At 32.0% G+C, this 144,179-nt stretch overlaps 5 protein-coding genes across 5 annotated transcripts in view; all 5 read left to right on the forward strand.

Moving 5' to 3' along the window:
• The first annotated feature begins 31,629 nt into the window (after positions 1 to 31,629).
• On the forward strand, positions 31,630 to 48,035 carry LOC148274543 (hatching enzyme 1.2-like). Its single transcript, XM_088236962.1, has 7 exons — positions 31,630 to 31,654; positions 33,555 to 33,695; positions 34,640 to 34,831; positions 40,753 to 40,862; positions 43,371 to 43,560; positions 45,542 to 45,678; positions 47,799 to 48,035. The coding sequence occupies exons 2-7, from the start codon at positions 33,560 to 33,562 to the stop codon at positions 47,886 to 47,888; spliced, it is 855 nt and encodes a 284-aa protein (XP_088093088.1). The 5' UTR covers positions 31,630 to 31,654; positions 33,555 to 33,559; the 3' UTR covers positions 47,889 to 48,035.
• Positions 48,036 to 56,306: 8,271 nt separating this feature from the next.
• LOC148274544 (zinc metalloproteinase nas-13-like) lies at positions 56,307 to 75,717 on the forward strand. Its single transcript, XM_088236966.1, has 7 exons — positions 56,307 to 56,326; positions 56,500 to 56,640; positions 61,003 to 61,194; positions 63,758 to 63,867; positions 67,541 to 67,730; positions 73,544 to 73,680; positions 75,528 to 75,717. The coding sequence occupies exons 2-7, from the start codon at positions 56,505 to 56,507 to the stop codon at positions 75,615 to 75,617; spliced, it is 855 nt and encodes a 284-aa protein (XP_088093092.1). The 5' UTR covers positions 56,307 to 56,326; positions 56,500 to 56,504; the 3' UTR covers positions 75,618 to 75,717.
• A 12,470-nt stretch (positions 75,718 to 88,187) lies between these two features.
• On the forward strand, positions 88,188 to 106,367 carry LOC148274545 (zinc metalloproteinase nas-4-like). Its single transcript, XM_088236963.1, has 7 exons — positions 88,188 to 88,263; positions 91,482 to 91,622; positions 97,275 to 97,484; positions 99,234 to 99,346; positions 100,480 to 100,669; positions 104,614 to 104,750; positions 106,183 to 106,367. The coding sequence occupies exons 2-7, from the start codon at positions 91,490 to 91,492 to the stop codon at positions 106,267 to 106,269; spliced, it is 870 nt and encodes a 289-aa protein (XP_088093089.1). The 5' UTR covers positions 88,188 to 88,263; positions 91,482 to 91,489; the 3' UTR covers positions 106,270 to 106,367.
• A 7,658-nt stretch (positions 106,368 to 114,025) lies between these two features.
• On the forward strand, positions 114,026 to 131,207 carry LOC148274546 (zinc metalloproteinase nas-13-like). Its single transcript, XM_088236968.1, has 7 exons — positions 114,026 to 114,048; positions 116,621 to 116,809; positions 116,981 to 117,187; positions 119,439 to 119,548; positions 125,734 to 125,923; positions 128,464 to 128,597; positions 131,023 to 131,207. Exons 2-7 carry the CDS (start codon positions 116,629 to 116,631, stop codon positions 131,110 to 131,112), a joined length of 912 nt encoding a protein of 303 aa, XP_088093094.1. The 5' UTR covers positions 114,026 to 114,048; positions 116,621 to 116,628; the 3' UTR covers positions 131,113 to 131,207.
• Positions 131,208 to 138,018: 6,811 nt separating this feature from the next.
• LOC148274547 (hatching enzyme 1.2-like) overlaps positions 138,019 to 144,179 on the forward strand; it is a 12,300-nt gene continuing 6,139 nt past the window's right edge. Inside the window, exons 1-4 of the mRNA XM_088236960.1 lie at positions 138,019 to 138,043; positions 139,811 to 140,134; positions 142,272 to 142,484; positions 142,569 to 142,678. Coding sequence (XP_088093086.1) covers positions 139,819 to 140,134; positions 142,272 to 142,484; positions 142,569 to 142,678 — 639 coding nt within the window. The 5' untranslated portion in view covers positions 138,019 to 138,043; positions 139,811 to 139,818. The remainder of the gene's footprint in view (positions 138,044 to 139,810; positions 140,135 to 142,271; positions 142,485 to 142,568; positions 142,679 to 144,179) is intronic.

The following is a 144,179-nucleotide window of genomic DNA, read 5'->3' on the forward strand; positions in this document are numbered from 1 at the left end:
AAACCGAGATAAGCACAAAAAACAGTTCAAATCCAATAATAATGTTAAAGTTTTATCATACCGCTGTCTTCTTCTTGGCAGCTATTTCGCCTTTCTTGTTGCTGTTTTCGCGTACTTAAGCACTTTAAAAAAATTATCGCGCCCGGAATAAATTGTATAATTATTTTTATAACACATGTTTATTGGAAATTTTAATAGTTAATTATTTTTATTTTCATTTATATTAAACCGACCATACGTTGTGCTATTTTTAATTTCACTCAAATCAAACCGACACTCACTTTGTAACACTTCCGAAATTTAACAATTATTGTGCAATAATAATAAAAAATACGTCAGGAGACGTTTGCTTCACGCATTGGATTTTCGGGTTCGATTTCCAGGCAGATCTCAAATACATTTTCTAAAGTCCGGGTGGTTGTATTTACCCATATATTGTCAACAATAATTATCACTCCGCGTCCGCCTCCCGTAGTTGAAGGATATAGCTTCCACAAATTGCCACTAGATGTCTCTCTAAGATTTAAACTACTGCAAAAAAAGTTGAGTCGGGATTCGAACCCAGAAATTATCAACAATCATCACTCCATTTCTGTTTTACAGTTGGAGCATATGCGTTCTTTAACAGCCTTTAGACGTTTCTATCGGGAATCGGCTTTTAACTGCTTTTAAGATTAAATTTTGCTGGGTATCGAACCCAGATATCTTGTTTCACAGTTAAAGCTCTCTGAGGCTACAAACAGCTTCTTGACTTCTATATCGGCGATTGCCTTCTAGTTTCAAAAAAAGGTTTTGCTGTAAATCGAATAATGAATCTATTTCAGTTTCATATTTGAAGCTTATGGCCTCCAAAAACTGGCTCTTTACATCTTTAACTAAAGCTTTCAACTCCTGAAAAAAAAAGATTTAGTCCATGTCCGCTCTGCAGTTAGAGCATATGGCTTCCACAAATAGCCTCTTGACGTCTCTGTCGGCTATCGCCTGCTGTCAACTCCTTTTAAAAAGTTTTGATGGGATTCGAACCACACGATTTTCAAAAATCATCATTCTATTTCAGTTTGAAGTTAAAGCATAATATGGCTTTCAAAAAAAGGGTTTAAAACATCTTTATCAATTGTTATCCATAAAAAAATATAAATAAAATTATCTTAATCATTAACTATGGAGAAAATATCAATTAAATATTTATCGTTTCAACTGCTAAAAAAAAAGATTTTCAGTCCAGTTCTCTTTTGCAGTGAGAGCATATGGCTTCCACAAACAGCCTTTTGACGTTTCTATCGGCTATCGGCTATTGGCTTTCAACTATTTGAAGAAAAAAAGTTTTGTTTGGATTCAAACCAAACGGTTTATAAAAATCATAATTCTATTTCATTTTTTTAGTTTGAGCTATGGCTTTAAAAACAGAGTCGAGACATCTTTATCGGCTTTCAACTCCTGAAAAAAAAAATTAGTCCATGTCCGCTCTGTAGTAAAAGCATATGGCTTCCACAAACAACTTCTTGACGTCTCTATTGGCCTTTAGTTAGCTTTAAAAAAAAGGTTTTGTTGGAAATTGAACCAAATTTAAAAAATATATTAATCCATTTAAGTTTATGGCTTTAAAAACAGGCTCTAGACATCATTATCGACTTTAAACTCCTGAAAAAAAGATTTTCAGCCTATGTCTGCTCTGCAGTCAGAGAATATGGCTTACACTAACAGCCTTTTTTCGTGACTTATCGGTTTTCAGATTTCAACTCGTTTTAAAGGTATTGTTTGGAATCATTCCAAATGATTTTAAGAAATCATAATTCTCTTTCAGTTTCATAGTTGGAGCATATGGCTTCCAAAAAGAGGCTTCGGACTTTATTGGCCTTCAACTCCTGTAAAAAATAATTTCAATCCATGTCAGCTCTGAAATTAGAGCATATGGCTTCCACAAACAGCCTCTTGTTGCTATAGGCTATCGCGTTTTAACTCGTTAAAAAAAGATTTTGTATGGATTCGAGCGAAACGATTTTAAAAAATCACAATTTCATTTCAGTTTCATTGTTGGAGCACATGGCCTCCAAAAGCCGGCCGTTGACATCTTTATCGGCTTTCAACTCCTAAAAAAGAGATTTTTAATCCATGTCCGCTCTGCAGGTGGAGCATATGGCTTCCACAAATAGCCTCTTGACGTCTCTATCAGCTTTAACCTTTAAACACGTTGAAAAAAGGTTTTGTGTGGAATCGAAACAAATTATTAAAAAAAATCATAATTCTCTTTTAGTTTCATAGTTGGAGCATATGGCTTTCAAAAGCAGTCTTAAGACATCTTCATCGGCTTTCAGCTCCTGTAAAAAATATATTTCATCCGTGTCCGCTCTGCAAATAGAGCACAAACAGCCTCTTGACGTCTCTGCTATCGCCTTTCAAATCGTTAAAAAAAGTTTTGTGCGGAACCGAACCAAACGAATTTAAACATTCATAATTTTCCTTCAGTTTCATAGTGAGAGCCTATGGCTTTTATAAACGGTCTTTTGACGTTGCCATTGGCTATCAATTTTTAAGTAATGTAAAAAAAATAAACTTTTTACAGTATTTTTTATCAAGCTTGATAAAAATCACATTTAATTTTTGCGTTCTCATCGGGAATCGAACCCGAAAACACTATGGAAGTCGCTATTGGAGTTAAAAGCAGACTCAAGACATCTTCATCGGCTTTCAATTCCTGTAAAAAATATTTTTCAACCATGTCCGCTCTGCAAATGGAGCATATGGCTTCCACAAACAGCCTCTAGACGTCTTTATCAGCTATCAACTTTCAACTCCCGTTACAAGTTTGTTTGGAATCAAACCAAACGGTTTTCAAAAATCATCCCTCCTTGCCTCTCTTGCTGCATAATTATGGAATCAACCTTTTAACGACTTGTATGAAGGGCGTCGAAGTTACATTATTTAAAAAAATTAAAACAACAATCTTAATTAATGGTTTAAAATGTATAAAAAAATAAAGGTATAATAGATTTTCAACAATGTTTTGTGTGTGTCCAAATGTTTGCTGGATTTCCTCCTAAGGAGTAATACAGATCCAAATTTGTTGCAACAGAGAGGGCAAACATTTATATGGCATATGGATATGACAGTCTAGGCATTTACAGGGCTTGCGACCTGTCTTTGGCTGGTTAAGGTAGCGTATTTACACATTTACTATTCCCTCTCTGTTGCAACAAATTTTAAAATACATTTTCGCAACTGAATTTGATACAAAAAAATACTGTTTTTGTTAGTTTTCGTTTATAATATGGTCATAAGGATAATAAAAATACATTATGCCGATATTAACCCTTCATGTTATTGGCTTAAACCATCAATTGGGAAATGCAATCCCTGGAGTTTAACTTACTTTTTAAAAATAAGGAGTAACTCAGTTATTGACAAAAAAATATTTTTTCGCGTAAAGAAAGCTGATAGAAAGACCCACGGATTTGAAACGATGTTCCAGTATTTGGACGGAATGCTTTTATTAGATTTTTTTTTTGAAAATTGATAATTATAACAAGAAATTTTACGTACCTTAAAATTTCGCTGAAATCCTAAAATTCTTTCAACTTCAGAATATACGTATTAAATCAGTAAGTTACTTTAAATGCACTTTTATTTATGTATCATATAATTTACTATAAATATCCTGAAGAAAATTTTTTGTTAATACGTTACTTTACAAGATGTAAAAAAATTGCTTACCTTGCGTTTCGTGGATCTCTCGCACGGCACTTTATCGCAATTTAAATTTCCTCTTTTACAATTTTTTGACTTGTTCTTTTTTATTTGAAGTATTTGGATCTCTTGCGTAGCACTTGGTCCGTTAAAGCATTTGTGAGAATATCGATTACCGTGGATAAATAAGCCGTAACCGAGGATCAAAAATTTCGACGAATCACGCGTAAAAAAAATGTGATTATGAAATGTATAAAACCGAGTAAAAAAAATTTTCTCATGGAGGTAAAACCATGATAAAATATCTGTTTGATAATTGTCATTCGGGTGTTAAAATTTATTTAAGATAAACATCAATTTTAAGAGAGCGAATGACCGGAAGTAGTTCTGTCGTTGCATGGATCGTGTGTTTCAAAGCATTATACAGTATTCGCATTTATGACTATTATTTATTACTACTTTTAATTTGTTAGATATATTATATATTTATATTATTGATTGGAATGTCAATGTTTGCAATCATAAATAAAAGAAAAAGCCTCATGCGTTTAAATTTTTGGGTTGCTGTGGAGTTTTTTAAATCATGACAATAAAATAAGACTTTGAATTTTACACTAAGTTTGCTTCTTATAAGTTATAAAAAATATGTGCGTGGCGTTGTGAAATAATTCATTACACCATTTAATTACGAAACGCTAAATTATTTTCATCATTTTCAAATTTATTCCATCAGCAGTTTTCTCGATCAACGGATTGATTAAATTTTTATTTCACCATCCATAATTTAAACATCACTATCCCCCCCCCCCGTCTTTAGACTTAATCGGTGTTTCTTTAATAATGTTTATTATGTTATTTGACCAGTAAATAAAAGCTTTTACGCGTTTTTTGGTTAGTTAATTAATTATAAAATAAATTTTAAAAAGTTTTTTTTTTTGAGAAAAATAATATTTACCATTAGAAAATCCGTAAAAAGAGACAAAGAGCGAAAAACATAAAGAACCAAGTCCAAATCTGATAATAATTTAAAGTTTTCTCATACCGCTGTCATCTTCTTGTCAGCTATTTCGCCTTTCCTGTTGCTGATTCCGCGTTCTTTAGCACTTTAAAAACAATTATCGCGCCCGGAATAAATTGTATAAATATTTTTATAACACATATTTATAAGAAATTTTAAAAGGTTATTATTTTTATTTTCACTTAAATCAAACCGACACTCACTTTGTAACACGTACGCAATTTAATAATTATTGTTGCAATAATAATAAATAATATGTCAGGAGACTTTGCCTCACGCACTTGAATTTTCGGGTTCGATTTCCGGCCAGATCTCAAATACATTTTCTAAAGACCGGGTGGTTGTATTTACCGAACTATTTTCAACAATCATCACTCCATGTTTGCCTCCCGCAGTTGGAGGACAAAGCTTCCACAAACTGCCACTAGATGTCTCTATCAGCTTTGAACTTCTACAAAGTTAGTAGAGTCGGGAATCGAACCCGGAAATTTTCAACAATCATCACTCCGTTTCTGCTTTACAGTTGGAGCATATGGCTTCCACAAACAGCCCTAAGATGTCTCTATCAGCTGTAAACTTCTGCAAAAAAGGTTTAATCGGGAATCAAACCCAGATTTTTTTCACAATCACCACTCTATTTATGCTTTACAGTTGAATCATATGGCTTCCACAAACAGCTTTTTGCCTTCTCTATCGGCTATCGTCTTTTAACTTTCTGAAAATGGTTTTGTTTGGAACTGGGCCAAACGGTTTTTAAATTAATCACAATTATATTTAGTTTTATAGTTGGAAGCATATGGCTTCGAGCTAAGCAGGCTCTAGACATCTTTACCGGCTTTCAACTCCCTTAAAAAATATTTTCAAAACATGCCTACTCTGCATTAGGAGCATATGGCTTGCACTCTCTCGCAATCGTAAACTCGTTAAAAAAGGTTTTCTTTGGAATGGAAAAAAAACAATTCTATTTTGAGTCCATGTCTGCTCTGTAGCTAAAGCATATGGCTTCCACAAACAGCCTCTTGATGTCTCAATCAGCTATCGCCTTTCAACTCGTTAAATAAAGTTTATTTAGAAGATTTAAAGAAATCCTAATTCTATTTCAGTTTCATAGTTAAAGCATATGGCTTTCAAAAACCGGCTCTAGACATCTTTATCGGCTTTTAACTCCTGAAAAAAAAAAGGTTTAATCCATGTCCACTCTGCAGTTAGAGCATATGGTCTCTACAAACAGCCTCTAGACGTCTCTATCGTCTATAAGCTTTCAACTCCTGTAAAAAATATGTTTAATCCATGTCCGCTCTGTAGTTAGAGCATATGGCCTCCACAAAAAGCCTCTAGACGTCTCTATCGACTATCAGTTTTCAACTCCTGTAAAAAATATGTTTAATCCATGTCCGCTCTGTAGTTAGAGCATATGGCCTCCACAAACAGCCTCTAGACGTCTCTATCGTCTATCAGCTTTCAACTCCTGTAAAAAATATGTTTAATCCATGTCCGCTCCGTAGTTAGAGCATATGGCCTCCACAAAAAGCCTCTAGACGTCTCTATCGACTATCGGCTTTCAATTCCTGTAAAAAATAGTTTTAATCCATGTCCACTCTGCAGTTAGAGCATATGGCCTCCACAAACAGCCTCTAGACGTCTCTATCGTCTATCAGCTTTCAACTCCTGTAAAAAATATGTTTAATCCATGTCCGCTCTGTAGTTAGAGCATATGGCCTCCACAAAAAGCCTCTAGACGTCTCTATCGACTATCGGCTTTCAATTCCTGTAAAAAATAGTTTTAATCCATGTCCACTCTGCAGTTAGAGCATATGGCCTCCACAAACAGCCTCTAGACGTCTCTATCGTCTATCAGCTTTCAACTCCTGTAAAAAATATGTTGAATCCATGTCCGCTCTGTAGTTAGAGCATATGGCCTCCACAAACAGCCTCTAGACGTCTCTATCGTCTATCAGCTTTCAACTCCTGTAAAAAATATGTTTAATCCATGTCCGCTCTGTAGTTAGAGCATATGGCCTCCACAAAAAGCCTCTAGACGTCTCTATCGACTATCAGTTTTCAACTCCTGTAAAAAATATGTTTAATCCATGTCCGCTCTGTAGTTAGAGCATATGGCCTCCACAAACAGCCTCTAGACGTCTCTATCGTCTATCAGCTTTCAACTCCTGTAAAAAATATGTTTAATCCATGTCCGCTCTGTAGTTAGAGCATATGGCCTCCACAAAAAGCCTCTAGACGTCTCTATCGACTATCGGCTTTCAATTCCTGTAAAAAATAGTTTTAATCCATGTCCACTCTGCAGTTAGAGCATATGGCCTCCACAAACAGCCTCTAGACGTCTCTATCGTCTATCAGCTTTCAACTCCTGTAAAAAATATGTTTAATCCATGTCCGCTCTGTAGTTAGAGCATATGGCCTCCACAAAAAGCCTCTAGACGTCTCTATCGACTATCGGCTTTCAATTCCTGTAAAAAATAGTTTTAATCCATGTCCACTCTGCAGTTAGAGCATATGGCCTCCACAAACAGCCTCTAGACGTCTCTATCGTCTATCAGCTTTCAACTCCTGTAAAAAATATGTTGAATCCATGTCCGCTCTGTAGTTAGAGCATATGGCCTCCACAAACAGCCTCTAGACGTCTCTATCGTCTATCAGCTTTCAATTCCTGTAAAAAATAGTTTTAATCCATGTCCACTCTGCAGTTAGAGCATATGGCCTCCACAAACAGCCTCTAGACGTCTCTATCGTCTATCAGCTTTCAACTCCTGTAAAAAATATGTTTAATCCATGTCCGCTCTGTAGTTAGAGCATATGGCCTCCACAAAAAGCCTCTAGACGTCTCTATCGACTATCGGCTTTCAATTCCTGTAAAAAATAGTTTTAATCCATGTCCACTCTGCAGTTAGAGCATATGGCCTCCACAAACAGCCTCTAGACGTCTCTATCGTCTATCAGCTTTCAACTCCTGTAAAAAATATGTTGAATCCATGTCCGCTCTGTAGTTAGAGCATATGGCCTCCACAAAAAGCCTCTAGACGTCTCTATCGACTACCGGCTTTCAATTCCTGTAAAAAATAGTTTTAATCCATGTCCACTCTGCAGTTAGAGCATATGGCCTCCACAAACAGCCTCTAGACGTCTCCATCGTCTATCAGCTTTCAACTCCTGTAAAAAATATGTTTAATCCATGTCCGCTCTGTAGTTAGAGCATATGGCCCCCACAAAAAGCCTCTAGACGTCTCTATCGACTATCGGCTTTCAATTCCTGTAAAAAATAGTTTTAATCCATGTCCACTCTGCAGTTAGAGCATATGGCCTCCACAAACAGCCTCTAGACGTCTCTATCGTCTATCAGCTTTCAACTCCTGTAAAAAATATGTTTAATCCATGTCTGCTCTGTAGTTAGAGCATATGGCCTCCACAAACAGCCTCTAGACGTCTCTATCGTCTATCAGCTTTCAACTCCTGTAAAAAATATGTTTAATCCATGTCCGCTCTGTAGTTAGAGCATATGGCCTCCACAAAAAGCCTCTAGACGTCTCTATCGACTATCGGCTTTCAATTCCTGTAAAAAATAGTTTTAATCCATGTCCACTCTGCAGTTAGAGCATATGGCCTCCACAAACAGCCTCTAGACGTCTCTATCGTCTATCAGCTTTCAACTCCTGTAAAAAATATGTTTAATCCATGTCCGCTCCGTAGTTAGAGCATATGGCCTCCACAAAAAGCCTCTAGACGTCTCTATCGACTATCGGCTTTCAATTCCTGTAAAAAATAGTTTTAATCCATGTCCACTCTGCAGTTAGAGCATATGGCCTCCACAAACAGCCTCTAGACGTCTCTATCGTCTATCAGCTTTCAACTCCTGTAAAAAATATGTTTAATCCATGTCCGCTCTGTAGTTAGAGCATATGGCCTCCACAAAAAGCCTCTAGACGTCTCTATCGACTATCGGCTTTCAATTCCTGTAAAAAATAGTTTTAATCCATGTCCACTCTGCAGTTAGAGCATATGGCCTCCACAAACAGCCTCTAGACGTCTCTATCGTCTATCAGCTTTCAACTCCTGTAAAAAATATGTTAAATCCATGTCCGCTCTGTAGTTAGAGCATATGGCCTCCACAAACAGCCTCTAGACGTCTCTATCGTCTATCAGCTTTCAACTCCTGTAAAAAATATGTTTAATCCATGTCCGCTCTGTAGTTAGAGCATATGGCCTCCACAAAAAGCCTCTAGACGTCTCTATCGACTATCAGTTTTCAACTCCTGTAAAAAATATGTTTAATCCATGTCCGCTCTGTAGTTAGAGCATATGGCCTCCACAAACAGCCTCTAGACGTCTCTATCGTCTATCAGCTTTCAACTCCTGTAAAAAATATGTTTAATCCATGTCCGCTCTGTAGTTAGAGCATATGGCCTCCACAAAAAGCCTCTAGACGTCTCTATCGACTATCGGCTTTCAATTCCTGTAAAAAATAGTTTTAATCCATGTCCACTCTGCAGTTAGAGCATATGGCCTCCACAAACAGCCTCTAGACGTCTCTATCGTCTATCAGCTTTCAACTCCTGTAAAAAATATGTTGAATCCATGTCCGCTCTGTAGTTAGAGCATATGGCCTCCACAAACAGCCTCTAGACGTCTCTATCGTCTATCAGCTTTCAATTCCTGTAAAAAATAGTTTTAATCCATGTCCACTCTGCAGTTAGAGCATATGGCCTCCACAAACAGCCTCTAGACGTCTCTATCGTCTATCAGCTTTCAACTCCTGTAAAAAATATGTTTAATCCATGTCCGCTCTGTAGTTAGAGCATATGGCCTCCACAAAAAGCCTCTAGACGTCTCTATCGACTATCGGCTTTCAATTCCTGTAAAAAATAGTTTTAATCCATATCCACTCTGCAGTTAGAGCATATGGCCTCCACAAACAGCCTCTAGACGTCTCTATCGTCTATCAGCTTTCAACTCCTGTAAAAAATATGTTGAATCCATGTCCGCTCTGTAGTTAGAGCATATGGCCTCCACAAAAAGCCTCTAGACGTCTCTATCGACTACCGGCTTTCAATTCCTGTAAAAAATAGTTTTAATCCATGTCCACTCTGCAGTTAGAGCATATGGCCTCCACAAACAGCCTCTAGACGTCTCCATCGTCTATCAGCTTTCAACTCCTGTAAAAAATATGTTTAATCCATGTCCGCTCTGTAGTTAGAGCATATGGCCCCCACAAAAAGCCTCTAGACGTCTCTATCGACTATCGGCTTTCAATTCCTGTAAAAAATAGTTTTAATCCATGTCCACTCTGCAGTTAGAGCATATGGCCTCCACAAACAGCCTCTAGACGTCTCTATCGTCTATCAGCTTTCAACTCCTGTAAAAAATATGTTTAATCCATGTCTGCTCTGTAGTTAGAGCATATGGCCTCCACAAACAGCCTCTAGACGTCTCTATCGTCTATCAGCTTTCAACTCCTGTAAAAAATATGTTTAATCCATGTCCGCTCTGTAGTTAGAGCATATGGCCTCCACAAAAAGCCTCTAGACGTCTCTATCGACTATCGGCTTTCAATTCCTGTAAAAAATAGTTTTAATCCATGTCCACTCTGCAGTTAGAGCATATGGCCTCCACAAACAGCCTCTAGACGTCTCTATCGTCTATCAGCTTTCAACTCCTGTAAAAAATATGTTTAATCCATGTCTGCTCTGTAGTTAGAGCATATGGCCTCCACAAAAAGCCTCTAGACGTCTCTATCGTCTATCAGCTTTCAATTCCTGTAAAAAATAGTTTTAATCCATGTCCACTCTGCAGTTAGAGCATATGGCCTCCACAAACAGCCTCTAGACGTCTCTATCGTCTATCAGCTTTCAACTCCTGTAAAAAATATGTTTAATCCATGTCCGCTCTGTAGTTAGAGCATATGGCCCCCACAAAAAGCCTCTAGACGTCTCTATCGACTATCGGCTTTCAATTCCTGTAAAAAATAGTTTTAATCCATGTCCACTCTGCAGTTAGAGCATATGGCCTCCACAAACAGCCTCTAGACGTCTCTATCGTCTATCAGCTTTCAACTCCTGTAAAAAATATGTTTAATCCATGTCTGCTCTGTAGTTAGAGCATATGGCCTCCACAAAAAGCCTCTAGACGTCTCTATCGACTATCAGCTTTCAACTCCTGTAAAAAATATGTTTAATCCATGTCCGCTCTGCAGTTAGAGCATATGGTCTCTACAAACAGCCTCTAGACGTCTCTATCGTCTATCGGCTTTCAATTCCTGTAAAAAATAGTATTAATCCATGTCCGCTCTGCAGTTAGAGCATATGGCCTCCACAAACAGCCTCTAGACGTCTCTATCGTCTATCAGCTTTCAACTCCTGTAAAAAATAGTATTAATCCATGTCCGCTCTGCAGTTAGAGCATATGGCCTCCACAAACAGCCTCTAGACGTCTCTATCGTCTATCAGCTTTCAACTCCTGTAAAAAATATGTTTAATCCATGTCCGCTCGGCAGTTAGAGCATATGGTATCCACAAACAGCCTCTTGACGTCTCTATCGTCTATCAGCTTTCAACTCCTGTAAAAAATATGTTTTATCCATGTCCGCTCTGCAGTTAGAGCATATGGCCTCCACAAACAGCCTCAAAACGTCTCTATCGACTATCGGCTTTCAATTCCTATAAAAAAAGTTTTTATTCATGTCCACTCTGTAGTTAGGGCATATGGCCTCCTCAAACAGCCTCTAGACGTCTCTATCGTCTATCAGCTTTCAACTCCTGTAAAAAATATGTTTAATCAATGTCCGCTCTGCAGTTAGAGCATATGGCCTCCACAAACAGCCTCTAGACGTCTCTATCGACAATCGGCTTTCAATTCCTGTAAAAAATAGTATTAATCCATGTCCGCTCTGCAGTTAGAGCATATGGCCTCCACAAACAGCCTCTAGACGTCTCTATCGACAATCGGCTTTCAATTCCTGTAAAAAATAGTATTAATCCATGTCCGCTCTGCAGTTAGAGCATATGGCCTCCACAAACAGCCTCTAGACGTCTCTATCGGTTTTAGGCTTTTAATTCCTGTAAAAAATATTTTTAATCCATGTCCGCTCTGCTGTTAGAGCATATGGCCTCCACAAACAGCCTCCTGACGTCAATATCGGCTATTTGCTTTGAACTCATGTGATAAAAGTTTTTGTTTGGAATTGAACCAAACGATTTATAAAAACCATTAAGTTTCGTAGTTAGAGCATATGGTCTCTACAAACAGCCTCTAGACGTCTCTATCGTCTATCGGCTTTCAATTCGTGTAAAAAATAGTATTAATCCATGTCCGCTCTGCAGTTAGAGCATATGGCCTCCACAAACAGCCTTTAGACGTCTCTATCGTCTATCAGCTTTCAACTCCTGTAAAAAATATGTTTAATCCATGTCCGCTCTGCAGTTAGAGCATATGGCCTCCACAAACAGCCTCTAGACGTCTCTATCGACAATCGGCTTTCAATTCCTGTAAAAAATAGTATTAATCCATGTCCGCTCTGCAGTTAGAGCATATGGCCTTCACAAACAGCCTCTAGACGTCTCTATCGACTATCGGCTTTCAATTCCTGTAAAAAATAGTATTAATCCATGTCCGCTCTGCAGTTAGAGCATATGGCCTCCACAAACAGCCTCTAGACGTCTCTATCGTCTATCAGCTTTCATCTCCTGTAAAAAATATGTTTTATCCATGTCCGCTCTGCAGTTAGAGCATATGGCCTCCACAAACAGCCTCTAGACGTCTCTATCGTCTTTCGACTTTCAATTCCTGTAAAAAATAGTATTAATCCATGTCCGCTCTGCAGTTAGAGCATATGGCCTCCACAAACAGCCTCTAGACGTCTCTATCGTCTATCAGCTTTCAACTCCTGTAAAAAATATGTTTAATCCATGTCCGCTCGGCAGTTAGAGCATATGGTATCCACAAACAGCCTCTAGACGTCTCTATCGACTATCGGCTTTAAATTCCTGTAAAAAATATGTTTAATGCATGTCCGCTCTGCAGTTAGAGCATATGGCCTCCACAAACAGCCTCTAGACGTTTCTATCGACTATTGGCTTTCAATTCCTGTAAAAACAGTATTAATCCATGTCCGCTCTCCAGTTGGAGCATATGGCCTCCACAAACAGCCTCTAGACGTCTCTATCGGCTATCGGCTTTTAATTCTTGTAAAAAATATTTTTAATCCATGTCCGCTCTGCTGTTAGAGCATATGGCCTCCACAAACAGCCTCTAGACGTCTATATCGGCTATTGGCTTTTAACTTATGTGAAAAAAGTTTTTGTTTGGAATCGAATCAAACGATTTATAAAAATCATTAAGTTTCGTAGTTTGAGCATATGGTCTCTACAAACAGTCTTTGGACGTCTCTATCGACTATAGGCTTTCAACTTCTGTAAAAAGTATTTTCAATCCATGTCCGCTCTTCAGTTCGAGCATATGGCCTCCACAAACAGCCTCTAGACGTTTCTATCGACTATTGGCTTTTTACTCATGTAAAAAAGTTTTTGTTTGGAATCTTACCAAACGATTTATAAAAATCATTAGGTTTCGTAGATTGAGCATATGGTCTCTACAAACAGCCTCTAGACGTCTCTATCGTCTATTGGCTTTTAATTCCTGTAAAAAATAGTTTTAATCCATGTCCGCTCTGGAGTTAGAGCATATGGCCTCCACAAACAACTTCTAGACGTCTCTATCGTCTATTAGCTTTCAACTCCTGTAAAAAGTATTTTCAATCCATGTCCGCTCTTTAGTTAGAGCATATGGCTACCACCAGCAGCTTTTTGCTGTCGCAATGGGCTATCGCCTGTAAACTCGTTAAAAAAAATTATTTTGGAATCAAACCGAATAATTTACAAAAATCATAAAGTTTCATAGTTTGAGCATATGGCTTCCTAAAGCAGGCTCTAGACGTCTTTATCAGCTTTCAAATCCTGTAAAAAATATTTTTCATCCATGTCCGCTCTGCAGTTAGAGCATATGGCCTCCACAAACATCTTCTAGACGTCTTTATCGACTATCGGCTTTCGATTCTTGTAAAAAATATCTTTAATGTCCGCTCTGCAGTTAAAGCATATGGCCTCCACAAACAGCCTCTTGATGTCTATCGGCTATCGGCTTTCAACTCTTGAAAAAAAAACTGTTTTGGAATCTAACCAAACGGTTTTCAAAAGTCATCCCTCCGTGTCCGCTTAAAATGCATGATTATGGAATCAACCTTTTGGCGACTTGCATGAAGGGCGTTGGAGTGACGTTAAAAAAAAAAAAAAACATCAATCTTAATTGATGTTTTACGTACCTTAAAATTATAATGAATTTCTTAAATTCTTTCGACATCAGAATAAGCGTATTAACTCAGTCAGTAAAATTTTTATGTATTTTTATTTTTGTGTCTATATTTTCAAAATAAATATTCTGATATGAATTTTTTTTTATTGCTTTACTTTACAAGATTTAAAAAAATTGCTTACCTTGCGTTTCGAGGATCTCTCGCACTGCACTTTTTCACAATTTAAATTTCCTCTATTACACTTTTTTGACTTGTTTCTTCACAATTGAAGTATATAAATCTCTTGCGTTATACTTTTCTGTTAAAAAATTCAAAAAAAAAATCGATCACCGTCGATAAATTAGTCATAACCGTATATCAAAAATATCGACGAATCGCGCGTAAAAAAATTGATTATTCTTAAACGTATAAAACTGAGAATGAAAATATATTTTTCATGGAGAAAGAATCACGATTAAATGCAAATGAGATGAAAATGTAATTCGAGAGAAAAAATTATTTTGTACTAACGTCAACGATAAGAGAGCGAATAACCAAGGGTAGTTCTGTCATTGTATGAATCGTGTGTTTCAAAGCACTTTAAAGTTTCCGCAATTATCAAAATATTATTAATTAATAATAAAATTAATATTTATACGTATTACACATCTATTTATTTATAATTTATGCATTATGCATTCAAATTTTTGGGTAGTTGTGGAGTATTTTAAAATCACGACAGTAAAAATAACGCTGCATTTTAAACTAAGCTTGCTTGTAATATGTTATGGTATATTTGCGTTGCGTTGTAAAATACTTCATTAAATAATTGAATTTCGATATAATAGATTAATTCCACCTTCTTTAATTTCTTTCAATCAGCCGTTTTCTTTATCAACGTATTGATTATTTTTTTATTCAATCCTCTATAATTTACACACAACTATTATCGGTTCTTATACTTTATATGTCTTTCGTAGATAACATGTATAAGGTTATTTAATATAAAAAGATTTACGCGAATTTTGGTCGGTAAAAATAAACCTGATCTATTTTTTTTAAAGTACATCCAATATCACATTTTTTATGCAATAATCATAAAAAATATGTTGTTAATAAAAATAATATTTGCCATGCAAAAACCTGTTAAAAAAGATAAAACACGAAAAACATAATAAACTCGGTTTAAATCTAATGATAATTTTAAAAATTTTCATACCGCTGTCATCTTTTTGTCAGCTTTTTCACCTTTCCTGTTGCTGTTTCCGCGTTCTTTAGCACTTTAAAAATTTAATCGCGCCCGGAATAAATTGGATTATTATTTTTATAACCGAACTAATGAGAAATTTCAAAAGGTAATTATTTTTATTTCCACTTTTATTAAATCAATCTTAAATTGTATTATTTTTAATTTCACTCGAATTGAACCAACACTCACTTTGTAACACTTCAGAAATTCAATAGTTATTGTGCAATAATACTAATAAAAAATAATCAGAAGACGTATGCGTCACGCACTGGATTTTAATGTTCAATTTCCGGCCAGATGTCAAATACAATTTCTAAAGCCCGGGTATATGTCTTCCACAAACAGCCCTTAGCTTCTTTCAGCTTTAGACGTCTGAAAAAATGTTAAGACGGGAATCGAACCCTGAAATACTTAACAATCATCACTCTGTTTCTATTTTATGATTGGGAGCATATGGCTTCCAAATCGGCTATCGCCTGCGGTCAACTCTTTTTAAAAAAAATTCTCGTTAGGAATCGAACCAAATGATTTTTGAAAATCATAATTGTATTTCAGTTTAAGAGTTGGAGCATATGGCTTCTACAAAAAGCCTCTACACGTTTCTATAAGCTATCGGCTATCAAACTTTGTAAAAAAAATGTCTATCGGTTATCAGTTTTCAACTACTTCAAAAATATATTTTGCTGGGCATCGAACCCAGATATCTTCAAGTATGTTCGCTCCATTTTTGCAACACAGTTAAAGCTTTTTCGTTTACAAACAGCTTCTAGACTTCTAAATCAGCTATTGCCTTTCAACTAGTTTAAAAAAAGGTTACGTTTGGAATCGAACCAAACGATTTAAAAAATCATTATATTTCAGTTTCATAGTTGGAGCATATGGCTTTCAAAAAACAGCCTCAAGATATCTTTATCGGATTTAAACTTCTAACTAAAATATTTAAAATCTATATCTGCTTTGTAGTTTGAGCATATAGCTTCCACAATTATCAGCTTTGAATTTTGGCTAAAAAGCAATAGCAGGGAACCGAACCTAGAAATTTACAACAATTATAACACCCGTTTCTGCTTTGCAGTTGGAGCTCATGGCTGGAGCACAAAAAGGTTTTGTCGGGAATCGAACCCAGAAATATTTAATAATCATTACTCTGTTTTTACTTTATAGTTGGAAGCATATGGTTTCCAAATCGGCCATCGCCTGCTGTCAACTCTTGAAAAAAAATGTTTTGTTAGGAATTGAACCAAATGATTTTCGAAAATCATAATTGTATTTCAGTTCCACAGTTGTAGTAGCTACGGCTTCAAAAACAGGCTCCATAGTCTTAACTTTTATCGGCTTTCAACTTCGGAAAAAAATATTTTCAGTCCATGCCTGCTCTGTAGTTAGAGCATATGGCTTCCACAAACAGCCTTTTGACGTTTCTATCGGTTATCGGCTTTCTTCTCGTGAAAAAATTCGTTTGGAATCAATCCAAAGGATTTAATAAATCATCATTCTATTTCATTTTCATAGTAAGAGCATATGGCTTCCAAAAAACAGCATTAAAACATCTTTATCGGATTTAAATTTACTACCAAAATATTTTTAATTCGTGATAATTTTTTATTTAATTTGTTTGGAATCGAACGAAACAATAAAAAAAAACGTTAAAATATTTCAGTTTTAAAGTTAAAGCATATTGCTTTTTAAAACAGGCTTAGACATTTTTATCGGCTTTCAACTCCTGAAAAAAAGATTTTTAGTCCATGTCCGCTCTGCAGTCAGAGAATATGGTTTCTACAAACAGCGTTTTGTCGGCTTTTAACTCGTTTTCAAAAAAGATTTTGTTTGAAATCTAACTACATGATTTAAAAAAATCTTCATTCTCATTGAGTTTCATAGTTAGAGGATAAAGCTTTCACAAACTGTCTGTAAAACGAATTGGAATTGTCAGGTATCGAACTAAGAAAATTCCAACAATCATCACTCCATTTCTAAAACCATTTTTTTTGGCAGGATAATAGGCCATCAGGCACAATCATGGTGAATTATGGCACAGATCACCTAGGTTTTATAAAAATCACATTTAATTGCGTCCTCACCGGTAATCGAACCCCAAAACTTCCGTGCGTAAGTCATGTATCTTAGCTATTACACAACGGGGTTGGAAGCTGTTTGTGAAAGCATATAGCCTTCACAAATAGCCTCTTAAACTTAAACACCATCAGCTATCGGCTTTCAACTCCTCTAAAAAAAGTTTTTGTTTGGAATCGAACCAAACGGTATTCAAAAATCATCACTCTATGTCTTCTCTTACTGCATGATTATGGAATCAACATTTTAGTGACTTATATGAAGGGCGTCGGAGCAATGTTATTTAAAAAAAATAAAACATCAATCTTAATTGATGCTTTCAAATGTATAAAAATATATTGTTAATAAATAGATTATCAACAATGTTTTGTGTATGTCCAAATGTTTGTAGACAAGCTGGATTTCCTCCCTAGGGAATTAAGATGGAAACTAGTTGCAACAGAGAAGGAAATCATTTTATGAGCAGGAATATGGCAGTCTAGGCATTTGCAGGGCCTATGACCCATCATATGGTTTAGGTGGCATATTTACACAATTCGTAACATTTACTATTCCCTCTGTTACAACAAATTTAAAAATATTTTTTTTGCAACTGAATTTGATACTAGTAAATGCCGTTTTTGTTAGTATTTGTGTTTCAATATGGTTATCGGAAAAATGATTTTATATTATGCCGACATGACACCTTCATATAATTAAGAAAAATAGTCAAATGGGAAATGTGAGCGATAGAGTTCACTTACATAAAAAAAATTAAGGGGTCACATGGTTATTGACAAAAAAAGTATTTCTGAAGCTGATAAAAAGACCTACGGTCGTTTTAACGGTTTTCCAGTAATTGGACGGAATGCTTTTACTGGATTTTATTCTAGTTTGAAAATTACTACTATTAAAACGAAATTTTACGTACCTTAAAATTATGATGAAATTCTTTCAACTCCGGAATATACGTTTTAACTCAGTTAGTATCTTTATGTCCTTTTATTTAGGTTCCATATTATTTGCAATAAATGTTCTGAAATAAACTTTTAGTTATGACGTTTCTTTACAAGATTAAAAAAAATTGCTTACCTTGCGTTCCGTGGATCTCCCGCTTTGAGCAATTTTTTTTTTTCCTGTTTTACACTTTTAAGACTTGTTCCTTTATATTTGAAGTATCTGGATCTCTCACGTAACACTTGTTCCGTTAAACCATTCAAAAATAATATTGATCACCGTGGATAAATAAGCCGTAACCGATTATCGAAAATTTCAACGAATCACGTGTCAAAAAATGTGATTATGAAACGTATAAAACCGACCATAAAATATTTTTCTCATAGAAGTAAAACCATGATAAAATACTTATTTGATTATTGTCATTCGACTGTTAAAATAATTTTAGTATTAAAATCAACGATAAGAAAGCGAACGACCGAGGGTAGTTCTGTCATTGTATGGATCTTGTGTTTCAATCACTTCAATGTTTTTGCAATTAGGAAACTAGTATTTATGAACTACTTATAATTGATTATAAATATTATAAATATGTCTATCCATTTTGTAAAAACAGTTTGTAATCTAAAATAAAAATAAAAGCTAAAAAAGAACGCATTAGCGTTCAAATTTTTGGGTTGTTGTGAAGTTTTTAAAATCGTGACAATAAAATAAAACTACGCATTTCTTGTGAATTATTTGCGTGGCATTTTTTTGGAGTTCATTATATTATGATTTAATTAAGATACATTGAATTGTTTTTCTATTTTCAAATATTTTCCGTTAGCTGTTTTCTCCATTAAAGGATTGATTAATTTTTAATTAATCCGCTATAATTTATACATTACTACCCTCGATCTAAATACTTAATAAGTTTTTCTTTAAAAATATTTATATGGTTATTTAATGTTAAAATAGAAAGAAATAAAGGATTAATAACATAATAGATTTACGCGTGTTTTGGATAGTAAAAATAAACGTGGTAATTTTTTATGTTCATAGGTACAGCAAATATTACATTTTAAAATGTAATAATTATAACTTTTTTATAATTATTAGGAAAAAAAAATTGCTATTCGAAAACCTGTAAAAAGAGAAAATGCACGAAAAACATTAAAAAAACCCAATTTAAATATAATAATATTTCGGTTCATACAAATAAACTTGTTACATACACATATGTACATATGTACAGGAAGTATTACATTTTGTTATGCAATATTTAAAAAAATGTTATTACTAATTAAATTATTAAAAATTAATATCGACTATACGAAAACCTGTAAAAAGAGATCAAGCACGAAAAACAGAAAAAACCCAGATTAAATCTAATAATAATTTAAAGTTTTTGATACCGCTGCCATCTTCTTGACAGCTAATTCGTCTGTCCTGTTGCTGTTCCCGCGTTTTTTCATCACTTTTATTAAACAAATCGCGCCCGGAATAAATTATAAAATTATTTTTATAACACATTTTTTTAATAATTTCTTTAGGTATTTATCTTTATTTTCACTTATATTAAACCGACCTTACGTTGTATTATTTTTAATTTCACTCAAATCAAACCGACACTCACTTTGTAACACTTCCAAAAGTTGACAATTATTGTGCAAGAATAATAAATAATATATAATGCGTCAGGAGACGTTTCAGATCTCAAAAACATTTTCAAAACTCCGAGTGGTTGTATATACCAACCGCTTCCGTAAATAAATATTCTTTTTTTTTAAAGATTTTTTTTAGAACACGTAAAGGGATAATTATATTTATTTTTACATATTAAACCGGTTTTAATTGAACGCGCTTTCTCATTCTTTGATTTTGAAAATTGTGGTGCAATAACAAAAACGCCATTTAAATTAAATAAATTTTGCAAAAACGTGGTGTAACAGCCAAGACGCTTTCCTCATTCACGTGAATCCAGGGTTCGATTCCTGATTAAATCACAAAATATTTAAAAAAAACACTTCAAAACGCTTATAAAAAAGCAAAATTGTTGCACTAAATTTTCATCGTTGCTGTTTCCGCGTTTTTATTTATCACTTTTATAAAACAAATAGCGCCCGGAATAAATTTTATAATTATTTTTATTTTCACTCATTAAACCGACCTTACGTTGCATTATTTTTAATTTCATTCAAATCAAACCGACACTCACTTTGTAACACTTCCGAAATTTAACCACATTGTGCAAGTATAATAAATAATGCGTCAGGAGACGTTTCAGATATCGATCACATTTTCAAAAGCCCGAGTGGTTGTATATACCAACCGCTTCCGTAAATAAATATTATTATTATTTTTTAAAGATTTTTTTTAGAACACGTGAAGGGATAATTGTATTTATTTTTACAAATTTTACCGATTTTGATTGAACGCGCTTTCACACCCTTTGATTTTGAAAATTGTGGTGCAATAGCAAAAACACCATTTTAATTAAATCAATTTTGCGAAAACGTGGTGTAGCGGCCAAGATGTTTTCCTCATTCACGTGTATCCAGGGTTCGATTCCTGATTAAATCACACAATATTTGAATTACACTTCAAAACGCCTTTAAAAAAGCAAAATTGTTGCACTAAATTTTCATCGCAATATTTAAATAATTTATTTTTAAAAAGAAAAGTTGCCTTTCCTAAGCACAATCACAACGTTGTAAAGAAACATTACCAGAATTGTATTTCTTAAACTGAATTCTTAAAATAAACTAGAAAAAACGTTAATTTTAATTAAAAATCTAGAAAAATATACTATTTTTAATGCGTGTGCTTCCCGGTCGAATTTTCAACGCGAACTGGCTCTGGGAGATTGATCAAAAACGTATTTCACAACATTTTCTGACAAAATGCAACAATAAGTTGTTTTGATACTTTCAAAAAGAATATTCTAGATCTAGGCTTTACTGACAGAATGCATTAAGTCATTGATATAAGTTCCTAGATAATCGCATTTAAAGATTTTTTATTCTTTTAATGTATTATTTCTCCCACAATTTTCTTTTATTTTAATATTTTTTTAATCTTTGAAATGGTAATTTTTACTTTTGGCATATCTTCAAATCAAAAATCAACATCTCGCCCAATACTTAAAAATATTTGAAATATTTAAAGACTGTTGACTTAATGCATTCTGCCAGTAAAGCCTCGATATTATCGTTCTCCTGAATTTATTATTTATAATTTCCGAGTATATGAGTTGTCGAAGCAAAATAAAAAGGCCAATTTTCCAGTGGCCTTATGCTGTGACTAATTCGTTTCGTAAATTCGTTCGTATCGTATGAGAAGGAACGAGAGCGAAATATGGTTTTGATTGCGTTAGAATGAGGTGGATATATGACGAACAAACGAACTTAGGAAACGAAATCGTTACAGAATACGCCTGCTGTTCTCTTGTCCAACGATTGAAATTTAAAACAACGTTAACATTATGATGATACGAGTATCAGAATTACGCTTTGAATGATATTATTTAATATAATGGGCGGTTAAAAATCTAGACCCCGTTTACAGTTGAAGTTTAAACTGGATATAATATGAAAGCTAGCATTACAAAAAATCCAATGCTTATTTGAGTCTGATTGTGCATAGGACACTTCATTGTTGCACGAATTGCAGCGTATTTCATGTATCATTACTGAGAACATACTTTAATTTGATTTATTTATGTTGAACCATTTATAAAAATTATTTAAGTCCACGCAGTTAGTAATTCAACCTGAGACCTTGTACATTGTGGCCAATTTTGGCTGAGGTTCCGAGTTTGATCCCCGGTAAGGACAATATCGAATATTTATTTAAAACATATTTTTTTACAACAGAATTATTTCAATATTAATTCAAATGTTGATAAATCCACCTGGTCCAAGATAAAAAAAAAAAAAATTCAGGCGTTGCCTATTATGTAGGTGAAATAATTCAATTAGATGAATCTGACTCGCATAAATAGGGGTTTATGCTCTTAAACTTCAAAAACATCAACAGATGAAAGAATTGCAGTCATATAGATGTTCAAATATGGGCAGAATGGTGAATGTTACACAGTGTGTAAAGTGGCCACTTCAACCAGCCAATGACAGGTCATAAGGCCCTGTAGATGCCTTGACTTTTATATTTTTATTTATTTAACTTTTTGTACATAATGTTATTTGTACATTGGCGGGCTTATTGCCAAACGGCAATTTCTTCTAACCAACCAATAAAATAAAAGTTTTATTTTTATAGTTCAAGTTACAGAACATATTCACTAGAAAAAAAAGATTAAAAAGCTAAAGATATGTAAAAATAGAAATAAACGTATTTGTTAATATTGCCTTCTTTAAAATGTTCTTCATCTCTGTTGTAATATGTAAATATTGATTCAATTATTTTCTTTAACGATCGAATATTTATTTTGTTGCAATTAAATTTTTATTTAACAATGCACTGAAATTTTTATCATTTGACAATATTTTGAGCTTGTTCTAATATTTGTAGACAATGACTGGATTTAACCTCCTAGCGAGTTATTAACATTTAAAATAGTAATTACCTTAGACAGCGTATACATAGACTGTTCCACATTCCTATATAAAGGACCAACCTGCCAATGGTTATGCCTGTTGGAAGGGCATCTCTATGTTGAGCAATATTTCTTTGAACATCTCTGAGGGAGTTTTTTGTTACAAAATTCTCTTACTTTTTAAAAATATTAGTCTCAAGATATTATTTATACGTAATATTTTTATACATACCTAATTCTACTGACTTTAAATGTTATTATTTCTATATGTATGAATTAAAATATCGTAAAATTGAAAATTCAAATGACCTGTCATAGACTGGTTTAAGTATCCACTTAACACATTGAGTAACATTTACATTTTGCATATATTTGAACATCCATATTTCTTTTCGAATTAAAAATGAACCAATCAGGTAACCCCACCTCTACCCCCCCTCCCACACAACTCCATACCAATTATTCAATATAAAATTAAATATGTTTTAATTAAGCTTAACGCATGTTTAGACATGGTGGTGTTCGCATCTCTATAAATCTTCATGTGATTTATGTATTTTTGGAAATACTTTTTATATACTACGGTGATGGCAAAGGTGGAGGTGTATTTTAGTATTTGCGTGTTGGTGTAGTGAGTGTCCTGACGAAGAGATGGTACGTCTCGAAACCGGTCAACTGAAAAAGTCGGTAAGCGGTTATACACTAATATTTACTAACATTAGTTGAAATGAAGAAAGTTACACTCGGCGTAAAGTAGCGATTTAATCCAGCCGATGGCAGGTCATAAGCCAAGTAAATGCCTAGACTTTTACATTTACTTTTCTAAAATGTTCTTCATCTCTATTTTAAAATACCATCGTTCCCTTTTCACACCATATGGTGCATAGGGCACTGCAATGATTCACCAATTGCAGCGTATCTTGATCATTTTTGTGACATGAAGGTAATATGATCAGTCTTACGCTACATGTATCAGTCCAGGGACTATGAAATATTTTTAGTGTAAAAACATTTTTTCAAATAAATATTTCAATATAACAATGTCGGGAATCGAACACGAGACATTTTGCATTGTAGGCAAACGCGATGACCATTACACCACGAGGCCGATTGGAATATGTTATTCTTATTATTTATTTACTTTAATTAGGATTTTTACAGCTAATATAACAATAAAACAATAAGTCAAAATATATTATTGTAACAATACTAGAGCATTTTAGAGCATTTAAATATATTAATTTTCAGAGTGTTTCCTAAAAGTTTTAAATTACTTATGCTGTAAGAATTGAATTATGACGGGATAGAGTGCGATTTGAAAATCAGATCTTTGATCCGTGAGTCCATAACACTACCAGGGGACCACAACTCGGTTCATCATTGTTTTTTTTAAGTTCCTTGGTATGTGTTTTAGCAACAGATTTTTTTTAGTTCATTGCTCATCTAGTTCCTTGATTATTAAATAAATAGCACATAAAAAAATGACAGTTTTATGTTACGGTTAAATATTATGATGTTAGGAAGGATCTAGTGGTCAAAATGTTAATTCTGCATCATTCATATTTTTTTTTAAATGTAGGTCAAAACTGGATTCAACTCCCTGAGAAGCTGTAAATAGTATAAGTATTACAACAGAGTACCACAACAGAGTATAACGTATTACAACAGAGAGGGAAATTATTTTTGAGAAGGGAACATGGAAGTCTAGACATTTACAGGGCGTGTGACCTGTCATTAGCTAGTTTAAGTGACCACATTACACCCTGTGTAACATTCACGATTCTGCCCATGTTTTACAATCCACATTTTATTAACTTTTCTATCTGTTGTTTTTTGTGAAGTAAAAGAGCTGAAACCTGTATCATGTGGGTGAGATTCATCCGGCTGAACCAATTCTTTATAATCTTAAATGAAAATATTTTTTTAACTTTTATCCTTCATATACCAGTTAGTTTGATCAACCATATTTTGAGTTTGTACAAATGTTTATAGACAAGCTGGATTTCCTCCATAGCTGATTAAACATGAGAATTCAATAATAATTTTGAAATGAAAATAAAATGCATATTTAAGTGCTGAGAATACCTAATGTTACTTAAGAATAAATAATGTAGTAAATTATATGAAAAAAAAACAAGTTGAAAGTTATTATATAAAAAATATGTGTATCAACAATGTTTGAATATGTCCAAATGCTTGCAGACTGGCTGGATTTCCTCCCTAGGGAGTGGTTCATATTTAAATTTGTTGCGAAAGAGAGATTGTTGTCTTTTACTTCGCTCTTTTACTTCACAAAAGTCAACAGATGGAAGAGTTGAGGAAATGTGGATGTTCAAACATGGACAGAGTGGTGAATGTTACACAGTGTGTAAAGTGGCCACTTAAACCAGCCAGTGACAGGTCATAAGCCCTGTAAATGCCTAGACTTCCATATTCGATTCTCAAAAATGTTTTCCCTCTCTGTTGAAATAAATTTGAATATGTGTATCAATTATTTATTAATCTAAATATATTTTATAATATAAATAAAACACGAGTGATACTTTAATCCACAAATTTGGAATATCCAGTGACCGGTTTCATCGCTTTCGCGACATCTTCGAGACTGGTATCTTTATTAAAAAGTTAAATGTATTTATACAGAACAGAGGTAAGGATACATAATTCAAAGTTATATGTAAGTAAATTAAATAAAGTTATTTTTATTTTAAGGATCATTATCGACAAATTTTCTATGGGTTAACTAATGAATGGATATAATGTTATTTTAATGAGTTTAAGTATTTTATTTTATTGTTGGTGTCCCATCCTTCTTAATTGTAACGACTGTAAAAATACATGCTACGTAGGCCAAACGGGTAGAGCCTTTAAAACACGCATAAAAGAGCACATACAATCATGGTCTAATAATAAAGATAATTCAAATTTTGCCAATCATTTAATAGAAAACAAACATTCCTTCGAATTAAAAAATAATGTAAAAATAATTCATATTGCACCCAAAGGCCATAAACTTGACAAATTAGAAATTCTCGAAATTAATAGATTAAAAAATAAACCCGACGTAGAATTACTTAATGAACAGATAACACATGTGCATTCTCCATTACTTTACCCATTGTAATATAATTTTACTAATGACTTTTTACCCTTTGTTTTTCAGAAATCATTATTTACAAAACCACACTCACGAAGGATGGGACACCAACAATAAAATAAAATACTTAAACTCATTAAAATAACATTATATCCATTCATTAGTTAACCCATAGAAAATTTGTCGATAATGATCCTTAAGATAAAAATAACTTTATTTTATTTACTTACATATAACTTTGAATTATGTTTCCTTACCTCTGTTCTGTATAAATACATTTAACTTTTTAATAAAGATACCAGTCTCGAAGATGTCGCGAAAGTGATGAAACCGGTCACTGGATATTCCAAATTTGTGGATTAAAGTATCACTCGTGTTTTATTTATATAATAAATTACAATGAACTTCCATCAAGAATTTTCACTTACAAACTTAAATGTTCTAAATATATTTTCCAAAAAAACTTCTCGCTGCACTATTTAAATGTGTAGTTAATTTGAGTCCTTTATATTCGGCACTATATAATAAAATATTTTTGTAGCAATTATATTTTATTGTTTTTTATCAAAGGAGGTTGATACAACTGGGCCAATACGGTTAAATTGTGATACTTTGAGGGTTTTAATTTTTTGTTAATTTCTTTTGACCTCTCCTAATTCATAAAAAAAATTAAGCAGTATGCACCTCACAAACAACTGTCGTAACTCAGCAAATAGATCTTCTGTTGGATACCCCAATGTTTTTTTTAGAATGATCTTTATGATCTATTTCTGTAATATTTTCACAGGTTCAAGGATTGAACGAAAGCAACCTCCCCAAGCTAAATATGATAGTTTGCTTTGGCAAAAAGAATAGTAAATTTGCCTCATAAATTGAGCGTTCAAGATATTCCTTAGGCAGTTAAAATAATTACACCTCAAATTCATTTATTAGACCTACCTGTATTAATTGTAATGGACTTATGGCATTAATGTAGACATATTACAACAGAGATGAAGAACATTTAAGAGAAGGTAATATAAAAGTCTAGGCATCTACAGGGTTTATGACCTGTCAAGGCCTTAAGTGGCCACTTTACACACTGTATAACATTCACCATTCTGCCCATATTTGAACATCTTTATTCCTTCGATTCTTTCATCTGTTGATGTTTGTGAAGTTAAAGAGCTGAAACCTTTATTCATGCGGGTGAGATTCATCTAATTGAATATTTCATACAACATATTGTTAATTTGAAAGTTCATTGAACTACTTTGCAAACTTTCTATCAATGTTCCTTCCAAAGTTTTAAGAAATAACCCTCTTCTTCACATACCTCTTGTTTCATCTAATTATGGGCAAAATTCATATTTATGGCGAGCTTTTAATAATTTTAATGCACTAAATAAATCATTTAACATAGATTTATTTGCAAATAATCTTAATGACGTACGGCGTTTGCTTTTGAAATAACTCGTAGTATTTTTTCTTTTTTTTAAAATTTACATTTAATTACTATTCATTTTATGTTCGAGATTCTTTTTTAACTTACTGTGATGCTACTTGTGAAAACCTGTAATTGGCTTATTTGTTATTTGTTTTGTTATATAAATATGAGATAATTATAGCTGTTGGTTATCCAAATAAATAAAATAAAACAAAATTAGCTATTAATATATCAAACCCACACCAAGCACAAGAGGGTTCCTCTTTTTTGATGTGGTATTTGTTTCGTTTTCATTATCTGTACTTTTGCCTTTTCATGAATGTAAGATTGTAGTAAATGGAGATAATTTGAAACAGGTCGAAGAATTTGTAAATCTGCGTAGTATGTTTACTAGAGATGGAAATATGGAGAAGGATATTGAAAGGAGGGTTAGTGCCGGTAACAGAGTTAATGGTGCCTTAAAGTCTGTCGTAGCAAATAAGTGTCTATCGCAAGAGGATAAATTAGCAGTTCATAATGGAGTTCTGGTACCAACCCAAATGTATGGAAGCGAAGCATGGAGTTGGAAAAAAAGGGACGAAAGTAGACTGAATGCTGTTGAAATGCGATCCCTCAGGCGAATGTGCGGAAAAACAATGTATGATAGGTGCCCTAATGTCGAAATTAGAGCAGAATGCAAGGCTGAGTTAAGCATTATCGACAAAATTAAGAAAAGGTCTTTTGCGATGGTTCGGTCATGTGGAGCGAATGAATGATGAAAGAACGGCTAAAAAGATTTATGATGCGAATGTGTCTGGTTGTAGAAGTCAAGGAAGGCCGAGAAAGACATGGCATGATCAAGTACAACCAATTCTTGAAAGTGGTCATGTGAAAAGTCGGAATAATCGACGTGCGTGCATGAGAAGATGTATGAATGTGAAGGAAGCAAAGGAAGTGTGCCAGGACAGAGTGGTGTGGCGTTCTATCCTCTCTGCCTACCCCTCCGGGGAAATGGCGTGATGGTTAGTTAGTTAGTTAGTTAGTTGCCTTTTCATGTATTTTGTTTGTAAAAAAAATTGTAACTTGTTAAAAATGTTGAATAAAAAAAAATTGGGCACGTTACATGTAAAAGTATGCAAATTTTCCTAAAAATTAAATAGATTTTTTGTACGTGACACTGTTTTCATTAATGACGCATTAACTAAGACTAAAAAAGTTAGCAAAATAAGGTAATTATACGTTGCTCTTTGCGAGTTATAAATCAAAGTTACGAAAACATAGTAATAAATGCTTAAATATGTGTAACCTGCTGACAAACATATTTAATTTAATTATGTGGTTTAATTGATGGGGGTTGACAAAGATGATTGAGCAATTAATTCTAGATTATTTTCTTCGCTTTAAGGGACCACGATGCTACAATTGAACGCAGTCAGTTCAAAATTTTGAAAAATAAATAAATATTGGCGTTATCGAGTTCCACAATTTCGTTTCGTAAGTTCGTTCGTTCGTCATATATCCATTACAATCTAACGTAATCAAAATAGTATTTTTCTCTCGTTCCTTCTCATACACTACGAACGAATTAACGAAACAAATTAGCTACAGAATAAAGCAACAGGGAGGTCAATTGTAAGGTTTGCTTAAAAGAGCCAGGCTGCTTTCTTACAAAAAATTGTAACAATTACCCTTTGAATACGTCATGATTTCAAAGTGTCACAAAAATGAATGTCACCTCATACTTTGGAAGATGTATGGATATAAGATACGGCTGTTTTTTTAAAAATTACATATTTTAGGTTGCATGGTCAGCCAGATTGGAAAAATTTCCAAAATTCCCGAAATTCCCAGAATACATAATTATTTTTGAAAAGTTATTTTAACGAGTTGTGATCCCGTGGCTAGTGTCTCAGACTTACGGCTTAACGGTCAGTGGTTCGAATCCCAGTCTACCCTAACTTGATTTTCATCTTGAGTTATTTACAAAGTGAAAATGGCCTCAAAACAAAATATTTTAATTAAACATAACAACGCAAATATTTATTTTTTCCAATAAAAAAAAAAGAATTACAATTAACAATTAATTACCGTTATAAAAATATAAAATAACATCCATACGGCTGAGATTAGCACTATCGACGAAGAAAATCAAGAAAGGATTTCTTGGTTTGGACACATAGAGCGAATGGACAGCGAAAGAATGACTAAAAATATTTTAAATGCGAATGTTGATGGATGCAGAAAAAGAGGAATACCGAGAAATTCACTGCAAGACCCAATCCAATAAATACTTAAACATGAACATGTTAGAAGTCGGAATAAACGGCGCATGCATGGGAACATATATGAATGTGGGGAAGCGAGATCTGTATGTAAAGATATAGTGATGTGGCGTTCTGTCCTCTCAGCCTACCCATACGGGGAAATGGCGTGATAATTTGTTGATGTTGTAAAATAACATGATCAATACATATTGGGACACCATACATCAGAGTTTTTAGAGAATTAGCACACATTAGGTTATTTGGTCAGCCAGACTTTAAAAACCATTAAAACTAGTCATATACATTTAAATATTTTTTTGTATTACAAAAAACGAATGTATGCGTTATTTATCATTTCTCAAAGTAGAAAACATTTCAACTGTTGTGTAGATTTGATTATTCACTCTTTTTATCAATGTACTATCATTTCACTTTTCTATGACTGGGTATTTTTTGCATAACTAAGTTCAATTTACCTCAAGATATTGCTAACTCTTCTAAAAATTAATTCCCTTTTGAGCTAAAGTTGCATTATTACATAATATTACCCACTGAATTTTCCAAATCGGAGAAAGTCAGCTGAGAGAGATCCTTAATATTTATTGCTGCCTTTAAGAATGATTTTTTTGTGTAATTTACAACTATTTTTCTCGACAATTTTTTCTTTTTTTTAAACTCTGCTTTAAATCTAGGCTTTGTTTTTTAACTAAGATTGTGAGTTGATTAGTTTTTGAACGTAATGTACAACAATGTTTTGAGTATGTCCAAATGTTCGTAGACAGGCTGGATTTCTTACCAAGAAAGTTATTAAGATCTAAATCAGCGTCTAACTTAAAGCACTTAAACCAGCCAATGATAAATAATAAGCCCTGCAAATGCCTTGACTTTCATATTTGTTAATTAATTTATTTTGTTTTATTTATTCACAAAATATTAATTTAATTATTTTTTTTTTTTTTCATTTCCTAGCCTAAAATGTTTTTCCCCCGTGTTGCTACCTACAAATAGAGAGCTTTTTTTTATTTATTAATTTAATCGTTTTTAATAAATTTGAAGTTTTTTGTTTTTAAGTTTTTTGAAGTTTCATATTGTAATTTCTTAATTTTTATTATTATATTATCATCATCACCGTTCCATCTCCGCTCCCAAGTTGGAGCATATGCTGCCCACAAAGAGCCCCCAGGCATCTCTGTCGGCTGCCAGGTCCATTTCGTCCTGCCATGCCAGGTTTGCGTCTGATATGGACTGCCGACGAGTCAGCAGCGGACCTGATGCCTTGTAAAGTAGGCAAGTGTGGTTAAGTCTTTTAGGGGCATCCGCAGTTTATAGCCCAGCCAACCATATCGCCTCCTCTTGATAGTTCTCTCCGAAGTTTCTGCGTCCGTTCTCTTATTTTTTCATTTTTTACAAATTCGAACCCCTTTTTATTGTAGTCATATTCTTATTACTATAATATAGAAAATCAAGGCATTTACAGGGCTTATGACGACAAAAAATAATTTTACTTTATTTGTATTTATGTTTAAAGTACTAAATTTTTCGTCAATTAAAAATAATGTAACTAAATATTTGGTTTGAATCCACTTACCCACTTTGTCTGTCTATCGATTTTGAGACGTGACCGTCTCTTAGGAAACCAATTTTGTAACTTTCAACCTTTTAGCCCCTCCTCTTCTCAAATATCCACCCCCACCCATTCTCCAACATACCACTTAATATTACTCACCTAATTTTCAGTCCATATTCGGATGCAGTGATGATTGCTTCCTCTTATAATTTTGCATGTATTTTTTTCGTAAATACTACATATGTTACTGTGATAGTAAAGGTGAAAGTGTATTTTAGTATTTGCATGTTGGTTAAGTGAGTGTCCTGACGATGAGATGGGTACGTCTCAAAACTGGTAGACATAGAAAGTTGGTAAGTGGTCATATACTAATAGTTAATAACAAAAGGGTAAAAATAAAATATTTTTTTAAATTCTATTAGATGTTTGAGGATTAAAAATTCGAGTTTCCTCACTAAAACATATAAAAACGGTATAAATGATACACGTTTTATAACAAGTTAATTGTATTTTGTTTTCCTCAGATAAGGTACGATTTTGTTTTAGAAATCATTAACCCATGTATTTTTGTGCGAAAGATAAAATAATTTGTTTTCATCAATAATTATAAAGGAAAATGTTCTTCATTAAAATAGTTGAAACATTAATTATCATTTAAATTTATTCCAACAGTGAGGGAAAAACATTATTAAGAAGGGAATATGGAAGTCATTTGCAGGGCTTATGACCTATCTTTGGCTGGTATAAGTGGCCACTTTCCACACTGCGGAACATTCACCATTTTGCCCATGTTTAAACGTCCACATTTTCTCAACTCTTCCATCTGTTGACTTTTGTGAAGTAAAGGAACTGAAACCTTTATTATGTGGGTGAGATTCATCCGGCTGAACCAAATCACCTACTAGGCAACGCCTGAAAACAATTTTTGAAACAATTCACCATTCTGCCCAAAACATGGGCAGAATAGTGAATGTTACACAGTGCGTAAAGTGGCCACTTAAACTAGCCAATGACACGTCATAAGCCCTGTAAATGCCTAGACTTTCACATTCCCTTTTCAATTATGTTTTTTCCTCTCTGTTTCAAAAAATTTAAAAATGAATAACTCCCTAGGGATGAAATCAACAGTATTTTGAGTTTGTCCAAATTTTTGTAGACAAGGACTGGATTCAACTTCCTGGGGAGCTGTTTATATTAACATATTACAACAGAGATGAAGAACATTCAATAGAAAGAAATATAGAAGTCTAGGCATCTACAGGGCTTATGACCTGTCAAAAGCTGTTTTAAGAGGCCACTTTACACACTGTGTAACATTCACCATTCTGCCCATATTTGAACATTTATATTCCTTCAATCCATTTCCCAGGGAGTTGAATCCAGTCCTTTGGACAAACTCAATTTGGACAAACTCAAAATATTGTTGATAAATCCACCTGGTTCATGAAGAAGTATAGAAAATAAAAAAAAAAATTTTTAGGCTTTGCCTAGTATGTAGGTGAAATAATTCAATTACACGAATCTCACCCGCATAAATAAAGGTTTCAGCTCTTTAACTTCACAAACATCAACAGATGAAAAAATTGAAGAAATCTAAATGTTCAAATATGGGCAGAATGGTGAATGTTACACAGTGTGTAAAGTGGCAACTTAAACCAGCCATTCACAGGTCATAAGCCTTGTAGATGCCTAGACTTCTATATAACTTTCTCTTAAATGTTCTTCATCTCTGTTGTAATATGTTAATATAAACAGTTCCCCAGGGAGTTGAAACCAGTCCTTGCTACAAAAATTTGAACGAACCCAAAATATTGTTCATTACTATAAATTATTTTACATTTTACATTTATACATACATATTGGTCGTTCACCTTTTTCTTTTTTTCTTTTTTTTTTATTTTTTTTTTTATTAATTTTTTTTATAATATACAGAGGAAGTAAAACCGAGTATAAAAAAATAAAGGATAATAACATAGCAATGAAATACATATTGACAGTAAAAATAGTAAACAAAAAAATCCTACAAAGGTTTTCCCACAAAGTTATTCCTCATTCTACTGCAGTGATCCATTCTTGTTCAAACAAACCAATTACTCAAACCAGCTTGGAATTTTGAAGATGACTCAGACTCCTTTGTCACCTGATCCAGTAAATTAAAGATCCTCGGACCTACCATTGAGAAATGCCTCTTAGCCAAAATTGTTTTTCTTTTTGGTATTCACCATAGAGGAATATTTTGTTGTTATTTTTTGTTGGGTTCTTTGTTTGCTTGTGGTCCAAAAGTTGATCAGACATGACTTCAAGTAAACTTGTCTAATTAAAAGGACTTTGGCCTCTTTTTACGATGAATCAGATGAAATAGTAGGAGAATATTTGTACATTATTTTTAGTAGTGTTTGGAATACCGTCTGATACAAACGTTTTTCTAGAATTCATGATGATTAACTTACAATACCTTATTTTGCTGATCTTTGGAGTATCTTTTGTGTATTCCGCAACATTTTGGGAAAAGGATAATCCCGAAGAATTGAAAAAATTCTTGATTTCATCTGTGAATGGAAAATTTACCCGTAAGTGCAAAATGTCAGACTATTTTATTACATGATAGCTTTTTAGCTTCTAATACTTTGTATCCCGGAGCCATGTAAACACGTGATTATAAAACCATGCGTTGTGTCCCGGTCCCGTGTTTTCGACTTTTTTAGTTCTTTTTTGCTGCTGGTGAACCACGTGAAAACACGGGACCGAAATACAACGCATTGTTTTTATAATCAGGTGTTAACGCGGTTCCGGGATACAAAGCACAAAAAAAGGATTAAGGCCCTGTATATGTGCGAACATTGCAACGCGCAATGTGGCTCTCCATAAAGGCTAATGTGAGCAAAACTATCATACAAAAATGACTTATTTATAATCCTTAAAATGTAAAATGATTAGAATGACAACTGTCAAACTCAAATCAATAGTAATGGGAAATTACTGATCTGGTTTGAATGAAAAAACTGATAAAATCGATTTGATCGTTACATGATCAGTATTATTCATATAGAACAAACCTTTTGAACTTTTTCAAAGATGGTAAATAGTAATTATATTTATTTATTCATGCATTTCACAATATATACAGTTTTTTGTTCACTCTGCCCAGCTGTATGAAACAGTACTTTTGATTTTCTTGTTGTATTACTGTATAACGTTTTATTATTTAAACTTTCTACTGAATATGCTGTATCTTTTTAAAAATAAATCTTGTATAATTTTTAGGTTTATTTTTTTATTATAAATTTTGAGTATAAGGAAATTTATGTTTAAAAAAATAAAAATATTGAGTCAAATATGTTAGTATTATAAATGTTTGTAAAAGGCAGATTTGCCGTTTATATTAATAAAATTAAAATAAAAATATATTACACCTCCTGTATGTGTATGGTATGTGAAGGAATAAACTCTCACTGGGGTCGTCTATAGATATGTTTTTACATTTTTAAATAAAAATAATAATGTATATTTTCAGCGTTAACAAACGGTTCCACATCTGCAAAGCACACGTGGATGAGGAGCGGAAAGTTTGAAGGAGATATCGTCCTTACTGCAGACCAGATACAATCAAGGGTAGATGAATACGCCGGTACAAGAAATGCTATAATCGATCCAACTTTACTATGGACTGATAAAGTGGTCTATTATTCTATAAGCCTACTGTTCAGTGAGTTCTTTTTACTTTATTGTCTCGTATTTTAAAGTACCACAGAATATTTATATATTTATTTCGACGTCTTACGCCTTTGAAAAACTATAAAATAATATTGTAAAACAATTATAACGAAACAAAACACAAGTATAGAAAATATTAAAACATAAAATAAAATCAGCAGAAAATAAAGAAATGATAAAGGAACAAAAATATTTTAAGTTTGTCCAAATTTTTGTAGACAAGGACTGGATTCAACTCCCTGGGGAGCTGTTTATATTAACATATTACAACCAAGATGTATAATATAGAAGTCCAGGCATCCACAGGGCATATAACCTGTCATTGGCTGGTTTAAGTGGCTATTTTACACACTGTGTATCATTCATCATTTTGCCCATATTCGAACATCTTTATTCCTTCAATTCTATCATCTGTTGATGTTTGTGAAGTTAAAAAGCTGAAACCTTTATTTATGCGGGGGAGATTCATCTAATTGAGTTATTTCACCCACATACTAGACAACGCCTGAAAATCTTATTTTTCAATTTCTGTACTTCTTCATAGACCAGGTGAATTTATCAACTTTGGACAAACTCAAAATATCGTTGGTAAATCCACCTGGTCCATGAAGAAGTATACAAATTGAGAAAATAAGATTTTCAGGCGTTGCCGAGTATGTTTTTTATATATTCTTTTTTTGATTAATAAATTTCGTAAAAAGTACATGTTTTTGTAAAATTCTAAACATATCTACTTTTACACATCTACATTTTTTGTATGCACCACAACAGGCCAGGAGGCCTAATACAGTGGTGAATTACATCACAGAGCACCCAGGCTTGAGCAAAATCACATTTAAAATTTTTGTGTTCTCACCGGGAATCGAACCCGGAACCTTTCGTGCGTGAGTCAAGCGTCTTGACCACTACACCACGGAGGCCGCCTATCTAATAAATGTTATCACTGTAATTCTCCAAAAAAAGAGACTAACTCTTTTGCTTGGAGAGTGATTTATACTGTTGTAGTTGTTTATTTATAAGAGTTTATATAATTTTAAATACGAGTACATGGAAAAGAAAAAAAACATAGGATTTATTAAAAAAAACATAAAACAATAATACATTCATACTAATTAAAATTTAATGATGTTTTTACACGTGTTCAAAAAATTTCTTTAGATTAACTTTGAATAGGTGAAATAATTCAATCAAATGAAACTCACTCGCATAAATAAAGGTTTCAGCTTTTTAACTCCACAAATATCGACAGATGATAGAATTTAAGGAATATAGATGTTCAAATATGGGCAGAATGGTGAATGTAACACAGTGTGTAAAGTGGCCACTTGAACCAGCCAATGACAAGTCATAAGCCCTGTGAATGCCTGGACTATTTTATTACCTTTTCTAAAATGTTCTTCATCTTGGTTTTAAATTGTAATGATAAAGGAAAATTAAAAAATAAATTATATTATAGGCATGCAGCAAATTTACAATAAAAAAAGAGTTTAAATATAAAAGGTATTGAAGTAACAGAGTCGATGTATTATAGTTTAAACAGTAAAATAAGTATAACACTTAGAACGTTTTAAAATTTAGTAAAGAAGTGATAAAAAAGTAATGTTTTTAATTTGTATAAAGATAAATGAAATAAATACATGTTTGTTTGCTTACATGGGGAGTCGTGGAATAGGTAAGTATTTAGCATGGTTTGAACTATGCAAATCAACACCTAAATAAGTATTTTGTCTCGTCCCACGCTTTCTCACATAAAAATTCACATCATTTAAAAGTTCGGGACTGTTCGGGGGGGGGGGGGCTGAAGCTGTTTTAGAGATTTGAGAGACAGTCAGCTGCGCATATTCATGAGGGGGAAGGAGAATGCATGGAAAGAGACCAATACGTCGTCCTCACCCATCGAATCCTTTCAATACCTCTGATTTTTTTATTCAATAATTAAACACAAGTTAACATCGTTTCGAGCCAATTCGATTTACGCCGATTTACAATTACGCCAGTTGGTGCCAGCGTGGGATTTCCCGGTTCGGCCGATACCAGACAACAGTGGGCGACGCGATTCTAATAGCAGACACACTTTTACACGAAGTTTTATTATATTACCGTGTATGCGAGCAGCCTATTGTGTGTGTGAAATTGTTTCCAAATTAGTTTTTGTTTTGCTTTTAAGTAAAATTAAACGGTTTCATTATATTTTTTATTTTATTATTATTAAAATAAAAATAATATTCAAATATTTGTAGTTTATGCTATGATTCTGCAAGAAAGGAAGCGACAATCAAAGCAAATGAAATTGGATGCTTTTTTTAAAAATGTGTGAGAATTTAATTTATTACCGACGAATTGATGAGCTAGTATTTATTATAAAAAATCATTATTTATATCAAGAGATTATTATTTATTTTGTTAACGTATTTCAATCGTATTTACTAAATACATTAATAATTTATTTTGAATATATGTAGGATGACGAAATAAAAGTTGTTACAGTCAAAAAAATAAAGGAAGAAATAACCACGACAATAGTGAAATTATAGCAGACGGAAGTTTTCCGAAAGTAATGAAATTAGCAAGAATAACACCAATTTACAAAGGAAGAGAAAAAAACTCAGCTTCTAACTACAGACCTATTGCAAACTTAACCATTCTAAGTAAAATATTTGAAAAAGTGCTACAAAATCGATTATACCAACACCTCGAAAACCTTAATTTTATTGCAAAAGACCAACATGGATTTCAAAAAAGAAAGGGTACCTCCACAGCAATGACATCAGTTTGCAACTTTATACAAACCAAAATTGATAAAGGAAATACAGTGACTGCACTCACACTTGACTTCAAGAAGGCATTTGACACAGTCTACATAGATACCCTTCTAGATAAACTACAACATACAGGAGTTAAGGGACAAGCTCTCAAAATATTTGAAAACTATCTACAAGGAAGAAAACAGTTTACGAAAATCGAAGAACACAAAAGTGAAATAACAACAATGCAATTTCGGAGTACCTCAGGGATCAATATTAAGACCATTGTTTTATATAATATACATTAACGACATAATACACATGACATAATGGGAAAAAAAACAATCTATGCGGACGACTTAGGAATTTTATGTGAAAACAAAAATGACATTGAAACGACTAAAACCATCAACAATGACGTGCAAAAACTATTTAAATGGACAAACAAAAACTTCTTAACACTAAATAAATGCCAAGAAATGCCAAATAATACATTTCGAAACACAAAAGAAGAACCATAACATGAACATAAAAATAAACAACGAAACCCTTAAAGAACTAGAACATGTGACTTACCTAGGACTCACAATGGATAGGCAATTGAAATGGACAAAACACATAGACGAACTCACTAAAGTAATGGCATCACTACATAGTCTCTTCTACAAAATTAAAGATTTTATACCAAGAAAGGAAAAAATTATGATGTACGAAGCCTATGTCAAAAGTAAATTGAGTTACATGATCGCCTTCTGGGGAACTGGTAACAAGACAGACGTAACAAGAATACAAAGACAACAAAATATAATTCTTAAACTAACATACAACCTACCCTACCCAACCTCTACGACTGAACTGTACAAAAAAAAACACCAGTTTGACATAAACTACTTGATTAAAATTAAGACCTTAAATATTTTGCACAAAATAACACTGAGAAACATACAAGACAACAACATAATATTAGTCAAAAATGCTGACATACACAAATATAACACCAGACAACAACAACACTATCATATTGAAAAAGCAAAGACGTCGTCAATCTCACCCTGTATATAAGCGTTAAAAAGAACAGGTGATAGTGAGCATCCCTGTCTTACCCCTTGTCTTATATTGGATTCTTTAGTATCGTCGTCACATTTGATTATAGCGGCCGGCGGTTATTGAATAATAAGTACTTATTAGGCACAAAAAAAGCATTCTGTCGGAAATCGGGGATAAAATATACTCACAGTATACCAAAGTTTCACATTGTTGCGTATGTTGTTACGTATGGGGAGAGAATTCAATCGCGTGCGCACTCTTAGAACTCTTTACTTTACATATGTTCGAAGTCAATTAGAATTTGCATCTCCTGAGTCACAGAGAAGGTGTAAAGATACACGGCCAAAAGGTGGATAAGATAAGGTTTGCTGACGATATTGCTATGGTTGCTGAAAGTGAAGAAGAACTGCAAGAGGCCTTAACAACTATGGAAAGCATTCTTCAAAATAACTACAGTATAAAGATAAATAAAGACAAAACAAAGCTACTGACTGTAGGCCGAATGCAACACCAGATGAGAGTAGTGATGTCAGGAATACCACTAAAGAACACCAAGGAGTTTGTCTACCTCGGGAGCAAAATAACGTGGGACGGTCGGTCTAAGAGCGAGGTCGACAGCCGTACACATCAAGCTAGACTTGCATTAAATAAAAGGTCAAAAATAATTTAATCAAATAATATAGACCTAAAACTAAGAATACTCCTAATCAAGACCTTTGTATGGAGTATATTGATGTATGGCTGCGAGACATGGTGCCTATCCGAAAGAGATAAACGGAGACTAGAGGCTTTTGAGATGTGGTCCTATAGAAGACTACTAGGAATTTCCTGGAGAGACCACATTACAAATGAGGAGGTTCTCAAAAGAATCGAAGGTGGAAGGCACCTGCTCAGGACCTTGTCCGAAAGGCGAGCGAGATGGATCGGCCATGTAATACGTCAAGAAGGCCTCCTGCATGTCATATTGGAGGGGATGACCGAGGGGACAAATTCTAGGAGACGCCCACGCCGAGAGTACCCGGAGGACCTATTAGAGGACGTGCGCTGCTCATCATTTGCTGACTTTAAAAGAGCCGCACAAGACAGGAAGGAATGGAGGAAAAGAATGAATGTAATTGCTGCCAGCCAATTCCAGGATTGAGACCAGAGATGAAGAAGATTTAATAACAAATTATTTCAGTCGATATGTAAATGTGTGATGGAAGAATACTGAAAATCTAAACTCAATATTTATTATATTTTTATAAAGATATTAAAGTTATTAGACGCAATGTGTATTAGCTACACATCATCAAGGAGGGTTGAGAATGCGCTCCAAAACTGTTGTTAAGGAGGAAATTAATTTGTCGGATACCATTGTTTTAAATGCGAACAATCGACTAAAGTTTTCACACTTTGAGCTAGCGGGTTAAACGAGAATTTGAAAATTCAATGCTTACGATGGATTATTTCGCTAAGTTATCAAACAATTTAAAAATAATTTTGCTGGTACTCTTTTGGTTTCAAACTCATTTATTTTTAAAATACTCTTGTAAGCATTAATTTAATACCAAACTTTACCTGTTCTGAAGTGGCTTATATAGCACCATGCATGCATCGGTTATCGGAAAAAAAGAAAATAACTGTATCTTTTACAGAAAAAATTTTTTTTTTATTTTTTTTTTTTTATCAATATTCCTACAGAGATGAGGTAGAATTTTTTTAAATTCAGGATTATCGATATTCGAGCGTTTACAGGGCTTATGATCTGTCATTGGCTGGGTTGAGTGGCCACTTTACGTTTTAACAACATTCCCCATTCCGCTTATTAGCGAATATCGATACTCCTGAATAATCCTGAATTTGAAAAAATTCTACCTCATCTCTGTAGGAATATTGATAAAAAAAAAAAAATAAAAAATAAAAAAAAAAAAAAAAAAAATATATATATATATATATATACCTACTCCCCCTCGGGAGAAATCCAGATTTGTGTATGTACAAAAATACACATACCAAAAAAATAATGTTGTGAAAAAAATATTGTTTTAATTAATATATTTTTTAGATTAGTTCAAAACCATATTTATTATTACCGATTTTTAAATGTTATACAGTACAATAATTTGATGTTGATTTTTAGCTCTATCCCAAAGACTGGCTATACACGCGGCTATGAAAGACATATCCCAAAACTCTTGTGTTAAATTTCAAAGGAGGGGCTTATTTACTCGAAATTACATATTTATAAGTGTAAGTTTGGTTTAAACATATTTATTTATTTATATAAACACCCGATGGGCATTTTTAAAGACATATTTATACACAGAAAATTATTAAAAAGGAAAGTAGAAAGACACAATGGTATATAGTATACTTGGTGGGAGTGGAAGCGGGAGAGAGATATTTATAATTGAATTTGATTCAGTGATCGTTTGAAAGAAGACAACTTGTTATTAAAGAAATAATAAGAATTCTGGGCATAGGGGAATGAAAACCATAGTTAGTTCGATGGTTATCGGTATGAAAGAGTAAGTTTTGTCTGAGGTTTCTAGTTGGGATATTTAATATAATCTTAATATATTGTTCCTTTATCCGTCTTCTTTCCTTCCCATCCCCTCTCCTCTCTAGTGTTAATTTTTATTTTTTTATTTTTTTCATTTCGTTATTCTTTGTTTTAAATTTTTGTATGAAATTGTAAGATTCAATATGTCCATGTATTTATAATTTTCTCAAACTGAACGGTTTGGGTAGGTAGGAAGAAATTGCCTTAAGGTAATATGCCCGCCCTTAAATGTATATATATTTATACTGATTGAATCTCCCAATGATTGTCTTCTTTTTCAACATGATATTAATTAACAATATTTTGAGTTTGTCCAAATTTTTGTAGACAAGGACTGGATTCAACTCCCTGGGGAGCTGTTTTTCTGTGTTTTTTGTTGTGTTTCTGTAGCCTAGTATGTGGGTGAAATAATTCAACTAGATGAATCTCACCCGCATAAATAAAGGTTTCAGCTCTTTAACTTCACAAACATAAACAAATGAAAGAATTGAAGGAAATAGATGTTCAAATATAGGCAAAATGGTGAATGTTACACAGTGTGTAAAGTGGCCACTTAAACCAGCCATTGACAGGTCATAAGCCCTGTAGATGCCTAGACTTCCATATTACCTTCTCTTAAATGTTCTTCATCTCTGTTGAAATATATTAATGATATTAATTGTTTTAATGAATGGTGCGACATCAATTGTTTTCAACTTAACATTGACAAATGTAAAATAAAATCTTTCTCCCGACGAAAAAAACCTATATGATTCAACTACAAACTAAAAAATACTTCCCTTTCAATGGTTTCTTCAATAAAGGATCTTGGCATTACTTTAGATAGTAAACTCTCCTATCGTGAACACATTGATAATATTGTAAACAAATCGCTCAAACTTCTCGGTTTTATCAATAGAGTGACGGCGGACTTCAAAAATATTAATACCATCAAAACTCTTTATTGCTCACTAGTTCGACCCCATCTAGAATACGCTTCTCCTATTTGGTCTCCATTCTACAGGACTCATATTGACCATATCGAGTCTGTCCAACACCGTTTTTTAAGAAAAGTGGCATGGTTGCTCGGATTACAAAGGGGTAATTATTCTTATTTTGAAATAGAGCAATCTCTTAATCTGTCTTCATTGGAGAGACGTAGAACTGAGATGGACCTTATATGCATTTTCAAAATACTTAATGCTTTAAGTGATGTCCCATCTCTGTTGTAATCAATTTCTTTTCATGTTCCCAACCGTGTCACCAGAAGTCAAAATCTGCTATTTATTAAATCTTCTAAGAGCAACTTTGGTTTTTATGCCCCAATGTCCAGAATGTGTAGATTAGTCAATTCATCACACGACTTGGAATTTTTAGGGATAGATCTTCCGGCTTTTCGTAGGTCTCTTCGCGACTAAACAGTGTGGGATGAAGTTGGATTGGCACGGTTTAGCTCAAAGTTTTTGGTCTTTCGTTTTTTTAAATTATATTGTTTACAATTATTGTTTTGCCCTTGTTTGTCTTTGGTAAATAGTTTTATGTTCTTTTTGTTCAGTTTCTTGCATTTATGTTTCTTCATGTAACAGTTGTAATTGGCTTAGTCCGTATATATATAATAAATAAATAAATAAATATGTATTTAAAGTGTCATATAAAAGAAAATAAATAAATGCTAATGCTCTACTGTTTACTCATTTTATGTTCATAATACACTGACGTTTTTATATATTTTGTATGCTGACATATGAATATGTATTTTTCTTTGTATATAACCATGTTTTTAGTTTGTTTTTTATATCTGTGCCACTGAACTCATTATATTAATATATTGTAAAAGGCACTTGTGACGTATAATAAATAGTAGTTTGGTTGAGTTTTGGTGAAAAAAATATTACTTTGAAGTGGTTTTAATGCGATCCCGAGTTTTTTTTTTCTTATTTGATCTAGGCTTATAAAGGATTTTTTAATAAAAATATATGTAACAGGCGCAGGAAGCATGCCAAAAAAGGATTTTTCATGGATTCCTGTATTTTATTATTATTGGATTTTTTATTTCAATTTGAAATTTCAATCACTCTATTCTTTAAATATTTACCTACCTATCCATATAGAGTTAACAGTTCAATCATCAGTAATATTGCCTCTGTTGGAAGAATACGAAACGATGTTTTTAATATCTGATACCTTTATTATTAATCATTCTTAATTATTTAAAGAAATCAAAGCCTGGATGTTACTCCCAAGTTGGCATGGTGGGAGGAAAACAGGTGTTAAATATTGAAAATAACTGCTTTGTCCATGGAATAATCGTCCACGAGATGTTACATGCTCTTGGCTTCTACCACATGCAGAGCACATACGACAGAGATGACTATGTGCAAATTATATGGAACAAGATTCAACCAGGTAATGACGGACGACAAATTTATATTACGACACAAGACAAAGACAACAAAATGCTTCTACTGTTAATTGATTGGATTCTCGTCTGAAAGATCTAGCCGATCTTAGGTGACTTACGAATGAGGAAAAAGATGCGCTGTCAACTAATATTGTTTCCGTTCGAATTCCACAATGACACACGTCATATGTCTCAGACGAAAACAGTTTAAAATTTAAACATAATAAAAAAACATAAGTACCTAATTAGTATAATTTTAGTATAAAGAAAAAAAATCGGAGAAAAATGCATTTTGATGCACTGCATCAAACAATTTTTTTTCTAACCTCAGGTTAGTACACAGTGGCTCAATGGAGTTTTTTCACGCAGTATGATAAATTTGAAGATGAATGAGGAATTTCAGTGGGTTTTTTTGTTTTTTTATTTGTTAATAGACTATTAAACTAAGCTGATTAAAAAAAAAATATATATTTATCGTATTATTAGCGCTATGATTTTATAAAGTTTGTATTTCTAAAATAAATAGGCGTGTGACGTCAGAGGTTCTCTTCCGCTTATTATCGATCAATTCTGTATATTGATGCATTTTCGGCAAGCAAACGTATGCTAGTGTATTGTATACTTTCAGTTTCTGGTTTATTTTTTTCGGCTGTCTTTGTCTCGTTTTAGAATATTGTTTGTGATATATAAGGGTACAAGAAACAAATCAGAAATCTCCACCAAAAATGGAAAATTAGTTATTGTTGCCTAAATAAACTATACCTGAAAACCTACCTACCCAAAAAATAGTGTAATTCAAAACCATATCTAAATCTTGCAAAAACAGATTTCAATTTTACTACTCGACACCTTACGAGTAGCATTTTCCATTGCGTGAGTGAAGCATAATTACAAATCTTATTATTAATTGAATTGGCATTCACTTCGTAACACTTCATTATAAATTATTATGAAAATAAATCTTTGTTATTGATTTTACAACTAGAAATAATTCACAAAAATTTTAGTTCTGAGAACAGCTTAATTAATAATCATACATTTAATCACCCCTCGCCTTTATTGACAATGTTCCCTTTGCGACATCCCTTACTCCACTTACCCATCTAGACCCCCTTCTGTTAACACTCTCTTAGCCGAGTGATGTCTTTCCACATATTAAATCTTAGGCTAAATTATTGTAACTTCCACTTATGTGCAAAATTTATAGAAAAATATTCTACTTAATGTCCCGTCCCTCATTGATCGTGTTTTCATATCTGTACTTTAGATAACTATCCATATATATGCTACGTTGTAATAATAACAGCTATTTGTCAAGAAGGCACTTGTGAAGTTCTGGAAATCTGTAGATAAAGTCAGGACACAGAAAAATATACAGACCCGATCAGCGGGAAGGACTAATTACCTTGGCCCAACCACTCACTTGAAGCTAGCTCAAAGAAACTTTACCTTCCTGGCTCCGAAATTTTTCAATCAACTTCCGGCAGCCATAAAAAACTCTACAAGTGCCAATGTATTTAAGGAAAATGTTTGCAATTGGTTGCTACGCATCGATAGGGACGAGGTTGTCAATTTTTTTAAAGTACGAAATTAGCACAAATTTACAAATCTGCTTTCCTTCCATACTCTTTTACTTTTATTTGCTTTTTATATATATTGATAATTTTTAAGTTTTTCTTATTATGTATTTTTGTATAATTTAATTTAGTACGTACTATTATTTGGCATATGATTTATTGCTCCTATTCCTTATATTTCTTACTATAATTGAGTGAATTTCTAGAAACATAACTAATTCATATTTTAAAAATTATTTCTGATTATCTTTTTTGCATTGTATTCTTTGGAATTTGATTATTTATTGCATTTACCTTTTTTCTAGATTGTGATTCTATGTCATTATAATTTGATCTAATTAATTTTACTATGTATTTTTATTGTTATTTATTGTGGCTTATATTATTATATAATATTTTTTTTTTTTAGGTAAAGAATATAATTTCGTCAAGTATGGAACTAACATAGTTACTAACTTTGATGTGGAATACGATTATGGAAGTGTGATGCATTACCCTAAAGATGGATTCAGCGTTGACGGAAGTGACACTATTGTTCCGTTAAAGGTAATACACATGTAATAAATTCATGTCCATTCATACAGGAAAACCATTTCCTTTATTTCCAAGTTATTAATGAGGAAATTCAGTGGTTTAAAAAAGTAAAATGTTTTTGCCTTGTGCGGGTCTGAAAAGAGGCTTCTCTAGATAATTATTGCTCTGAGGGGCAAACACATTCTGCAGTTACAAAGCGCGTGGGTGGTTGGAAATCTACACCCTGTTTACCATTTAAACTTTAATATTATATTAAAATCGGGTTGTGGTCCTGTGGCTAGTGTCTCGGACTCACGGACCAAAGGTCTGTGGTTCAAATCTCACTCTACCCCAACTTGATTCCATTTTCTAATAGTGAGTTATTTACAACTCGTTGAAAATGGCCCTCAAAATTAAATATTTGGGTAAATCATTATAACGCAAATATTTCTAAAAAAAATAAAATACATACAAACAAACAAACCACTACGCCGTTTTCTCGTAGGGGTAGGCAGAGAGGATAGAACGCCATCACTCTATCTTGGCAGACGTACATCGCTTCCTCTACATTCATACATCTTCTCATGTACGCACGCCGATTATTCCTACTTTTGACAAGTCCATCTTCAAGTATTTGATGGACTTGATCGTGCCATGTCTTTCTCGGTTTTTCTCGTTTTCTACATCCATCAACATTCGCATTGTAGATCCTTTTATCATATTCTTTCGCTGTCCATTCGCTCTACATGTCCAAACCAACGCAGCACCCCTTTCTTGATTCTGTCGACAATGCATGTCTCAGCCTTACACACTTCACTGATCTCGACATTTGTGCACCTATCAGACATCGTTTTACCACACATTTGCCTGAGGGATCGCATTTCGACAGCATTCAACCTACTTTCATCATCATTTTTCCAATTCCATACTTCGATCCCATACATTAAAGTTGGCACTAGAACTCCGTTGTGAACTGCTAGTTTAGTCTCCTGCGATAAACATTTGATTTCAGTGTTCACCCTGTTCCCGGTACTCACCCTCCTTTCAATATCTTTCTCGGTCTTTCCATCCCCAGTAAACATACTTTCCAGGTACACAAATTCTTCTTAGATTATGATTATAATTTAAAATACCCAGATTACTAGAAAAATAAAACGCTTTGCACTTACAGCCAATCTGATAAACAAAATTGATTTTTTCCCTTGAAAATAGACGCACTTCATCTGAATTATGCTATTTATGTAAATAATTCAATAATAAAGTAAACTGTTATAACCTACTTTCAAAATTAAGTATTTATTCCACCTGCCAGTCTGTAGGACTAACTATGCACAACACTCTTTCCTCTATCGTTTTTGATCTAAGTACAATGCTTTTTTTTCATCTATGGATATAGTTAACATGCCCCTTAATTTATTTAAAAATAAATTGAGATTCATTATTTCTGGCTGCGATACGCTCCCACTCGCTATTTAATGATACTCACGCTTACACACAACTGAACACTTACTCCCACACAAACACACCTCTACACGTACTCTCATACAATTACAAAAAAACACCCTTTTTTTGTACCACAAAATAATATGAATGATTTTAATTTAGAAATTTTGCTAGTCTGCTTTTAAACCGTATCTTTTTTATGTTATTATTTAATTGTCGACTGTTTGTTTTTGTAAAATAAATAAAAAAATATTAATGTTAATTTAATATTTCTAACATAAGCGCAATATTATAAAGCGTCTTGCAGCTACAACGCGCATGTACTAATGAAGTAATATCACATCAGAATATCAAAAACAATATGTTAAATGGATTTAGAAAAAAAAATGTGTTTTCAAAATCAATATAAATATTTAAAAAAAACATTTTTTCATTTATAATTTTAAAAATAAAATTGTGGAAAAATAGATCTTAATGAAAACGCGACATGTTTAGCCTTGACAATTGTTAAGTCGAGATTCGTGACGGCGCTCTGTTTAAATTTTGTGACCCAAATCGTGACGCATTTGAGGCGTAACCAATGCAATGAAATTCAAAATAATTACTTTTTTCAATAAAACAAACAAAGTACCGTATCCGGGGAATGGAGAATACACTCATGTGTGAACTAGAACCAGAATATGTTTTGACTCATATTTTTTTTATTTCAGCCCACAACTTTGACTCTTGGACAAACAATTGGTATGAGCGATAAAGACATCGTACGACTCAACAAACTCTATTCCTGCTCGGGATTTTAAACAAAACTTAGTTATATGTTAAAAAAAAAAAAAAAAAAAACATCAAGCAACCAGACATTTAACTTTAAAAAATGGGTTTTTTATGAACGCAGTTTGCTACAAAATATTTGAATTTTCAGTTTCAAGACATTTTATTTGACATCTATATTTTCATCCATAATTAATATAAAAATGTTGAATTGAAATGCCTTACCAAGCACCAGAGCATAATATAATGCTCTTTTTGTGAGAAACAACTTTTCCTTTTATTTTGATATTTGTTAATTTAATAAGGTTTTTTTGTTATTTTTAAAATGAATAAAACAAATTTAATAAAAATAAAAATTTACTCAGCAAACACTCTTAAAAAAAAAATAACAAAAATTTTGCGGCTCATCGTAAAAAAAATATTTTTTAAATATAATAAATAAAACATCTTCGTTTTTAACCACATAAGTATAAAAATATGAATTATGAATGTTTTTTATTTTACTCTCATGTTTACCATTTTTGCTCGCATTTACTCAAACAATATAATAACTATTTAACCTTTCTATTTATTATTATTTTTCATATATAAAACTTCAAGTACAAAGAATAAGTATTTTGGTGGACTTATTATTGAAAGGAATATCTTCCAGCCATTCAAAAAACAGACTGGTCAAAGAAAGGGTGGGTCAAAAATTTGTAATAAAAAACAAAAAAAACTATTAACATATTACAACAGAGATGATGAACATTTAAAAGAAGGTAATATATAAGTCTAGGCATCTACAGGGCTTATGAACTTTCAATGGCTGGTTTAAGTGGCCACTTTACACACTGTGTAACATTCACCATTCTGCCTATATTTGAACATCTATATTTCTTCAATTCTTTCATCTGTTGATGTTTGTGAAGTTAAAGAGCTGAAACCTTTATTTATGCGAGTGAGATTCGTCTGATTGAATTATTTCACCTGCATACTAGGCAACGCCTAAAAATGTTATTTTTTCAATTTCTATACTTCTTCATGGACCAGGTAATTTATCAACAATATTTTGAGTTTGTCCAAATTTAAATAGCTCCCCAGTTAGTTGAATCCAGTTCTTGTCTACAAAAATTTGGACAAACTCAAAATATTGTTGAAAAAAATATATATCAAAAATCACATTATAAAAATACATAAAAAAACAGAAGATAACTTAAGAGGAATAGTACTGGTAACATATTAATGAGACGTTTTTTAACGTAAAAATAGTTATTTTAAATAAGTATTAATCAAGATAAAAACATATCATATCAGTGAAAGGTTATACTATCGCTTTTCCAGATCGATTTTTGTAGTTTTTTAGCGTACATTTAGGCATTTAAGTAATTGCGAGGAGACAAAAGTTTAAAAGTAGCCGGGGACAGCTCGCAACAGACTAAAGTCCGTTCTGTCAAATATATGCTAATTGGCCGCAGGTTCAGGGACCATATTTCAAACGCTCATGCGTACTCTTGTTATTTTTCTGTATGTGTAATGTATTTCATAAGGTTATTCGACAAAGATACATATCAGCCAACATATTAATTGACGGTATTCATCGATGAAATTTCACATGCGTATACACATATTATCTTTAATTTTAGAATTATTAAATTATTTATTATTTTTTTATTTATTTATTTTTGAAACCAACACAGTCATAGTAATAAACGAAACATAAAGAATAACAAAAAATGACAAGACAAATTTTGGGTTTCATATAGGAAAAAAAAAACAAAACCTACAAGTTGCTAGGGGTGAAATGAAGTGAAATGGGAAAAAGGGAAGGAAAAGAAGAAGAAGAAATAATAAGGTTATAGTTTTTTTTTTATAATTATTTTTTTTTTGTTAATTTTACAATATATGAACAAAAGAGGTAAAAAAGAGTATTAAAAAAATATATATTTACAAAACAATGAAATAAATATTAATAGTAAAAATAGTTAACCAAAAAATCCCACAAAGGCATGGCCTGTTCGTGGGTATACGAGAAAATTTCAATTAATTTTTGCTCCCATAATAAAAAGACACTTATAATATTTTTGTGTAACAGAAAAAGATAAAAGACAATATAAAACAATGAAAGAAGAAATAAAAATGTAAATAAATGTACACATACAACATACATACATATACATACACACACACCCACATATATATATATATATATATATATACATACATATATACGCATACATACATATACACACAAGAACATGCATATTTATATACAGATACATACACACATTAACATATACGCATACACTAATCCACATCCTTTCGTATACATATAATATATAATTAATAATTAAATAATGAACACCAATAAGTAAAACGATAAAGAAATAGTACCTGAAAAATTTGCTCTTATGACGTCTTTATCGCAATTTTGAAATATTTATAAAACCGTATTTTTTTTCGTTAAAAAAATTATACAGGAATACATAATATATGTTGTTTTTTTATATGATTTTTATTTTTTTTGTACACTATACAATAACAATGAAAATAAGTTTTTTGAGTCCTTATTAACTAAAATTTATTCCTAAGGGATTATTTGCCAAAGTTGGGAGAGTATCATAAAAATCACAATTTTGGTTATATCAGCTGTGATACGTTTATTTATTTTATTTACTCATATTCACTTAAAGAAACATATTGCGTTAAAAAAATGAACGTTTCCCTAACTATATGAGGCCAAGAGCCCTGTATTGAGTTGGGATACAACATAATAGAAAGTGGAAGCATTTAAATTATTAAAGAATACTACAAATAAAAAAAATACATCAATTTCAATTAACAAATTACAACAGGGATAGAGAATACCTTCAAGAAGGGAATATGGAAGTCTAGACATTAACAGGTCTATGACCTATTATAACCTGGTTTAAGTGGCTACATTCATTCACCATTTTTCTTATGTTTGAACATTCATATTTTTTTAATTCTTCCATTTGTTGATTTTAGTGAAGTTTAAAAGCTGACACCTTAATTGTTTCGAGAGATTTATCTGACTGAATTAATTTACATAATAGGCAACGCCTGAAAACAATTTTCCATTTTTTAAACTTTCTCTTGGACCAGTTGGTTGTATTACAATATTTGAGTTTGTCTAAATGTTTGCAAACAAAAGTTTTCACAACAATAAAGGTTTTTTAAAACAACACAGTCATATGAATAAACAAAACATTCAGAATAACAGCAAATAACAATACTAATAATTACCGGTTTCATAAAGGAACAAAAATATATAAAAACAAGACAGTACAGTTCGCTAGGAGTGAAAAGAAATGGGGTTGGAAAATAGGGAATGAAGAGAAGGAGGAAGAAGAAACAGTATGTTAATATAAGACAAAGTAAAAGAAATATAAATGTGCACATACAACATACATACATACCTATACATACACACACACATTCATATATTTAAATACATATTTTTTATTTTATTTATTGTTTTTTTTTTTAATGTATATTTAGTAAAAAACAACAGTTGTTATATAAGAATATAAAATATAGTATATTCATCTAGTTAAAGTTTTTCCCAAATATATTGAAAGAACATAATATACAGTACATAAAAAAATGAGAACTAGAGAAAGAAAGAGCACGTACGAAGGTTAAGGGATCACGAAATAGAGTGGAGTTGAGGAGGAGAGGGATTTTCATAATTTAGTTACCGATTCAAAATTTTAATATGAAAATAACATGAACATAATTAAAGGAACATAAATTTTGCTGCACACTGACAAATTATTAATTTTACAGTATTTCAAAAAGTTTTTTTTGAACTCACAAAATTTTCTTTTAAAAATATCTAAATGCGGACAATAAAAGTTAAATTTGGAGCAACTACGACAAATAAACGAATTTTGAACGTAATATTTTAAATTAAAAAATATTTAGTACACTCCCACTTATTTATTTTAACCAATTTGCGCTTTCATCCTCTAATGGGCCATCTTTAATCATTACAATGGAATTCCATCAAGAATTGTCAATACATATTTTAAATAAAAGTAATTTTTTTAAACAAAGAATTATAAAAAAAAACCAACTTGTGTTGACTTTACGGGACGATTGATTGAAGTACGCTCTAAGAGATATGACTATCGATATAATTTAAATTTATTTCAACTTGTTGAGAAGGGAATATGAAAGTCTAGGCATTTACAGGTCTTACGATCTGTCATTGGCTGGTTTAAGTGGCCACTTTACACACTGTGTAACATTCACCATTCTACCCATGTTTAAACATCCGCATTTCCTCAACCCTTCCATTTGGTGACTTTTGTGAAGTAAAGGAGCTGAAACCTTTATTATGTGGGTGAGAATTATCCGGCTGAACCAAATCACCTACTAGACAAAACCTGAAAACAATTTTCCATTTTTTTATACTTCTTCTTTCACCAGGTAGTAATTAAAAAAATAACTCCATATGAAGGAAATCCAGCCAGTCTGCAAGCATTTGGACATACTAAAACATTATCGATAAAGTTGTTTAAAATTTTGAAGAGGAAAGACAGATCACAAAAACCTCTACGTTAGTATACACACATAAACATATATACATAAACACATACACATACAAACGCGTACATATAAGGACAATTAGTAAGTACTCACAATATGGCGGCCTCCGTGGTGTAGTGGTCAACACACTTGACTCACATGCGGAAGGTTCCGGGTTCGATTCCCGGTGAGAACACAAAAAAATAAAATGTGATTTTTCTCAAGCCTGGGTTTTCTGTGATGTAATTCACCACTGTAATTAGGCCTAATGGCCTGTTGTAGTGCAAAAATTAATAAATAAATAAAATAAAAAATAAATATAAAATTGCTATTAAGAAATAGATAGTGGAGGTGGGTTGCGCACGGATCGATGAGTAGATCAAACCAAATAGGTAAAGAATAACTATGAAATTTCATCTACAAGTCTATATGAATTTATTATGATTAATTTAGTTTATTTTACTTCTTATATTTACGAGGATAATTCGCTTAATTAGATTAATTACTTAACAAATTACAGCAGGGATGGAGAATACCTTAAATAAGGGAATATGGAAGTCTAGGCATTAACAGGGCTGTCATTGACTGGTTTAAGTGGCCACTTTACACACTGTGCAACATTCACCATTTTGCCCATGTTTGAACATCCATATTTCTTCAATTCTTCCATTAGTTGATTTTGGTGAAGTCAAAGAGCTGAAATCTTTATTGTTGTGTAGAGATTCATCTGACTGAATTATTTTACAGACTAAGCAACGCCTAAAAATAACTTTTCAATTTTTAAACTTCTTCTTGGACCAGTTGGTTCTTGGAACATTTGGACAAACTCAAATTTCGTAGATAAATTACGTTTTTATTTGCTTATTGTGTTAACTATGATAAATAATTAATTTAAGGCATGTTTCATTATACTTATTGTTTACATTACATTTTTTTTTTGCACCACAACAGGCCAGGGGGCCTAATTACAGTGGTGAATTACATCACAGAGCACCCAGGCTTGAGAAAAATCACATTTTAATTTTTGTGTTCTCACCGGAAATCGAGCCCGGAACCTTCCGTGCGTGAGTCAAGCGTCTTGACCACTACACCACGGAGGCCGCCAATTGTTAAATGTTTCCCTCGGCCCGAGACACCCTAAATCAGGGAAAATAATTCTGGGTAAAAAAATATTAGAAAATTGTAAAAGAATAATAAAATAAATATAATGTATGCCCAGATAGATGCCCTGACTCATGTACTCCCTTCTCTAAAATGTTCTCCATCTCTGTTGTAATATGTTAATATTAACAACTCCCTAAGGGATTGAATCCAGGTCTTATTTACAAAAATTTGGACGAACTCAAAAAATTGTCCCAACAATTAATTAAGAATTTAAACTCATGACATGTGAAGCAAAGGCAGTTGGACATTCGAGTTCGTCGTAGGCTTCATACAAAGTATTTTCTGACGAAAACTCCTATGCCATCATACGCTAGGCCACCTTATTAAAATTCATGTCTTAAGCAAACAAACAAATGTTAAAATAATTAATTTGGTTTTTTGTACGCTACACTCTTTTTAGCAATGACGTATTAACTGGGCATAAAAAAATGAAGCAAATACTTATTTACTCAATTTGTTGAATCTGATTTTCTACACGGACAGTTGATTTTCGACGAAATCAATAATTGAATGTCACAAATTTCGCAAAACTACCGAATATGATTTTTTAAGAAAAAAATACCGCCCACCTCAGAAATTGTTACTTAAACAAAAATTGCTTAGTGAAAACCTTTTTTTGACACTTTTAATGAGTAGGTAGATATTTTATTAATATTAAAAGCATTAACTTTGTGGTCAAACATTTAACTAAATGTTATTTAATATTTGTATATAACCACTTACCGACTTTTCTATGTCTACCGGTTTCGAGACGTACTCGTCTCTTCCCAAGACACCAATTAAACCAGCATGCAAACCAGCATGCAAACCCCCTATATTATATTTTTGTGCAACAGCTATGGTGAAGGTGTATATTGGGTTTTGCATGTTGGTTTGCACGTTGGTTTAATTGGTGTCTTTACGAAGAGACGGGTTCGTCTTGAAACCGGTAGACATAGAAAAGACTGAAAATGGCAATATACAAATATTTAATAACATTCAATAAAATGTTTAACGACAAAGTTAATGCTTTAAATATAATTAATATATTCTATGTTGTTTGATAAATAGTTGAAAAAAGTGGAGGGGATGGAGGGAGGGGGTGAGCTTAGTAGGTTTAGGGTGACCATTACAGTGGAACATCGTATAAAGGACTATATTGAAAGGTTGTTTGATTATTGATCAAAGGAACATTATTTTTTAAAGCTTTCCTAATGTGAAATATGTCCATATTACTTACTTTTAACCCTTTATTATTTGCATGTAAGATTTTAACTCCTGTATTTTTATTTAAGTCATGATTTAAATTGATTGGGTGATTTGCGAGATCGGAGAAATTATCATTGTGAAGACATCTCATATGTTTTTTAACACGAATATAAAAATTTCTTGATTTCTTGATGTGCTTAATCAAAAGCATGTCGTGTTGGTTTTATATTTTTGTGTAGCAACTATGGTGAAGGTGTATAGTGGGTTTTGCACTACTAGACACGTCTCTTCTGGCAAACATTTCTAGTATCTTCCAAATTCATACATTTTGTCATACATGCCCTTCGGTTCTGTCTGCTTTTGACATGGCCAGACTTTAGGTTTTGGTTTATCTGATCATGCCAAATCTTCCTTGGTCGTTCTCGTCTTTCGTTGCCGTTATTTTCTGTCAAATATACTTGAATATACAATATACAAGAATATCAAATATACAAGAAAAGCGATTTGCTTATGAATGTTGATAAATCGAAAGTGATGGTTTTTGAAAGGGATGAAAATATAACTAAATGTGAGATCAGCGTGAACGGATATATTCTGAATCAGGTAGAAGAATTTGTGTACCTGGGAAGTATGTTTACTAGGGACGGAAAGGCCGATAAAGATATTGAAAGGAGGGTGAGTGCCGGGAACAGGGTGAACGGTGCACTAAAATCTACTTTGGCAAACAAATGTTTATCGCAGGAGGCTAAACTAGCAGTTCACAACGGAGTTCTAGTTCCAACTCTAATGTATGTGAGCGAAGTATGGAATTGGAAAAATAATGATGAAAGTAGGTTGAATGCTGTCGAAATGCGATCCCTCAGGCGAATGTGTGGTAAAACGATGTATGATAGGTGCACAAATGTCGAGATCCGTGGAGTGTGTAAGGCTGAGACATGCATTATTGACAGAATTAAGAAAGGGGTGCTGCGTTGGTTTGGACATGTAGAGCGAATGGACAGCGAAAGAACGACTAAAAGGATCTACGATGCAAATGTTGATGGATGCAGAAAACGAGGAAGACCGAGAAAGACATGGCACGATCAAGTCCATCAAATACTTGAAGATGGACATGTCAAAAGTAGGAATAATCGGCGTGCGTGCATAAGAAGATGTATGAATGTAGAGGAAGCGAGGTATGTATGCCAAGATAGAGTGTTATGGCGTTCTATCCTCTCTGCCTACCCCTACGGGGAAACGGCGTGATGGTTTGTTGTTGTTGTTGTTATCAATTATACTTGAATCAGATTTAAACTCTCGCCTGATTTCACCATTCGTAACCTTGAACACAACATCTGGCAAACGCTCGCCTTGGATTTTTTGACAAGCGTTTATCCTTTCCTGTAAATTTTTAAAATTACAATTTTTCTATGTTTTGAGTCACCCAATACTTAAAAAATAATTTGAAAAATAAAAATTACTTTTAAAATCTGTCAAAGGTCTGAGAGGATTAAGAATACAAGTTTCCTCACTGAAAAATATAAAAGCCGTATAAACAGGACATTTTTTAATTAAATTGTATTGTATTTTGTTTTTCATAGATAAGGTAAGTCGCTTGAAAAAAAATTCATAGAAGTTATTGAACTTTAACTCTGTGCAAAAAGTAAAAACAATTTGTTTTGATCAATAATTTTAAAGGAAAATGTTCTTTATTAAAGAAGTCAAAATATGAAAAAAATGTATTGTTTGAAATACCATCTTATCGCAATGTTTTTCTAGAATTCATGATGATTTACATACAATACCTTACTTTGCTGATCTTTGGAGTTTCGTTTGTGTATCCCTCATCCTCTTGGGAAAGGAGTGATCCCGAAGAATTAAAAAAAAAATTGATTGCATCCGTCGACGGAAAATTTACCCGTAAGTAAAAAATTTCAAACTATTTTTATTACATGGCTTTTTAGTTTGTATTAATATTAAGTGTACTTTGTTGTGCCTAGTAAACGAACCAAATTATAAATCATAAGTTTCAATTATTATTGATGGCTCATATGGATTATTTTTTTGAAATAATAAAAAATAAATTTTACTTTTTATTTATTTATTCACTCAAATACATTATTGCAAAAAAATACAAAAATAATGTTTCTCAAACTCTATGAGGCCAAGGGCCCTGAGTTGAGTTGGGATACAACATAATGGAAAGTGGAAGCACGTACAAAATTAAATAATAGCAAAAATAAAAATTAAATATTATTACATAAACATACAAATATTTAAAAGAGCATCTGGACAACACGCTCAATAGAATATAAATTTATGCAATATCTCGCAGCAGTCTTCTGCAATGGTCTCGTTCCTTTGAGAAAATCCAGACTTGTACACTCCTCCTGAAAATGGCTTTCGTTTTTGAGAACTTAATATGTTCATCTAGGACATTGAACACTCTTAAGGCCACAAAAATATTCCTCTGAGTAAACGTCGTACGTGTTTTTGGAATTAAATAATTCAAATAACAGGAAAATCTCGTAAAAGCATTCTGCTGGGATCTACTATTGTAGCCGCATGATCAGAAATGTGTCAACGACTCTTTTAAAAAAAAAAGTCTAATATTCTTTATTAATTTTTGCAGGAATCAAAAGCCATTTTATTTCTCAAAAAACAACAGGTAGTAGAATTTAAAAGTATGTTTAAACGTCAGCCGAATAAAAAATTTAAACAGTGCACGTGATCACATAAACTAGCCAGTACATAGTTCTTAATTCTAGATGTTCAAAAACAGGCAGAAAGGTGAATTTTGTGGCCACAAACCAATGACGACAGATCATAAGCCCTGTAAATGCCTAAGCATGCATGTTCCTATCTACAAATTGATTTAATTAATTTATTTTTGAGTGCGTTTTTGAAATATTTCATCCTACTCCAAATTTTTTTAATATTCACGTGTACACGAAAACATTTTTAAAATTTTATTCCGGGTTGGGCTGGAATTCCTCATTATATTGACACACGAAGAACCATTCGTATTTCAACAAAAACAACAAACCATCGCGCCGTTTCCCCGTAAGGGTAGGCAAAGAGGATAGAACGCCACAACACTCTATCTTTGCATACATATCTCGCTTCCTCTACATTCATACATCTTCTCATGCACGCGCGCCGATTATTCCGACTTTTGACATGTCCATCTTAAAGTATTTGTTGAATTTGGTCATGCCATGTCTTTCTCGGTCTTCCTCTATTTCTGCATCCATCAACATTCGCATTGTAAATATTCTTAGCCGTTCTATCGCTGTCCATTCGTTCTACATGCCCAAACCAGCGCAGAGCTCCTTTCTTGATTTTGTTGCTAATGCTTGTCTCAGCCTTACATAATGTACGGATCTCAACATTTGTGCATCTATCGTATATAGTTTTACCACACATTCGCCTGAGAGATCGCATTTCGACAGCATTCAGCCTACTTTCATCCCTGTTTTTCCAAGTCTATACTTCGCTCCCATACATCCCATCTCTGATTTGTAACATATTTATCTTGATAACTCCCTTGTGGGTTAAATCCAGTTCATTTCAACAAAGACTGGGATTAGGATAAACTCATAATATTGTTTAAATAAAACATTTTAAGTGTATTTGGGAAAATTCTCGGCGAAAGTTTGCTGTGATATATTACAGAAATACTTGACAAAATTTTCGGATTTAAGTATGATCGCAACGAACTTAAGTGTTTTATTTTAACAGTATTTTTAAATTCACTCACAGTTAAAGTGGTAGAGTTAAATCCAAATAAAATCGTGATTACGGAATTGAAAAATTAAGAAATATTTTTTTTAAAGGAGGAATTCGTTTATTGACAAAAACATTGCTTTTTTGAATGAACGAAACCGGTAGAAAAACCCACGGTCTTTTCAACGATATTCGAGTATGCGGAGGAAGATTTTTTTAATAAGTTTTTTGAATTTTAGATATCACTCGTCGTTTATTTCTGTAACAAATCGACAAAATATTAAATAATAAAAAAGGGTGTCAAAGATGTTCGTAAAAATAATTTAGCGCGTTCCTGGCTAAACGTCACGCCTTTGTACAATATTGAAAAGTCTCACAATGCGCACTAGCGCCAATCGGTTTAGTCGCGCATTACTCGATATGAATCGAAATCGGAACAATGTCTGAGATAGAAAAGTGGAGAGACAACGCAGCATCACTCTTAGTATCAATTTTTGAACGTTTATTAGGGGTTTCATGATAGACGCAGCGCAACCTCCCCAGCCCACTATACCATAGGTTGCCACTGACTGGAAAAGAGCGAAATACACAGTTCTGAGAGTGCCAATGTCCGAGATGTTCCTAAGTGAACAGAATACGTGACATAGTTTTCTTAATCTGGAAACCAGCGATTGGACCCGACTTTAAATATCCATATAAGTAATTTTTGTTTTCAATACCGGCCCAGTCCGTAATGGTGACAAGTATTCAAAGGGTCCATTTTTGTATGATTTCTTCTAGTATTGGCTTACACTGGCTGATGCCACGGCTTATTGCTTACTTTGTAATTTGACGCCATTAACATAATGTAAACTACGGAGTCGAAAAGTTTGAAAGTTTGTCAGGTCTTTAATTCGCTATCTACTGAGGCTTGATTACATTGAAGTAGTTATTAACAATTAAATTAGCAGTGCATGTATGATTGTGGGATTTATCATTTGATGGCATCTATAAAGGGCATCGTAGTTAAGAAATTTTGAAATAAAGATAGTAATATTCCAACCAATTTTTTTTTTACACCACAACGGCCCAGGCCAATCACAGTGGTAAATTTCATCACAGAAAACCAAGGCTTGAGAAAAATCACTTTTTTTTTGTGTTCTCACCGGGAATTAAACCCGGAACCTACCGCGTACGAGTCAGGCGTCTTGACCACTACACTAAAGAGACTGCCAATGTTATTAAATTTATAGAATTACGATTAAAAACAATTTTTGCTCCCATTTGTGTTTGCAGTATGGTTTTATGAGGAAGAATAACAATATCCAACAAAGGCCCTGGTCGGAATTTCATAACCGGTTTATTATTTAATATGAAATTTCTTATTTGAAAACACCAAATTTTGAGTACATCAAAACGTCATAAATAGAAGCGCAAATGGCGTTCTGCCCTCTCCACAAGTGTCTCAATTAGACTAAAGTTTCTTAATTTTAATATTGGCTGCGGTGAAATTAGTCACAATTTTATTATATTTATACGACAGTTATTATGAAAGTATTTACGTAAACTTTTAAAAATTACAATTAATGCAATAAAAAATCATATAGGTGCCTACTGGAGTGCCACAAGGGTCAGTACTCGGACCACTCTTCTATCTCCAATACTCTAAGATATACATAATATTTATTTATTTATTTATTTATTCACACTCTTTATCAAAATACAATTCCATATTCACTTTGCCTTTTATCAAAGAATGTGGGCTGTGCTCTCACTGCTACGCAGATGATACACACATTTATTTTATTGCAAACCAGGCGAGAGAAGTGTGCTTGTTAATTTAATTGATAGAAACTGTATGGTAGAAAATAAACTTACATTACACTCATCTAAAACGGAACAACTATGGATGGCTTCAGATCCGATATAAGGAGTACCGTTTTACCCATCGTTAGACTACTGGGAGTCTTCCTTAATTCTGACCTTTCCCCTGACGCTTAAATTAGCAGAACGATAAAATCATGCTTCTATGAGCTGACACAAATTAAATACAAATGCAAAAATTGCCTTTTGATGCCACCCTGCATTTAATAAATGCGTTTGTCGTGAATTAAACCGATTATTGTAATGGTATTTACCAAGTTCTACCAATGAACAAAATGACTAGCCTACAGTCTGTATTAAATGCCGCAGCGAAACTAATTTTCGAAACCTCTAAGTACAGTCATATTATTTCACTACTTTGGCAATTACACTGGCTACGTTTTCAACGACACCAATCTTCGAAGAGATCCAATAAAAATTGAAGGTCTTGATTTGGAGAATGAATCACCACTGCAAATGTTCATGTTATAAATTTATTCTCAATGTATAACGAGCATAGTGAGTTTTGTTTCTTGCATAACCTCATTTAAAATTATAGTATAATACATTTTACTTTGGATTACGATCATTACACCTCCTGTATGTGTATGGAGTGTGAAGGAATTTTCTTTCACTGAGGTCACCTATAGATGATATGTTCCTACATTTTTTAAGAAAAATAATAATATGTAATCAAACATTGTATATTTTCAGCGTTACCAAATGGTACGGCATCTTCAAAGCACATGTGGGTGAGTAGTGGAAAGTTTGAAGGAGATATCGTTCTTACTTCAGACCAGATACAATCGATTGTAGATGAATACGCCGGCACACGAAATGCATTAATCGACTCTACTAAACTATGGACTAATAAAGTGATCTATTATTCTATAAGCATATTGTTCAGTAAGTTTAAATTAATTTTTTTTGACGTGTTTTAAACTATACACAGATTTATCTTTTGTTTTTGTAAAACTACCTTTAAATATTACTACATCTAGAACAAACATTCAATAAATAGATGCAATAATGGCATAAATTGGACAAAGTTTACACGGAAAGTTTGAATAAAGGGCTAGAGATGAATATTTCCAAGACTAAATGTATGGTTATTTGGAAAAAGCCACAAATTTTCCCAATGACTTTTAAACTTGGAGCGCAGTTTATTGAGCAAGTTCATCAATATAAATATAAAGGATGCTGGCTGAATGATATATGGGATCACTCGCAAGAGATCAAAGTCAGAATAGAGGTGGCGCGAGACTGCTTTTTCAGGATGCGTGACCTTCTTTGCAGTAGAGACTTTAATTTAGACCTCCGAATGCGCATTACTCGATGTTACGTCTTCTCAGTACTTTTTTACGGCGTCGAAACGTGGACACTCACCCAAAACACTTTAAAAAAAGAAGCCTTTGAAATGTGGTGCTACAGGAGGATATTAAAAATCTCCAGGGTGGATAGAGTCTGAAACAATGATGTTCTCCGACGGATGGAAGAAGATAAAGAGGTACTGAAGACCATAACGAAAAGAAAACTTGAGTACTTTGGGCATGTGATGAGAGGCGAAAAATATAAAATTTTACAAGTCATTCTACAGGTAAGGATTGAAGGGAGACGCAGTGCAGGTAGAAGGCGCATCTCTTGGCTTAAGAACTTGCGCGACTGGTTCTATTGCAGCACTCAGTCCTTGTTCAGGGCAGTTGCGAATAAAGTAAGAATCGCAATGATGATTTTCAACCTCCACCGGGGAGAGGAACCATAAGAAGAAGAAGAAATGGCATAAATAATAAACACATATTGTCATGGTTTTTGAAAGAAATTTAAGTTTTGCCTCCACCTTCCATGGAATCACTTTTCTACGGTACTGCTGAGTGTGTGCGAACCAACTACTGCTTCACAAAATTATGAAAGGAATAGTTTACTGTGCAGAACAACTTACATAGTTTAATAACAATACATGTGCCAGCCAGGATTTGTAGACATTACCACCTGTTTTAGTAAGTACCAATAAGTAAAATATCGTATATTAAAAATGCTTTTTTTGTAGGACTTTTTCAGTGCACAATACAAAATTTAATTAACTAGACTTCAATATTCCCTTCTTAAAGGACCTCTTGTACATTGTTTTACTTATGAAATGAAATGACTGAATTGTAAATTGTAATTTAGTACCTGTCATATAAAAGTCCTCTGGACTTAGATTTTTTATTTGTTTATTTTTCAATACATATATTATTTACATATAAATATAATTACAAAAATACACTTGAGAAAAATTCATCTTAAAATTAAGCTTTAGCATGAATTGGCAAAAAATCCCACAAAGACTACAGCGTCTGGGATAATTATTCAATAGTTTATAGAACATTTCTATGGTATGACAAGACCATGAAAATAAAAGAAAAGTAAAGAAAAGAAAATAAAAATAAAAGGAAAACCAAATTAACATATGCTGAAATTACGGAAGTATGATTTATTTGCAGTATGCATTTTTTTTTTAAAGAATGTGTCTATCTGCTCCTTCCATGCCAATCCAAGACCTCAAACCTAATTAAAACTGTGCCAGTGATTTATTTTTTTGTAGTTCCTGGGTTAGAAGATTGAACGATCTAAAATAATAATAAAACAATATATAACAAACAGAAAGGATTGAAAATGTTCAACAAAAGTTTTTAAAATACCTAGATAATTAAAACAATAAAACGATTTGTACTTACAGCCAATCTGCCAAATAAAATAGATTTTTTACTCTTTAAAATAGACGCAGTGTATCTATATTATTATTTTTACATAAATTATTAAATAATAAAGTAGACTCTTTTAACCTACCCTCCAAAATTAATATCAATGTCCCCTTTCGCGTGACAAGAAATAAGTATTTGTTCCATCTGCCAGTCTGTAGCACTAAATATGCACAACACTCTTTCCTCTATTGTTCTTGCTCTAACTACAATCCTTTTTTTTCATATATTGATATATTTTACATGCCCCTTAATTAATTTAAAAATAAATTAAGACTTCTTATTTCTGGCTGCGATACGATCCCAATTACTCTTTAATGATGCTTACACTTACACACACCTGAACACTTACGCCTTCACTAATACACATAAACACACATTTGCACTTATTCTCATACAAATACACATGAACAAACCCTTTTGTTGTAGCACAATTTAATAATATGTATGATTGTTATTTAGAAACTTTGCTGGTCTGTCTTTAAACTGTATTTTTTTTAATGTTACTATATCATTGCTGACTGTTTGTTTCTTTAAAATAAATAAATAAGTAAAATAAAAGTAAATAAATGTTGGTAATCGAATCACGTTTCATACGTCGGTTATTAGAGTCGAAAAGAGACATACCGAGTTTATTATTTTAAAAACCTACAATTTGTTTAATGTAATATGTTTTACGACCGAACTTTTCTTTTTAAGTTGTACAATAATTTTATTTTGATTTTTAGCTGATGTCCAAAGACTTGCCATATACGCTGCTATGAAAGATATATCCCTAAAGTCTTGTGTCATATTTCAAAAGAAGGGCTTGTTTACTCGTAATTACGTTCGTATAAGGGTAAGTTTGCTCTTAATATTTCGAACCATTGAATTTATTTTTATTTATTTATATATTTCATCATACACATAATTTTTCGTTAACTTTGTCCAGCTAACAAGGGTACATCCCCGTTCCAAGCTTGGCAAATAATACAGTTTGATAATTTACAAGTTAAAAGAAAGAACAGATAAATAAAATATATACAATATATAAAACAAAATTAAAATTTACTTTATAATTCAATCAAATGAATCTCTTCACAACAATAAAGGTTTCAGCTCTTTAACTTCACTAAAATCAACAAACGGATGAATTTTAGAAATATGGAGGTTCCAACATAGGCAAAATGATGAATGTTACACAGTGTGTAAAGTGGCCATTTAAACCAGCCAATGACAGGTCATATGCCCTGTAAATGCCTAGACTTCCATATTCCCTACTTAAATGTATTCTTCATCCCAGTTTGTAATTTGTTCATTATAAACTTACTCGTTTACACATATTGATACATATATATACACACATATTCATATATACATACACATATATATATATATATACATTCATACACACATACATATACCGGCTAGGGTGGTCCTTATTTTTCGACTTTTAAAAAATTGATAGGGCACCCCGTCATATGATTTTCTACCCTAAAATAATGATAGCATTTTTTTTTTGATAGGTTTTAGAGGTCATATATATATATATATTATATATTTGGATAATTTATATAGCGCCGTTTTTGTGAAAATCACCTCAAGGGCGCTGTACAATAAATAAATATCCCAGCACGTCTTGCAGCTACAGAGCGCATGGACGGTTAGGATTCTTGTTTCTCGTCTCCAGTTATGATAAATTGGAGCTAGATTACACGTCTTGCAGCTACAGAGCGCATGGACAATAAGAAATCTAGCCCCTATTTACATTTCTATTTTTTTATTTGACAATGGAGTTTAGAGTTTTAGTGATATTTTAGAAAATGAAATAAAAAACAAATTTATAAAAATAGAAGTTAGATAACAACAAGTCTTGCAGCTACTGAGCGCATGGACGGTTGGAATTTAAATAGTAACTGGCAACTTAAAATTATCAATAAATTTACAAAAACAAACATTGAGCATAATAGTAAATTTGTAAAGTGTTCGTGCCAAAAAGTAAACAATAAAAAACTTAACAGATAAAGCACTTCAACACTATGGATAGCATAACAGATAAAAATATCCGAAGGGTGCTTTCGTCGATGTTCGGTAGTCACTAGTCACTGTCGCAGTATCGCACAAGTGCAAACACATGTTTTTGCTAAATTCCTAGAAGATGGCCCGGTACACGTGTAGTTGCCGGAGGGGGGAAAGAAGCCTATGTTCCAACGACTGCTACCACAAGTCAAAAATTCAGAAAAAAACATTGTATGGCCACTTAACTATGGATCCGGCTTATTGACTCTGGCAAGTTAACTACCCTATTTTGAAGTGAAATAGCATACAGAAAGACTCATTAGCTTTTTGCAGTTAGCCCCTCTCCCTTTCCCTCTCATCCCTTCCCCCAACCCAACTTCCTTCCTGCGCCTACGCATCAAACATCAGTTTAAACTGACGATAAAGGAAGAGAAAGCAGTGAATGAAATATGTATTTTCAAAGTCATGATGTAATTAAAATAATGATTTCAAGCCTCTGTCGGATATTCAGGGCCGAGAAACGACTTACAATTATTAAAGAACATTACGTCCTTTGAAATATAAACCAAATAATGGCCAAAGTCGCCATGAAAAAAATACTAGGCCATTTATGGTACTTGTCGGAAGAATTGGTGTTTTTTGCATTTTTTGACAATAAACTTTCAGTTCAAGATAAGAAATATATAGTAGATGCACTAAGAATCGAAGGTGTAGAAGATTTCTCAAAAAGAAAAAACATTCGAACATCACCGAAAAAAGAATACAATACTTTGTGACTAGCTACTCGTTACGACTTTTCCAGATATTGGGTATCTGATCAGAGTTTTTAAATAAAGAGGTTGAAACTTGGGAGGAAGACTCTGATTTTAAGGCTGCAAAAATTTGTTCATTATATGCGGGTAGTGAATGATATTGCTGAGAGCGGTGTTGCTTTAATGGAGGAATATAATAAATTGATGACAATCGATAAATAGCAAAAACAATAATTGCTTTTGTTGGTAAAAGAGTACGGAAAAAATATCCTAATATTCAAAAATATCAACCGTTGTGTCCTTAATATAAAAGATTTTACATTAAAAAGGTATCCTTATTTGTAATCTTGACATTTATTTTGCATGTAAACGTTTTATATAAATAAATAAAATTAGTGATTACTACAGTGTTTAAAAAAAATAAATTCTTAACTTGGTAGCGACCCTTAAATATAAAATTTAAAAAATGAAAAAAATACAGGAGTATTATTTTAAGGTAGAAAATCGAATGAAATAGTGCCCTGTCAAAAATTTAAAAAAACTTTTTTTACTCAAATAAGGACCACTCTAATATGCGCATACATGCACATACATACGTAAAAGATAGACAAATTATTTAATATATGCGAAACTTCATAATTGCCATTTGAATTTTTAAAATTATTCTTTATTTTCATATTTTATTTTGAACATCCAGTTAAAATCTCCAATTAGTACTTAGGTACTGATAGGTGAAAGGGGCAAGGCAATGTGTGGTGGGGGGGGGGGTGGTGTTTTCCTAATTATGAGGAATATTGATAGCAGCGGTATATAATTTTTCTCAGAATTTAATTTTTATTCATTGTTATACCTTTATTTTTGACAGAATGTAAAAGTTTTATTTTATGGGAATGGGAATTTTATGGGAATTTATGGGAAATTTCCTAATTATGAGGAATATTGATAGCAGCGGTAAAGAAGTATTCTCAGTTTTTTTTTTTGTATTTCAACATTTTCTAAGTTATTCATTATTATACCTTTATTTTTGACAGAATGTAAAAGCTTTATTTTATGGGAATGAAAAGCGATTAATTACTTAAAAGCTAACTAATTTTAATTATCACAATCATAAACTGTGTAAATGCCTAAAATTATTATGTTTTGTGCCTTTTTTCTAAATAGGAGTCAGATTTTTACATATTCACTAATATTATGATCATGTTCAAATTTACTTTCATGGTTTTTATTTCAAAATTCTGTGTTTTTTTTATTATTAATAATAATAAGTAACTTATCCCTATAATCTTAGAGTAATAATAGAGTTGCCTATATGGACAAACGAATCTATGATTATCAACCAAGAAGTAGTCTCTTAGGTACTTAGGTCGAGAATTGTAAGCGCAAAACGATACGTTTGTTGTTTAGTTAAGAACCAATCTAAATGCTTTTGTTCTATGCAAGAGAGCTAATGAACTTCTCTATAAGCTAGAGCGAATTATTTTTCTGAGCTTATGATATTACCTCTTAAAACCCGCTTACTCAAATTAGACCCAGTTTTAAATATCGCCTTTTAGGAATTTTCGTGGGTTTAAAAAACTTTTTTTTTTCCTCATAATATCCTTTCAATCAAGAAACGATGCGTGGTCAAGTTTTGCGTACATATTTTAAAGACTTAGTTACGGAAAATGACGTAGAAAATTACTTTCTAAATAACCGATAATTTAGAATACTTGTTGGACCCATCTCCGGTAAGCATACGTTAATAATTCGTAATTATTTTAGAAACTCACTGCTGGATGTTACTCCCAAGTTGGCATGGTCGGAGGACAACAAGCCTTGAACTTGGCTGATGGATGCTTTGTGCATGGAATAATCGTCCACGAGATGTTACATGCTCTCGGCTTCTACCACATGCAGAGTACCCACAACAGAGATGAGTATGTGCAAATAATATGGAACAAGATTCAACCAGGTAATTATGGACAGTAAATATATGACAGAGAAAGTACATTCCTCCATATAACCGAAACCATTTTAAAGACCGCGGGTCTTCCTATGATTTCACAAAACAGTGTATTTTTGTTAATAAACTAGTTTCTCTTTTAAAATTTTCAATTTCATATATCGCGAGTTTAATTAAATTTCACTGTACCACTTTCACTGTGCGTTTCGAAAATTATATGGATGACATTTGTTGGATATTGTCATTCATCCTTATGACCATATTGCGAATATACATGCATTTATCAGGAGGAGCATAAAATCAAGTTTGCATGCATCGCACTGTGTCCGAAAATTGCCAAATGCCCCCATTAATTTCAAATAAAAAAATCAGTGTGAAAATGTTTTTATTTTAAATACAGAAATAGTAATATTTTAATCGAATTAAAAAATATTTTAGTGTGCCATGCGTGTATTATTTTAAATAAAATCGTAGACGCGGACTATTTGATTTGGCTAATAAATAATTCCACTTGGGCATTCCTGACAAAAATACAGGTAAACGTCGTTTTACGCCTGGGTTCCGTTCCGAGAGACACCGGCGTAAAAAAAATCGGCGTAAAATGAACACAAATATAATGGAAAACATAAGGTTAGGTTCCGTGTCAAAATTCTAAAAACAAACTTAAATGTTTATTTAATACATATTTTATTTTCTTTTATTTTATTTTATTTTATCCAGAAAACATACAGTCATACAAAATAAGTATTAAAAACAACATTTTTTTAACATAAAAAGACCAATTAAATTTTTAAGAAGAGAAAAGAATAATTGTTTACATTTGCGTTTTCCATGGAGGTAATAAATTAAAATTACTGCGGGCCACCTTGTACTGTTTATACCATGCGCTGGTTGAGTCAATTATATCGTATGGAGTGAGTTGTTACTGGCTAACATTTACAACGTATACAAATAGGATAAAAAAAATACAAATTAGATTCCTTAAAATGTTAGCAAGTAAAACCAACTTAATAACTTGTCAAAATGACTACGAAAATCTTTTCCCGATGTGTAAAGTTTTGACGGTACAGAATATGATATACTATCGCCTGGTAACAGAGGACTTCATGGATTTCTATAAAACGTCAATATCACATAAGCATGAAACGCGCCAAAAAGCGAGAGGAAACTTCATAGAAAGAAGAGCCATAAATGCGTATGGAGAGAGGACCAGGGCGTATATACTCCCTCGCATAGTAAAGAGACTCCGGGACGAAATAAAAAATAGTGATATGAATAAAAACAAAGTAAAATTGGTTTTAAAAATCTTTTTCTTAAATTCTAAGTTTAGTTTGTAAAAAAAAAAAAAAATATAAAAAAATGGGGAAACCAAACAATTTAAAACAGTGTCAAAAAAAGTGTTTGTTTATTATTTTTTATATATTTCGTTTTCAAAAAAGACTTGATTTACTTGTATTTAATTTTTTTTAAACTTTTATTTTATTGATATTTTTATGATTTTTTTAAAAATATTTTATGTAAACATTTATTATATTGTGTTACAAAAATGTTTAAAGAGAGAAATCCCAGCAAAAAAACTGCTTTTGCAGTTTGGCGGGAATTAAAAAAAAAATTGTTTAGAATTTAAAAAAGAAAAAAAAAATTTTAAAAAAAATAAATAAATAAAAATACTGAATGTACACTCCGAGCCATCCACGCACACACATGAACGCACATATAAAACATACACAAACATATACATTACATGCGGCACATATACATAGCATAAACCACTCAAGATGCACATTCAGCAACTATCCCAAATAATCGACCCCATGAAGAAATTTTCAGTACAAATGCAACGTGCAGTTAAAAATGTCTACATCAATACTGAGTCCGTTATAATTTCTACAGGTACGTCTAATGAATGAATTCGAGGTATAATTGTTATTACAAGTTGGTACATAAAAAAGAGAATTTAATCTAGTATAGCGAAGAGGACAACGGAAACCAATAATTTGTAAAAGATACGGCGAATCAATTATATTATTCAGAATTTTGAAAAGAAAAATTAAACCATCATAATTTATTCAAAATATAAAATAAATGTTTTTAATAAATAAAGTTTAAATTAGTTTACAAAATAAATAATAATCTCTTGATATAAATAATGATTTTTTGTTCGTCGGTACTAAATTAAATTTTCACACTTTTGTGGAAAAAGCATCTAATTTCATTTGCTTTGATTGTTGCTTCCTTTCTTGCATTGCAATCATAGCATACACTACAAATATTGGAATAATATTTTTAAAAAAATTTATAATCATAATAAATATAATCAATTAACAATAATTTACGGTTCTTAAAAAAAATATAAAAAAATTCTTTGATTATTGAAAAATATTTACGAGTACATGAAAATAACATGTATAAACTCAAATGTATTTATTTGATATGTAATATATTTTCTTTACTTAATTTGTATACTTTGTGGAAATCTGTTATTAGTTCTGAGTTTATTCACTATATCTGTTCGTTTACCATAAATATGTATGTAGAACTGTTGATTTCTCAAATAAAATAAAATACTGTTTTATTTTTCTATAAAACAAAACGAAAAGTAGCTCGGAAACAATTTCACACACACATTTGGCTGCTCGGGTACACAGTAATAGAATAAAACAACGTGTAAAAGTGTGTCTGCTGATAGAATCGCGACGCCTACTGTCGTCTGGTGTCGGCCGAACCAGGGAATCCCACGCCGGCACCAACCTTCGTAATTGTAAACCGGCGTAAATCGAACCCGCGAAAAACGACGGTTACCTGTACTATTTAAACTACATCACTCTTTAAACTTGTATTGTCTATGAAAAGTGGCGGATGGTAGATGGTTATCTGAAAAATTGCATTAAATCGCATAGTAACATAAAAATTCTTGTTATTTTTAATGGTTAATGAAATGCCTATGTTGATTCGAATAGTTTTATACAAAAAATCACTATGATCATTCTATGTCCGCTCCCTAGTTGGAACATATAAGTCCACATATACCTTCCAGGTATCTCTGTTGGCTGCCAGGCCTTGAGCATTAGGGTAGGCCGATATTTTTTTTTCCGAATTTCGAAATGAAAGGGGTCTAAAAAGTTGCACTTTGGATTACTCGGGATGCAAAAAATATATAAAACAATATTTGATACTACTTTTGACCCTCAATCAGAGCTTGAAGTTTTCGAAAAAGTCAATTTTTTGCCCTAAACCGGCTGTCATTTCGTATTTAAGTAAGAAAATCAGTCTAATTAAATTGTATAATCTGCATTAAATCTTCTTATATAAGCATCTCAGGGCGTGAGTTGCACTTTGTTTTGTGATAAATGGGTAGCATTGTTTTTAAGTGCCATTGTTTTCGTCAATTTTAGTCAGGCGCTCAACGGAATCAGCTCCGCGGAGTGTAAATTTTTTGCATTTCGGTAGTTTTAAAACGTTTTCGAATTTGTAATGTAATTAAGTTATATATTTACGAACAAAAAATAATTTTATCAATATAGATAATTGAAAAATGTTCAGACAGTTATAAACTTCAAACTTCTGTTGAGGGCCAAAAGTAGCATGGAATATTTTTTTAAATAATTTTTACGTTCAATGCGATCCAAAAGACAACTTTTTAGACCCCTTGCACTTGGATTTCCAAAAAAAAAAAACTTCATACATCATCGGCCTACTCTATTGTGCATCCTCTCTAGTCAGGTCCGCGACTCGTTGTTCAGTAGATCAATCACAAATAACTATCGACGTGCTAATAAGCGACGTGATAACAATTTCTCAACCTGGTTGTTTATCGTATTCGTGACCATAATGGAAAATCCGTGAACACTTAATATTAAATGCAGAAAAAAAATTATGTTTCACGACGTATAATCCTGCTGCGCAATCACATATTTGAATTTCACCGGTGTAAATATGGAAAATATTCCAAAACTGCTATTTTCATTAATTTATTTATTATTTATCACGCTATTTATTGCATTTAGCCGGCGCGGCTGTTGAAAAGCCAAATGTCAAGAAAAGCAGTCACGATAGTAATTGTAATTACATTTTCATGTTTTTTGCTAACAGTATCTAAATACTCCTTACTATTTTGCAAATGCAATAAATTGTTTTATTTTTTTTGTAAACGCTGATTTTTCGCCAATGACCTGTATTTATTTACAAGGAAAACAAAAACCAAACCGACACAAGCGTTGACTTAGAGATTACACACGCATTGACTCATGTGCTGTTCCTCGATCAACACAAACTATGGCTTGCATGCGCCAATGTCCCGAGTGGAATTTTTTGGTGTAAGTCTTTAAGAGGTAGTATTTTGTTGTGTCCTAGCTTTAATTTTATTTAGTTGTATTTTATTGTATTAGTACCTGTATTTATTGTAAGAAATTGTATTTACCATCGTTAGAATGGACTTCATAAGTCCGTCAAATAAATAAATAACTTAAGCATATTCATTTTTGTTCATTGTGATCGCTCAAACGCTTAGCATGTTTTTAAGCACTTCGATAGTTGTTTTTGATTGAACTACTGGTTAGGTCTCTCAAAACGCATCTGCAGTAAAGAAAAACTGCCCGGCGTCAGCGGAGTTTCCATCGTCCGTTCTTTTATTACTTTATTCCTCCAAAAGCCAAACCACCGCATACTAAAAATGTGTATAGCAACAAACAACCCTCTCCCCATAACAGTTTTGTTTTAGCATGAACCCCCAGATATACAATTTTAAAAATAAATGTTTCATTTGGGATCCGACTGTTTATATTGAATTTTTTATATTTCATTTAATTTTTTATTTGGGCAACTTTTGCGTTTTATCTTCTATCTTGCACACAATTTTGAAGCCACAGAATTTAAAATAATCCAAAACAGAAGGCGACTAAAGTACTCATTAATGAGTAGGTCTACGTTTTGACCCAATAGTTTCTTTGTAGACGTCGCTCAGTACGCAACTCCTGATTTGAATTCAACTATGTCGTGTTGTGTCCTTTCAAAGTGTGGAAATACTGCTAGGATCTGAAAGAAACAGGATGCAATCACATTTTATATGTAATTAGCAAATTAATGTGTACGTAATAAATGCATTACTTAAAAATTAAATTATTTTTCGATATGTCAGATTGCCGAAGAAACAAAATGAACATTTCGCTAGTGTTGCAAGGGTAGTAAATTTTTTTACCCTACTTTGCTTATCTAATTAGAGAACTAATGAAAATTGGATCTCGGATTAAACAACTCTATCGTGGACATTTGACCGACATTACCTTTAAAACATGAAATATTATTTAACATAATATAAAAATATCCGTTTTATGTAAAATAAAATTAGTTTTATATTTTAAGTTTAAAGTTCATTAATTCAATTATTCTTATTAAATGACCTTTTACTTATCTACTCTGTTGTGTCAATCAATATTTCCGCGTGCACAATAAAATTTAAGAGATTGCTTTTTTTAAACTTACATTTTTGTTAAAATTATATTTTTTCCCATCGTACAACATTACGCGGCGGTGAAAGTGAGGCATAGTGGGGGAATTATTGGACACAGTCCGGTGTATTCAAATATGATTCTACGCTCCTTCTGGACTTTTCTTAATTCTATGTTCGAAGCATATGTTTTTTTCCTGTTAATAAAATTTTGGAACAATAAAGATTTAGAAGGTAATAATATTCATAGATAAAAGATCTTAGTTATAAGTGCCTACTGACGAATTGCAATTACACAGTTCAGTCGGACATAACAAATTGTGTTATTTTCTGTAAACATATTAAAAAATTAAAAAATCTGTTTGTCTATATATAGGTAAAGAGAGTAATTTCCTTAAGTACGGAACTGACGTGGTTACTAACTTTGATGTCGAATACGACTATGGAAGTGTGATGCATTACCCGACCCTTGCATTCAGCATTGACCTAAGCGACACTATTGTTCCGCTAAAGGTAATAACACATACCAATATTTGAGTTTGTTTAATTGTTTGTATTCCTCTATTTAAGGTATTCTCCACCCCTGTTGTAATTTGTTAACCTTAATGACTCCCGAGGGGGTGAAATCCAGTCTTTTGTCAACATACATTTGGACAAACTCAAATATTGTAATGACCAACTGGTCCAAGAAGAAGTTTAAAAATTTGTTTTTTTTTCAAGCGTTGCCTAGTATTTGAAAGAATTCAGTCAGATGAATCTTTTCACAACAATAAAGGTTTAAGCTCTTTAACTTCACCAAAATCAACAATTGAAAGAATTGAAGAAATATGGATGTTCAAACATAGGCAAAATGGTGAATGTTACACAGTGTGTAAAGTGGCTACTCAAACCAGCCAATGACAAGTCATAAGCCCTGTAAATGCCTAGACTTCCAATTTCCCTTATTTAAGGGATTCTCCATCCCTGTTGTAATTTGTTGATACACATACGTTTAAATGTAATATCACTGACCTTTATTTACACAAGATTTCTTTGCATTTTCACTTCATTTATTTTCAATTTATTAATTCAAAACATGATATAAAAATGCCGTTTTACCAAAATATAATTTTTAAAATTTAGAGTATAGATACTTAAAATCACATAAATTAATTATTTTTCCATCATTTTCAAAAACCATCACTATCAATTTATCTACATTCATAAGCAAATCGCTTTTCTTGCATACATCGTAGACTTTTGTTACCTAGAATTGCAGGTCTACTTTGCTGTTAGCAAGAAGCACGGCATCATCCACATACAGAAGACAGTTAACAGTTATACCATTCATTTTTGCTCCTATTCTTAAATCTTTCAGTTTCTTCATACAGGTATCGATGTATATGTTGAACAACCATAGTTACATTACACATCCCTGTTTGACTCCTTCCCTGTTAACCTCGATGTAAATGCAAAAATTCTTACCCATTAATACTAAATGCACCCTTGTACAAGCATTACTACTACCCATTCTAGATTACGCTGATGTTTCCATGACTGATTTAAACTATAAGCAACTCGATAAACTTGAACGACTTCAGAATACATGCATAAGGTACATTTTTGGTCTTAAGAAATATGACCACATTTCTGATTATCGTAGACAACTGAAATGGCTCAAAATTAGACAGCGGAGAGACTATTACTCCCTCTCACTTCTGTTAATTGTGCTTCATAGTCCTAACGCTCCTATATACCTGTGTAAAAAATTTCAACGCTTATCAGTTCATGGTTTACCTCTTCGTTCTAATTCTCGAGGCACTCTTTTAATACCCATTTACAATTCCTCTTTCTTCTCTAACTCATATAGTGTCCATGCGGCTCGACTGTGGAATCATCTCCCATCCACCATCAAAGATGTTACTACATTATCTCTGTTTAAATCACGTCTGAAGAAACATCTACTTTCTCTTCCTTAATCTCTTCTTGTTTTTTTCCTTTTTCCCATTGTGTATTAGTTTTGATTTAAGGTAATTTATAAGCAAATACGTTTATTTCTATTTTTATATATCTTTAGCTTTTTAATCTTTATTTTCTATTGAACATGTTATGTAACTTGAATTATTATTATAACATTTTTATTTTACTGGTTGGTTTGAAGAAATTACCATTTGGCAACAAGCCCGCCAATGTACAAATAACATTATGTACAAAAAGTTAAATAAATAAGTGACCCATTCACCTTTACACATGCTGTCCTTGTACAGTAACATTTCCCTATTATATATAACTAACAAAATACCGGATCCGGGTGAATGAAGAATACAATTCTGTTTGTTCAACAGAACCATAAATTTTATGACATGTTTTTTTTATTTCAGCCCACAACTTTGACTCTTGGCCAAAGAATTGGTATGAGCGTCGGAGACATCAGAAAACTCAACAAACTGTATTCTTGCCCGGGATTTTAAGCAAATCTTTAGAAAATATTAAAAAAGGGCAAGTTCACAAGCATGGGTCATTCCTAATAGTGTCATTATAAATTGTGTCTCTGTTCCCAATAAATGTGTACGCAAGGTTTTGAATAAATAAATAAATTTAAAAAATAAATGACTTATTAGTTTTATCAAATAACAATATATTTTATCTTTAAATCCATGCGTACACAACGTGTTACAAAAATATTTAGAATTTTCGGTTTCAAGATATTTTATTTTACGTATTTTTTATTTTATTTTTTTTATTTATAAATCATACAACACCAAGTATTTTACAAGTATAATACGTTGAATTAAATTCCTAAGAGTTATAACAACTCAATTTGGGACTTAAATAATAGTAACATTTAAAAAATAACACATATTAAGAACAACAAAGAAACAAAGCATGTTTACTACCATTATAACTAAATATAGCACAACAATATATACGCCTAAACCTTTTCTTACACAAGCAGAATAAATATATTAAAAAAAAACGCTTTTAAGATTAAAAAAAAAGTTGTGAATCTACGAAGGGAGATAAGGTCATTAACATCACATGCCATACAGATGATGCTGCCATAATGTTGATGAGAACATATCCATCTCAGTTAGTAAACATCTGGATGCCTAAGAAATGTACAGTACAATAAACACATGATCATTGAAAACATAATTCGGATATACGAAACGTGTCAGACCAAATCATGGTGTATGCAACAAAGGCGAGGATAGATAGAGAAAATAAAAAATACGAAAAACATAGTAGATCAACTAAATAGAAAGACTAAATAGAAAAACCAAATAACTGCTCAGAACGCCAGAGATGAATGTATAAGGCAATCGCAAGGAAACCCAAAAGAGGCAGAATCTAGAGTCAAGAAGTTAGACGGATTTGCGATACCCAGTGCATAGTAAATAGATAATGGAGAGATTACGTCAATAATTCCATTAATGGACCACTCTAAAATCCTCTATACCATTGTCCACGAAACCCCAGCCGTTTGCTGTCTGTCCGGAAGACCACCAAGGAGAGGGAAGAACAGCTGAAACTCAATGTTTCAGGAGTTAGCTTTTAGCTGATACCAAATTAATCGATCTTAACCGAGAAGAAGAAGAAGATTAAACTTATAGAAATAATTTTCACTCAGATCTTCTAAGAAAGGGTTTAGGTAGAAGTCCTTGAGGGCCACTATATTTTTAAATATATCTCATTATCATGGTAACATAAAATCCGTTACTATATATTATGTAGTTTTTATGAGTTTATTTTTATCCATGTTAATTTTTAAACTAACTATGTTTTTTTTTAGTTTTTATTACTAAATAAATAAAACAAGGAATATTCAGTGAAAATTTAAAAAAATAATAAAAACAAAGGTGTTGCGGTTCATCGATAATAATTTTACTCTCATGTTTACCATTTTTGTTTCAGTGAACTTAAACAATATAATACCCTACTTTTCTTAAAACTTATTTATTTATATATACGCCCAATGGGCTTTTTTGGAAAGTAGAAAGACACAATGGTATAGAGTAGACTTGGTGGGAGAGGAAGCGGGAGAGAGTTATTTATTATTGAATTTGATTCAGTGATCGTTTGAAAGAAGACAACTTGTTATCAAGACCTAAGAATTCTGGGCGAATTCATATATTTATTTATTTATTGCAAAAAAATAAAAATAATATACATACTTAATAACAGGGAATCTATATAAAATCAATTAATGTAAAATGAAAACGGAGTGTTCTCTGTTTATGATAGTCTCCATCTAACATGGCACAGCCTGTTCTAAGATGGAGATTTTTTTATCTTTTGAGCGTAAGTAGTTCTATACTAATAAAACAATAACATAAAAAAGAAAAACTAAAACTTCTTAATTATTAATGCCTAGCTAATCAAATTTAAGAAATTAAAAATCATTATTATACAAATATAAAGTAGATATATGTGCCAAGAATGCATGTTACTTAAACATAAATAATATGGTATAATATATTATAAAACAAATATAAAGCAATGAAATACATAAAAATATAAATATTATGTGTACCAATTATATAAAGTACTACGTTTATTGATTTACATATATTTTTTAAAAAAATCTCTCGCTACACTATTTATCATCATCATCGTCATCAGCCGTCTCTTGTCCAATGTTGAACATAGGCCTCCCCCTTTAGTCTCCATATTTCCCTATCCTGAGCCAACCGCATCCAAGCACTTCCTGCAACTCGTCTTATGTCATCAGACCACCTTGTCTGAGGCCTGCCGACACTTCTTCTACCCGTTCTGGGTCGCCATTCCAGGACTTTTTTGGTCCATCTAGAGTCTGTGATTCTGGCTATATGACCAGCCCAGCTCCATTTCAAGTTGGCAGCCCTATGGACCACACTATTTATATGTGCAGTTATTTTTATTTTAAAATTTGTTTTACATTTTGAGTCTTTTATATTTGGCAATAAATTGTACTGCTTTTTACCAAAGGCGGGTGATACAAATGGGACAATACAGTTAATTTGTGTTGCTGAACGAGTGTTTATATTCTGTTGGGATCAAATTTCAAATCATGATTGATGACAAGACTTAACATGTATACGCCTTATGATATGTTTATATTTACCTTTAAGGTTCTTAATTATAACATTTTGTGGTTCGTGTACCTGCACACAAATTTGGATTTTCTCCCAAGACGGGAGTATTTTTTTTATTTTTTTTATTTATTTTTTTTATTTATTTTTTTTATATATTTTTTTTTATTTATTTTTTAATTTATTTTTTTAATTTATTTTTTATTTATTTATTTTATTTTTTTTATTTGTGGATGGGTTCTTGATTCGTAGCATATATACAAAAACCAAAAATGTTACCTGGTGTGGATATTCGCTAAATAATCGTAATGGGGAATGTTGTAGTGGCTACTTAACCCAGCCAATGACAGGTCATAAGCCCTGTAAACGCTCGAATATCCATTATCATGAATCTTGAATTTGAAAAAGTTCTACCTCATCTCTGTAGGGATATAAATAAAAAAAAGGTTCTTAATTGTTGAAATAAACAAAAGCGGGATACGAAATTCTGAACACTGGCTTCGTGAAACGAAAGGTCTGTTGGTGTCCGTAAATTTTCCGGCTTCTTCTGAAATTAGTTTTTTGTGGATGCAAAAGTTTTCACGGTCACTGTTATAAATATGTTTCTTTTTGGGTGATACCGTGTGTGTTGGATTTGTTCCGACGTTTTGGCTACCATTACAGGAGCTACCTTCAGGGTAAACTGAGTGTTTTGTAGAAAAAAAGTATGTGTTTAAGTACTAGTAATTTGTACCATGTTGCAGTCGGCAGTAGGCACATTTCTATTCGTTTTTGCAGTATGTTGTGCTGGGAACCCCGTTGAGTTTAATTTAAGCCCGTCGCGCGTTGTCTTTGTTTATGTCATTTGGGTGTCTGTGTATTTCAATTGCATTTTTATTATTCGTGCACTGTGAGTTGTAAAGCTACGGGAAGAATGAATGTCCGCTAATTAAGCAACAGATCTATATGCATATCTTATACAAGAGAGAGCACGAAGATAGAAGTTATAACTAGAAAGACAGAGACGCTGTTCTACGGCGGGTGTTGTCTAAAACAGATTCAGTCTTCAGTCGGTTAATGACAATGATGAGGGATGGACGCGCGTAACATGGGCAGCGTATTTATGATTTTTTATTTATTTTGTCATAACAGGGCAACATTTTATGTTTATTCGCATAAATTATGGAAAAATAATTATCAAACAGTATGACTCCATGTTTTTTTCTTCAAATGTCTAAACTTTAAAATATTCCGTCTTTTGCTAGTGGTAACACGATGTTACATCACCGCGCGCAAAGGGATTATTTACCACAGTCTTTTAAGAGTTAATATACTTTGAATACGTTCATTCTGCAATAGTTATTGTTTTTTTTTTTTTTTTTTATACGCCTCCACTCGTTTGCGAGTGATTTTGGGTATTGTTTCTTTAGAACAAACCTTTTGAACTTTTTCAAAGATGGTGAATGGTAATTATATTTTTTTATTCATGCATTTTATAAGATAGATAGATAAGGCGGCCTCCGTGGTGTAGTGGTTAAGACGCTTGACTCACAGACGGAAGGTTCCGGGTTCGATTCCCGGTGAGAACACAAAAATTAAATGTGATATTTCTCAAGCCTGGGTGTTCTGTGATGTAATTCACCGCTGTAATTGGGCCTCCTGGCTTGTTGTGGTGCAAAAATAAAATAAATAAATAAATAAGATACACAGTTTTTTGTTCACTTTGCCCAGCTGTATGAAACAGTACTTATGATTTTCTTGTTGTATTACTGTAGAATGTTTTATTATTTAAACTTTCTACTGAATATGCTGTATTAGGTTTAATTTTTTTTATATAATTCTTGGGTATAAGGAAATTTATGTTTTTAAAAAAAATATTAAGCCAAATATGTCGTATTATCAATGTTTGTAAAAAGGCAGATTTGCCGTTTATGTTACTTAAATAAAAATAAGAATAAAATAAATAAAATATACCTACTATTTATTTTCTTCAAATGAACAGTTTGGATAAATCGAAAGAAATGCCGCAAGTATATAAAATTTGCAAACTGCGGAACTGCCTAGGCGAATCTGGTTAAGTTGGGCTGCGTTTGGAAACCTAAACCACGTTTTCAGAAATAAGGAAATCTCAAATAATCTGAAAGCCAAAGTCTACAACTCTTATGTTCTGCCAGTGGCAACAGACGGTCTTGAAACTGTGTCACTCACTGCTATGGGAAGACAAATGTTGGGCGTCTCCTTAAGAGATCGAATGAGGGATGAGGAGATAAGGCGCCGTACAAAGGTGACCGATATCGCAGAAAGAGTAGGAAGACAAAAATGGCAGTGAGCGGATCATGTGGCAGGACAAGAAGTCGATAGGTGGACCCCCAGAATACTAAACTGGAGACCGTGCGGAAGAAAAATAAAAGTAGGCAGACCACTGAGGAGGTGGACTGACGACGTCGTTGAACTCGTAGGCCATGGATAGAAACAGAGTGCCCGGGATAGAAAAACATGGAAAAATTTGGAAGAGGCCTATATCGAGCAGTGGAGAGAAACGGGCTGATAAGAAGAAGATATAAAATTTGTATGTATATAAAGTGTTAAATAAATATTTTTATACAACATTATTTTGGTACGTGTATTTGTACACAAATCTGGATTTCTCCCAAAGGGGAGTAGGTATATATTTTTTATTTAACTACATAAAATAAAGTAATCTGCTAATTAAAATACTTAACTTCAATATCAATACATAGATGGCGCTCCAACTCGCTTGTGAATGGTTTCTCGTTTAGTAAGATATATACAAAAATCAAAAATGTTATCTGTGTGGATATTCGCTAATAAGCGGAATGGGGAATGTTGTAGTACTTAAAGTGGCCACTCAACCCAGCCAACGACAGGTCATAAGCCCTGTAAACGCTCGAATATCCATAATCCTGAATTTGAAAAAAAATTTACCTCATCTCTGTAGGGATATAAATAAAAAATAAATATATTTTTATTATTAATAATAATTAATCTGTATGGAAGCAAAGCATGGAGTTGGAAAAAAGGGACGAAAGTAGACTGAATGCTGTTGAAATGCGATCCCTCAGGCGAATGTGCGGAAAAACAATGTATGATAGGTGCCCTAATGTCGAAATTAGAGCAGAATGCAAGGTTGAGTTAAGCATTATCGACAAAATTAAGAAGGGTCTTTTGCGATGGTTCGGTCATGTGGAGCGAATGAATGATGAAAGAACGGCTAAAAAGATTTATGATGCGAATGTGTCTGGTTGCAGAAGTCGAGGAAGGCCGAGAAAGACATGGCATGATCAAGTACAACAAATTCTCGAAAGTGGTCATGTGAAAAGTCGGAATAATCGACGTGCGTGCATGAGAAGATGTATGAATGTGAAGGAAGCAAAGGAAGTGTGCCAGGACAGAGTGGTGTGGCGTTCTATCCTCTCTGCCTACCCCTCCGGGGAAATGGCGTGATGGTTAGTTAGTTAGTTAGTTAATTAATCTGTGTTTGGTTACTGTACCCTAAGATAAGAAAATTATCTTTCGTGCGTGTTTTAAACTTGACTCTCAATTTCCTAAAATAACTCAACACAGCTCATGGCCTCATAAAGTTAGAGATACGTTTTTTTAAATTTTTTTAATAGTTAATATGTATTTGGATGAATAAATAAATAAGCTTTGCTGAATTACATAATTAACATATAACAACAGAGATGAAGAACATATTAGAGAAGGTAATATAGAAGTAGAGGCATCTACAGAACTTATGACCTGGCTGTCATTGGCTGGTTTAAGTGGCCACTTTACACACTGAGTGACATTCATTTGTACACAGTGTGTAAAATTGGCCACTTAAACTTAAAAAGCTTCATGATTCCTAGAATTTATAATGAGGTTAAAGATATTTTATTCTATATAACAGAGATGAAGAACATTTAAGAGAAGGTAATATAGAAGTCCAGGCATCTACAGGGCTTATGACCGGTCAATTTATTTATTTATTTATTTGACACTTTATATACATATACAATAAATATACATATAAGGGCGGGCATATTGCCTTAAGGCAATTTCTTCCTACCTACCCAAACCGTTCAGTTTGAGAAAATTATAAATACATGGACATATTGAATCTTACAATTTTATACAAAAATTAAAAGCAAAGATTAACAAAAATAAATATAAATATTTAAAAAAATAACACTATACTATGAAGAGAGGAGAAAAGAAAGGAAGAAAAGAAAAAGGATAAAGGAACAATTTAAATATTTCGTGAGTAGTGATATTTCAATCTTGACTTAAATGTAAATAAAGAAGGGGCGTCTCTAACATTAGTAGGTAGATTATTCCACGATCGAGCGGCTACAACTGTGAAAGAGGAGGCAAAAAAATTAGAGCGATGACAGGGTATTAAAAGAGTTCTCTCGTTACTAGAACGAAGAGATAGTCCGTGTTGTGAAAGAGGTTGGATGAGCTCTCTCAGATAAACAGGCGAAGTGGGATTATTTAAAATATTGTGAAGAAGTGATAGAATGTGAATGTTTCTTCTATGCCTGATACTAAGCCAGTGTAGTTGCGTGCGATACTCGGTTATGTGGTCAAATTCGCGAAGATTAAAGATATAACGAATACAAATATTCTGCAATCGTTCTAACTTATCAAGCAATTCAGAGTTAGCATCAGGATAACATACATCCGCGTAGTCAAGGAGTGGAAGAAGTAAGCTCTGGACTAATGTTTGCTTAACATTAATTGGCAAGAAATTCTGTAATCTGAGTGCAAACTGCTATAAAGTTTACGACTAACTTCGTTAACCTGATCAATGGCTGGTTTAAGTGGCCACTTTACACACTGTGTAACATTCACCATTCTGCCTATATTTGAACATCTATATTCCTTCAATTCTTTCATCTGTATCTATATATACATACATACCTTCAATTCTTTCATCTGTTGATGTTTGTGAAGTTAAAGAGCTAAAACCTTTATTTATGCAATGTTCTTCATCTCTGTTGTAATATGTTAATATAAACAGCTCCCCAGGGAGTTGAATCCAGTCCTTGTCTACAAACATTTGGACAAACTCAAAATATTGTTGATACTTTATATTAATATTATCCACGACAATTTAAACACTACAATACAAAGACAGGAAGGATAAAATTTATATATATCGTCACTTAAGCGGCAACATGACCTATCTATTTTTTTGCACTTTACAGGAAAATCAAAAAACTAAATAAGATATACGTCATGTTGTCTAGAAAATTTTTATATGTCATGTTAATATGAGTCGGTTTGTGACACCTCTAGTTGAGAGTTTGACAAAACTGAGTTTATACGTGTAAAACGGAGAAAAATATGCTTATATGTCTTTTTGTCCATACTGATCATCGTGGTTTCGGATGTGACACGGTTTAAAGAACACCCTGTATATATTTTTGATATCAATTTTTTTTTTCAAAAATAAATATGTATGTGTATGTATGTAAGTGTATGTAAGGGTGTCTATGTGTTTGTGTGTGTATGTATGTGTGTATGTGTATGTAGGTATGTGTATATGTATTTGTAAATAATGGAAAAAATATGAATAAATATATCTATATATACATACTAGTTTGTAGGTATATATGCATGCATATGTGTGTATGCGTATGAGTATAAATATTTATAAGGGTTCACACGTGTGTGTGTATGTATATGGAGATAAATAAATAAACATATATGAACTACTAGGCATTACTTTATAATATATTTAAACTACTTACTAATGTTAGAGACCTCTTCCTTCTTTTTTAAAATTTAAGTCAAGATTAAAATGTCACTATCTTAATATTTAAATTGTTCCTTTATCCTTCTTCTTTCCTCCTCATCCCCTTTCCTTTCTTCATAGTAAAGTGTTTAATTTTAATTCTTTAATTTATCTTTTTTTAAAATTTTTGTATAAAATTGTAAGATTCAATGAATTTATAATTTTCTCAAACTGAACGGTTTGGGCACGTAGGAAGAAATTGCCTTAAGGCAATATGCCCGCCCTTATATGTATATGTATATAAAGTGTAAAATAAATAAATAAACAAACTAAAATAATAATAATTTTTAAAAAACCAACAACTTACAGGTCATAAGCCCTGTAGATGCCTAGACTTCTATATTACCTTCTTTAAAATGTTCTTCATCTCTGTTGTGTTATGTTAATATTAACAGCTCCCCAGGGAGTTCAACCCAGTCCTTGTCTCCAAAAATTTTGACGAACTCAAAACATTGTTGATAAATTACATAAAACTAAGACTGACATTTGAGATTACAATCATGTTTGTTTTGCTATGACGAAATTGTTGCGTCAATATGAATGTATTTATTTAGTAATAATTTCTCTCATGTGACTTGTGCGTATAATTAAGAGTTATTAAGGTATTAAATAATCGTATAAGACGTGTTCCCAGTATAAAAAACATACTCGTTCATACTATTCACAAGAAGTTTTAAAAAAAGATTGTTTTTGTACCTAATGTCAAATACGAGTATTACGCAATTAAATACACTTGGATTTTTCTTTTAAAATCCGTTTACACGTGGACAATACAATGTTTTTATATTGATTATGTTTTCATATATGTACATAACTAACAAACCTACCATGCAAGAGGTCTCGGGTTCGGGGCGCTTTCATACCAGAATATTTAAAAGTAGTTAAACAGAAAGTAGCCAGCCATAGAAAAGTGAAACTAAGATAAGGGCGCGTCTGTGAAAATAGTGAATAATCAAATTTACACAACAGTTGGAATGCTTATGACTTTGACAAATTATAATCAATGAAAACATTAGTTTTTTTTTTAATATCAAACAAGAATCTCATCTGAAATTTTAGAGCCCCATATGATATAAGAGCTGATTATGACAAAAAGTCACAGTGACTTTTGTCACAGTGTCAAGTTCTATAGAGATGTATGAGAGTGAATATTTTGAAAATCAATAATTAAACAAACTTTCAACATAGTCATTTTTACGATATTCCACTGTAATGGTCACCCTATTAAACCAATTAAGCTCACCCCCTCCCTCCATCGTCTCTACCTTTTTCAACTATTTCTCAAACAATATTTTCATAGTTTTATCAGTGCATGTTTGTCCTAATCAGTGCATATGCTTAACTATGGAGAAGGTGTATAGTGGGTTTTGCATATTGGTTTAATTGGTGTCCTGACAAAGAGGCGGATACGTCTCGAAACCGGTAGACATAGAAAAGTCGGTAAGTGGTTAAATACAAATATTTAATAACATTTAATAATATATATATTTGTATTTATATATGTAAATACAGGGTGTTCTTTAAACCCTGTCGCATCCGACACCACGATAATCAGTATAGGCAATAAGACATATTAGCATATTTAAAAAAATATTTAGAACAAAGATTTTTTTTTTTTTTAATTATTTTAAAAAAACAAGTGGTTGCTTACTTCTTATTACATTTATTACATTAACTTTTTTTTCTCGATTGTGATTTTATGTCATTATAATTTGATCTAATTAATTTTACTATGTATTTTTATTGTTATTTTTTGTGGCTTGACATGGGCATAGCCTAAAAAGCCTTAATAAGTTCATAAATATTTAATTTTGTAATTTTGAATGAATAAATAAATAAATAAATTTTCTGAAAGTGAGTTATTTGAAACTCGTCGAAAATTGCCCTCGAAATAGTGTATCACTGTGGCTAAAAATTAATAAATTAAAATTAAATGTTAACAAAACTAAATATATGAATATAGGAAACAAAAGAATAGAAATTACACCATCAATTGTAATAGAAAATGAAAAACTTAATGAAGTCACTGAAATTAAATATTTAGGTGTAATGTTGGATTCAAAACTTACATTTCACCAAAACGCTAAGATGGTAATAAATAAGATTGCAAAAAAAATATCAATTTTGGGAAGGATCAGAAGATTTATTGACAAGGACTCCTGCAAAACTATTTACAAAGCAATTATTGAACCACACGTTAACTACTGTAGTAGCATTTTATTTTTATCAAACAAAGAAAACATAGATAAACTAACTGTATTACAAAATAAAGCCTTTAGAATCATTTTGAAAAAAAACAGATATACGAGGGTAAAGTCGATGGTAAATGAAATGAAATTATTAACATATAATCAAAGAATATTTTACAATACAATGATATTTGTTCATAAAATTATAAACTCTAATAAAAAAACAGAATTTTGGAAAAAAATTGATCGGAACCAGCATGAACACAATCACAATACTAGAGAAAAGAACAAAATTAGACTTCCATTTAGGAAAAAGGCAAAGTCACAAAATTCAATTTTATTTAAAGCAATTAAAAAGTATTACGAAATGGAAAAAAATATTTATGAAGAAAAAAACATATCAAAATTTAAAATAATGGTCAAGACATATGTGATAAACAATTTATAAATTAAATATATTTGCAATGTTATTATTAGAACACACATAACAATATGTATGATATGTGTGCCCTATTTTAAGATTTAAATAAAACAATAAATAAAAAAAATTCATTCATTTATTCCATGTTCGCCCCCAACTTGGAGCATTTGGTGTCTACAAAGATTCTCAAAGCATCTCTCTCGGCTGCCAGATCCTGTGCATCCTGATGCCTTGTAAAGAAGGCAAGCGTGGTCAAGGCTCTCAGGAGGTATCCGCAACACATGGCCAAGCCAACCGTATCGCCCCCTCTTGTTGACAGTTGCAACCGGAGTTTGCTGCGTCCGTTCTCGTGTTACTTCACTCCTCACAAAGTCAAACCACCGCACACCCGATATTCTTTTAAGACGCCTATTCTCGAAACTCAGAATTTCGCTGCTTTGGGCCCTAGTGAGATGCCACGATTCGCATCCGTAGAGGAAAATAAGTGTTATGCAGGCGTTATATAGGCGGCATTTGGTTTTCACCGAGTAAATATCCAATCTCCCGACAGCCTTCATACTGTTGAATGTGGCGCTTGCTATTCCTAGCCGCACTCCCAGGTCTTTTTTAAAGCTGCCATTTTCCGTTACAAATACTCTCAGGTATTTGAAACCCTCGACCATTTCGATGACTTGGTTTGACAGAGTCGGGGGATTTAGGGGTTTCATTAGAACTCAAATATTTCTTTTTATTAAAAAAAAAAAAAAAAAAAAACAGGAAAGTTTTTCAGTTTGGTATCTCTACATTTTATTGAAAAGTAAATATTTGAAATAATCTTTAATAAAAACTTTATGATACGAGTATTTTCAAGTCGAAAGTACGACATTGAAATATTTGTTAAGATATTAAATTTCTTTTCTGCCCGATAAAAGTATGATATAAATTCAGGAGCCAGAACAGTTTCAGCTCAGAGTGATCAAGTTTTGTAGAGGTAAGTAAGTTGATTTTTTTATTAAAATTTTTAAAAAAGATTCCACCCCTTTGTTCTCTAATTTCCAACACTTTTCATCCTAGTTTTAATTTTTTTTATCTTAAAAAAATGTTCTTATTTGTTAACATGCGGTCTCATATTTTTTTTATTATTTAAATCTTAAAGTAGGGCACACATATCATACATATTGTTATGTGTGTTCTAATAATAACATTGCAAATATATTTAATTTATAAATTGTTTATCACATATGTCTTAACCATTATTTTAAATTTTGATATGTTTTTTTCTTCATAAATATTTTTTTCCATTTCGTAATACTTTTTAATTGCTTCAAATAAAATTGAATTTTGTGACTTTGCCTTTTTCCTAAATGGAAGTCTAATTTTGTTCTTTTCTCTAGTATTGTGATTGTGTTCATGCTGGTTCCGATCAATTTTTTTCCAAAATTCTGTTTTTTTATTAGAGTTTATAATTTTATGAACAAATATCATTGTATTGTAAAATATTCTTTGTTTATATGTTAATAATTTCATTTCATTTACCATCGACTTTACCCTCGTATATTTCTTGACAATATTTTGAGTCTGTCCAAACTTTTGTAGACAAGGACTGGATTCAACTCCCTGGGAAGCTGTTTATATTAATATATTACAACAGAGATGAAGAACATTTAAAAGAAGGTAATATGGAAGTCTAGGCATCTACAGGGCTTATGACCTGTCAATGGCTGGTTTAAGTGGCCACTTTACACACTGTATGTATGTAGGTATGTAGGTGAAATAATTCATTAGATGAATCTCACCCGCATAAATAAAGGTTTCAGCTCTTTAACTTCACAAACATCAACAGATGAAAGAATTGAAGGAATATGGATGTTCAAATATAGGCAGAATGGTGAATGTTACACAGTGTGTAAAGTGGCCACTTAAACCAGCCATTGACAGGTCATAAGCCCTGTAGATGCCTTGACTTCCATATTACCTTCTCTTAAATGTTCTTCATCTCTGTTGTAATTTATCATATTTCTTGATCAGTTCAACAAACATTTACTTCTACTTTATTTCGAGTTAGTTTTTGGAAAAATACTGCACTTTACCCTCTGGGGATGTATTTAGATTGACGTATTACAACAAAGATGGAGAGCATTTAACAGAAGTAACATAAATGTCCATCTGACTGGCTGGTTTAAGAGGCCGATATGTAACGTTCGCCATATATTTCACGTCCACCCTGCCAGGAATCGAACCAAGGACCTTAAAAATGACAGACGAACGCTCCAACCACTACGTGTTGAGTTGCACTTTTCTAAAAACAGAAAAAACTTTTTCATAATCAAACTGTATTTTACTCGCCCGGACACAAAAACGCATATAAAAAAAGTACAAAATTAAATTGGATTTGTCATTTTGCGTTTGTTCAAACATTCACAATTCCTTAACCTATTCATTTGTCGTATTGTATTTTAAAAAGGGCTGACCTTTATTGATATGTAGGCGTCTTTATTCTGGTGGAAATATAAGACCTACTTGGCAACGCCTGTTACTTTGTTTTTAAACAAATGTGTTAAACAATCCATTCAACAAATATGTCACACGGACCCTACCGGAAACCGAATCCGGGGCTCCAAGCATGGTTGGCAAATGTGGCCACTACCTCACTACGAGACCGGCTTATCTCCACTCGATTTCCATTATCAGGATTTTCACTTGAGAGTACCCATCGAGAAGATAATATTTATCCAATACTCGAGTAAGTCCAAATGTTTGTAGACAGACCGTATTTTCTCCTCAAGTAAAAGGGAATATGGAAGTCTAGACATTTACAGGGCTTAGTTGGATAATTTACAATAGATAAATATCCCAGCACGTCTTGCAGCTACAGAGCACATGGACGGTTGGAATTCTAGTTCCACGTTTCAAATTAAAACCTATTTATATTATAACAGATAGGAGCTTTGTTACAGCACGTCTTGCAGCTACAGAGCGCATGGACGGTAAGAAATCTAGCTCCCATTTGCATTACGTTTTTATTTGACAATGAAGATTCAATTTCAATTTTAACTCATTTCAATTGATTTATTTTATAAACGTTTATGTACATTACAAAATATTTTAATGCATACCTAAAACGAAAAAATTAATACTAAAATTTAAATATACAAAAATGCTATGCTCTCTGAACTTTTTTTCACTAATATGAAATATGTCAATATCTGAAGAGATACGGTTGAGTAAAGACATTGCTCTTCCTAATGGCATTACCATCGGCAGGTTGGTTCTGCAAGCAGGAAGATAACACAGCTTAAGTTGTCTATGCCTAAGGTAGTCATTAGGAACATAAAGAAAAATACTCTCCTTTACACCTATGATCGTAATACCACGGATCAATCGAAAAAAATACATCAGCAAGTATGCATTTCTTCTTTTCTCCAAACTTTTGTAGCCAAGCTAAGTGTTTAAATGAAATTAATACATGCATTATTTTAAAAACTCATTTTTAAAAATAGGAGTTTGATTATAACAAATCTTGCAGCTACTGAGCGCATGGACGGTTAAAATTCTTGACCCCTTTTGCAAAATTTAAGTATTTTATAGTTTATAACACTTACATATTATAGCTAGATTATCAATCGTCTTGCAGCTACAAAGCGCATGGACGAGTGGAACTCTAGCAAGTTTGAATAATATCAATAAATTTACAAAAAATAAACGTGAATATCACAACAATACTTTGAGTTTGTACAAATTTTTGTAGACAAGGACTGGTTTCGACTCCTTGGGGAGCTGTATACATTAACAAATCACAACAGAGGTTAAGAACTTGAGAAAAAAAAATTTGGACAAACTCAAAATATTGTTGATAAATCCACCTGGTCCATGAAGAAGTATAGAAATTGAAAAAATAACATTTTCAGGCGTTGCCTAGTATGTAGGTGAAATAATTCAATTAGATGAATCTCACCCGCAAAAATAAAGGTTTCAGCTCTTTTAACCTTACAAACATCAACAGATGAAAGAATTGAAGGAATATTTATGTTTAAATATGGGCAGAATGGTGAATGTTACACAGTGTGTAAAGTGGCCACTTAAACCAGCCATTGACAGGTCATAAGCCCTGTAGATGCCTAGAATTCTATATTACCTTCTCTTAAATGTTCTTTATCTCTGTTGTAATATGTTAGTGACTATCACAGCTGGTTTTAATAAACCACTTAACACACTGTGTAACATTCACACTAGATTTCCATTTTCCAATACTGAGTTATTTACAACTCGCTGAAAATGGTCCCAAAATTGAAATATTAGGGTGAATTCTAGGAGGCCAATATTTATTTTCAATCACAAAAAATTTATAAACATATTGCAACAGAGATGAGGAACATTTAAGAAAAGGTAATATAGAAGTCTAGGCATCCACAGGGCTTATGACCTGTCAATGGCTGGTTTAAGTGGCCACTTTACACACTGTGTAACATTCACCATTCTGCCTTTATTTGAACATCTATATTCCTTCAATTCTTTCATCTGTTGATGTTTGTGAAGTTATAGAGCTGAAACCTTTATTTATGCAGGTGAAATTCATCTAATTGAATTATTTCACCTACATACCTACTAGGCAACGCCTGAAAATGTTATTTTTTAAATTTCTATATTTCTTCATGGACCAGGAAATTTATCAACAATATTTTGAGTTTGTCCAAATTGTTGTAGACAAGGACTGGATTCAATTCCTTGGGGAGTTGTTTATATTAACATATTACAACAGAGATGAAAAACATATTACAACAGAGATGAAAGAAAAAAAATATTATAAAAAATATACTTAACTTAATAACAGTACCTGAAGGTTTTTGGATTTTTCACCGGGGTTTTTTTCTTAGAATCTGTTTTCTTTTCAGACTTCACGATGATTGGCGTAGCGACGTTACTCTTTTTGTCAATCGGGGTTGTTTTTGTGGCTTCAACACCCATTGAACCTGAAAGGGATGTTGAAGGATTTAGGCATTTTCTCCTGGAATCAGTAAATGGAAATTATTCAGGTGATAATTCGATTTTTTAATTATTTATTTCTTACAAGTAAATTATGCACTGTTCATTTATAAAGGACAACTAGATACATTTTAAATAGTCGAAATTATAAATTTGTGTATTTGGGAAGCATGTTTTTAAGAGATGGAAGTGTTTACAAAAAGGCGGACTGTAAATGAAAATTTAAATTTCATTCAGTTTTGTTATTGGAAAATATTTGAGAAAGGAATAGGTACATGGAGTGGATACCTTAATTTAATATAATCTGAATGTTCTTGAATTTCTGGCACTGGATCACAAATGAACTTTAAAATAACAATGTTTTCCTCGACGCGCGACGATTCCCACCACTTTTTTTCGATTTATGTGAAGTCAAAAATGTTGTTTGGTTTTTGTTCTAAATCCGAATTTTCTAATTTTGAATATCTTCTATCTTGATGTTAGGTAGGTACCATAAGGATGGGTCAAAAGAAGGATGGGAACGAAAGGTAATCGGCCAGGAATAATATCGATAAATGCTGTTATTTACTTACAGGAAGACTAGAAAAAGATGTTGAAAAGAGAGTGAATGCGGGCAACAAAATGAACGGAGCACTAAGCACAGTAATTTCTAATAAAAATATGTCAATCGAAGCTAAACTGGCAGTGCACAAAGAAGTTTTAGTCCCGACACTTATGAATGGAAGTGAAACATGGAACTGGCAGAGGAAGGATGAAAGCCGGGTGAACGCGGTTGAAATTCGATCTCTTAGAAGAATGTCTGGGAAATCAATGTATGACAGGGTTACGAATTATGAAATCCGGCGAGAGTGTAAATCTGAGTCAAGTTTAATTGATAAAATTAAGAAAGGGTCACTGAGATGGTTATGTCATGTAAAACGAATGGACGACGAAAAAATGGTAAATTATGTATATATGGCGAAAATGTACGGTAACGTGAGACGAGGACGACCGAGGAAGACGTGGCATGATTAGATAAACCAAAATCTAAGACAGAATCGAGGGGTGTGTATGACGAGATGTATGAATGTGGAAGATGGGAATGTATGCCAGGATAGAAGAGTGTGGCGGTCCATACTTTCTGCTTACCCCTACGGAGAAATGGCTGATGGTAGTGTTAGTAAAAGTACAAATTTTAAATGAAGAAAAACAAAAAATAACAAAACTGGGATAAAACATTCAAAGACATCAAGACAGATCTAAACGCACAAAAAATCAACTGAAAAATATAATGTATGATAATATAACAAGACGATCTTAAAATAATATTTGTAAATTGTTTTTGTATTTAACAAATAACATTTAATTGCAGAATGATCTCGAATCTCGGTATAATATTTGACGAGAAACTAGACTTTCAAAGCCATTTAAATCACATTATTTCTGTGTGAAAACTTTTGGTTTCATTCCTAGAACTATGAGGAATTTGGATTTTGTTAGAGCCAGTTAGAGTACAACTCTATTATACAGTCCGTTTTTTACAAAATTCACATTAAAATCGACACATCAACTGCATGTACTCGGCAATACTATTTTGACGTTGATGATTTAATTATTTTAAAGATATTGAACGGTAAATTACATTTTTTAGACATAGTTATGTACTTCAATTAAATTTTTATTTACTTTTTGTGAATAAATGTTTTTTGGATTGTTATTTTTACCTTTAAGAATTTTTTTTTTCTCTTGAACTTGGTATAGTTACATTTTGTTCAACCTATGGTTAAAGACATACCTACTTGTCCTTTTTTTTCGATATCATTTTTCTCATTTTTATTTTTTTTTATGCTTTAGCGATTTATATTTTACACAATATCAAAGCGTGATCGTTGTTTGAAACCACCGTTAAATATGTACACATACACTTTTATTCTTGTTTTTTCGTTTAACTACTAAATATTATTTGAAGTGTTTATATCTACAAACTATGGGTCTTACTTATAAACTCGGCGTAAAGTTACACTTAAGTATAGTGGTATAATTTGGATGAGAATATCATCCTTATTATAGTGGTAGAATAAAGGTGGTATTCCCATCTGAATTAAACGTGAATTATTCGAGTTTATAAGTAAGGCCCTTTGTATTTTTGTATAGTAAAAGGCATTACGTGCCGTGTATATAATAACACATGTTGAAAGAGTGAAACCAACATATTTGAGATTCATTAACTTTAAATAAAGTATCGTATAGAAAAAATTAACTACTCGTATCAATCACTGTAAAATTCTTTGAATTTACATACTCTGGAAGATAGCAGGATATTCAAAAAAATACATTTCCATATAAAAAGCATTAACTCTAAATTCAATAAACATTTCATACCCCACACGTTGAGCTAGATAAAATACTTTTATTATATTATTGTAACCCTTTTAAACCAACTATATTTGTTACTCACCTATATCGCGTGTACACATACTAGGGAATGAATGGACCTCTCAAAGGTATCAAAAATTATAATTATCTCCCTTGAACTAAAAACAATTAAAACTAACTTATCAATAAATGAATTGAAAGTTTTTTTTTGAACCCGTGTAAAAACTGCATTCTATTTTAATGAGTATGAATGTAGTATTATTTTCTGTTTTTCTTTTTATATCTACGTTATATCTACGTTTTTATATATACGTTTTTTTTCTCATTAACTCGTGTTTCCAAAATTATATTAATTCTAATGAATAAATAACTATTTATTTATTTAAATCTTAAAGTAGGGCACACATATCATACATATTGTTATGTGTGTTCTAATAATAACATTACAAATATATTTAATTTATAAATTGTTTATCACATATGTCTTGACCATTATTTTAAATTTTGATATGTTTTTTTCTTCATAAATATTTTTTTCCATTTCGCCAATACTTTTTAATTGCTTTAAATAAAATTGAATTTTGTGACTTTGCCTTTTTCCTAAATGGAAGTCTAATTTTGTTCTTTTCTCTAGTATTGTGATCGTGTTCATGCTGGTTCCGATAAATTTTTTTCCAAAATTCTGTTTTTTTTATTAGAGTTTATAATTTTATGAACAAATATCATTGTATTGTAAAATATTCTTTGATTATATGTTAATAATTTCATTTCATTTACCATCGACTTTACCCTCGTATATCTGTTTTTTTTTCAAAATGATTCAGTTAGTTTATCTATGTTTTCTTTGTTTGATAAAAATTAAATGCTACTACAGTAGTTAACGTGTGGTTCAATAATTGCTTAACAGTGTAAGTCACTCTCCAAGCACAAAAGTTAGTCTCTTTTTATGAAGAGTCACAATTATAACATTTACTAGATGTATAAAAGTAGATTTGAATAAAAAAACATGTACCAGTTATAAAAAATATATATATTTTTATTATTATTATTATTGGCAATTCATCCTACGAAGGATGATTTCGAATATTGAATAATAAAAAAATACTCACATTTTTAACTCGAGTCTCTGTGAATTCAAATAATCATCTCCATGTAAATATTTTAAGATTTTCTATACTAACGATTTAAAAAAGGCACTTACGCTACCGAAATACTGATGCTTTGTTTTATAAACATAATAAACGGACTTTTTATATCTTTTGAATACTTATAAACAAATATTTTCTCGTTATGTATTCACGTTTTCGTACTAATTTTAATTTTGTAGCAAGGAACGCGATTACTGACCCCAGACAAATATGGCCCAACGGACTTTTCAAATTATTTTATTTATTTAATATACAAAAAAATAAAACAATTTATCTACTCCTACAAAACTACATGACTGCTGTTCGTCAAAAGGTGCTTATTACTAAGATCTTATACATATATACGTGTTATAATCCCTCAATTCTATAACATGTCAGAAATTGTATCACTATAAAAAAAAATATATACATCTAAAATATTTATTTATTTATATACGGCATTTCTGCAATTTACATATATGTGATATAAAGAGTGCTTAAAAATAAAAATATAAAAAAATCGAGCATGAAATATTAATATACTCGTACTGTACACATTATAAATCACTTGAAATAAATATATTTATTTATTTATTTATTTTATTTTTTATTTTGTTTATTAAGAAAAACAACAGCAATACAAAGAAATATACACAACATAATAAAAAAACATAAAATAAAGCAAATCAGTTTTTCACATAAATACAATTATAAAAATCCAGTTCAGTTAAATATAATTTATAGAAGTGCATGTGTGCGAGTTTTTTTTGTGTGTGAGGATGCGTGTGTAAAAAAGTGGAGTGTGGTTTTGGTAGGTATGTGAATATGTGTGTGATTGTATATGGGTGTGAGGGTAGGTTTAAGGACAGGGTAAGTGTGTATTTGATATGAGTGAATAGAAACAATTTAAAATTATAATGTAAAAATATAAATATATTTTTTTTTATAACGAAACATAATTTTTTTCAAATAATAGTTTTTTAATTTTGGTTTTAAAAGTGAGTTTACTGTAATTAAATATGTCTATGTTATTGAAAAATAAATATATTTTAAAGAAACAATACAATAACAAAATACATTATTCAATAAAATTATAACTATTCCAACCCAATCTCCTGAAGATGGTTGGCCCTTTTTGATAAAAATATGTTGGTCACTTTAATTTTTAAGTTAGGCAGAGATAAACTAAATATATCAAAATATGATGCATATTCATTCCCGGTATTCTGTAATCTAACAATAGGTGAGTTATATTGAGCTATCGTTCGAGAATTTTGACAATAAAATATTGTAGATGTTCTGCTTAACCTAGGTGGTACATAGAATGAAATCAATTTCGGTAGATCAGGGGTATGAAACATTGATTTTATTATTTTATATAAAGTCGTAAGATCGGTCGATGTTCTTCGTTCTTATAACAGTAAAATAAATATGTAAGAAAATAAAAACGAGAAATGGAGAATTTTTTTTCAAATAAAACAATAAACGCATTATACTGTAAAAGGCACTTGTGTCGTATAATTAATAAATAAAATTTAATTAAAAAATAATAATGTGCTTATATTTATTTAACGTTTGTTATTTGTACATTGGCAGGCTTATTGCCAAATGGAAATTTCTTTCAACCAACCAATCACATCACATACAAACAATACAATCACTAGATTCTCAACATGGAGAAAACTTAAACAAATACAATCTAATACCGCTTTTGGACAAAGGGATTTTGAGTATTATTCAATTTAAATGTATCACCTACTTCCACGATCTATTAAAACTATTAGTAACCAGAAAATGTTCAAAAAGGCTATAAAAAAAATGGAAAGTGGAGCTAGGTAGGAGTAAAATGAATTGTTTCATTCGCCCTAACCAATATTGAGTCAACTGCTTCACAAATGTTGGCTAAGGTTAGATTATTGTTCTTTCATTGTGTCTTTTTGAAATATAAATAATTTATTACATAAATTAATTATAAAAATAAATACGCAGTGTTTAAGACTGTCTGAACATTTTGTTAATTATCTCTGTTTATTAAGTTAGTCTTCTTTGTATATAAATAAAAAGTATATTGTTAAGTGTCTTCGGCACGGGTAACCTCAGTGAGGTCACATTAGTTTTATTTTTAATTATATTTTGTGAGAGAAAAAAAAAGAAAATAATATAAATATATATAAACTAGTATAATATGTACAATTTAAAACCAGATTTCGCATTTTACAGAGCCCGCAGACTCCGAAAGCGCTGGGAAGCAGAATGCGTGGGAAAGAAGTGGAAAGTTTGAAGGTGACATAATTCTGACTCCTTCCCAAATTGATTTCTTAGTAAAGGACTATGCAGGCCGCAGTTTTGTTGGAGCAAGGAACGCGATTACTGACTCCAGACAAATATGGCCCAACGGACTTGTATTTTATACCATGACCACCGATTTCAGTAAGTAAAAAAAACTATTTTAACGATGCAGTTTATTTTCATTTATAAGTCACAAAATCGCAACACGTTCAAATATTACCATCAACAATCCCGCTGGGCATAGTTTAAATCAAATAAGGGGCAAGTGTTGTTCTTTTTAAAAAAAAAATCTCATATTTTAATAGAGATATATATATTTTTGTTTCTGTTTCAGATTTATAATTTTAATGCCTTTAGCTCACTAATTTTTGAACTGATCGAAATTAAACTCACTTAATTGTGTTGTGATCGTTAAAAATGTATGTTTTTGTCTACAAGTACACACATATGAGTGTACCCATGGACAACCCTAAAAGCAACAGCTTATAAGTCTAGGTCATAAGCCCTATAAATACCTAGACTTCCATATTCTCTTCTCAAAGATGTTTTCCATCTCTGTTGAAATAAATTTTAACATGAAACCAGTACACAATTATCAAGAGATCTTTTTAGAGAGAAACACATGATGTGATAGATTCAATGGTAAGAAGGCGGATGAGATAGTTTAATGAAGGTCGCGAAAATCCATGGAAACATGGGTTGTTCATGGTTGGAATTAGCTGACATAAAAGCTGATCTCAATGTGTTGTTTCAATGGGTTCAAAAATGGACTAGATTTGTTTCAGAAAATATAAAATGCGCAAACTTTTGTTAAATAGATTTAAACATATCACCTTTAAGCTGCTCGCAACCATACTTTTACTTTTATTTGTTTTTTATATATTTTGATATTTATAGGTTTTTTTCATTATGTATTTTTGTATTATTTAATTAAGCACTCAATCTTATTTGGCGTGTTATTTTTTACCCCTTTTTCTTACTACAGTGTAAAGTGAGTTTATAGACACCATACCGTAATTATGTTTTTATTTACATAATTCTGTTTTATTGCTTTCAATGATACTATTATTCTGTTTTTATTTTCAATACTACTATATTTTACTATAATACTTTTATTTTGTTAAATTCAACGGAACTGTTATTTTGTATGTTTGACTATGTATGAATCTAAATTTGTATATTTTTAATTTACATTTTAATATTATTATTTTTTTTTTTTTCAGAATTTTTATTATATTGCATTATATGTCATTATATTTGAATCTAATTAATTTTACTATGTATTTTTTACTGTTATGTATTATGGCTTGACACGGGCATAGCCTAAAAAGTCTACTTATATTTAAATAAGTGTAACTTTAAATAAATAAATAAATTAATAATATAATTACATCTTATTTGTACATTGTAACTGGCAGTAGTGCTGTGTTGTAGATTTAAATAAATTAATATATATGTATTTATATTTAAAAAGCCAATCATACACTGCACACTAGTAAATTGTCTTATGTTTGCTTAATATTAGTTAGGTATTACCATTTTTTTTAACCCTAGATTCATAAACTATATTTAGTGTTTCATTATTCATAAACATATGTCTCCGAAACATCTTACTTTTAAGGTCAACTTATTTAATAATTAAGGGAGGTATTGAAAAAAGCCTACATAGATTAACTAGAAAGAACTTTTGTTTGGAATCAAATCATGAAAAAAACAATTTTAAAAAATAATCAGCATTTTAGGCACAAACTACCGCGGTGTTCCATGCACATGACAGTTTTATTATTTAACGGTGTATAAGAGACGTGTGTTTATGAATCTAGGGTTAATATTATTTTGTACCAAAGGAGAGGTTTTTCTAGTAATTAATTAGGTGATTTCTTTTTATAGCTTATGCGGAAACCAGCCTTATTCAAGGAGTTCTGCTAGATTTGGAAACCGTGAGCTGTGTAAAGTTTATGAAGGTTTCAGCTCCTTGGAGTTATAATCACATTCAAATACAAGTAAGAATATTGACAAATTCTAAGATTGTTGCGAATAATTGTAATTCTCCTTTCTTTAAAAAACAGATCATTCCCACAATAGAGATGGTCAAGAAGAAAAGAAGTAGCATATGTCTCATATTTGATTGGATGTATCTGATTATGGAGGATGCTAGTCATGTTTATACTATTATATTTAAATAATATCTCAAAATCTACCAGATTTTTTTGTGACTGCTTACTTAGAGGGGGCGTTGTTGGGACTGAACAGATATCAAACCGATTTTGTCTGGGATTTACTTAATTAGAGAAAAACAGGAAATTTAATCTGTCGACCTTTAAAGGAAATTTTCTGCATTTTCTAAGTAAAGAAGAAACCACGAAGTACATATAAAAGAGGAACTGGACTTTTCTTAGACATCAATAATCATTGCCCTTTCGTTTCACTTAAAGGGACCTCGGCATTTTGTCTCACATTAGAATGTATAACTTATAACCTGTTGTTTACGAAAGGCGGACTTAAGCGAAAACTCGAATTTTATTAAGTTAAGTTTTGTAAAATTTTGTAAATATTTTAATCAAGGAAAGGAGCACGGAAATGGACCTACCTTTGATGGGATGCGAATGTTCTTCTATTTTGGGCACTGGATGATAAAAATTCACTACGAATTATGATATCAAATGATTTATGATAACTTTCACAAAGACACGTGACGATTCCAAGAATTCTTATGCAATATTTTACACAATGTCAAAATTTTGTTCACAATGTTCCAAATCCAAATGGTCTACTTTTGTATTTCTTTTATCTTGATAAAAAGTAGATACCAAAAGGATGTGTCAAGGAAAGGATGGGAAAGAAAGGTAATCGCCCAGGAATAATATCAATAAATGCTGTTTTATACTAAACATCTTTACTTTTTTGTTGTTGGGTTAAGTTGGGTTAAATGGTGGTGTGCCTAAAGTCTTTACCAACGCTTTTGTATTTAGCCTCCAGGTTACATCCTTTGCCGCTGAAACAAAAAGCGAATCATTATCAAGTCAGGAATACCTTTTTATTTTGAAATAGTTATGTACGAGTTAGTAAAAAAATCGGTTTGTGGAACGTAACAACTGAACATTTAGAAGGATTAAAATTAACTTAAATCTTCCAGAAAAGACTATCTGGCTGCTCTTCTAGCGTGGGAATGGTTGGAGGTGGACAAATCCTCAACCTGGGATATGGGTGCATTAACTACGGAACAGTCACCCACCAGATCTTGCACGCCTTAGGCTTCCATCACATGCACGTCACCCACGATAGGGACAGCTTCGTCGAAATCCAATGGCAGAACATTTTACCAGGTAACATAAAGTTTACTTTCAGTTTTTTTTCGATGCGCATAACATTATTGAATCATGAAAAAGCAGTAACGAAAATGTTGAATAATTAAAGGCGGCCTCCGTGGTGTAGTGGTCAAGACGCTTGACTCACAGACGGAAGGTTCCGGGTTCGATTCCCGGTGAGAACATAATAATTAAATGTGATTTTTCTCAAGCCTAGGTGTTCTGTGATGTAATTCACTGTAATTAGGTCACCTGGCCTGTTGTGGTGCAAAAAAAAATAAATTATTGATATTTAATATTTTTTAATATTTGTCACGACGAAACCCGGTCGCATATTCATAAATAACCGACGGGTTATTCGTTGGGAATGTTTCGGAAACCACCCGAAGTGACTTTGTAAATAGCAGTCGTATTAAATGGAGATACCTGACCTCCTGACCTGATCTACCCCAGTTATAACCAAAACATACTAAAATTAAAACCAGAATGTTTATGTTGAGTGACGTTAGCAGGTGCTACTTAGGGGCGATTTTAAGCGCTAGAGTGATTTCGAAACATCCCGAACGATAAACGTATTTCCAAGTGATACCGAAGCATCCCGAATGGATAACGCTTGAGGTGTTTACGAAGATCCAGCCGTTGATTGGAGATGAATTATAAATTAAAAATGGCCTTAACTGATGGACAATTTTTTTAAAAAGTATTTTGTGTCTGTTTTAATTTTCATAGACAAGAATCGGATTCAACCGCTTTGGAAGTTGTTAATATTTATATATTACAACAGATATGAAGAACATTTTATAGAAAGGAATATAGAAGTCTAGGCATATACAATTTTAATGACCTATCATTAGCTGGTTTAAGTGGCCACTTGAATAAAATAGGTGTTTAACGTATGCAGAATCGGGTTGTGGTCCTGTGGCTAGTATTTCAGACTCACGGACCAAAGGTCTGTGGTTCGAATCCCACTCTACCCCAACTTGATTACCATTTTCTAATAGAAAGTTATTTACAACTCGTTAAAAATGGCCATCAAAATTAAATATTTGGGAAAATCATAAGAAGGCAAATATTTCTTTAAAAAAAAGAGAATGGTGAATGTTACACGGTGTGTAAAGTGGCCACTTAAACCAGCCAATGACAAGTCATAACAAATTAGTGGCCTTCGTGGTGTAGTGGTTAAGACGCTTGATTCACGCACGGAGGGTTCCAGGTTCGATTCTCAGTGAAAACACGAAAAATCTAATAGGAGTTTTTTTCAAGCCTGGGTATCCTGTGCTTAAAAAGAAATATATGCATAAAAAATATATATTAGCGCAGTAAATGCGTAGACTTCCATAATTTCTTCCGATAAAATGTTTTTCATCTCTGTTTTAATATATTAGTATGTTTTATACGAAAACGGAAAAAAAAAAATAGAAACAAAATTGTGGTGGAGCGAGGTTCGAACCTCAGTCTTCTGATCCGTGAGTCCGCAGTACTAGACCACAACCCGGTGGTTATAATTTTTTGAAATGCACTTCTACCAAAAAATGTCTGTGGAAAATCTCAATCCATCTTTTTAAATAATTTTTCGTCCTCCTAAAAACCCAGTTTTGTAAACATTTAATTTTGTGATGACGTCTTTCTTCTTCTTCTTCTTTTTCTTCTACTTCTTCTTCTTATGGTTCCTCTCCCCTGTGGAGGTTAGAAATCATCGTTGCGATTCTTACTTTGTTAGCAGCAGCCCTGAACAAGGACTGAGGCTGCAATGGAACCAGTCGCGCAAGTTCTTAAGCCAAGAGATGCGCCTTCTACCTGCACTGCGTCTTCCTTCAATCTTTCCCTGTAGAATGACTTGTAAAATTTTGTATTTTCCGCCTCTAATCACATGCCCAAAGTACTCAATTTTTCTTTTCGTTATGGTATTCAGTGCCTCTTTATCTTTTTCCATCCGTCGGAGAACATCATCGTTTCGGACTCTATCCACCCAGGAGATTTATAACATCCCCCTGTGGCACCACATTTCAAAAGCATCGATCTTTTTTGAAGTGTTTTGGGTGAGCGTCACGTTTCGACGCCGTAAAAAGTACTGAAAAGACGTAACGTCGAGCAATGCGCATTCGGAGGTCTAAATTAAAGTCTCCACTGCAAAGAAGGTCACGCATCCTGAAGAAGCAGTCTCGCGCCACCTCTATTCTGACTTTGATCTCTCGCGAGTGATCCCATTTATCATTCAGCCAGAATCCTAAATATTTATATTGATGAACTTGCTCAATACCCTGCGCTCCAAGTTTTAAAGTCATTGGGAAAGTTTCGATGATTATGTCTTTAGTATATTATTAATATTTAAAGCACTAACTTTGTCACCAAACACTTTACTCAATGTTATTAATATTTTTCCTATAAACAATTTACCGATCTTTCTATGTCTACCGGTTTCAAGACGTACTCAGCTCTTTGTTTACAAACCCGTCTCTTCACTTGAACGTAGTTATAGAGAAAGCAGCTAGTCCACAATTTTGAAAAAATGAGATATTGATTTTATCGGGTGCAATAGAGTCAATTCTATGTTCTGATAAAAACAGTCAGACCGCTTTTATACAAAAAACTGTATTAATCACCTTCTGAAAAGCGCGTTGATCATAAAAATGGCATTTCTCGATTTGCAGACAACACCCCGCCACTAGAAAAATCTTATAGTGCTTTAAAAATCATTAAAACTGGTAAAATACAAAGTTTGATTCTTGTTTGTGGTATAATTTTTTTTTATGTATTCATTGTTTATCATTTGTTAAAGTCAAAAACATTCCAACTGTTGTGGAGATTTCATAATTCACTCTTTTCACAAAAAAGCTATTATCTCAGTTCCACTTTTCTATGGCTGGCTGCTTTCTGCATGACTACGTTCAGTTTACGTTGGAAGAACATCAATTTTTATATTTTTGTTAAAGAACATACAAGTTGTCTTCCCAATAACAATTTTTCCGAATTCGCAAATTACTTAATCAATTTTATTCATTACTTTAATGAAGATACAGGAGTATAAATCTTAGAAAATCGTGTTACTTTGATCAATAATCAAATAAATTTTTAATATAGCCCATTATACAATGTTCCATTGTAATAGTCACCCTATACCTATTAAACTGACACTTCTCCATTATCTCCTCCCTTTTTTTCAATTATTTCTCCCACAGCATAAAATATTTTCATTACCTAATCAGTGCATGTAAGATTTGCCTATGAACCTTTCCCTTACTGTCCTAAAAACACCCGCGCATTACGGTGATGTGTAGTCACTACACATTAAAAAAATAAGAGGTTTTAAAACGGAAAAATGGAATGTTTAAAGGGAATGGCTTTACTTAACCATAATTTGATTGAAAGACGATAATATTTCAAATCTTCCTGCTGAAAACATGAAAAAACCATTTAAGTATCGCTAACGACTCGGGTGAAACGTGCACCCACACCAACTTCCCGAGAGCTACTAAGTAGCTAATACTGGACTATATGACTGGACATGTAGTGGACGTGTAACGCCAGGTATTATTGGTATACTGTGAATATACTTTTGATGATATTTGTAATTTATCGCCGATTTCCGATAAAATGCTTTTTTTATGCCCAATAAGTACTTATTATTTCAAAACAAATTATTTCAGTCGATACATAAATGGGTAATGGAGGAATACTGAAATCTAAAACCAATATTTATTATATTTATAAAGATATTATAGTTATTAGACGCAATGTGTACTAGCTCCACATCACCGGGGAGGAAGGGTAAAAATGCATGTCGTGTTGATTTTATATTTTTGTGCAACAACTTTGGTGAAGGTGAATAGTGGGTCTTGCATGTTGGTTTAATTTGATGTCCTGACAAGGACAGGGGTACGTCTCGAAACCGGTAGACATAGAAAAGTCGATAAGTGGTAAAATACGATTATTTCATAACATGTCTTTCATATTTTTTTCAGGCTACGAATACGCTTTTACTAAAAGAACCTTCAATGAGGTCACCAACTTTGACGTAGCATACGACTATGGCAGTATCATGCATTACTCTGAATATTCCTTTAACAAGAATGGATTGAAAAGTATAATTCCATTAAGAGTGAGTAAAGATTTTCAGAGTTTTTTTTATTATGCTTTTATTTTTTTTATTTTAATAACATATACGGCATAATTGCCATTTAGAAAACTTATAAGACGAACATTTTACTTTTTTTAAAGATAAAGTGAAATACTTGAGTTTGCAAATATTTAAACTTTCAGATCATTTCCTTAAAGTCGTAAATAATTTGTGCTGGAAAAATTTTAATCGAGTTGTGGTAGAGTGGGATTTGAGTCTCGGACCTTTGGCCCGTGAGTCCACAATGCTACCACGGGACCACAACACGGTTCTACTGTATGTTAATAGGCAGCATCTAGCCACTGCGTCTAGCCTCTAGCCGATCTGATTCAAAACTTACAGTTATGTCAGAATTCAATTCGACTTCAAAATTCACTTATTCCCCGCTCGTATTTTGTAAATAGTATTTAAAGAAAAGAATGGCCATCTCATAACGATTGAAAAATTAAATAAATTTTAACTTAAGCAAAAACTGCTAGGTGGAATATATTTTTTTCATCCAAAAAATATCTCATCAAAGACGATAACATCTCGCTAACAAGAGTAAATGACATACATAATTAAAAAAACAAGAATATCACAACACTGCCGCAAACAATGAGCCAAAACTAAAAAAGGACCATCCCATCTTACAAATAATGAACTAAAAATCTACAATGGCTTACCTAACAATATTCACAATGTGTATCCCGGAGCCGTGTAAACACGTGATCATATAACCACGCGTTGTGTCCCGTTCCCGTGTTTTACCAGCTGTTCAAAAAAGTGCATTTTATTGACATCTAGTGACTTTTATTTGTACGTTTTCGCTGCTGGTAAACTACATAAAACACGGGACTGGGACACAACGCGTGGTTATTATAATCACGTGTTAACGCGGTTCCGGGATACAAAGCACAAAAAAAGGAGTGAGACGCTATTGGTATATATGCAAACATTGCAATGTGGCTCTCCATAAAGGGCAATGTTGGCAAAACTATCATTCAAAAAAGACTTATTAACTTGTTTCAAATAAATGTGAGAAGTGATAATTGATTTAACTTAGTATTTTTATAATTGTGACACATTTAAGAAACCCTTCACAAAGCATGAAATTTCACAAAAATGGGCCGGGCACAGAGTATTCGGGTTAAAACCGCGACAAAACAGAAGACATTAAAAATTAACTAAAAAGTATAAAGAAGACCAAAAAGCTTATCTGAAGATGTGTGATATTAACCGCAAGGTTTCTTTATTGAAAAAATAATTAATTATTTGTCATCTTCATCAGCCCTCTCGTGTCAAAAATAGAACAGCCTTGTTTTGAATCCAGTCGGGAAATTAAATGCATGTAGTGATTTTACGAAAAGTAAATATTAAGTTACATCATTTTTGTTTAAATCCATATTAATTAAATTGACTAAATTATTTTCAGCCCCTGAATGGAAAAATTCTTGGCCAGAATAATGGAATGAGCATTGGAGATATCAGAAAATTAAATAAGATGTATTCCTGTCCTTAAACGATACTTTTATTATTACTCAAGTAAATAAAATAATCAAATAATTACATCTGTTTTTAGAAAAATTTTATTTAAATAAAACATTCAACAAACTTTAATGAAGTGTTATGATTTTCCAAGTATATTTTATTTATTTATTCATATTTTTTCGCTTACAAACTATAATTAATAATAAAAATAATGTGACCTCACTGGGGTTTCCCGTGCCGAGGACACTTAACAATTTAGTTTTTTTTTTATTACATTTGAGAATAAACAAAGAAGACTCACTTAAAAAAACAAACATAGTTAACAAATATTCAGACAGTTTTAAAAACAAGGTATTTATATACATCTATATTATTTATATTAAAAAACACACAATGAAAACAACAAAAACCTAACATAAGCCATACAGTTGTGGAGCAGTTGATTCAGCATTGGTATGGGCGAATGAGACAATCCATTTTACTTCTGCCTAGCCCACTATCCATTTTTTTATAGCCTTTTTAAACATTTTCTCATTACTAATTGCTTTAATAGATAGTGGAAGTAGGTTATAGATTTTAATTGAATAATACTCAAAATCCCTTTGTCTGAAAGTGGTATTAGTTTGTATTTGTTTGAGTTGTTTATGTGTTGAGGATCTAGTGATTATATTATTTGTATGTGATGTATTGTGGGGGTTATGTCTTTCATTTGAGTAAGAGTAGTTTTTGAATCTATATATTCGAAACCTATCCTATACTGAGTCTTTTTTTATTTATTGATAAAGAGAAATACAACTTTTGTTTTTTAATTAAATATTTAAATTTTCGTCAAGTCGTAAATAACTTATTTAAAAGTAGTAAATAACTTAGGCTGGAAAAATGGAAATCGAGTTGTGGTAGAGTGGGTTTTGAACCTCGGACTTTTGGCTCGTGAGTCCACAATACTACTACGGGACAACAACCCGGATCTGTTATATGTTAATAGGGTGGCATCTAGCCACTGCGTCTAGCCGTTCTGATTCAAAACTGACAGTTTTGTCAGAATTCAATTCGAATTATTTCACTCTCGTGTTTTATAAATAGTATTTTAAGAAAGCAACTAGCCTACTCAGAACAATTGAAAAATTTAATAATCTGTAATTAAAGCACGCATCGTCTCTCTATGGGGAGAGTTCAGCGTGTGTAAGAGTTAATGGGGATTCACATCTTGGTTTGCGATTTCAAAAGGCGTGAAACAGGAATGTGTAATGTCACCATGGTTGTTTAATCTATACATGGACAACTGTATGAAAGCGATAAAATGTAAGGGTATTGGAGCAAAAATGGATGATTCTTCAGTAACCTGCTGGTTATATGCTGATGATGCAGTTTTGTTATCAAGCAGCAAAGAGTATTTGCAAAAAAAAGTCTCTAGAATGTGTGGTGTATGCCTAGAGAACCAATTGGCGATGAACAATTTCATAAGTGATGGGAAATTACTGATTACTGATCAAATCGATTTTATCGGTTATTTCATGCAATCATGAAACTCTGATTCCGAAAATTGATTAAAAAAACACAAAAACAAGCCTGTTTTAGTGTGTTGAATACAATTATTTACCAAAGACAAGAAATTTATACTGTTTTCGTGAACATTATAAAACGAATTATTTTTTTATTCGATCAAATTACATTGATCAATTTGTCCGATCTCTAACGTTTTTGCAAAATGATGTAACCTTGTAAGAACGTCGTTAATAATAATTATTTTTGTTTTTTTTTTAGTTTTAAAGCTGATTTTATATATTTATGTTGATTTGTATGTAAAGAATTGTATAAAAAAATAAATTAACTTACCAAATACGAATAAATTTTCGTGTGTCAATATAAATCACTCCTTAGACGTTACTACAAAGTTATGTCGTTAGTTTTTTTGACAACTGTCATTCCGATCATCTTACATTTTACTATAAGAACAGTAATTGCTAATAAAAATATGTCAATCTAAAGCTTAACTAGCAGTGCACAAGGGAGATTTAGTCCCAACACCTATGTATGGAAGTGAAACAAGGAACCGGCAGAGAAAGAATGAAAGCCGAGTGAATATGGTTCAAATGCGATCTCTTAGACGAATGTGTGGGAAATCAATGTATTACAGGGTTACGAATGATGAAATCAGGCGAGAGTGTAAATCTGAGTCAAGTATAATTTATAAGATTTAGAAAGGGTCTCTGAGATGATTCTGTCATGTAGAACAAATGGACGACGAAAGAATGGTAAAACAAGTAAATATGGCGAAACTGAACGGTAATGTCACTAACACTATTTCAAATATCATAAACTTTTCTGCTCACACAAATTTAAAACTTACATTTAATCATGAAAATCACAACTATAATACACGACATGCAAAAAATCTTCACATTTCTAAATTTTGTTCCACGAAGTTCGGCAAAAGGTCTCTGGAATACATTGGTCGTATACAATTTAATAAACTGCCTGATGACCTTAAAAATGAAATGTCGAGTGGTAAATCTCAAAGACCAGAAATGAAGACCTATTTCTTGAATCTTTTTGAAAGTGATAGTTTTTAGCTCAGTTTCTGTGAATAGTCTATATATTGTGTTTTAGGTTTAAATGTTCACATAATGTTTAAATGTTTTTATTTTCTTTTTTAATATTAATTTCACAGAATGTTTAAATGTTTTTCTTTTCTTTTTTAATATTAAGTTCACAGATTGTTTGAATGTTTTTATTTTCTTCTTTAATATTAAGTTCACAGATTGTTTAAATGTTTTTTTTCCTTTTTTAATATTAAGTTCATAGATTGTTAAAATTTGTTTAAATTTTTATTGTTTAAATGTATACTATGTATTGTTACAAGAAATGTACTATTTTTTTTATGTACCGTCCCAAATGAGTTTTCTCGTACAACTCCTGGGAATATAATATCATGATATTCGTGTCTTATATGTTTTATTAATAAATAAAAAAATAAAAAAAATAAAAAAATGTGAGACAAACGTGACCAAGCAAGACGTGGCATGATCATATAAAACAAAATCTTAGGTCTGGTCATGTCAACAGCAGACAGAACCGAAGGGCATGTATGACGAGATGTATGAATGTGGAAGAAGCTGGTAATGTATGCCAAGATTGACGTGTGTGGTGGTCCATTCTCTCTGATTACCCCTACGGGGAAATGGCGTGATGTTAGTAAATGTAGTAGTAATTAAAACAAAAACTGCTCAGTGGAAAATATGTTTTTAAAGATTTCTTTACAACTTTTTTGCACGAAGTAAACTCGAGAGTGGCTTAATAATTTGGGGGCCATATCAACTGAAGTACTCTTTTATGATAGAGAAAATCCAAAAAAATTTTTCTGAGATATCTCTGCATGAGAGTGCGGGTATAATCCTTGGCTCCACTTGACCGAGTTTCTCCAGGGTATGCTTGGCTACAACAGGTTAGAGACTAGAAGGATTGTGTATTTGACTACACATTTTTATCGATTGTTGCGCGGATGCTCATCATAATCTTACGATTATGATGAGCATTGCTTTGTCCGTTCATGATAATTAACTAAGACAGCGTCAGAATAGATTGTTTTATATTCTTATATAACAGACTAACCTGCCATCCCCGCATGCCTGTTGGAAGGACTAGTGATATGCTGAACAACATTGCTCCGGATATTGATCTGTTTCATGTATCCGATGGGGTTTCCGGAACACGAATCTCCGACTACTTTGACAGGAGTCTTTTTCATGTATGTTTTTTTTTGGAAAAACAACAGTGCGAACAAAATATACTGAAAGTTTCTTTGTATATTCGCGTAAGACACCCATGCACACACCAAGAAAATTGTTAACATTTAAGACAGTTAATGAAAAAGAATAATGAGTTGCAATAAATTTTAATATGAACAACTCCCTAAGAAGGAAATCCAGCCGGTCTGCAAGCATTTGGACATACTAGAACATTGTTGAATTAACTACCTGGTAAAAAAAGAAGTATAAAAATTGGAAAATTGTTTTCAGGCGTTGCCTAGTAGGTGATTTGGTTCAGCCGGATGAATCTCACCCACATAATAAAGGTTTCAGTTCCTTTACTTCACAAAAGTCAACAGATGGAAGAGTTGAGAAAATGTGGTTGTTTAAACGTGGGCAGATTGGCAAATGTTACACAGTGTGTAAAGTGGCCACTTAAACCAGCCAATGACAGGTCATAAGCCCTGTAAATGCCTAGACTTCAATATTCCCTTCTCAATAATTATTTATTATTTTGACAATTGTAGTCTGCATTACTTTACGGACTGTCGAACCCATCGAGTAATGGAGACTGTAAATATAAACTTGAAGTTAATAGCTACTTATGCTTATGATCTAATGTTTATTCATTATACTCGTATATTTTTTATATCTTTTGTATGCTGAAATACATACATGTATAAGTAAATTTTTAATTTTTTTTTATATACAGATGTTTTAATATTGTTATTTAGTTTTTAATTTTTGTATGTCTAACTAACTCATTACATTGTTATTTATATATTTATTTATTTTCAGTTCACAAACAGTAAAAGATATCACAATATAAATACAATTTATAAATTAAAAAAATATAACACTAAACATCTTTCACCAATTATATGTGAACACCAATAGTCACAAAAGAAAAATTAAAAATTATATACATACCAAAATTTAGTTTTTATTATATGTTATTAGAGCAGTTATAAGAATTTAAATTATATTCATTTTAATAAAATTTAATTTAAAATAGATGCAATTTATACAATCGAATATAGTTAAACTAGATTATTTATCAAGTCTCGTAGTAGTAATACGTTTTTTTTTAATGTATATCAAATCATTATGGTAATAATTATCACAATAAAATAACATTAAAAAAAAAACAATGCGTACTCTTATTTAGTGTATCCGTTTTATTATTGTTGTACATGTTAGTTAGGGTTATATTTAATATTGTGAAGGAAACTTGTGCCGTTTAATAAATAAATATTAGCGTTCTTATAATTTACAGGAATATTTCAATTTTAATGGCCATTTTCAACGAGTTTCAAATAACTCACTATTAGAAAATGGAAATCAAGATGAGGTAGAGTGGGGTTCGAACCTCGGACCTCTGATCCGTGAGTTCGCAACACCTGCCACGGGACCAGAACCCGAATAATATTGCAAAAATGTATTTACAACTTATAGACGCTTTCTTTGCTGAGATACTAAAATATGATAGATTATGAGTTCGAGTACGTAGCGATTACAAAGCCGGCTCTTGATTCGTTCTCTCGGAAGGATAGTAAAACAGATGGAAAAAATATGATAACTAAATAAATTTTTTTCAGTGGTAACTTTTTAACTATACGACAGAATCTAACGAGATTATTTTTGCATCTAGCCGCTCGTTTTTTATAATCTGGCAGTTATGTCGGAATACAATTCGACATCAAAATTAACTTATTTCTCTCTCATATTTTTAATAGACTTTTAAAAAAAAGTGCCCACATGAAAACGATTCAAATTTTTAATAAATCGTAGTTGAAGGAAAAATTGCTTGGTAAGACCAAATTTTTGTCACTTTTAATACGTAGATAAACGTATCGAGGGGTTCTAGCCCCGTCGTTTTAAACCGATGTACTTACATCAAAACTTGATGGTGGTGGTATCGATAGTATATCTTTGTAGTTGGTCGGGAGAATTTATCTTCGACTATGACGTAATATTGAATCTATATCATTTTAGAGCGTAGATATGTGATCCGTGACGTATGCTTCCCCTTTGTTTCATATCGATGTACCTACCCAAAACTTGAAGGTGGGGATGATCTTCGTAATCGCTAGAGCGAATTTATCTTCAACTGTACCGTCAAGGTGAAGGTATGACGTCGTTGTCTTCCCACCATAATAGAGGCCCTAATAAACATTATTTGTTTGTTTTAGTATTGAAACAAATAGATAAAAATGTTATCTACGTTAGATATATTACAAACAGCAATAAGATATTCAGATATCCAGATATCCTATAAATATTTGTATCCACACAACAAAATGCAATAAAAGATATCAGTTTCATAATGAGAATTGCCTTCAAATCACTGAAAAAAGTAGCATTAAATATTTAGGCATTATAATTGATAAAAATATAAAATGGAAGGAGCAAATAAATAATATTGTAAATAGAATGAGAAAACTTTATATGTATTTATTAGATTAAGGAATATATAAACCATCGAAAAATTAAAACCAATTTACTTTGCATTCGCCCAATCCATATTACAGTACGGAATAATCGGATGGGGTGGTGCTTTTAAAACAAATATTTTACCGGTTGAAAAAATACAAAAAACAATTTTAAAAGTTATTTTTAAAAACCGTCTACTTTTCCCACTGTTTAATTATTTAAAAAAAAAAGGTTTTAGATACAAAATTGCTATATAAAAATAATTGTTTGCTTCAAATACATAAATTTCTAGGTCTCAAAACGTAAGTACGCGACTTAGAACAGGTGGTAATATCTTAATTCCTAAATTAAAATCAACTACTGTACAACATCATTATACTTAAAGAGGATTTTTTTTTAATGAAATGAACAAAGATAATAAAAAGTACAGTTAGGAATACAATATATTTAAGAAAGAAGTAAAAAAATACATCTATAATTCTTCTTTATGTAACACTGACTGAAAACATCGTTTCTATCTTTTTTGTAATTTATTTATGTTATTAAAATATTACAACAGAGATGAAGAACATTCAAGAGAAGGTAATATGGAAGTCTAGGCATCTACAGGGCTTATGACCTGTCAATGGCTGGTTTATGTGGCCACTTTACACACTGTGTAACATTCACCATTCTGCCTATATTTGAACATCCATATTCCTTCAATTCTTTCATCTGTTGATGTTTGTGAAGTTAAAGAGCTGAAACCTTTATTTATGCGGGTGAGATTCATCTAATTGAATTATTTCACCTACATACTAGGCAACGCCTGAAAATGTTATTTTTTAAATTTCTATACTTCTTCATGGACCAGGTAATTTATCAACAATATTTTGAGCTTGTCCAAACCCTTGTAGACAAGGACTGGATTCAACTCCCCGGGGAGCTGTTTATATTAAAATATTACAACAGAGATGGTTGTTTGTTGTTGATGGTTGCTCTTGAATGTTCTTCATCTCTGTTGTAATATTTTAATATAAACAGCTCCCCGGGGAGTTGAATCCAGTCCTTGTCTACAAGGGTTTGGACAAGCTCAAAATATTATTTATGTTATTCTAAAATTATTATTGATTAAAATAAAATAATCTATTGTAAGACGTCACTCTCCATTATGTACACAAGAATTGTTTATTTGTTTTACGTAATATGTATTTAATTTAATGTAAAAAAATGTATTTAGTTGGAAAAAAACGATTGGAACCCGGGATAGTCATCATTCTCCTTTCAACACACAGTGGTGCTTGGTATTAAATTTCATGGTTTGAGCCAGGAAAAGCCATAACTGTTGATGAAACACGCAACGGACGTCCGATCACTACCAGAGACGATTTAAATGCGATAAAAACAAAAAAGTAAAATATTTTTTTATCATTTTTCTAATTTTTAAAGATAAAAGTTAGGTAAAACATTGATTCTACAATATGAATACCTAATCTTTATGGTTTCCGAGTTTTATGACAGCAAATATCGGCCACTTTAATTTCTCGGATTTCATCTTAGTAAATATTATAGTTATGATAATATTTTATTATATAAATGACGGTTTGTCAAAATTTATCTAACAGTCAGCAATTTGAACTTCAACGAAGGTAGTGAATCCTTTTTCTGTATTGTATTTTTTATTTTTAATTATTTAAAAGTATGTCTGTCATATTGTGACTATCAAATGTCCGTGTAAGCAACGCAAGCATGTTTTTCAATTTATATACCACACAGTGACATTAATTTATTTAAAAAATTTAACAAAAACCAGATTTGTGAAAAGATGTAAGATTTTTCTTAATTTGGGTGAAACTGGGTGAAATCTGTGGTCAAATTCAGAAGAATTAGAGCACGTTCAATGTTTCGCAAAATATTTGAACGAATATCGGCACGCGAATAAAAAATGTCTGCCCACTGTGTCTGTGATACTGTTAACTGTCAACTTTAACTGTCAACGCGTATTTATTGTTGCTCTATAAAATTTTTCAATTTTATCGGGTTGTGGTCCTGTGGCTAGTGTCTCGGACTCACATATCAAAGGTCCGTGGTTCGAATCCCACTCTACCCCAACTTGATTTCCATTTTCTAATTGTGAGTTGTTTACAGCTCGATAAAAATGGCCCTCAAAATGAAATATTTGGGAAAATCATAAGAACGCAAATATTTTTTTAAAAAATAAATAAATCTACAAAGTAAAATTAAGTTTTAAGTATGAAAAAAGAACATGTTTCCAATTTGTTTTTCTAAGCATGTTCAATTACAGGTTACCTACGAATATACCTTGAATTTTCACACAAATATGCACATTCTTGTACAAAAATATCTTTGTTAGTTTTTGCCGTCTCGATATGTACCGATGAAGATAGCGTTCATGATCGCGGCGCTGATGTCGATTGTAGATTGCAGAATAGCATACTGTTAGTTGTTAGTAGTCGCGTCGTCATAAAATAGCCCGTTTTTTCAAATATGAAACTGCCCGTTATCTGTCATGGCGCCGAAAACAACCACTTACTGCGCAAGCTTTCGTACAATTTTAAAGAAAACAGGAAATAAAATTGTTTAAGATTTGGCTCAAAGAATTTTTGTACAAACTGCACGAGATGTTGTCCTGTACCATTTTCTGATCTATGTAAACACAAAAAAACATTTTTTTTGTCTTTATTTCGTTGCTATGCTTTTTAAATGTTTTGTCATGTTGAAATTACTTCGTCCGTGACGTCAGAGCTATCATCGGTGATTTAGGCTGACGTTTAAATATACACTTAACGTTAAAAAATGTAATAAATATAATAATAAATAATACGGAAAGTCCTAATTTCCACACAAGTCTTGGTCAAAATAGTTTTGTTTTCATAGGAATAAAAAATAACAATAATCTCCCCGAATAAACTCAAAACTATTAAAACTAATATGTCAGTAAACCAGCCAATGACAGGTCATAAGCCCTGTAGATGCCAAGACTTCTATATTACCCTCTTTAAAATGGTCTTCATCTCTGTTGTAATATGTTAATATTAACAGCTCTCCAGGGAGTTTAATCCAGTCCTTGCCTACAAAAATTTAGACAAACTCAAAATATTGTTGATAAATCCACCTGGTCCATGAAGAGGTATAGAAATTGAAAAAAAAAAAATTTCAGGCGTTGCCTAGTCTAGTATGTAGGTGAAATAATTCAATTAGATGAATCTCACTCGCATAAATAAAGATTTTAGCTCTTTAACTTCACAAACATCAACAGATGAAAGAATTGAAGGAATAAAGATGTTTAAATATAGGCAGAATGGTGAATGTTACACATTGTGTAAAGTGGCCACTTAAACCAGCCAATGACAGGTCATAAGCCTTGTAGATGACTAGACTTCTATATTACCTTCTTTAAATAGTTCTTTATCTCTGTTGTAATATGATAGACTTAGGTGATTTACTCACGAATGAGATCTTATTGCGATAATTTCTGCATTTTAAAGTTAAAATGGCCAAAAGTAGACTTCCATGATTTTTCTCTAAGACGCAAATTTTAATGATTTACTAAAAACACTTTTGAAATAAATATGCATAGAATTATAAAAGTACAAAAACCACGTACGCACATTAAACTGAAGCCGAAAAAACTACTCACAAATGTGTAGTTTTTCGTTTTGGTCATATGTTACTCTATAAACGTCACTTAGTACGCAACTGCCGATATAAATTAAATTACGCCGTGTTGTGTCGTTTTAATGCGTCGAAATACTGCTGGAAATAAAATGCGATAAGGAGGGATCACATTTTATATGTAAAGTAGCACACTCACAAGTAATATTTTTAAAGAATTCTTTTACTTTACCGTCTGTCAGATTGTCAAAAAACACAAGGTGGACATTTTGTTAGTATTGCCAGGGTAGTTGAATTAACTACCCGGCTTTTTATTAATAAGCCTTAGTATAAAACTAAACGATTATGCAATATTTTTTAACGTTTTCAAATAAAAGTAGCTATTTTTTTCAAGCCCAGTCTCGTTAATATTTTTGTGGTAAAACGAATGATACCTTAAAAAAAAAAAAAAAATTGTGCTATGATAATATATTGTCCGCGGTTTGGCAACATTTGGAAATTTTCGGACACCGTGTAATGTATGCAAACTTGATTCTTCGCGCCTTCTGGTAGGTATATTATAATTCTATGTTAATATGTTTCTAGATTTCATCATGATTGCCACAAAGCTATTTGTATTCTTTCTCTTTGGCGTGGCATTTGTGCGCTCTGGAATTATTCAAAGTCCCATCATAATAGAGCCACTTGGAGACGAACCAATTTTAATTGAACCTGGTAAAAATGCTGGAGACTTCCGGAAGTTTCTCGTCGACTCTGTTGATGGAAATTACGAAGGTAAATGATTTATACAGGAATGTTTTGAGTATGTCCAAATGTTTTCAGACATTACATTTGACATTACGAAAATTATTAAAAATTCAAAAGTCATGTTTTGAAACATCCAATATTACAAAACTGGCGGTACATAAGTTATTTTTAATATTCAATATATTATGTTTTTTACAGAACCCATAAATGAAGAGTTGGCTGAAACCCAAAAGCCTTGGGAGAGAAGCGGTAAATTTGAGGGAGACGTTGTGTTGACTCCAGACCAGGTTGACTACTTGGTAAACGATTATTCGGGTGTTAATGCCTTTTCCAGGAACGCAATTAGAAACCCGAGGAATCTGTGGACAAACAAAATTGTGTACTACACAATAAGCTCTAACTTCAGTAAGTAAACGAATCGTCAATATACACATTTATTATTTAAATTATTTATTTCACAAAAAATGAGTAACAGCAGCGATGCATAATTTTATGGATGTAAATTCAGCCGGCAAATAGTTTAATCAGCCACTCAATTTGGCTCATTTAATGTCTTACCGAAGCAACATGTTAAAAGAAACATTTCGTTAACGAAAGGCCTGATCGTCGCTTGGCCTTTTTAATTTAATTCACCAGTTATAATAATGCCAGAACCATGGACATGTTGTAAGAGCCACAAGCTAAAAAGTTACCGACTACTTTCCTCAGAGAAATTGGTAGCAGAGAGTCTAAGGGGTTAATGGTGGCTGTTAGATGGTTAACACATGTTTTAATTTGAATTGTCAATATATGTTTTGCTGATCGATTTTTTTAAGATCCTCGTGAATTTTTTGTCTGTTTATACCTTGGAGTATATACATCTAATGTTTTTTCCTTTTTTTTTTCTAAATATGTTTCGTTAACTATATTATATTGACATTTTTTAAAATAACATATTTTTCTTTACTTTTTACTGTTTTTTTTTTAATTGGTATTTTGCTATGTTTTTTCTTTAAATAGGATTTTTGCCATACAAATACATTTTTTTTACTATCACTTAAAATATGTTTTTAACAACGTATTTTGTTTTGGCTACCTATTTTACTGAGTTTTCAAATATTTTTTTTCTATGCTTTTTACTAAATCCTGTACTATGTTTTTCACTATGTCCACTACCTTTATTATTATTTCTATGAATCGATTGCTGTTTTTTATATTTTTTTGACTGTCTTAGAACGGAGTTAATAACTCTAGCTAAATAGTCAAAGCAACTTTGTGTACATGATTAATTTATGTATATAATAAAACTTTGTTTTTGACCACTAATTAGTGGTTGAAAACAATGTGTTTTTTGTACTTATTTTTTTATAATGAATAACCACAAAGTTAGAGCTTCAAATATGAAAAAAAAATATCCCTAATTTAGTGAATTGTTTCATTTTGAAATTTATTTATTTATTTATATATACTCTTAATGGGTATTTTTATGGACACATTTATACGTAGAAAATTATTATAAAAAAAATAGAAAGACTCAATGGTTTATAGTAGACTCTGTGGGAGAGGAAGCGGGGGAGAGGTGTTTATAATTGAATTCAATTCAGTGATCGTTTGAAAGAAGACAACTTGTTATCAAAGAAATCAAGACTGGTATGTTTGTTGGCAGAACTAAGAATTCTGGGCATAGGGGAATGAAAACCAAAGTTAGTTCTATGGTTATCGGTATGAAAAAGTAAGTTTTGTCTGAGGTTTCTAGTTGGGATATTTAATTTTATTGAGCTCAGTAGTTCAGGCGCATTAAAAAGTGAGTTGAGAATTTTAAATAGGACTATAAGGTCGGATTTATTTCGACGGTCTTGAAGAAAAGATATATTCAAGGTAGTTTCTAACTCATTATACGTAGATAGGTCTCTGAATAAGCCCAACCTCTAGCCTATGTTTCTCAAAAATCAATGTTGAACTGATTCATTATTCTTGATGTGAACATCATAATATGGAGACCAGATAACAGAGGAATACTCTAGGCGCGGGCGAACTAGGGGGAACAGAAGAGAGTTTTAAGGGTATTGATATTTTTGAAGTCAGCTATAAAAATAAATCCAAGAAGTTTTAAGGATTTATAGATAACATGTTCAATATGAATTGTAAAAGAAAGTTTAGTGTCAAATATAATGCCCAAATCTCGTATACTAGACACAGATGATAATATTTTATCGTTCATTGAGTAGTCGTATATGATTTACGACAGACGAGAAAATCTCATAACCTTGTACTTACTTAAGTTGAGATGTAAATTATTGGATGATCACCATTTAGTTTGTTTTGTAAAGTAAGGTTGAGTTAAGTTTAATAATTTAAAGTTTTTTTACTTCCAACCAATCGTAACCTAACCCGGCAGTTTTTTGTTCAGTTGTTTCCAGAGAACTAGTTTTCAATGCCGGCATTTAAAAACAGCCAAGCCGTCCAATTAAATAACTGATTTAACATTTGGCGGTGACATCCAAACGTTCTTCTTTTTATTCAGTCACTGCTGGATAGTGCCAAGCCTACTACTATTTTAATTTTACTGTGCGATACATGATATCTATGACTCTGGTTTGCCTTTAACTGTCCATATTAAAAATACATAATTATTTCATTTTCATTCTTATTTCAACTCAAATATTATTTTTTGTAGATGCTGCCGAGACAAGTACCATTGAGACTGCTTTATACAACATTCAATATTACTCTTGCCTGAAATTCGTCAGAAGGTCGAACAATAACCCAAATTATGTCAACATTGTGGTAAGTCGTTCATTATTTTTGTAGAAATAAATCTCCAATTTTATTTCCGTATTCAATAAACAACATTCAACCGGAAAAAGTCACAGAGATTCGAGATCTTGGTGTCATATTTGATGAAAAACTTGAATTCAAAAGCCACATCAACCACATTACTTCTAAAAATATGAAAACTTTTGGTGTCATTCTTAGAACCATAAAGGATTTTGAATCAGTTAAAATAATAAAACTCTTGGATATCTTCGGTTAGAAGCCAATTGAACGTAATTATACAAAAAACAGCCAGCCAGAGAAAAGTGAAACTGACATAATAGCCATTTTGTGAAAAGAGTGAATTATAAAATCTACACAATAGTTTGAATGTTTTTGACTTTAACAAACGATTAACAATGAAAACATAAGTTTTTTTATATACTATAAACAAGAATTTTATAGTGTATTTGACTAGTTTAAAAGATTTTTAAAGTACCATAAGATTTTTCTAGTTTTGTGGGTGTTTTCTGCAAATTGAGAAAGGCCGTCTTTGTGATCGACGCCTTTTTCCGGAGGTGATTAATACAGTTTTTTATATGAAAGTGGTCTGGCTGTTTTTAACAGAACATAGAATTGACTTTACTGCACCAGATAACATCAATATCTCATTTTTCTGAAATTGTGGACTGGCTGCTTTCTGCATAACTACGTTTAATTAGAGTACAACTCTACTATATGGTCCCTTTTTTATAAAATTTATATAAATAATGTTGAAAGAGTCCAACGAAAGTTTTTAAGGTTCAATAATTTCAAACTGCATATTTCTGCATGTTTTTGTTATACATGTCTTTGTTAAACTTTTTGAATTTACCTACTCTGGAGGATCGCAGGGAAATAACTGACCCAATATTTTTATACAAAATCATTAATTTTAAATTTGATTGTTGTGACCTCCGGGATTTAATTAATTTAAATATACCAATACATAGAACTAGACAAAATAGTCTTTATTATTGTCACCCTTCTCAAACCAACTGTCTTTGTCACTCACCAATACCGCGTATACACAGACTAGGAAACGAATGTACCTCTCATATCGACATTTTTAACTCGAGTCTCTGTGAATTCAAATCATATCTTTATAAATATTTTATGATGTTCTATAGTAACGATAGTTTTTCAATAAAAATTTTAATGAAATCATACTTTTGACACTTTTGCAATAATAAAGGGTCAAGTTGCCGACAGTGGCTCAGTTGCTCAATCACAAATAACTACCGACGTGCTGAAAAACATGCTAGGCATTTGAGCGATCACAATGACCAATATTGAACATGCTTAAGTTATCACAGTCATAAGTCAACGCGTGTGTAATCTATAAGTGGACACTCGTGTCGGTTTGCTTTTTGTTTTCCTCTAAAAATAATACAATTTATTGCATTTGCAAAAAAGTAAGTAGTGTCTAATACAAAAGAGTGAAAATTTAATTACAATTACTACGGCGACTGCTTTTCTTGACATTTGGGTTGCCAACCGCCGGCTAAATGCAATAAATAGCATAATAATTAATACTGTTTTGAGTATGTCCAAATACTTGCAGACTGGCTGGGTTTAAGACATACTCAAAACCTTGTTGGATTAACTACCTGGTAAAAGAAAAGTAAATTGGAAAATTGTTTTCAGGCGTTGCCTAATAGGTGAATTGGTTCAACCGGAAGAATCTCACCCACATGATACAAGAGTCAGAAAACCGATGGAAAAGTTGAAAAAATGTGGATGTTCAAACACGGGCAGAATAGTGAATGTTACACAGTGTGCAAAGTGGCCACTTAAACCAGCTAATGACAGGTCATAAGCCCTGTAATTGCCTAAACTCTCATATTCTCTTCTCAAAAATATTTTTCCCTCTCTCTGGTAACAAATTTTAATGATAAATAATAAATAAATAAATAATTTTTTTTTGAATATTTTCTATATTTACACTGGTGAAATTCAAATATATGATTGCGTAGCAGGATTATACGTCGCGAAACGTAAATATTTTGTCATTTAATATTAGGTGTTCACAGATGTTCCATTGTGATCGCGAATACGATAAACAATCATAGTGAAAAAATCGTTATCACGCCGCTCATTTGTGATTGAGCTACAGGTGAGTACAGTGAATTAAGTTCCCTGCACTTAAACATTAATATAACCAGTACATTGATTGATTTGGTGTTTATTTTGTAGAACTTCCATATTTAAACTTAAAATTAGAAAGCAAACACTGATTTGAGTCTACTGAATACTTTATTTTACTGAACGCTTTATTTTACGAATGACATTCGTTTGAAAATGCCCTAATAAGGCGAAACAATTGTCACGAAGTTTTTATTTTTATATTTGTAAAAATAAAATAAAGTGTTCAGTAGACTCAAATCAGTGTTTGATTTCTAATTATAAGTATAACCAGTACAATTTAATATTGTTCTCAGTAAAAAGGCCTCACATGTTTTTGTTCGGGAACAATTAAAATTATCATTTTTTAATTTAATTTATTTTAACCCCCCTCACCCCTCACTTTATGCCTCCGTAAACACAAAATACCACTTGACACAAAGACTTGATTTATTGCCTTCATATACATATTATAATATTAATTTGGACACAGTTAAAATTATAAAGCTGGATTTTATTTTATCTAAATCATATCTTGGTAAGGGAACACGTAAAAGCTTTAAAACCGCGTTGTAATTAAATAATTTAATAAAAAAAGGCATTTTAATTAAATGATGTAATGAATAACCACAAGATTAGCTAAATTAACTAAATATGGTCGTGTTATTTTTTTATTTATTTAATTCACATAAACGCCCAAAGGATTTTAACAAGTACGGTACATAAGAACAACAACAATAACAAACCATCACGCACGTAGGCAGAGAGGATAGAACGACACAACACTCTATCTTTGCATACAGATATCGCTTCCTCTACATTCATACATCTTCTCATGCACGCGCGCCGATTATTCTGACTTTTGACATGTCCATCTTTAAGTATTTGTTGAATTTGGTCATGCCATGTCTTTCTCAGTCTTCCTCTATTTCTGCATCCATCAACATTCGCATTGTAAATATTCTTAGCCGTTCTTTCGCTGTCCATTTGTTCTACATGTCTAAACCAGCGCAGAGCTCCTTTCTTGATTTTGTCGATAATGCTTGTTTCAGCCTTACATAATGTACGGATCTCAATATTTGTGCATCTATCGTACATAGTTTTACCACACATTCGCCTGAGAGATCGCATTTCGACAGACATACTTCGCTCCCATACATCAGGGACGGGACCAGGACTCCGTTGTGAACTGCCAATTTTGCCTCTAGTGACAAACATTTATTTGCCAAGGTCGATTTAAGTGCACCGTTTACTCTGTTCCCGGCACTCACCCTCCTTTCAATATCTTTCTCAGTCATTAGATCCCTAGTGAACATACTTCCTAGATACACAAATTTATCTACTTGTTTTAGTATAAACTCCATTCACCGTGATTTCACATTTAGTTATACTTTCATTTCTTTCAAAAACCATCAAATTCGATTTATCAACATTCATCAGCAAATCGCTTCTCTTGCATACATCGTACACCTTTGTTACCAAGAATTGCAGTTCCTCTTTGTTGTTAGCAAGAATTACAGCATCGTCAGCATACAAAAGACAATTAACATTTAAAAACGGTAAATAGATAAAATATAAAAAGTAATAATTAAAATAAAGCGTTTATTACATTCAAATTCCTACATTTAACTCGTAAGAAAACATGATTTTAAAACACATACATAAATATAAAAAATGACATGATACACATCAATATTGTAAAACATTAAAACAAATCATAACATTGAAATTGAACATAAAATTGTATTTTGATAAAGAGTATAAATAAATAAAAAAAAGTCAATTTAAAAAAAATCAATTTACCCAACAATTTTTTTTGAGATACGCTAATAAAAAATAAAAAATAAAAATCCTAAGTATTGCTTCAAATTGCTTCAGTTGTGAGCGGTTAGAGAAGAAAATTTTAATCAAATTATTAACATGTTTTAAAATACTTAAAACTATACATCTGTAAAAAAGAACTAAGCAAAACTTATACAGGTAAAAATATATATATATTAATTTAAGTATCTTTAAGAAATAATTAACAATCATCATCATCATTCCATTTCCGTACCTAATGGTACATAGGGCACTGTATTTGTACACAAATAGCAGTGTATATTGATCATATTTTTTTGTTACATGAAAGTAAGGTGATCAGTCTTACGCTACAGGTACCAGTCCAGGGACTATAAAATATTCTAGTGTGAAAACACCCTTTTAAATAAATATTTAACTTCAACCATGTCGGGAATCGAACCCAAGACCTCTTGAATGATAGGTAAACGCGCTGACCATTATACCACGAGGCCGACAAATTAACAATAGCGGAATAAATTTTAACTTGAAACGCATAACGAACAATAGCAAAAGATTGAATTAATTACAATTTTAAACGAGAAGTTTGATAAACTTTAACTTTTTTTTTTCACGTCGTTGCTACTTACCGTTAGTGGTTTTTTATCTAAACAAACCGAAAATCGGCTTAGCAGCACCGTGGATCTACTTACGGCATTTCAAGTGTTGATTCTTAATTTCACGTCACGTCGCTACTACTTTCCGTTAAAAAGATGATTTTTTATCGAAGAAATCCTCTAAAACAGTCCAGGCTCTGCAAACAACATAAATGTTTTCTAAAGTTAATTTTCTAATCATTGGCAAAAATTATTGTTAAGTTTTTTGTTTAATAGTTCTTAATTTAAATTCTTACTGATTTTGGTGCGTGCCACACCAAAGTATTGTTACTCTGGTGGGTACTAATAGCATAGTATATAAAGACAGCACAAGGGCTATAATCTCTCTCTATTTAGTATTTTCTCGAAGTCTTTGGTTTTGTATACAGTCCACTATTATCAGAATCTTTTATTTAGTAAAGATCGCCGCCATATTTTTGAATTGGCAACCACACATTTTTCCAACTATTTTTCTTTTAAGATCAACAAATTACAACAGGGATGGAGAGTACCTTAAATAAGGGAATATGGAAGTCTAGGCATTTACAGGGCTTATGACCTCTCATTGGCTGGTTTAAGTGGCCACTTTACACACTGTGTAACATTCCCCATTTTGCCTATGTTTGAACATCCAAATTTATTAAATTCTTCCATTTGTTGATTTTAGTCAAGTTAGAGCTGAAACCTTTATTGTTGTAAAGCGGTTCATGTGACTGAATTATTTCCCATACTAGGCAACGCCTGAAAACAATTTTTAAACTTCTTCTTGGACCAGTTGGTTTCATTACAATATTTGAGTTTGTCCAAATGTTCGTAGACAAAAGACTGGATTTCACCCCCTCGGGAGTCATTAAGATTAACAAATTACAACGGGGATGGAGTGTACCCTAAATAAGGGAATATGGAAGTCTAGGCATTTACAGGGCTTATGACCTCTCATTGGCTGGTTTAAGTGGCCACTTTACACACTGTGTAACATTCACCATTTTGCCTATGTTTGAACATCCAAATTTCTTCAATTCTTCCATTTGTTGATTTTAGTAAAGTAATAGCTGAAACCTTTATTGTTGTAAAGTGATTCATGTGACTGAATTATTTCACATACGAGGCAACGCCTGAAAACACTTTTTAAATTTTTAAACTTCTTCTTGGACCAGTTGGTTTCATTACAATATTTGAGTTTGTCCAAACGTTCGTAGACAAAAGACTGGATTTCACCCCCTCGGGAGTCATTAAGATTAACAAATTACAACAGTGATGGAGTGTACCTTAAATAAGGGAATATGGAAGTCTAGGCATTGACAGAGCTGTCTAACATTCACCATTTTGCCTATGTTTGAACATCCGACTTTCTTCAATTCTTCAGTGTGTAAAGTGACCACTTAAATCAGCCAATGACAGATCATAATACTTGTAAATGCCTAGACTTCCATATTCCCTTATTTAAGGTACTCTCCATCCCTGTTGTAATTTGTTAATCTTAATGACTCCCGAGGGGGTGAAATCCATTTTTCTTTTCTTTAACGAACCTAATCAATCTTATACAAAAATAATGTTAGTGGTTGGAAATTTTCTAAAATTGATCGGTGTGTAATTGAAATGATTGGGTTACTATTTCAGAAAAGCAATTCTGGCTGTTGGTCGTATGTTGGAATGATTGGAGGAGCTCAGACCTTGAACTTGGGCAATGGATGCGTGCATCATGACATCGCCACCCACGAGATGCTGCACGCCGTTGGTTTTCACCACATGCAAAGCACCCACAACAGAGACAACTTTGTCAGGATTGTCTGGGGAAAAATTCAAACTGGTAAGATCAAAGAAAATAAATAGTAATGATGGAATAGTTTATATTTTTATGTAAGTTATGACATCACTACTGTGGAATTCCACCAAGAATTGCCAATAAAGTACTTAAATAAAAAAAAATTGTTACAAAAAAGTTGAGAAGATAATTAATTTGCCCTTTCAGTGTCGAATTCCCTAAATCATTTTTATTTAACATACTTAACTTATACTTATGAGGTCGTTTTTTTGTTTATTTTTCCATACATATATTTACATAAAATTTTAATTACTTCTTTTAATTCTTCCGGCTTTCCGGCTTTTCGTAGATCTCTTCGCGACTAAACAGTGTGGGATGAAGTTGGATTGGCATGGTTTAGCTCAAAGTTTTTGGTCTTTCGTTTTTTTTAATATATTGTATACTATTATTGTTTTGCCCTTGTTCGTCTTTGCTAAATAGTTTTATGTTCTTTTTGTTCAGTTTCTTGCATTTATGTTTATGTATTATTCATGTAACTGTTGTATTTGTTGTTATATACATAATAAATAAATAAATAAATTACAAAAATACACTTTAAAAAATACATCATAAAATTAAGCTATAACATAATTTGGAAAAAAATGCCCACAAAGATTTCAGCGTCTGAGCGTAGGGCATTATTGTTTAATGATTTAAAAGTTTATAGCATATAAATATGGTATGACATAACCATGAAGAAAGAAAAAACAAAAAACAAACAAGAATAACATATGCTGATAGAACAAAAGATAGGATTTATTTGCAATATTTCATTATAAATTTTAATGACTTTTTTTAAAAGAAGTTGTGTATCTATTCCTTCCATGCTTATCCAAGACATCTCTGGTGGTCTCACTGCTACGCAAATGATACTCAGATTTATTTTTATTGCAAACCAAGCGAGAGAAGTGTGCTTGTCAATTTAATTGATGGGTGCATCGAGAAAATAGGAAACTGGATAGCTGAAAACAGACAAACATTAAACCCATCAAAAAATGAACAACTGTGGGTGGCTTCAGCCAGACGACAGAATTTGATCCAGGATACGGCCCTTTTCAATGTAGGGAGTACCGCTTTACCCACCGTTAAACTACTGGGAGTTTTACTCAATTCTGACCTTTCTCTTGACGCTGAAATTAGTAGAACAATAAGTTCATACTTCTACCAGCTGAGACAAATTAAATGCATACGCAAAAATTTGCCGATTGATGCCGCCCGTCAATTAATAAATGCGTTTGTAGTGTCTAGAGTCGATTATTGTAATGGTATCTATGCAGTTGTACCAATGAACAAAATGACTCGCCTACAATCTGTATTGAATGCCGCAGCGAGACTTATTTTCGGAATCTCTAAGTTCAGTCATATCACTCCACTACTTCGGGAACTACACTGGCTACGTTTTCCACAGAGAGTCGAATACAAACTCTGTTGGCTTATGTATAAGTCACTGCACAACCCTGCTCCGGAATATCTAAGGGAACTATGCATTCCAGATGAACTAGCTGACAGGTGTCTCACGCTTAGATCAGCTACGTCTACGGCGAGAGGAAAAGTTATTATACCTCTACGCAAATAGCGCACTAAATTTGCGGTCGCAGGCCCTAAGCATAGCATGGAATGCTCTCCCAGCAGAGGTGCGAGGCTGTGAAAGTAAAATGATGTTTCGGAAAAAACTTAAAACCCACTTGTTCTCTAAATCATTTGAATAAATCCGTAGCATGTGACAAAAAAAATAATATTTTAATTAAATTACAAATTTGAAAGAATCACTATGTAAAGCGCCCTTGAGGTATTTTATTACGAAAATGGCGCTATATAAGTTATCCATAATAATAATAATGAAACCTTCTTTAAATGATATCAGTGATTTAATGTTTTGTATTTCTTTAGGTAGAAGATTGAAAGATCTTGGACCGACATGTAAGGAGTGCCTCTGTGCAAACTTAGTTCTGCATCCTGGAACTGACAGTACACTATCGGATCTATTGCTAATCCGATTTAGACTATTACAAAGTAATTCCCTATTTAAGTAAACATATTTCAGGCACTAAAATAAATATAATTTTCTAAAATTAAGGAGTCCACTTTTTACGTATAGTGCATCGTCATCATAGTCCTTTCGCTCTACATGTCCAATACAACGCAGCACCCTTTTCTTGATTCTGTCGATACATTGTGGTAATTGAGGTCCAGGGCGTGTCTTGGTTATGCCCAGTCAGTCAGTCAGTCAATCAGTGAGTCCCAGTGCAGCCAGTTCAACACGTCATCGCCGTTACATTTAATTCATGATTTATTGGCCATGTAATAAATACGCAATCAACAGTAACCGCGTGTCTTTTGTTAATCTCTAACCGGGGTAGGAGCTCCAACTCTCAGCAACCAAAATCCTAGAAAGACATTGCTTTTCCTACTGGCAGTATCATTGGCAGGCTGGTAGATAAAACAGCTAAACCGTCAATATTTACGGTAGTCATTAGGACCATCCAGAAAAATACTCTACATTACAATTAGATAAGAAATGATCAACTCTGAATATTTTTTTTTAGGTAAAGAAAGCAACTTTAACAAGCTCTCCGCCAGCGAAGTAACCAATTTTGACGAATCGTATGACTACAGCAGCGTCATGCAATATTCGGCATACGCCTTTAGCAGGGATGGAAGCAAGACTATTGAACCACTGGTAATTCATAATTTAGTATTTATTTTTTAAATCACTTGTGTTTTACTTTTTTTGTGTTTGAAAGTACATATTAAAGATTTTGAAGTACTTTATCATCATTTACTTTCCGCACCTTATGGTTCATAGGGCACTGCATTTTGATAGGTTCATAGAGCATTGATCAATATTTTAACAGTAATTCAAAAGCGGGTGTATTTATATAAACTCTTAAATAACTAAATTGATTATACTGAACTAAAATTAAGAATACCTAGGTTACATAGTAGACTAAATCATATTTTTTCAACAATCGAATCTGGGTAAAAATGAATACATTCATCGAGTTTGCTCGTCATAAAATAATAATTTTTTTTAACGAAAAAAAATACTGTTTTAAAAAATATATCAAAATTGCAATGGAGGCGTCACAAGAGCAAAAATTTAAGTTGCTATATTACCAATAGTTTATGACTTGGTCTTTAACAATATTTTATCCCATTTCCACATCAATTTTATTACTTTTTTTTGTTCTACTGTGTACCTTTTCAATATTAACTCTTAAAGGACTGTGGAAAATAATCCCTTTGCGCGCGGTGTTGTAACATCGTGTTCCCACTAGTAAAAGATGGAATATTCTAAAGTTTAAACATTTGAAAAAAAAAACATAAAGACACACTTTTTAATAAATTCATAATTTATGCAAAAAAACATATAATTTAGCCCTGTTATTGCAAAATAAATTAAAAATCACAAATACGCCGCTCATATTACGTGCGTGCGTCCCCCATAACTGTCATCAATCGGCTGAAGACTGAATCTGTTTTAAACAACACCCGCTACAGAATAGCGTCTCCGTCTTCCTTGTTATGATATTTTATCTTCGTGCTTTCTCTTGTATACGGTATCTGAATAGATGTGTTGCTAAATTAGCGGACTCATTATTCGCGCAGCATGGATAAATATTTTTCGTATTAACATTTAGCATAGTTATACAAATTATACTTTGCAAATCGGGTGTGAAAATGTCCATCTTAAGATTACAGAAAATACGAATTCATTATTCAAAAAAATAAGAGAGATATATCAAATCTTGTATCCTATGTCGACTAATGTGACATCACAGCCACACAAGAGTCAAACTTAACAGACAAGCTAAATAATTGTACATGTTTTTGAAAGAAGGCACCTGATGTTAAACATCAATTATCTCAGTTTGAAATCAGTGTGGCTCAATACGCACCATCCATATATATAATATATTATTTTATACTACTTTTACGTAATTTTATTTGCTTATTACATATCTTGAAATGTTGATATTTGTATTTTTAATTTTTTTTTATTTAATAGCATAATTATACATTTTTACAATTTATTAAAAAATTTCACTTGTTATATTTTTACTAAAACTAAAATCCCACCAAGCCACTTTTTGTAGCTTGTTGTTGTATATTATTTTGTTTATACATACATATTTTTTACTCTAATTTCTTACTATATTACATACGTGAATTTAAAGAAACCATATCTCAATTATCATTTCAATTATATTTTTGTATTATTTTCTATGAACACTTTGCATCCCGGAGCCGTGTAAACACGTGATTATATTACCACGCGTTGTGTCCCGGTCCCGTATTTTCACGTGGTTTAATAGCGGTCTAAAAAAGTGCATTTTATTGACATCTACTGACTTTTATTAAAACTTTTTTGCTACTGATAAACCACGTAAAACACGAGACCGGGACACAATGCGTGGTTATTATAATCACGTGCTTACACGGCTGCGGGATACAAAGCACAAAAGAGTGAGACCCTGTATATGTGCAAACATGGCAATGAGGCTCTCTATAAAGGCAATCTTTCATGTAAAAATTACTCATCAAATTGTTTTAAATAAATAGAAGAAGTGTTAATCGATTCAACTGAGCATTTTCATAATTATGACACTTTAAGAAACCCCTAAAAAAGCATGAAATTTTACAAAAATGGGCCGGGCACAGGTAAATTTTATGTGTACTCCGGCCGGTACTCAAAGTGTTCATTTTAATGGTACTATCATTTTGTATTATTAATTATGCATGTTACACAACTTGTATCATATATATTTAACTATTTATTTTTAATTTTATTTTATAATTTATTATTTTACTTTGTTTTCCTAGATTGTTATTCTATTGCATCACATGTTATTATAATTTCGTATTTTTAACTGTTAATTATTTAGGCTTGACATGGGCACAGCCTAAAAAGTCTTAATTAGTTTGAGAATATGTAAACTAGTGTAATTTTGAATTAATAAATAAGTAAATTTAACAGAATAGAGAAAAAAATGCGGTTATTTATCAAAAACCAATCGCCATGATTAAAACTAGAAAAAAAACTCAAAATGCTAATTTAATAAAATACTTTTCTTATACTCATGGTATATATTTCTTCATTACAGGTAGCGAATATGAAACTTGGAAATACTTACGGGCTAACCTGGGGAGACGTAAGGAAGGTGAACAAGCTCTATTCCTGCCCCGGCTACTAATTTATTGTTTGTCATCAATCTTGTGAATGAATGGATTATTTTTTTCTGAAAATGTAAATACATGTCACATCAAAATAAATGATCCTTCGTTAAAATATTTGTTTTATTTATTTAAGTTAAGAATTAAATGAATAAACAATGAATAAAGCACTTAAAGTAAATAAATAGTAAATAAACTAACACCACAGATTTATAAAGAATAACAAAAATGATCAATTTAGATTAATTAATTTACACAGAAAGAGTAAAACTGATATTTAAGATGAAAAAGAATAAAATAATAACAAATATTTTATTTTAATTAAACTACAATATACATAGAATAAATACAAGAGCGTCAAATAATTTAATGTTGATATGCAGAAAGCAGCCAACCACAGAAAAGTGAAACTGAGATAATGGCACTTTTGTGAAAAGAGTGAATAAACAAATCTCCACAACAGTTGGATCGTTTTTGACTTTAACAAATGATGAACAAGGAATACATTTTTTTTTTAACATAAAAAACAAGAATTTAACTATGTATTTGACTAGTTTTAATGATTTTTAAATTCGTTAAGATTTTCTAGTGCTGTGGGTGTTTTCTGCAAATTGAGAAATACAAAATTACCTGGTCCATGAAGAAGTATAGAAATTGAAAAAATAACATTTTCAGGCGTTGCCTAGTATGTAGGTGAAAAAATTCAATTAGATTAATCTCACCCGTATAAATAAAGGTTTCAGCTCTTTAACTTCACAAACATCAGCAAATGAAAGAATTGAAGGAATATAGATGTTCAAATATAGGCAGAATGGTGAATGTTACACAGTGTGTAAAGTGGCCACTTAAACCAGCCATTGACAGGTCATAAGCCCTGTAAATGCTTAGACTTCTATGTTACCTTCTCTTAAATGTTCTTCATCTCTGTTGTAATATGTTAAAATACTAGTTACTTTATGTTTATGTTAAATTACTCTCAATTTTAATTTGCTGTATTTATATTTAGAACATTAGGTTTGCTTAATTTAATTGTTATCTTTTGTTTTACATTTTAGATTTGTATGTTTCTTTTTTACTTTTTTGCAGTTTAAAAACAAATGTTACTTATTTGTTTAGTTTGAATTATTTAGTTGAATCAAATAGTTATATTATATTTTACATAATAAATTTTTCACTGCTGTGATTATTTCCGTAAAACTTTTTAATGTAAAAGGTTCTTTGAACCGTTCATATATAAATAAATAAATTATACATTATTATAAAGATACATATACTAATGTATAATTTACTTACTACTTTAATACTCCTATTCGTCGCACTCGGCATACTGTATTACTGAGCTACAACAAATGCAACACCAGAGCAGCTCAAAATTCGCTCTTAGGAAGAGCAGTTAGTAACTTTTCTAAAATTGAGAAGATGTACGATTTAGACATCTTTAACGACTCAGCTCTCTGCTACAAACGGAAGCTGAGTCTTATAGATTTTAATGTTTAGTATTACTAATGTTATTATTGTTATTATTGGAGCACATAGGGGAATTTGCTTATGTGTGCCCTACTTCAAAGTTTAAAGTTACTGTAATATTAGTATCATTTAGCCTCTTTGAAAATAAACAGAAACAATTAATACTAAACTAGGTACTACCAGAATACACACTACATAAACACCACATCTTATACACATCACTCCATACACCTCACTCCACGCACTACATTTCATACTTACAACAATAAAAACACAATCACTAGTAAATTCACACAAAGCACAAATTCTTCTTACATCTTGTTGTACTGTTAGATAGTTGTTTCATATATTGTGTTGTGTACGTAATTGGTGCTGTGTTAGGTTTATTTTTTGTTCGTAATATTGTCTAGATTTATATTAACATAGCACTGTGTGCACAACATTAAATTTAAACAAATAAACAAATACATAAAAAAAGTAAATAAACAATATTAAGACATTTCCTACTTATTAATTTATAACCTTTTGAATACTAAACATATAATTATATAAAGACTGACGAAATATATCAACTTCACCATACTCATTAGCTAGCCGGTGTAGTCTAGGTATTGGTGAATAATTATGACTGACAGGAGATTAAAAAAATATCGTTAGCTGCCGAGTATTTCGAACAGGTACTTCTATGCTGATAGCACCAGTCAATTCCAAGACGTCCAATTTGCCATTTGCTATTTTATGTAAATTTAATATATCATTTAATACAAGTAATCATATTTAGTAACAATGAATATGTATGAAACTAGTGAATAGAAAATGAAAACGGAGTTTTCTTTGTTTAGGATAGTCTCCATTTAACATGCCTCAGCCAGTTCTAAGATGGAGATTTTTTATCTTTTAAATTATGAGTTGTCTTTTACTAATATAACAATAACAAAAAACCTAAGACACTTAATTGTAAATGCCTAGCTAATCAAATGTTTGAAATTAATAATCGTTAATTTACAAATATAAAGTACACATATGTGCCAAGAATACATATTACTTTCACATAAATAATATAGTATAATATATAATAAAAAACAAATATAAAGTAATGTAATACATAAGACTGTTTTGAGTTTGTCCAAATTTTTAAAGACAAGAAACCATTCAACCCCCAGGGAGTTGTTAATATTAACATATTACAACAGAAATGGAGAACGCTTTAGAGAAGAGAATACAGATGTCTAGGCATCTACAGGGCTAATAACCTGTCATTGGCAGCATTAAGTGTCCAAGAATAAGAATAAATAAAACCAATTATATTTTCAGGCGTTGCCTAGTATGCTCAGGTGAAATTATTCAAGCATATGAATCTCACTTACATCAATAATGGTTTCACCTCTTTAACTTCACAACATGAACAGATGGAAGAATTGAAGGAAAACAGATGTTCAAATATTCACTCGTTATTTTTTAGAAAAGTTAGGGATTTAAAAAAAAATATATTATTAAATCAACTTTGTATCCTGGAATACGTGATTTTTTATTTATTTATTTTATCATGTTAGACATAATTTAAATTGTACATTAGTGGATTTATTGCCAAACGGCAACTTTTTCCAACCAACTGATGATGATTTTACCAAATAAAGGTATTACTAAGTTAATTTAACAAACTACAACAGGGATGGAGAATACCTTAAAAAGGGGAATATGGAAGTCTAGGCATTTACAGGGCTTATGATCTGTCATCTGCTGGTTTAAGTGGCCACTTTACACACTGTGTAACATTCACCATTTTGCCTATGTTTGAACATCCATATTTCTTCAATTCTTCCATTTGTTGATTTTAATGAAGTTAAAGAGCTGAAACCTTTATTGTTGTGAAGAGATTAATCTGACTGAATTATTCCACATACTAGGCAACGCTTGAAAACAATTTTTCAATTTTTAAACTTCTTCTTGGACCAGTTGGTTTCATTACAATATTTGAGTTTGTCCAAATGTTCGTAGACAAAAGACTGGATTTTACCCCCTTGGGAGTCATTAAGAGTACTCCCAAGGGGTCGAAATCTAGTCTTTTGTCTACGAACAGTTGGACGAACTCAAATATTGTAGTTAATTTTTTAATTTTTTTTTATTGATCTAAAAAACTAACTAATGTTTTATTATTTTTTTATTATTATTATCTACTTATTCTCAACTTTACTGTGTTATATTTATATTTAGAACAAAATATTTTCTCATGGTGGTTGTTATCTTTTATTTAGAGATGTTATGGTTCCTTTTTTCTTGTTTGTTTTTTGTATATGTTCACTAAATTGTTTAGTTCTAATTATTCTATTATTTCAAATTAAAATGTACTACATGATTATTGTGCACTGCTGTGATTATTTCTGTAAATCATTTTTTGTAAAAGGTTCTTTGAACCGTTGATGCATTAATAAATAAATAAATAAATAAACATAGTCAGAATGATAAATGTTACGCAGTGTGTGAAGTGGCAGTCAATGACAGGTCATAAGCCGTGTAAATGCCTAAACTTCTATATCCCTTCTCTTAAGTGTGCTCTATCTCTGTTGTAATATGTAAAGAGCTATAATCCTTTACACTTATCCACGAAGGCTGAAAAAATGTATTAAAACAATACCTACAGTCCTTAAAATATAGCTTGATTAGAATGACAGCTGTCAAACTAATTTCATTAGTGATAAGAAATTACAAATCACTGATCAAATTGATTTTACCATTTATTTCATGCAATCTTGAAACTCTGTTTCCGAAAATTGATATAAAAAACGCAAAAACAAGCCTAATATAGTGTGTTTAACACAATTGTTCACCAAAAAATAAGACATTTATCCTTTTTTCATGAACAACATCAAACTAATTATTTTTTTGATCGATCGACAAATTGATGATTTACAATGATCAATTTGTCCCATCTCCAACGTTTTTGCAAAATGATGTAACCTTGTAAGAACGTCGTTAATAATTAAGTTTATTGTAGTTTTAAAGCTGATTTTATATATTTATGTTGATTTATGTGTCAAGCATTGTATTAAAAAAATAAATTAACACCCCAGATACGAATGATTTTTCGTGTATCAATATAAATAACTCCTTTGACGTTACTACAAAGTTATGTCGTCACTTTTTCTGACAAATGTCATTCTTATCAAGCTTTATTTTAAGAACTATAGTTTTATTGCAATAAACTGATTATTAGTATTAAAAATAGGTAAAGTAAGAAAAATGTATTTTCTGATTTCAGTTTGTTTCCAAGATTTCTTTCGGTTTGTTCAAACATTTGTAAATTTATGATGCTTAAATCATTAAGTAAATATTAATTCATATTTTATCAAGTCTTAGTAAATGGCGTCCTAATAAGAGTACCCAATTCAATGATAAAAAAAATATATGCAAACTGTAAAATTAATTGTGACAGGAAGTTTTCCGGAAAGGTATCTAGGCTTTGTCTAGAAACATTTTTAACTATTCTCAAGGTATTGTTAATTAAACCAACTGGTGTAATATGTACAAAGAAAACTAACACTTCCATGGCGCCATTTGCTCTGAAGGCAAACTGTAAAATTAATATTGTAATAGGAAGTTTTTGAAAAGGTATCTAGGCTTTGTCTAATAACATTTTTGAACGTTCTCAAAGTGTTGTTGATTAAACCTACTAGTGTAAGGTGTACAAGTAAAACTAACACTTTTAAAGCGCCATTTGCTCTTAAGACAAATAGAAAAAAAATATTTTGTAATAGGAAGTTTTTGAAGAGAAGTATCTAGGCTTTGTCTAATAACATTTTTGAACATTCTGAAAGTATTGTTGATTAAACCAACTGGTGTAAGGTGTACAAGTAAAACTAACACTTTTATAGCGCCATTTGCTCTTCAGGCAAACAGAAAAAAATAATATTGTAATAGGAAGTTTTTGAAAAGGTATCTAGGCTTTGTCTAATAACATTTTTAAACGTTCTCAAAGTATTGTTGATTAAACCAACTGGTGTAAGGTGTACAAGTAAAACTAACACTTTTGTAGCGCCATTTGCTCTTAAAACAAATAGAAAAAAATATTATTGTAATAGGAAGTTTTTGGAGAGGTATCTAGGCATTGTCTAATAACATTTTCGAACATTCTCAAAGTATTGTTGACTAAACCATCTGGTGTAAGATGTACAAGTAGAAATAACACTTCCATCGCAGCATTTGCACTAAAGGGTGGTAGAGGGGATGAAACGCCAAATGCGCCTATTCTGATATACATTCATCGTTTTTTCTACATAATATATTGTCATACAAGCCCTTGAAATTAAGTCTGCTTATGTCATTCGTCTAGATTTGAGATTTTGGTTTATCTGATCACACCACGTCTTTTTAGGTCGATCTTCTTCGATATTGCCACCATGTCATATCATCATCATTGAGACCCAAAATGTTTCGACTGCCATCAGAGTAAACTTAGTGTTGCATAAAAAAAATATTTATATAGTACACAATACTTTATATTTTTTATTCTTTCATTTTTGCTGCGCTGGCAAATCCAGTTGGTCAGCCGCACTTCATCACAATCCAATAGTAAATTCAATGGTACATTACTACAGAGCACAAACAACGAACGACGGGATTAAATGAAACATCCATTTAAAGAAATATATAATCAGAAATATTTTCGATTTTATTATTTACCGAAGTATTTCATTTTGAGGGCCTTTTTCAACTAGTTTTAAATAAATAATTATTAGAAAATGGTAGGCAAGTTGGGATTGAGTGAGATTTAAACCGCAGATTTTTGATTTGTGAATCCGAGACACTAGCCACAGGACCACAACCCGATTCTAAAGATTCTGTTTTTTTTTTAAAGGAATAACCCGCTAAGCCTCTATTCTGAGGCTTGTCAGCAGTTGGGATAGAAGAGATATGGAAAGAGATTATGAAAAATACACCACGAAACCCAGACCAATTGAAAAAAAATAATTTTTACAACTGGCGGGAATCAAAGCCACGACGCCAGTTCCACTGTTGGCAGTCTAACCAACTGCGCTACGGCGCCTGCCTTCTTTTCTCTAAAAACCGCATAGTTAACTTTGAAGATGTCCGAATCCAACCTACACAAAATCACAAAAGAAGACGATGCATTTCTAAAACTCTGTGAAATATTGTTTCTAGAACATCTTTTAGCAGCATAATTTTGTTACATTTAAAAAACATACTCAGAACTTCCATGTTCTGAAATAAAGATAGGAGCAACAGAATATTTATGTAAAAAGTAAATAAATTATAAATCATCTTCTGGTTTCCAAGATTTTCTAAAAGCTAATGTTATTTTTTAGCAAAAACAAACACAAAATAACTTTGCTACGCGGTATTTATTAATCTTAAAAATCACAAGTTGATTGTTGTTTATCTAAACTAAAATATAATTGCTGAAAGAATTATAAAAGAAGAACAAATATCAATCCTTACATCATAGTAAGATTGATTTTAAGAGTGGTAAGTTCTCTCATATTTTGTTCATCCAAACTTAAAATTTCAAGTATGCAACCTGAAAAAATCCAACAAAGGGGTTGCCTGTGCATAAGAATACGTTCTCAGTAATAATATATTGGTAAACTTGTTTATTTAAATTCGCATGAACGAATTCGAACGGCGTCATATCTCCTCATTCCGTATTTGGTCTCTCGAGGAGACGCCCAACATTAGTCTTTCTATTGACTGCAAAGTGCACTTAATTTTGTGGATACTTCTGGCAGTGAGTGACTTAGTTTCAAGACCATATATTGTCACCGGCTAAGTTGCATTTTTTTAAAAGAAATATTTGCGTTCTTATGATTTACCCAAAAATGCCATTTTCAACGAGTTGAAAATAAATCTCTATTAGAACATGGGAATCCAGTTGGGGTAGAGTGGGAATCCACAAACCTTTGAGCCGTGAGTACGGGATCGCAATCTGTTTTAAAAAAAATGTATACTACATTTCTTTATTGACCGATAAACGCTTTAACATACCTACGTAGGCATCATTAAGAAAAAACAAACAAATATATCTTTTTTTTACTGGATTATGGAGTAAAAAAAAATATTATTAATATAATTAATCACTATAATACTTACAAAAATCGTATTGAACATATTCAGAACTATTTTTTTAGACAATTATATTTCAAAAATAATGTTTCATTTTCAAGTATGACTGAGTCCTCTAATTTTCACAAGGTTCAAAATCTCGCAACTCGGCGTACCATGTTGGATATGAGCTTTCTCTACAAAATTGTAAATAACGTAATTGATAGCCCTGAAATTGTTAGAGGCATTTTATTTCGAGTCCCTGTCCGTAGATCTTCGACATTCCTAAGTCAATGACTTATTATTTAAAAAATAGCACTCTACGAAGAATACAGATTACCTATAATGACAGTTTTAGTGACATCGACATACTACATTGTAAATGCCATATTTTTATCAGATCTGTTAGACATTTTAAATTTATCTCCTGCTTGACTTTTAACTTTTAATTTGATTTTTTTTTATCTTTCAATTTAACCTTTTAATTTTAACTTTTAATTTGAACTTTTTACTTTTTTTAATTTAAACTTTTCATTTTAATTTAAACTTTTACCTTTGATTTTAATTTTAACTTTTGATTTTGATTTCAATTCTTAATTTATACTTACTTACATCTACTACCTTCATCTAATAATTTATTGTTGGTTGTGATTTTTTACAAATAAATTTAAATTTTCATGGAAGCAGAGAGAGAGAGAGGGGGGAAAGTAGAGTAGCTATACAATGTATTCTCCTTTTTATGTACTTTTTATGTAATATTTTTATTTTAACTTTTTTAGAATTCAATTATTTTTCCCCTCTCCTCCTGCATTCATAATAAATTAGTGTGAAATATGTAATTAGTCTTACTTTTTTTAATTGTTCTTTTGTACCTTGTTTTATATATAAAGACGGTATGATTTTATTAATAAATAAATAAATATTGTAATAAAATATAAACATAAAGCAACTTTTTTTTAAACTATTTATTTTTTCTACCAACCGGTTTAAAAGCTACACAGACCTTTTTTATTTTTTAAAAAGATTACCTAATATTATATTAATACATGTGAAGCTTATAAGTCAAGAATTTTTGTCATGTTGGTGTTTTAAAGATTGTTTGTGTGAAGTGATATAAATATGATTTTTAAAACTAGACAAGATTTTATTTTTACTTTAAATTTATAATTATTGAAATTAAATTGATTTTTTTAGATTTCACCATGGTTGCTTTAAAAATTGTGTTGTGCTTGCTGCTGTTTGGAGCGACTTTTGTACGGACTTCTGTAATAAACCCCAAGATTTCATTTTCAATAACCACTGATTCTGATGAACCCAATAAAGATATCGATGATCTCAATCAACCCGAGCTAAGGATTCCTTTCTCAATAAATTCTGATTCCATTGAACGAAATGAGGATGTCGATGAACCCATGAAAAGGATTCCATTCGCAACAGCTCCTGATCTCATCGAACCTACTAAAAACGTTGACGGCTTCAAGGAATACTTGACAGGATCTGTCAACGGCAGTTACGCAGGTATTTTTTTTTGTACAAGTCCAAATTGTGTTTCCTTTGGCATTATTTATTTTACAATCTGTATCAAAACTACACCGATGGCTTGTCAAACCACGAATTAGTTTAGTTTCTTAAAAGCGTGTTGAATTAATTTTATTATATATTAAAAATATTTTGAGTATGTCAAAATTATTGTAACCAAGGCTGAATTTTATTTATTTATTAATTTATTTTCATTATATTACATACACAAAATTATAATTTATGTAAAGTTGCTTTGACTGTCTAACTAGGGTTATTTACCCCGTTCTAAGACAGTCAAAAAAATATATAAAACAGTAATCAATTTATAGAAACAGTTATAATGATACAGGACAATGTGAAAAACGAAGTAAAAAATGGAGTAAAAACATGGTAAAAAATGTAGTAAAATCATAGTAAAATGTAATAAAAACATAGTAAAATTGTAGTAAAAAACATAGTAAAATGAAGTAAAAATGTAGTAAAAAAAACGTAGCAAAAAATAAATAATTATAAAAACAAAGTAATAAATTCCCCTGGGAGTTATTAAGATTGAATATTAATTGCAACAGAGAGAAATCTTTTTTTTATTTTGAATTTTTAAGTAGGGCACACATAAACATATTTTTGCGTTGGCTCTAATAACAATGTTTATATATAAAATCAAAATTTTTGTTTAACACATGATTCTTTTTGAATACTGTTTTTGAACCTTCCGTTTGAATTCTGATAATTTTAATTTCACATATGTTTTTTCCTATATCATAATATTTTTTTGCTGCCTTATATAATATAGATTTGTTTTGACATCAACATTTTTCTAAATGGGAGTGTTATTTTTACCTTTTCTCTGGTATTGAGATCTTGTTTATGTTGACTTTGACAATTTGTTTTCTAAAATTCTCGTTTTTTTTAGAATCAATATTAAACACCAACATCATTGTATTGTTAAATATTATTTGTTTAAATTATTTATTTTTTTATTTACTAATTACATTATACATACATTTGTTTACGACAGAGACACAGTTTATAGCTACACAATCAGGGACGATCCATGTCTGTGAACTTGCTCCGACTCGCTAGAAAATCCGTGTTGAGTCGGGGCACTTGTAATGCATTCATAACCATACATTCACACAAATATATACATATATATTCGCACATACATATTTATATTATATTTTATGCATACATATACATATATATTAAGTTTATACACATATTGATATTTTATACATTATTAAATGTTGGTACTTTTAATTTATTTACACCAAATTTAGACTTGACGTGTATCGATATAAAAAAAATATTAATGTTCTGTTTTGTAATATGGCTAGTTAGTTTAAATTTTCTTAGATTGATAACAATAATATTTTACTACAGTCGTTAATGTGTGGTTTAATAATTCAATAGTTTGAGATTGTCTATTGGCATTTCTTGGTGGAACTGCATTTAAATTATAATAATAAAAATGAGTTTATGGTTTTATTACACTTGTATTTATAATTTTTTACCAGCGACCGGGTTTTGTCGTGACCAAAATCGTCAGACTAGTGGGAAACCAAACAATGTTTTATAAAAGTGCAAACAGGGGTTATGATTCTATATAATTATGGAAGTAAGAGAGTTTAAATTAAAATAATCCACACACATAGAAATTTGTCTCCTACCAGTCTGACAATGTCAGTCACGATAAAACCCAGTCACCCATTATAGTTTAAATGCAGTTCCACCAAGAAATGTCAGTAGACAATGTGGAACAAAATTATCCACTCATTTTCATTATTGTAATTCAACATTAATTTAATATTTTAACTTTTGTAAAGCAAAATAGCTGAATTTCTTACTGGTGTGAATAAGAATCATATGATTAAATTATTTCATATACTAGGCAATGCATGAAAAAAGTTTTATTTTTATACTTCTTTCTATACCAGTTAGTTTAATGAAAAACATTTTGAGTATTCTCAAATATAAACAAATAATGCCGGATTTTATTCTCCAGGAATTTACCGACACTTCTAGATTTCCTTCTAAAAAAGGTTTCACACTAGTTGCAATAATATTCAAGTCTAATATTCTTAAGAAAGGTGCTTTAATGGTTTCAAAATTTGATTTGTATTTTTTTCTGCAGCGCCTCTGAACCCAGAAACGGCAGAAAAGCAAAGCGTGTGGGAACGAAGCGGTAAATTTGAAGGCGACATTATGCTGACTCAAGAACAGATGAAGTTCTTGGTAAGCGACATTTCGGGAGTAAATGCTATCCGTAAATGCAGAAATGCCATCCGTAACCCAAATCAATTATGGACAAACAAAATTGTTTACTACACCATCAGTCCGGATTTTAGTAAGTTAGACAAAATAATTTAGTTTGATAATTGTAAACTGAATAATCTATTTTCAATTTAAGATATTTCTATTTTTTTCTCAGGTGCTTCGGAGGTGAGCGTTATCGAAACCGCCATTTATAATATTGCATATTACTCCTGTGTGCGGTTCGTCAAGCGTTCATATTACAATGCTAACTTCGTCAATGTTGTGGTAAGTCCTGAAAAACTGAAGAGACCTCGACATAAGATCGTGTAAATAAAACAAGTGACAGATTTAACAATGTTTTGAATATGTCCAAATTTTGCAGACTGGCTGGATTTTCTCTGTAGGAAATTATTCAGATCGAAATTTGTTGCAACAGAGGAAAAACGTTTTTGTGTAGGTTATTTGAAAGTCTTGGCATTTACAGGGGTACCTGTAATTGGCAGGTTTAAGTGGCCACTTCACATACTGTGTTACATTCACTATTCTGCTTATGTTCGAAAATTCACATATCCTCAACTTTTCCATCTATCGACTTTTGTGAAGTAAAAGAGCTGAAAAATTTATCACGTGAGTAAGATTCATCAGACTGAACCAATTCACCGACTAGGCAACGCCTGAAAACAATTATACAATTTTTATACGTCTTTTTTTGCCAACTAGTTTTTTTTTTTTTTAAGGAATAACCCGCTAAGCCTCTATTTTGAGGCTTGTCAGCAGGTGGGATAGAGAGGATATGGAAGGAGGTAATGATAAATACACCACAACACCCAGACCAATTGAGAAAAAAATCTTTCTTGGATTTTTTTCTTGCAACTGGCGGGAATCGAACCCGCGACGCCAGTTTCACAGATAGCCGTCTAACCAACTGCGCCACGGCGCCTGCCTGTTAATTCAAAAATGTTTTGAATACGCCCAAATGTTTGCAGACTGGCTGGATTTTCTCCCTAGGGAATTGTTCAGATCGAAATTCGTTGCAACAGACGGAAAATATTTTAGAGAAGGGAATGTAGAAGTCTAGGCATTTTCAGGGCTTATGATCTGTCGTTGGCTGGTTTCAGTGCCCACTTTACACACTGTGTAACATTCACCATTCTGCTTACGTATAAACATCCACATTTCCTCAACTCTTCCATCTGTTGGCTTTTGTGAAGTAAAAGAGCTGAAACCTTTATCATGTGAGTGAGATTCATCCGGGATGTTGAAACATAGGCAGAATGGTTAATGTTGCAAATTACGTAAAGTGGCTACTTCAACCAGTCAACTACAGGTCATAAGCCCTGTAAATGCCTTGACTTCCCTATTCTCTTCTCAAAAATGTTACACCTCTGTTGCAAAAAAAATCGATCTGAATATCCAGCCAGTCTGCAAACATTTGGACATATTAAAAACATTTTTGAATCAACAAAGTGGTAAATGAAGAAGTATCAAAATTGGATAACTGTTTTCAGGCGTTGCCTAGTAGGTGAATTGGTTCAGCCGGATGAATCTCACTCACGTGATAAAGGTTTCAGCTCTTGTACTTCACAAAAGACAATAGATGGAAGAGTTGAGGAAATGTGGATTTTCAAACATGGACAAAATGGTAAATGTCACACAATGTGTAAAATGGCCACTATAACCAGTAAATGCCTGAACATCCATATCTTTCTCAAAAATGTTTTTCCTCTGTTGCAACAAATGTTGCATTGACATCATTCAGAAACAGCAGTTTTTATAAAAAACGAGA

This window comes from Micrasema longulum, unplaced genomic scaffold (genome assembly GCF_059751315.1).
Source record: "Micrasema longulum isolate JH-2025_06_02 unplaced genomic scaffold, ASM5975131v1 h1tg001627l, whole genome shotgun sequence".
Taxonomy (NCBI): domain Eukaryota; kingdom Metazoa; phylum Arthropoda; class Insecta; order Trichoptera; family Brachycentridae; genus Micrasema; species Micrasema longulum.

What these genes read in the sequence shown, in the direction of transcription:
- LOC148274543 (XM_088236962.1), top strand. Translation starts at nt 33,560, where the DNA reads ATGATGATTAACTTACAATACCTTATTTTGCTGATCTTTGGAGTATCT. An exon ending in TGTGAATGGAAAATTTACCC is followed by an intron (nt 33,696 to 34,639) that starts GTAAGTGCAAAA and finishes GTATATTTTCAG; the next exon opens with CGTTAACAAACGGTTCCACA. An exon ending in GAAATTACATATTTATAAGT is followed by an intron (nt 40,863 to 43,370) that starts GTAAGTTTGGTT and finishes AATTATTTAAAG; the next exon opens with AAATCAAAGCCTGGATGTTA.
- LOC148274544 (XM_088236966.1), top strand. Translation starts at nt 56,505, where the DNA reads ATGATGATTTACATACAATACCTTACTTTGCTGATCTTTGGAGTTTCG. An exon ending in ATGGAACAAGATTCAACCAG is followed by an intron (nt 67,731 to 73,543) that starts GTAATTATGGAC and finishes GTCTATATATAG; the next exon opens with GTAAAGAGAGTAATTTCCTT. An exon ending in ACACTATTGTTCCGCTAAAG is followed by an intron (nt 73,681 to 75,527) that starts GTAATAACACAT and finishes TTTTTATTTCAG; the next exon opens with CCCACAACTTTGACTCTTGG.
- LOC148274545 (XM_088236963.1), top strand. Translation starts at nt 91,490, where the DNA reads ATGATTGGCGTAGCGACGTTACTCTTTTTGTCAATCGGGGTTGTTTTT. An exon ending in ATAATCACATTCAAATACAA is followed by an intron (nt 99,347 to 100,479) that starts GTAAGAATATTG and finishes TAAATCTTCCAG; the next exon opens with AAAAGACTATCTGGCTGCTC. An exon ending in AAAGTATAATTCCATTAAGA is followed by an intron (nt 104,751 to 106,182) that starts GTGAGTAAAGAT and finishes AATTATTTTCAG; the next exon opens with CCCCTGAATGGAAAAATTCT.
- LOC148274546 (XM_088236968.1), top strand. Translation starts at nt 116,629, where the DNA reads ATGATTGCCACAAAGCTATTTGTATTCTTTCTCTTTGGCGTGGCATTT. An exon ending in CACAATAAGCTCTAACTTCA is followed by an intron (nt 117,188 to 119,438) that starts GTAAGTAAACGA and finishes TATTTTTTGTAG; the next exon opens with ATGCTGCCGAGACAAGTACC. An exon ending in CAAATTATGTCAACATTGTG is followed by an intron (nt 119,549 to 125,733) that starts GTAAGTCGTTCA and finishes TTACTATTTCAG; the next exon opens with AAAAGCAATTCTGGCTGTTG.